This window comes from Sturnira hondurensis, unplaced genomic scaffold (assembly GCF_014824575.4).
Source record: "Sturnira hondurensis isolate 20B ecotype Veracruz unplaced genomic scaffold, ASM1482457v3 Scaffold0019216, whole genome shotgun sequence".
NCBI classification, from domain to species: Eukaryota; Metazoa; Chordata; class Mammalia; order Chiroptera; family Phyllostomidae; genus Sturnira; species Sturnira hondurensis.
The window spans coordinates 2,020,450-2,156,400 of record NW_028091847.1 but is presented as its reverse complement, the minus strand read 5'-3'; the positions used below and the strand labels follow the sequence as shown (position 1 = coordinate 2,156,400).

The window sequence follows — 135,951 nt, the reverse complement described above, 5'->3', positions numbered from 1 at the left end:
GGTTGCTGGGTCACAGTCATCCCCAGTTCAGAGAGGGAACTGCATCCATTTCAGGGAAAAGTCTCTAACTCCTCACTGCCAACAAAAAGCGAATGGCTGTTCATTTTGGACAGGTGATTGAGGTTGGCTCCCCCTGACTCTTAGAAAGGGATCAAGGAAGGAAATTTTATGGGGAAAAGGCCTTAATGGTGCTTAAGTTTCTGGAGATATGAGTGCTTCCCAGTATTCTCCTTTACCATAGGTGGTGTCCTAATCTATAGCAGCTCTGTCTCTGATTCTAAACAAGTAGATTCTATCTATGTTTATTGATCCAAATAGTAACACTTTAGACTCTAATGCTTAGAGCATGCTGTGAACATCAAAGGCAGAACAGTGGTTAATTTAAGTTGGAAAAATAAAACAAAACTATAGCGTTTGCAAACACTGATGTAGGAGTGAAATTTGTGGGCGTAGTGGGGGAAAGAATGGTATGCAGAGGGCCAGATTCAAGACTACATTTTTTCACCTCCTACCCTCCAGGTCCTCTTGCCCCTGGCCAACGTGGCACTAATTGACTACACTCTGGAATTTCTGACTGCCACAGGTGTACAAGAAACCTTTGTCTTTTGCTGCTGGAAGGCTGCTCAAATCAAGGAACATTTACTGTAAGGCCCTGCCCCTTTTCGTTCTGTGTTTCAGCATTTTTTTCCACTTTTTTAAAGATGAATGTAACTAAATAAGGGTAAATCGTGAGGGGCAAAATGTGTCTATGTATATTCCATCATAAGGTCTAAGGCTATTCACTTACCAAGTAGTGACAGCTGAAACTGTGACAAAGACTAAAGAATAACAGTTGAGTTTTTCTGAATCTCATTTGTGAAGTTTGGTCCCAGTGGGTTTTAAGTTATTATTTAATGGCACTAATATGGAAGTTACAGGAGTAACATCTTTGTTTTTCCACTGAGCTTCTAAATATTGAGCTGTTCTTCATCTTTGTATTCCCGGTGCCTAACTTAGTACCAAGCTCATAATAAGCACTTAACAAATGTTTGGTGAAATCTTCCTGAAAAAGAGTAAATGTCACGATTTATGGAAGCTTAAGAAATGAAGACTTGGATATTAGCATGGTCTCTATTAGACAGTTCTTAAATTTGGTCTGGATTTCAGAAGAAGAAAAGTGTATTCCCAGGAAACTATATACCCTAAGTCTCAGCAGGATTTTGGATTCAAATCCATGTTTTGGGGCAGAGGGCAGGCTATGGAGAGGAAATAACCATGTTTCTCTAACCCATAAAACAGGCCTGGTGACAGAGGATACTGAAACCATTAATTATAGTTCATAAATCTCTCTGAAGTTCAGGACGCTGGCAGGAACCCAAAAAAGCCATAGAGAAGGAGTGTGAATATTGAATGGGGGAGAAAAACAGGGAAGCTCTGCGTGATCTTTATGTTTGATTTACTCATTCCCCTCACCCCCCTTCCTTTAGGAAATCCAAGTGGTGCCGCCCTACCTCCCTCAATGTGGTTCGAATAATTACATCAGACCTGTATCGATCACTGGGGGATGTTCTCCGTGACGTTGATGCCAAGGCGTTGGTGCGCTCTGACTTCCTTCTGGTGTATGGGGATGTCATCTCAAACATCAATATTACCAAAGCCCTGGAGGAACACAGGTCAGGATGGGAAAACAGGAGGGATAACAGTTTGGGACCAGCAGAACCCTGAGACTCTCTTCCTGCTCCTCTTTATAGGTTGAGGCGAAAGCTAGAAAAAAATGTATCTGTGATGACAATGATCTTCAAGGAATCATCCCCAAGTCACCCAACTCGTTGCCATGAGGACAACATGGTAGTGGCTGTGGATAGTGCCACAAACAGGGTTCTCCATTTTCAGAAGACCCAAGGCCTTCGACGTTTTTCTTTTCCGCTGGTGCGTGGGTATCTGGATTCCTTGGGACAGGAAGATGACAGGATTCAGCAAGAGAGCCAAGTTAAAGTCTTCATAACCTCTCCCCACAGAGCTTGTTCCATGGCAGTGGAGATGGAGTGGAGATTCGCTATGATTTACTGGATTGTCACATCAGCATCTGCTCTCCTCAGGTGAGCCCTTCGGGGCCAGGGCTGCACATCAGAGGGAGAACCCTGAGGGTGTGTTACTCCTTCCTAGAAGGCCAGAGTATGTTTCTTCTCCCTCTTTCTCTTACCTGTTCTATAGCAAATAGTTATCGTCATCTTGACCCCAATATTAGGAGCCTTTTGGGATTCTGGCCCATGTCCTGCCGTCACAGGGCCTGATAGGGTCTCTGGGGCTTATCTTTGCTTCCAGCACTTAACTTTTGGCCTCATCCAACTCCCTCCACAGGTGGCTCAACTCTTCACAGACAACTTTGACTACCAAACTCGGGACGACTTTGTGCGGGGCCTGTTAGTGAATGAGGAGGTGAGAAAGGCTCCGATGCCTGCCTAAAAGCAGGTTAAGATGTTGTCTCAGGCAGACAGCTTTTGATCCCCTTTTACATTTTAGTGAGCCTTAAGAGGGAGGAAAATAGCTGAGGTGGGGGGAGCAGTGCGCAAAGAAAAGTCTCAGGCCATTCAGCCATGACATTGAAACGCAGAGGGGAACTTAAGGGAAGAAGAGTGTTGTGCCTGGGGGTGTTCTTCCTCTCTTGCTTGCTTGGGTGACCTCCCTCCCTTGTCCTCACTCAGATCCTTGGGAACCAGATCCACATGCATGTGACAACTAGGGAATACGGTGCCCGGGTCTCCAATCTACACATGTATGCAGCTGTCTGTGCCGATGTCATCCGCCGATGGGTGTACCCCCTTACCCCTGAGGTGAACTTCACTGACAACACAACCCAGAACTGCACTCATTCCCGGCACAACATCTACCGAGGGCCTGAAGTCAGCCTGGGCCATGGCAGCATCCTGGAGGAAAATGTGCTCCTGGGCTCCGGCACTGTCATTGGCAGCAATTGCTCCATCACCAACAGTGTCATTGGCCCTGGCTGTCACATTGGTGAGTGCAGGTGGGGAAGTCAAGCCAGCTATCCCAGCAGCAGGAACCTGGGGAGGCCCTTGTCTCCATAGAAGGAGCGAGAGGGATCGTCCCCCAGAATGAGAAACCAGAGTAGTAGCTACCTTAATAAAGGAGGGAACAGATATTTTTAAAAAGATGCTTTAATTTGTGGCCTGTGAGCTTCATATTGGGTGATTCTTCACATTCCAGGGTACCCTGTATTTATACTGAGGACCAATTAGTTAATTAACATGCAATAATAGCATCTGTGCATTACAGCTTACAAAGACCTTTTGCATACATTGTTTCATTTAATCCTCACTAAAACCTTATGAGGTAGGTATTATTTATCCTCAGTTTGCAGATAAGCAGACTGGTTCAAATAGGTTGTCTTGCCCAAGGTCATAGCTAATAAGAGGCAGTGCAGGGACTTGAATCTGAGTATTCTGATTATTAAGTTCAGCATTCTTTTTACTCTACCATACTGCCTGGTTAGCCTCTAGGTGACTCATCTTGGTTGTAGGAATGTGATGCTTTAAATGAAACTGCCCCTTTAAAAAAAAAATGTAATTCTAAATGTACGAGAAGAAGTGGAATAGATATGGACATGATTCTAATAAGGTTCTTGAGTTCCAAGGGTCCCCAGAAATCCTGAAGTTTCTTAAGTCCTGTGTGATAGTCTGTAATGGTCATAAACCTGGTGGAGGATGGTCAGGCTGAGCAATGTTCTACTCTCAGGCCTGGGCTTGGGGAAGAGGGTGTATCTGGTGAGATGGGAGATGGAGTATTTGAGCTGGGTGAGAGTTGTGCTGGTGTCAGTCAGCCGTGTCTTCCAGGAATGGCCCTGGTCTGGAGCCCTGAGTGACCAGGAGTCCTTCCTGTCCTGAGCCAGGCGACAACGTGGTGCTGGACCAGGCCTACCTGTGGCAGGGTGTTCGAGTGGCTGCTGGAGCGCAGATCCATCAGTCTCTGCTTTGTGACAATGCTGAGGTCAAGGAACGAGTTACACTGAAGCCACGCTGTGTCCTCACTTCCCAGGTGAGGGAAGTGTAAGGAGCCACTGCTCCTTACTGCGGCGTATGAGCCCCAAATGGAGTGGTGGTCATGTTAAGCCAGAAGGGGCCTATATCCAGCTGTAACCCAGCCTGAATTCAGAGGCCAAACCCAGTGGTTTCATTTGCCTTCTACTTGGCTTGTTCAGGAAAGTCACTCTGGTTGTCAGGGTGCACCCTTACTAGCACACTGGTGGGTTACGACACCCGCTCCTCTTTTCTCTCCTAGGTGGTAGTGGGCCCAGACGTCACACTGCCTGAGGGCTCGGTGGTCTCTTTGCACCCTCCAGATGCAGAGGAAGATGATGATGATAGCCAGTTCAGTGACGATTCTGGAACTGACCAAGAAAAGGAGAAAGTGAAGCTGAAAGGTATGAGGCTCAGCAGGTGTGGGGCATCTGTGTGTCTCTCGGTGCCACAGACAAGCACGTGTGTCCTCATGGAGGGATTGGCACTTCAGCTGGGCCTTTGCTAAGGTCCAATGCCTTTCCAGGTTACAATCCAGCAGAGGTGGGAGTTGCAGGCCAGGGCTACCTCTGGAAAGCTGCAGACATGAATGTGGAAGAAGAGGAGGAACTACGGCAGAATCTATGGGGTGAGCTGGGCCTGTTTCTTGCCACACACCCTTTCTAAATCAGAATATTTTAAAGGACAATCAGACTACTTGTTCACTGCTTTATTCATGCAGACAGGGCGTATATATGATTCTCCCTCAACGGCTCTTTCCTTACCTTTCTTTTTTTCTCACCCTTTATGGGTTCTCAGGACTCACAATCAATGTGGAAGAAGAGAGTGAAACTGAAAGTGAACGAAGTATGGATTCTGAGGAGCTGGACAGCCGGGCAGGCTCCCCACAGATGGATGACATCAAAGGTGAGTGGCCAGGGGAGCAGTATCTTGAGGCAAAACAGGAAAACCTCCAGTTTATTCTTTATCTGGATCAACTAGCCAAAGACTCGTGTCCCTCCCAGGAAGGGTTTGGTATAAAGTCAGGACCAGATGACAGTATGTTCTGGAGTGATGTTGGCCATCGAACTTACTGTTACTTTGATTTTAGTGTTCCAGAATGAAGTCCTGGGAACACTACAGCGGGGCAAGGAGGAGAACATTTCTTGTGACAATCTGGTCCTGGAGATCAACTCTCTCAAGTAAGAGCAGCCCCTCCTTATTTTCCCCCCCTGGGGTATTCCCAGGCAGATAAAGGTTCTCCTGTTTCTTCCCCATACAGGAACCTGTTCCTTTGACATCCCAAATGACAAAGCCAGTAGCATTTGGTGCAAGGAGAGCACTAGGTGTTAGCCTCAGCATAGATTCCTCCTTCCAGAACCCTCCCCCTCTGTCTGTTCCATCTGACTTCCTCTTCCCCGGTGTCCTGCCAAAGTCAGTTCTGCTGCATGCTGAAAGGGCCAGTGCAGGCCTTGGTGTCACCACAGTCTCCCCACAGGTATGCCTACAACATAAGCCTAAAGGAGGTGATGCAAGTACTGAGCCACGTGGTCCTGGAGTTCCCCCTGCCACAAATGGATGCTCCACTCGACCCAAACCGCTACTGTGCCCTGCTGCTTCCCGTGAGCAAAGATTGGGTCTGGGTACAAGAGATTGGATAGAGGCAGATACATATCCTTGCTGTGGTAACTTTAAAAGAAATCAGGAGTAGAAGGTCTTGTGTGGGATATCCCATTACTGTGGTTCCTTTCTCCTCCCCTCTGGGAATAGATTGGATTCTAAAGCAGCCATGGCTGGTCCTGAGGAATCAAGTTAGGTTCAGTATTAAGTGGCTTTTGAGATTGTAGGATTCAAACCATACCAGACCCCAAAGGCATGCCTAGAATAGACCTGGACTCTCACACTCTAACTGTAAATGATCTGACCCAGAATGAGATCAGCCTGCAGGCTTGGAGTAGGTATTCTTGAGGCAGTCTGTGTATTTGATCCCCTTTCACCTTCCTGGGGAAGCTCTCTTTCCCCAGCCCTGACGGCTGTCAGTTCCTAAGTCCCTCCGACATGATTCCACAGGGCCTGTGTCATCTCCCTCTTGTCTTTCCACATCATGAAAGACACATGTTTTCAATATTGATTTTCTTTGTTGTCCATGTGTAGGTACATACTCAGGTATATATTGCAGCTCTCTTCTCTTTTCTTCCATAGCTGCTCAAGACCTGGAGCCCTGTTTTTAGGAACTATGTGAAGCGTGCAGCCGATCATTTGGAAGCACTGGCAGCCATTGAGGACTTCTTCCTGGAGCATGAAGCTCTTGGTACTTCCATGGCCAAGGTGACTACCACCTCAAGCCTCATAGTCCTACATTTGCTTTGAAACAGGCTTTGGTAGGTCCCTGGTTGGAGGCATGAGAGAGGCAACAGATCTATGTTTTTCTTGCACATCAGCGTTTCTTTCCCTCTTTTTCTCCCTCCCTTTTCCCCTCTGTGAAAATAAATAAATAAAATCAAGGGAGGGAGGGGGGGAAAGAAGGAAGGAAAGAAGGAAGGAATGAAGGAAGTTATACAGAAGAGGAAGGAAGGAGGGAGGAAGGAAGGAAGGAGCCTTGGTGACATTCATGGAGACACAAAACTAAGACTGGCTTGAATCCAATAGTAGTTAACAGCACTATGCACCCCTGGTGTTGTGCTCATTGCTGGGATAGTACAGCTTGGAGCCTGGCTAGGAAGGTAGCCGATTGAAAGTTGCCCTGGGACTGTGCAAAGCTCTACCTGGCAATGGTTGCAGAAGTTACAGCTGTCCCAGTACCGCAATGAATAGCTTTCTCTAGTCTGTTCTGGAGGAGGCTGCTCAGTGTGGAGAAGGTTGAGAGAGGTGTGAAGATCTTGCGTCCTCTTCTCTTGTCCTTTATATCTTGCTGGACTCTGCATAGTCCCTGAGATCTCTGCTGGCCTTCGGCAGGTACTGATGGCTTTCTACCAGCTGGAGATCCTGGCTGAGGAAACAATCCTGAGCTGGTACAGCCAAAGGGATACAACTGACAAGGGCCGGCAATTGCGTAAGAACCAACAGGTAAGTGAACAGTAATTAATTTTTTTTAAAAAACTGAGCCCTGGCTGGTGTAGCTCAGTGGACTGAGTGTGGGCCTGCGAACCAAAGGATCACGGTTCGATTCCCAGTCAGGACACATGCCTGGGTTGCAGGCCAATTCCCGGCAGGGGACACATGAGAGGCAAGCATACATTGATGTTTCTCTCCCTCTCTCCTTCCCTTCCCCCCTAAAGATAAATAAATAAAATCTTTTAAAAAAATAGTGTGAAAAAAATTTGAAGTTGGGACAAAAATCAATCAATCAATAAATGAATGAATAAATACTTATGGAATCTTATAAAATAAAAGCAGTGCTGGATAAAATTTGGCACCTTGGCATGGATTAAGTCAGAGCACCAGACTATAAGCCTTTGTATTCTTTACCACCATGCACTTGTGGGGGAAAAAGCTAGTTCAATGCTCACTTCTGTATTTAACTGTTAAAAATGATTCCAACCAAAACAAAAATTTTAAAATGTTCTTGATGAAGCAGTAGAAATTGTAGTTAGTATTCATTAAAAATTCTTTTTTATGTTTAAAAAAAAACAGGTAAGAACCAACAGGTGAGACAGACTGCTCTCTCACCATGGCTATTGCCCAGTTCCCTGGTCCTTGGCCCACAGGGCTGTTGGTCCCTGGGACTCTGGTTGTTTGGGACGTTCATCCACTAAAGAGAATAGGAGGATTGTGTGCTTCTCCTCAATAGCTCACCACTGTGTTTTCTTACAGCTGCAGAGGTTCATCCAGTGGTTAAAAGAGGCAGAAGAGGAGTCATCTGAAGATGACTGAAGATGCACTGCCTGCTCCTGTGGGTGTGGTTGAAGGCCCTCCTGGCTTCTGGAGCAGGGCAAGTGAGAGGCCAGTTGCAGAAGATGAGTAATCACCGTTCTGAGACTCAAAGGAGCAGAGGCTGGAACTACAGTATTCTTCCCACCGCCAGCAACCATGTGCCTCACATCCTGATTGGGGAGTTGGGATGAGGAAAGCTGGGCTGAAACAGCTCCACCTCAGGAGGGGCTAGGCAGGCCCTGCAAGTAGAGGAAGGCCAGAGGCATAGCTTTGTGCTTTGGCTTTCCCTTGGGAAACAGCAGAGAGCAGCTGGCCTTCTCTGCTGCTTGTATTTGTTAATATTAAAAAAGAGAGAGGGGGGTGTGTTTGATTTTTCTCTAGCTCTGACTAATCCGTTTTTGAAGTAGGTGACCAAAGAGTTCTGAACCTCTGACCTGGCAGCCTTTCCTTAACACCTGGCAGGGAAGGAGAAAAGGGGTGTTATGGCCACTGGGTGGCACTGTGGTGCCTTGGTAATTGACCATTGTCTTGGCTCAAGGGTAGTGGAGGACCTAGATTCTTTTCTAGCATCTGTGGACCAATTTGTGATCCTGGAACAGTGTGCCTGAGCCTGTTTCCAGAAAGCATCCTAGTCCAAGCACTTTTCTATGAGTGATGATGCCAAACATGTAATGTCTGTTACCCACCTGCCAGAGTCTCATGCTTCGTCCTGTTGACCCAGTATTACTACTGTCAGGGAAGCTGGGCTACTCTTTATCTTAAGGAAAATTGCTCAAGGCTGCATCATTCTTGAGGGGTAGGGCTACAGATTTGAGACTCATAATCTATAATTCTTTCTACTTCGGCAGATGCTGTATCTAGGTGAAGGGAAACGGTCCATGGAGGTTAATAGAACCCCAAGCCAGCAATGGATATCTTAAGAACAGAGGAAGATCAGGCAAAATGGGGTATTCCCTAATGCTGAGGGCATTTGCTATACAATAGGCATTTCGCTTAAAACTTTTCATGTATTTTTAGTCGTGATGTAGGCTTTATTCCCGTGTTCTCGTGAGCCTGAAGTTCAGAAAGGTCCCATAACTAGTTATTGATAGGGCCAGCATTTATTACTGGACTCCAGAACTGGAGTTTGTCCCTGCGGTATCTTGTCCTTTAACTTCAGCCATATGCCCTTCTAATCTTTTGTAGTTCATTGTCTTCATATATCCCTTGCTCTGTTGACACTTAAATTGTGGCAAATGTTACTAGTACCAGGAGGCCCTCCTGCAAATCTCAGATAAAATGGTGGCCTCCCTTCACTTTAGTTGGGTGGAGTGGAGTTAGCCGAAGAAGAGGATACTACTGGACTGTACTCGTGCGGTATGAAGGGGCATTGCTGAGTATTTCTAAAGAGGAAAATACAGGTTGACCAGCATTTGGTCCTATTTACTTTTCCTATTCAAAAAATCTCTTGAATTTGTCAAATACAGGATGTAGTGCTAAAGAGCATATGAAGGTCATGTCGTGGACCTAATAGAGTCAGTTAAATAACCATAAGGCACCTCTGATTTTCACCTCATGGGTGACAGAGATCAGAGTAGCCTATAGAACTTTTAGGAGGAAGAGATTCTTTCCAGTTGCAGTGATTAGGGAAAGGTTACAGAATTGTGATGTTTAAATGTCCTAAAAAATAGAAAAGGTTAGAAGAGGGCATTAAAAACAAAGCAAAGGATTTTTACTTATGAGTATGTATGGCAGATTAAATACATGGGCTTTTTACTCCCTCCAGAAATCCTGTTCAGATGCCACTAAGGGGATTCTTTAAAAAGGCACATGATTCAGTGATAAGGGAAAGGGAAAGTAGGTGACAACGTGAATGAGAGACACCAACGTTCTGCAAAGTAGAAAATCCATGGGAGAGTGAAAGTTGACTTAGCTAGAACAGACTGAGATGGGTTCTCCTGCTCAGGTGGTTATAACAAGCAAGCCAATGTTCCCTTCTGAACCCAGGAAAGGCGGGTCCTAAAGGGGTAAAGATTTAGACTGAGACTTGGGGTTGGAGTAGAAGGGAATCAGACAAAAGGTCTTTCTAAGAAAAAGCCCATCGTGTGATCCAGCCAGGTGATCACCCCTATTTCTTTCCTGCAAAATATAGGAGATTTGGTTTTTGGAGAAACGGTGGGGAGAAAATTATCAAAAAGATTTCCTAAACGCAAAGGTCATGAGTTTCTAGACTGATGGCCCATGAGTGCCCTGCGTAAGGAATAAAAACCCCAAGAAATTTCAGAACTTCAGGGAAAATGTAAACTATAAGAGCATCCAGATCCAACAATAGATAATAGGGTCGGGGTGAGGGGCTAGATTGAAATCGAAAGATTTAGTGAAAGTAATTGTTAGGGCTCTGAATATTGGCACACATCAACTTATATCTCCAAGCGGAAAAAAATTGCAGAAAAAGGCCTAAGAATATATATTATTTTGTTTCTTCAGGGGGGAAAAGGACCTTTCCCTCACTTGATCACCCTACATTGAAGCCTGTTAATAAGCCTTGGACAAAGTTTCCAGTCATCTTTTTAGGATCTCACTCTTAAATGTGTATAGACTGCCAAGGGCCATCAAACATTGAGGAAACTTCCAACATGTCAATAGAAGGCAAGAGACTAAAGCAAAATTGAAACCAAGGAAAAAATGACAAAGGGAGCTTTTGAAAACAAGGGGTGATGGTATAATTCTAAAAAATCAAAGAGGATGAATTAAGTGCTATGAGGAGGAAGAAAGGAGAAACAAAAGAGTTCTAACAAATAAAAAATGAACTGTTTCCTTCTACTGAGAAGTGGAGCATTCGAGAACCAAAAATGAGGGAGACTATCCATCCATACAACCTGAATCTTCAAAATCTTCAATGTGACTGTTTTACCTGTCCAGTTGAATAAGGGAAAGGTTGGGGATAATATTAAGAACATCTTGCAACAAGGTGAAGTCATTTTAAAATAAAAGGGAATTGGATGCTAAAGGAGAAAAAAATGCTCAATCCTGAAGGTCAAACATCCATCAGGAGTTGCAGAAAAGATGGAGGAAATGGTAGTAATGTTCTTAAATTGAAGAAAATATTGAATTTCTGGATGGAAAGGGTGCCTATCAGTGAGTGAGCACCAAGGCATAACCATGAAATTTCAACTGCAAGGATGAAGAGTACTTCCTAAAGACTTCTAGAGGGAATTAAAAAATTATGTGCAGCCATGGCTCATGTGGCTCAGTGGATTGAGTGCTAGCCTATAAACCAAAGGTTGCTGGTTCGATTCCCAGTCAGGGCATATGCCTGGGTTGCAGGCTGGATCCCCTTTAGGGGCCACACGAGAGACAACCACACACTGATGTTTCCGTCCCTCTCTCCCTTCCCCTCTCTTCTCAAAATAAGTAAATACAAATCTTTTTTTTTTTATCGTATGCAAAGGCTTAGGAAAAGAGATCAAATTGACTGCTTAATAGCCACACTGGAAGCTAGAAGACAGTGGAGGATGCCTTTAAAATTCTGAAGTTAGCCCTGGCTGGTATGACTCAGTAGATTGAGCGCCAGCCTCTGAGCCAGGGGGTTGCTGGTTCAATTCCCAGTCAGTGCACATGCCAGTGTTGCGGGCCAGGTCTTCAGTGGGAGGCATGCAAGAGACAACCACACACTGATGTTTCTCTTCCTCTCTAGGGGTAAACAAAGTCTTTTTAAAAACATTCTAATGGTAAATTACAGAATCCTTTTCAGATTTGCAATTTCCCATGCTTTCAAGGGAATTTACCCAAAGATGTACTTTACTAAAGCAAAGGAATATCAAGGAAATGTGAATCCAACATAGAGGAGAGGTCAGGAGAATTTTGCAGCTGATGCAGAGAAGTCTTAGGATGGCAGCTATGCACAGGCTCAGACAGTCATCGGTACAGACCAGAGCAAGAGAATTGAAGGCTCCAGGAAAGAAAATGGCTTTTCTAGTACTAAGGCATACCTCGTTTTATTGAGCTTGATTTCATTGTGCTTTACAAATAACTTTTTTTAAAAATGAAGGTTGGGGCAAGGCTGCACTGACCAAGTCTATTGGTGTCATTTTTCCAACAAAGTATTTTTAATTAAGGTATGTACATTTTAAAACATAATGCTAATACATACTTAACACTAAAGTATAGTATAAACATAACTTATGCACTGAGAAACCTAAGAATTCATGTGACTTTATTGCAATATCGTCTTTATTGTCTATATTGTCAATATTGTCCTCAATATTGTCTGGAGCCAAACCTGCAAAATCTCCAAGGTTTGGCTGTATTTGACTGAGTGAACAAACATATACTGAGAAACTATCAGATTATGTAGAAAGAATGATAGGTACACTATATTACATTAAAAAAGCAAATGAAAAAGCTAGACAATAATGCCAGGAGAAAGAAAAAATTATGAAGGAAGCATTTATTCGTAGTCAAAATGTCAATACCAAGTACTACATTGAGAACCAAAAAGTGGGATTTTAGTATTTAAAAAGGTAGGGGGTGGTGGAAGAAAAATATCAATCATTATTAAAAATCAATAAGCAATGTCCAGAATGCACAAATTAGTAAATAGTCTAATTTTTAAAAAGACTTTAAAAAGCTAAAAAAATGATACTGGGGTGGGGAGGGAAATGAGACAGGATTGCTGTTAAAAGCTTAGTACTATTTTACTCTGCACACATTGCTTTGATAGAAATTTAAAGGGAAGGTAGGAGTGAACACTATACAACATACAGATGATGTATTATAGAATCATGCCTGAAACCCACATAATTATATCAATGTTTATTACCCAATAAATTCAGTTTAAAAAATGAAGTAAAAGGAAGAGTATGAAATAGAAATATATAAGTTTTATGCAAGAGTTAGCTAATAAGTTGATTTGTTGAAGTCAAAAATTTAGCCAGGATATAATGAAACAAAAGGCTGTAAAGGTATAGGTTAGATCAGCAGTCTCCAACATTTTTGGCACTAGTGACTAATTTCATGAAAGACCGTTTTCCCATGGGCAGGGATGGGGGAGATGGCGATGGTGCCTGGGATGATTCAAGCATATTACATTCAATCTCACCTGCTGCTGTACAGCCTGGTTCCCAACAGGACATGGACTGGTATTGGTCCATAGCCCAGAGGTTGGAGATGCTTGGGTTAGATTATGGAGGGCTTGAAGTATCATACCAAGAATATTTGGAAAGCACAGGGGAATGTGGAGAAGTTTCTGAGCCGAAGAGGTATCTGAAAGGGGTACTTACTCTTGAAATGCTAATTTGGCAATAATGTACAAAGTGGAGTGGGAGGAGTCCTCACTTGTTACTGTGACCTTAAAGGACTTGTGTGAGCTGGTCCAGTCCACACTCCAGCCTCATCTAACACTATCCCTGTAGTCACAATGGCCTTCTTTTCCTCAGATTTGGCCATTTTATTCCTGCCTTGAGCCCTTATACTTGGCTGTGTCCTGTGCCTGGAATGCTCTTCCCCCAGACCAGACCTTCTTACAGCTGCTTCCTCATTAGTTCTAGGTTTTAGCTCAAATGGAAGAGGTGTTCTCTGACCACCCACAATCCTCTTTCCTCCGTAACATCACATCACTCCAATTTATCTTTTTCATAGCATTTGTTGTTCTGAAGTTTATTTACAAGCTTCCTTCCAGACAAGTAAAGATCCTGAAGGAAGCCTTATCTGTCTTGTTTTTGCTGTATCTCATGTAGTATTTCTTGCATATAGTAAGCACTCGGTATTTATTAAATTAATTAAAAGTTAAGGGGGCCCTGACCAAATAGCTCAGTTGGTTAGAGGGTCATCCCCATAAACCAAGGTTGTGGGTTCAATCTCTTGTCAGGGCACATGCAAGAAGTAAACCAATGAGCCCTGACTGACATGGCTCAGTGGATTGAGCACAGGCCGGCAAACCAAAGGACCGCGGTTCGATTCCCAGTCAGGGCACATGCCTGGGTTGCAGGCCAGTTCCCAGCAGAGGACTCACAAGAGGCAACCATACATTGATATTTCTCTCCCTCTCTCCTTCCCTTCCCCCCTAAAGATAAATAAATAAAAACTTTTAAAAAAGAAGTAACCAATGAATGTGTAAATCAGTGGAACAACAGACTCAATCTCTCTTTCTCTCCCCGCCCACTTCCTCTCTCTCTAAAAATCATTTTAAATTTTTTAAATGAAATTTAAAAGCGAAGGTGTGAGAAAGTCTGTTAGGAACCGATTATACCCAGTTCTGGTTTGAGACTTACTGTCCCAGTCATAAGCCCCATCATTCATGCACTCATTCTGCAGTCAGTCCATTTGTTAAACCACGGCTTTGCGCCTAGGTACTGAGGTTGTGAGAAAGAATCGACACTAGAGCCTGTTCTGTCCTCAAGGAGTTCCATTTGGTAGACTCAATGACAGCAGCTATGTTTCTTAACAGATCCTAAAGGGCACGTCGAGGTTACTGTCGCCCAGTGATACATGTCAGAACCGCCACCCACCAACCTCCGGGGACCAAAGCGACCTCTGCATTACACCCCTCCCCGCTACAGAGGAGCAGCGGATCCCCGGTGGGTCCTGAGCCTGGGCCTTGAAGAGTCCACCAACACGGCCATCCTGGAGACATCGGCCCTTCACTCTCTGGGGACCTCGGCGACCGCTGCCAAGCTCCCCGCGGGCCTGGAACCCGAACGCAGGACCCGGCAAGCGCCGCGGGGCGGGTGGGCCGAGTGTCCGCGGGGCCCGGCTGAGGGCCCGGCCATCTGCTGCGCGGCCAGCGCGGCTCCGCGGCGGCCTGGGGGGCGGGGCCGCGCCGGGGCGGGGCCGCGCCGGGGCCGGAGGAGGGGAGCGGGCCGGGCCGCAGCCCAGACCCTGGAGGGCCACGGCCACCGGAAGAGTTGCCGTCGCTAGCCGATCTAGCAGAGTGGGGAGCGGAAGCGGCGGCCGCGGCGGCGGTAGGCGGCGCTGGGACCCGGGAGCGGCCGGAGAACAAGGGAGCTGGCGCCGTGGCTGGCCGCGGAGCTGGGCTGAGCCACTGGGCCGCGCCGAGCGCCGCCGCCGCCCCAGAGGCCCGGCCCGGCCACCGGGCCAGAGGCCGGAGCCATGGGCGAGACCAAGATCATCTACCACCTGGATGGGCAGGAGACGCCGTACCTGGTGAAGCTGCCCCTGCCCGCCGAGCGCGTCACCTTGGCGGACTTTAAGGGCGTTCTGCAGCGACCCAGCTATAAGTTCTTCTTCAAGTCTATGGACGACGATTTCGGGTGAGGATGGCCCCCACCTCGCCTCTGGGAGACCCCGGCCCCTCCGGCTTCTAGCGGCCCCTCGGCCAATTTGCATTCCCCTTGGCACACTGGCTTCTAGCCCTACTCTGGATCCTAGGGGGCGACTCGGCCATTGGGCTCCCCTTGGTTTTTTTCAGATGCCGAAGTTCTAGCCTCTCTAGGGACTCCCCTTTCTCTCTTGTGGGTACTTTGCCCCCGCCCCCTCCAGTTTAGGGGGACGTCTAACTCCACAAGAGCAATCAGAGTACCAGCCCAGGAAGCCCCCTTACCTCTCAGAGACCAGCGGCCCACACCGACAGACACACACCCCCGCCCTCCACCCAGTTCCAGCGCGGAGACCCTCACCCTCCTGCCCAAGGAGCCACCTTTTAACACAGACTTGGGGTGTTTGGCACTCGGCCTTCTCCTTCTCCATCTTTTCAGCTCCACAACTCCGAGCCATATTTGGAGTACCGGGCATCTCAGGGCTGTGCTGTGGGACTTTGAACTGAGGGGAGGGGGAAGCTAAGGGTGCTCCGGCGCCAGACTGTATGCTAAGGCCTGCAGACCTCATGTTTATTTAGCCGCTCCCCCTTTTCTTGTGCGCTGTGTGGGATGTTGTCAAAGGAGCAGAGTACCTGACCCCTAAAGAGGAGTCCCCACTTGCCCAGGTGCTGACTTCCTCTCGGAATTGGAGCCTTTTTCTTCCAGATGGTGGCCTTGAAAAGGGCCTCAGAGCCTGAATGGGAGGATATGGAAGAGTGTCTTTGGTGTTCATCTTCCCCTCCTGGCCGGGTCTTCTCCACCTAGCTGTGGAGCCTTGGACAGGCAGAGTTTGGGAGCAAGGACTTCCCCTTTAAGAAGGGATGGAATGTTGGAACCGAAAGGTTCTGTAGCAGCTGGCTTGGGAGGGGGAGCCTGGCCATCCCCTCACCCGCCCCAACCAACTCCTAGGGGACTGGGGGAGGAGGAGGCCCCCACACTAACTGGGCGCTGGGCCTGGAGGCCTGTGGGGAAGGCCTTCCCTCTCCCTCCAGGCCTGAAGGCAGCCTCTCTGGCCCTAGCCTGAGGCCTGCACTACTCTCTGGAGCCAAGGCTGAGTGAGGGAAGACAGTCTTCGCTCCCCAGTGTTCATCAGTCTGGCTTCTCTCCCATGACCCCAGCTCTCCTGACTCTGGGAAGCAAGCGGCTTCTCTCTCCTCTGCCTGGCATGTTTTGCTGTCACCTTTCCCCCTGGAACTCAGGGTTTGATGAGCTCATAAGAGAGCTCTTCTAACTCCTCCCGTTTCTGTTGTTATACGTACCCTGGGGTGCGGGGGTTGGGGGGGTGGGACAGTGGGGAGCTCCTGGTGTATAATCATTGTGTAGCCTTGGTCCAGAGACAGACAGCCCTGATTGGAAGAATCTGAGGAGGCATGAATCCATCTGCAGGTGGTGGGGGCGGGTGGGGGGGGCGTGCGGTGGTGGTAAGGGAGGAACAGAGTTAGGAGAAAATGAGATACTTACCTCAGGGTGTGGGCTTGGGGCAAGTCAGCTAGAGTGCAGTGCCCTGGGGCCACCCTGGGACCACCCTGGAGCTGGCTGCCACTCTCCCCGGGCTGCTGTCAAGCCAGGCCTAACTGTAGTCACAGGAGGGCCCCCATCACATCCCCTCACTGTTGACTTAATATTGTTCTTTAAATTCACTGTCAGTCCACTCACTCTTTCTTAGCTTGACCAAATCAATAATATGAAATCATCCATCTGATTTTCTATTTATATTTCTTTCTGTGATATGTTAAAAATAAATACTAACTATTGAATTAAACCATGTTCATTCAGACAACTCCTAAACACATCTTGCATACATCACCGGTACTTGAAACGTCCTTTACAAAATATCAGAGTAGGCCATTTTAACAGGGTTAAGAACAATGCTAAAAATGAAGTGGAGGAGATTGGTTTTGTTTCTATCCCCAGAAGGATTAATGAGCAGACCTGGTAGGGTTATCACAGAGGACTAATAGCGGAGGAGTAGAGGAACGTGTATGTGTGTGTTTATATATTTATTTTAAAAAGTCTTTTTACGGTGCTTCTTACAGTGTACCAGGCACCGATCTAAGTGCTTTTCCCTCTTAACAACCCTATAAAGCAGTTAGTAATATGCCCAGTTTACAGATGAGGAAACTAGAGCACAGGAACCTGAAGTAACTTACCCAAGCTCACAGAGCCTGGCCAGTCAGTAGCAGAGCTTGATTCAACATCAGGAATCTGGCTCCAAAGTCGAAGGCCGGAATCACACAGCTGTAGGTATTATGATTATCCCCATTTTACAGATGCATCGTCTCTGAGGGAGATGATGAGCCTTGACAAACTGTAGAGGGATAGGGCTGCCACTTATCCCAGCCCTGTGAGGGGAGGGTCAGGCAGAGGCCAGTGACCCCTGCTGACACATGGGAAAGTGGGTCAGGGAGGAAGGGTGCTGTTTCTTCATTCTCCGTAGGCTCACCCTCTTTGGTACTGGCTTGTGAGGCCTGAGGACTTCCCACCTCCCATCTGGTCTCCAGAAGTGTTTGTCACGCTTGGGGTAGGCCCTACCCTCTTAAATTATTTGGGAAACGGAAGGAGAATAAGCTTGTTTAGCACAAAGAAGATAGTGGATAGAAGAACAAGGTACCCGTTGCTAGAGTGGCCTTGAGCTATGGGAGGGCAGACCATGGGAAGTGGGGCCACTGATTATGCTGCTCCCTGCTCCATGTCACACAGTGTCCTGTCTCTGGGCCTTCTGCCTGGAGCACACTTCTTCCCCTGGCCTCTCCATGTCCAAATTCTCCTGTTGTCTGAGTTGAGCTTTTAAAGTTATGGTACTTTATTCTATTTTTCTATACCTTGCTCCTAGCCAGGACCTGCTACCTAAGTTACACTCAGCAGATGTCTGTCCAGTGAACACCTCTGCTGGTCTCACCACTCTAACCACTTCCCACACACAGTATGCTTATGTGAACTGTCCACTGGACGGTAACCTCTGAGAACCAGGCAGGTTCTGAAGCTTCCTGAGGTTCATACAATGGCAAGCACAGGACTTAAAACTCACTGGACTCTCAGCAAAGGCTTTTTAATTGCATGAACAATGAATGACAAGCAGATTTGTTTGGTCCCTGCCCTTACAAATGTACACCTAGTTAGAAAGGGAGTATGGATCCTGCTAAAAATTGGCAAAGTTAGAAACTATCTTTTACTGTATGCCTGGACCATGCCAGGCATGTACACATCCCATTTACCAGTGTGAGACAAAGGCTTGGGGAAGTTAAACTTCTCTAAGGTGGGAGAGCTAATGAGTAGCAGAACTGGAATTCGAACCCATATTTGACTGACTCCATTTGGGGGTGTACATGTGTGAGTACAATGGAACTTTGAGCCATTTAGCTCCACTGTGGGGGGTAGGGGCCTGTCTGAGGTCCCCCAAGACTGCCAAAGATCAGCTGATCATAGTGAGTCAGCAAAGCCTTGGCGACCTGTCAGTGACCCCCAGAAAGAGAGGAAACATCTGTGGCTGGAGCTGTGTGGTGGGGCCTGCTAGGGGATGGGGTTGTGGGGACTCGGCAGCAGTTTCCCACCATAGGGAGACCCTCTGTAAAGCAGGTCTCAGAGTCCCTGCCATGTGGCCCACATACCCTTTTCCTTTGAGCCACAACTCCCAGAGGGGGCTGCACGTTTTAGGGTTCCCCACGGCCAGACTGGCTGGTAGGTCTGAGCTACCTCCCTCTCTGTCCCTTCTTTCCAGCCTGCTCTGTCTCCAGGCTTTCTGCCACAATGGCCCTGAGCAGGATGATTTGAGCTGCTTTCTCAGGGGGGGCTGGAAGTGGTGGAAGATCCAGAGCTGAATGGGAGGGAGGAGGGTAGGCTCGGCCTTCGAACTTGGCTGTGAGTCCAAGAATGTGAGCATCACAAGGAGCCAAGCATGTTCCCAGCTCCAGGCAGAAGCTCTTCAAGAGAGAGCCTACTGGGCTTTCCAGCCTCCTTGCTGTCTTCCCTGTCTACTCACAACTCCAGTCATGTGTCTTCCTCTTACCCCTAATCATGTCTTTCCAGCTCTGTACTCCTGGGTGTTTGATGCAGTCTTGGGGTCTTCCATCTGTTCCTGTTTCTTTCATTGGCCCCAGACTGTAGTCATGGTCTGACTCCTCGCCTCACTGCAGGCCTGTGCCTTCGTCCCACCCCTCTGACCCACATCACTGTCTTCTCCACCTCACCCTCCACAGACCCATGTCACCTCTGTCACTGTGCAGGAAAGAATGTGAAATACCATGGAAAGAGTATGGGTTTGGGAGTCAAAAAAGCTTGGGGTTGAGTCCCAGCTCCAACATCTTCTAGCTCTGTGACTTTGAACAGGTTACTGAATGTTTCTCAGTTCTTTATTCATAAAATGGGGATCATATTGTCCATACAGTGGGGCTCATGGATGATTATATAGTATAACTGTAAGAAGATAAGATGGTATAATTGGTGGAAATGAAGGCTTTGAAGTCAGGCTGACGAGGATTCAAATTCCAGAGCTTCGTTCATTACTGGTATGAATTTCTGAACCTACTGAGCCTTAACTTCCCCACCTGTATCTCTCTTATAGCATTGCTACATTAAATGAAAAGATATAAGTAAAGTGTTCATTTACTGTGTGACCCATAGTACATGTTCAGTAAATGAGGACAATTGTTACTATTATCATAATGGCAGTGGAGGATGTTCCATAAATGCCTTCTCCCCTTTCTTTCCTAATTTCTTTAAATTCCTCATCCATACTTCCTGGAAGAATGTCAGGATTCCCACTGAGAAGGGAAGGACAGTAATGAGGGTCAGAGGGAAAGAAAAAGTCCCGCCCATGAGAGCCTCATTGGGGATGAGTAAAGCGCTCTTAAGATTCTAGGGAGTGGCTGTACTCATGGGGGACAGTGATTTGTCAGGAGTAATTTGCAGTCACCTGATCACTGAGAGCATACCCCAGGAAGGCAGCTGGGTCACCCCGATCCCTGCTCCCAGGGGTTGGGCTGGACAGGCTTGAGCTGGGGGTTTGATTCCCAGTTTAGGTAGAGTCCCTGAGAGTTGGGGTTATAAAGATGCCTCCATTTCTACCCCAGAAAGCTCACGACACTCCCTCTTTCCCCGCAGAGTGGTGAAGGAGGAGATCTCGGATGACAATGCCAAGCTGCCCTGCTTCAATGGCCGGGTGGTGTCCTGGGTAAGGATCCTTCCTCAACCCTCCCTCCACTCACATTCATATAGTGGGCTGGATGGAGGAAAGCCATCGCTAAGATTATAGCTCATGGTTTTATGCTTCAATATCTGAATCTATCCAAGATTCTATAGCCTTAGTGAAAAGTATGGGAGTGGGTCCTGGCTGGTGTGGCTCAATGGTTGGAGGGTTGGCCTGCAGACCAAAGAGTCCCAGGTTCCAGTCCCAGTCAGAAAACATGCCTGGGTTGTGGGCCAGGTCTCCAGTAGGGGGCGCAGGAGAAGCAAACACACATTGATGTTTCTCCCTTCCCCTCTCTCTAAAAATAAATAAATCTTTAATTTTCAAAAAAGTATTGGGGTGGTGTGAAGGGGGGAAGGCAGATAAAGAAACATACATTATAGACAAAATTGTCCCCTATGACCTCAGGTTCCCCTCTGTCACCTGCTGACCTCTGCCTTGGACCCTTGTTCTCTGCCGCCATTCCACCCTATCAGCAGCCCATACTTCCCTGCCACCCTACAACCTGGCAGTGGGTCTGCTGTCCTTGCATGGCCCTGTCTCTTCTCCCTCCATGGGTTCTCCTCCTTCTCTCTTCATTCCCTGCCAGAAGCCAACTATCATACTTCTCCCAGGTGCCCCGGTGCCATATTACCTACCCTCTCCCTCCCCTTCAGCTGGTGTCCGCTGAGGGCTCACACCCAGAGCCAGCGCCCTTCTGTGCTGATAACCCATCTGAGCTGCCGCCACCCATGGAGCGTACAGGAGGCATTGGGGACTCCAGGCCCCCCTCCTTCCAGTGAGTATGACCTGAGATTGGGGGAGGGCCATGTCAGCTCAGCCCAGGGCTGGGGGAGGGAGCCCCCAGCCTGCCCACTCTCCCACCAAGTCCTCTCTTCCCTGCAGCCCTCATGCTGGAGGGGGCAGCCAGGAGAATCTGGACAATGACACAGAGACAGACTCCTTGGTGTCTGCCCAGAGGGAAAGGCCACGCCGGAGGGATGGCCCAGAGCACAGTGCGTCTACACCTTTCCCACCCCCATACCCTCCCCACAGCTTCTCCTCAACTGCCCACCTCTTTGCCCAACTTCTTGAGCACTGGCCCCAGGGTAGCTCCTGGCCTGTGCCTTTCTCCTCCCTCCCCTGCTGCATTGCATACCATGAATCCAGCTGCCTCCATCCCCTGCAGCAGCCCGGCTAAATGGAACTGCAAAGGGAGAGAGGCGGCGAGAGCCAGGGGGTTATGACAGCTCATCCACCCTCATGAGCAGTGAGTTGGAGACCACCAGCTTCTTTGATTCGGAGGAGGACGACTCCACCAGCAGGTGGGGCTTTGGTTTCATGGGTACTGTGGGGCAGGTGAGCCCTAAGGAACCCTGAACCCTGAGGATACTGGGAGGGAGGTGGCTTTGTGCTGGGGACCCGGACCCTGCAGTGCCTCTTATGGGGCAGGGCTAGGCCAGCCTGGTGGGGAACGACTGTGGGCCCTGCAGGTTCAGCAGCTCTACAGAGCAGAGCAGTGCCTCACGCCTGATGAGAAGACATAAGCGGCGACGGCGGAAGCAGAAGGTTTCCCGGATCGAGCGGGTATGGGACCTGGGGTGCTAGGGCTGGGTGGGACAGGGCCAGGGCTTGGGCTTCCCTAGATCCCCTCCCCTTGGGTCAGTCAGTGTTTAGAACCTTAGAAGGGAGTTGGTGCTGTGGGCTGGCCTTGTGGGGGAGCTAGCGGGGAGCTGTGTGTTCCTGTCACCCCTGCTTGCTGCTCAGAGTCTCTGTCTATTTCAGTCCTCATCCTTCAGCAGCATCACGGACTCCACCATGTCACTCAACATCATCACTGTGACTCTCAACATGGGTGAGTCTGGTGAAACAGCACTCCTAAGTACCTACTGTGTGCCAGATATTGAGTGGACCCAAGGAGTTTAAAGAGGCCCAAGATATATTCCCTGCCCTCAAGGAGTTCTCTTTCATAAATATAAACTGATTATTTCAGTATCTCATGATCACAACTCTTATAGAGAGAAGCACAGAGAGCTATGGAAGCAGAGAAAGGCATCAGGGAAGGCTTCCTGGAGGAAGTGATTTGTGATTCCTTTCCCCTTTCCATTTTTCATCCATTGCATCCTTACTGTCTGATTTCTGCCCTAAGTACATTTTTTTAGTAGATGGCTGGCTGTAGTGAAAAAAGCCCCAACTTTATTTGGAATTTAAATCTGAGTTTGAATACTGGTTTTGCCACTTAATGGCTTGGAGAAGTCACTCAAACTCTCTAAGCTCAGTTGTCTACTCTATAAAATGGGACTGAGAATCCATGCCTCACATCCAATAAGGATTAAACAAAAGCCTGTTTGAGCATGCCGAACACAGTGCCTGATTCCAGTTCAATAAATGCTAGTTTCTGTCCCTTTCCACTCTCTCTAATAAGGGGCTCAGAATTTGGGTAGGAACCTCTCTCCCCACTCAAGGTCTTATTACTTCCTGTAGAAAAGTATAACTTCTTGGGCATCTCCATTGTGGGCCAAAGCAATGAGCGCGGTGATGGAGGGATCTACATTGGCTCTATCATGAAGGGCGGGGCCGTGGCTGCTGATGGACGCATCGAGCCAGGAGATATGCTGTTACAGGTACCATTGTCAACCGTGGCTGGTGGTGTGGATAAGGAGTTGGGGAGATGTTCCTTCTGTGCCCTCACATTCTTCCTACCCTATTCAGAGGCCCCTTCTTGGTACGGGAAGACCCCCTGATCCACCAAGCTCCCCTAACCCCTGCCCCTGCACAGTTGCTTATCCCACTCCTGCTCCTCTTTCCCAGGTAAACGAGATCAACTTTGAGAACATGAGTAATGATGACGCGGTCCGGGTACTGCGGGAGATTGTGCACAAACCGGGGTATGGATGGGATGGGGTATTACAGAGGTGGGGCTGGCATTCTGGCTCACAGGCGAGGGGTTTCGTCTGGCCTCCCCACAACCCGCCCTCACTAGGGACACCCTTGTTTTCAGGCCCATCACCCTGACTGTAGCCAAGTGCTGGGACCCAAGTCCACGTGGTTGCTTCACACTGCCCAGGAGTAAGTGGATGGGGGACTCAGCCCTAAACTGGTTCCTGGCATATGTGAGCCCTGTCTCTCCTGCCTTCTCTGTTGCCCTGAACCCTCACACCTACCCTGCTGACCCAGCACCGGGCAGGGTGGGCAGCCCCAAATCTCTTATCCTCCCTCATAGGCGAGCCCATCCGGCCCATCGACCCTGCGGCCTGGGTCTCCCACACTGCGGCCATGACTGGCACCTTCCCTGCCTATGGCATGAGCCCCTCCCTGAGCACCATCACCTCCACCAGCTCCTCCATCACCAGCTCCATCCCTGACACAGAGCGTGAGTGTCCAGCCCTGTCCCCTGGTCCCAGCAGACAGGCCCAGGTGAGAGGGATTGATGAAGGCCCATGTGGAAACTCTTGCTTGAAAGTCAGAGGGGGCCAGAGAGGGGACTCAGCTCATTTCAACTGCCTCACACTGCACCTTCCCTCGGTGGATACCTGATCCTCACTGAACAGTGTTTGCTTCTGAAACAGTAGTGAGCACCCAGTGGGCCTCAGTTTCCTCTTATAAATGGGACTGATGATGTGCACTTTGCCAGGTTCCTGGGGGTTTAATGTGGTGATATAAGTGATGCATTGGTCACAGTGTGTGCCATAAACTAAGCATGCAATGACTGTCATTTTCATTATAACACACACTTTGCATTATATTAAGCACCTTTATTTACATTATTTAACTCTCATCAAACATTTCTGTCAAATAGATGTTACAGTCCCTATTTTTACAGAAAGGGAAACTGAGTGTCCAAGAAGTAGGTAACTTGCCCAACACTGGTCCCTATTATTAGGTGATAGAGCTGGGGTGCAAACCCCTGTCTGCCTAACTCCACAGCCCCTTTCTGCCTCACCATCTTCCCTCCCACCCCCAGGCCTAGACGACTTCCACCTGTCCATCCACAGTGACATGGCCGCCATTGTGAAAGCCATGGCCTCCCCTGAATCAGGCCTGGAGGTCCGAGACCGCATGTGGCTCAAGATCACTATCCCCAATGCGTTCATCGGTGAGAGGTCCCCATGGTGGGATGAAGGAGGGGGTTGGCAGTGAGGGAGCAGGACAGACTGGCGGCCCAAGAACTCCCTTGGGCTGGAACCAGGCCCAACCTCATGGCCTCTGTGAGGCCAGATGAGCCCCAGTCAGCTGGGCTTCCCAGTCAAATGGTGGCCTTGCCCCCAGGCTCAGATGTGGTAGACTGGCTGTACCACAACGTGGAAGGCTTCACCGACCGGCGAGAGGCCCGCAAGTATGCCAGCAACCTGCTGAAAGCCGGCTTCATCCGCCACACGGTCAACAAGATCACCTTCTCTGAGCAGTGCTACTACATCTTCGGCGACCTTTGCGGCAGTATGTGCCTTCCTACCTCCTTGCCCTGTCTCCTGGCTGGGAGTGGGGTGGTGCCCAGGGATGTGGCAGCAAACACCAGAGAACGAAGAGGAGGGAAGAGCAGAGCTTGGGTCCTAGGAGAAGGCCTAAGCATCTTGTGGTGGAAGCTGAGCCCAGTTCAGTTTCTTCACCTGCCTGTGTCTCCCTGGAAGGGCTGGCATTTCCTAAGTGCTTGTTCTATGCCTGGCACCATGCCAGTTTTTTTTGAAGCATTATCTCACTCTATCACTCAGTCCTCACAACCTCTTCTCACCCTCGGGGAGATGGATTACTTTTTCTGTTTTCAGATAAGGAAACTGAGACATGTAGAAGTTATATAGCCCATCCCCGGTCTCATAGCTGGAAGCAGAGGGGCTAGACCGTGGTTCCAGGGCTGACTAGTGTGGGATTTTACAGAAACATTGTCTCAGTAAAGCTAGAGTTCCTGCCCTTGGCCCCTGCGCAGCCTCCCAGCATCAAACTGGTTCGGTCAGAGCAGGACCTAGGACTGGCCTGAGGCCCTAGGTCCACAGCTTTCTCAGCCCCCTGTTGGGGGGCTCTGCCTCAAGATAGAGCTGGTGAAGCTACCAGGGCCAAATTGTAGAGGACTCTGTTAGAAGTTGAGAAGTACTGAGAAGTTGGACTTGATCCTTAAAGAACTCAGAGCCAGTGAGGGTCATTAAGCAACAGAGGTCTACATGGAACCCCACCCCGCTTCTCTTTCTGAACCTAAGGACAGCCCTCAGGAAGGGGAGTCTTCAAAACAGGACAGCTGAAACCCTCCCCCAGCAGCCACCTTGGCCTGAGGGGACCTTCTCTCAGTCCTGTGGCACTGGCTGAAGTCCAAAAACTAACTCTTACAATGCTTCAGATTAGATTCTAGGGACTAGAAAGGCTCTTTTGCAGAGCACAGGTCCTGGCAGAAGGTGGGTCCCTGGCCCTCAGCAGCTCCAGTGTGGTCCTATGGAGTAGTGACAGATGCACACAGTTTTGGAGTTAAATAGTTCCAAGTTCAAATTCTAGCTCCACCCTTACCGGGTTAACAGGAGTGAGTGACACAGCTTCTTGGTGCCTTAATCTGTTGATCTGTAAAGTGGAGGTAATAGAATCTAACTTAGAGAGCTGTTTTGAGGACAATACAATGTATATAATGCTTTTAGCATCATCTTTGGCCCACAGCAAGTGCCCTAAAAAAGTTGTGCATTATTCATATATCTAATTGATTCTAAGATGAACTCTTTTTTTCACATTTCAGTATCTTTGAAATTGAGTGCATCTTACGATCAGTGGTTTCTTAGGCTAAGTCAGATGTGGTTATTGTCATCCTTAGCCCTGCTCCCAAATTTCCAGGGACACATAAAGCTTTACGGAGTAGCTGTGGCTTTTGCTCAAGAGACATTGTTCCATCCCTGGGGCCTCCTGGATCTTTTACCCATGGACCAAGGCCATCAGAGGCCCAGCTCAGGGAGATGCTCACAGAACAGGCCTTTTCCTTCTCTCAAGCTGAGGTCCCCTAAGCTGGGAGTGTGGCAGGTTCAAAGGGAAGAGCTGAGGACCTGCATAGCCCCAGGAGCAGAGTCACTCCCCTTGGGACAACAGCCTGGAGGCTGAGATAGTCATCAGATCTTTGAGCATGAGCCAAGGCAGGACCCTGCTTCCCACCACCACCACCCTCCATGCTAGCTGCTGGCCTTGACAAGTTCATGGCTTGGCTGGCAGGCTTTACTGGGTGCTTTATCCCCTCAGAGCCCCCTCTCCTTGTCTCTTCTCTGGAAGGTTGGGCTGGCTTACTTAAGGGCTTGGAACAAAGGGCTCAGTCTGTATCTGGCAGCTGGCCCCTACAGCAGTTGCAGCTCTCTCAGAGCTCTGGGACCTGGTATAGATGGGGTGTGAGCAACGGGTGTTCTGGACAGGTCTTTGGTCCTAGTGGCCCCTAATACTCCCTCCTAGACAGTTCCAGCATTGGTAGGGGCATCCTTACCCTTCACGGGCGGTACACAATTAACCAGGGGAGGCAGAGTCATGAAAGAAGTGATGTAATACAGTGAAACAAATGCCGTGAAGCCGCAAGCCTGGTTGGGAATGGGGTGAAGAGCACAGGGGAGGCACCTAAGTTATTCTCTTTCTGGGCCCTCCCCGCCCCAGTGGCACCAGAAAACTGATTCAGGCTGGTTGCCTTATACATGGGAAGGCTCTGAAAGACCCTATGTTCATTCCGGCTTTTAATGGGTATATTTTTTAGTGTTAGGTGAGAGGCGAGGGCAAAATTTCACCTAAATTTCCCCAAACTGGTTATTAATAATGAGGTTATTAATAACCTCATTTGGAAATGTAAATAAGTAAGCAACTTTTAGATTCTGTTCTGGCTAGTGTTTGGGTTGACCTCAGGCTGATCATTTAACTGCACTTAGCTCATTTGGGAAAAAATGTTCCTAACACCTTCTTCATCAGGTGTTGGTAACATTTGCATGAGGTAGAGTGCTTTGTACTGTGCCTAATGAATTGCAGGTATGCAGTGCCTGGTGGTGGTCTGGTATTTCAGCGTGCCACATTCCCCTACCCTTTACCTGCAAAGTCAGGTGGCAAGCACAAGGCCCGAGGCCGAATTCAGCCCTCAATCTTGTTTTGTGCTGCCTGGCACCTTGTTTTTACCCCTGGGCAGAGCCAAGCTCCTTGCCCCTAGTTAAGGAGTAGTTACATTTACACAGTCCTAAAGTTACATTCAACCCTTGGAAGGCAACCTCAAGGCTGATGTGGCCCCGGATGAAAATGGGTTTGACACCCCTGAAATAGAGGATTAGAGGAGGAAATTGCCAAATGAGTTTTGCCCCTTCCAGTCAACTGAGGAAGGGGGAGTCACTGAGGAAGGCTTGGCAGAAGATTTCCATGGGATTTAGAGTTCGGGGTCAGTACTTGGCATTAAAGCCCCAAAGTGGTGACTGGGGGCCTCCCAGAGAAGGGTTTCCCTGGGGCCGTGTCTGCAGGGGCTCCCTCTCTACCATTTCTGCTGGATGGCGGAGGGAGTCTGAAGGAGTCAGAGATCTCTGGCCTGTGCCTCCTCCCATTCTGATGGGAAACTACCACTGCTGTCGCTGTCATTTCAAATGCACCCACCTAACCTAAGCTGGGACCTCTCCTGACATTAAGCCACGGGGCTCAGGGGAGAGTCCCAACATCCGGCCCTCTCCTGCCCTCCACAGACATGGCCAACCTGTCCCTCCACGATCACGATGGCTCCAGCGGAGCCTCTGACCAGGACACACTGGCTCCTTTGCCGCACCCGGGGGCCGCCCCTTGGCCCATGGCTTTCCCTTACCAGTACCCACCACCCCCGCACCCCTACAATCCGCACCCAGGCTTTCCAGAGCTGGGCTACAGCTACGGCGGGGGCAGCGCCAGCAGTCAGCACAGTGAAGGTAAGGTGGAGGGGGGACCACAGGCAAGGTCCAGGCTTCTTCCGCAAGTTTTTGATTCTTCCTCGAGTTTTTGAGCATCCCTCACACCGTCCCTGCCTGTCCCCAACAGGCAGCCGGAGCAGTGGCTCCAACCGTAGCGGCAGCGACCGGAGGAAGGAGAAGGACCCGAAGGCCGGGGACTCGAAGTCAGGCGGAAGCGGCAGCGAGTCGGACCACACCACCCGGAGCAGCCTGCGGGGGCCACGCGAGCGGGCACCCAGCGAGCGCTCAGGGCCTGCCGCCAGCGAGCACAGCCACCGCAGCCACCACTCACTGGCCAGCAGCCTGCGCAGCCATCACACGCACCCGAGCTATGGCCCCCCTGGCGTGCCCCCTCTCTACGGCCCCCCCATGTTGATGATGCCCCCACCGCCCGCGGCCATGGGACCCCCGGGAGCCCCTCCAGGCCGTGACCTGGCCTCGGTGCCCCCCGAACTGACCGCCAGCAGACAGTCCTTCCGCATGGCCATGGGAAACCCCAGTGAGTTCTTTGTGGATGTGATGTGAGCAGGGCCCCTTCCCCACTTCCTCCCACCCCTAACCTGGCTGGCTGCGTCCCTCTCTACAGACGTCCAGTCTTTTTTACTTTGTCTGGTACTTAAAAGGGAAATAAACGGAACTAAATCTAGGTGCGCTAACTGCTCGCTGGGCTCAGCGACGGCAGGGTGCCCATCGCTGCTGCAGCCCCTAACCTGCCACCAGCCCCAGCTTGTTCCTCTGCGCACTAACCGCTGCACAGGACTTCCCAGGATCCTTTGCGTCCCTGGGACCTGACTTGCTGACGCTGCTTTGTACTCCATTCACTTGTGCATATGCTTAAGGAACAGGCCCCGGGCGTGCCCTTGAGGACCTGCTCAGCCACTTATCCCCACCTTTTTTCCCACCTCAGTTCCCTTTCACCATTCTTTGGGCTACACCATCCCACTGTTAACCTCATCTCCTCAAGCATGTGTGCCAGTCTCTCGACTTTCACCCACAATACTAACACATACACACAAAATTGCTTCATCTGCCCCTCCTAATTGTCCTTTGCCTGCTGCTTGCACCCTACAGCTGTGGTCGCCTTTAGTGACTATTCATGCTCTCCCTGCCTGTGCTGAGCCCTTACCAGAAGCACAGTGGGAGCCTTAGTTGCCTGATCTGCTAGTGGCTTCCAGGAAGCATCTCTGCTCTACCCCAACCCACCTCCTACACCCCACCCTCCGCCCCACCACCACCACCACCCATTGCCTGAAGTTGTATGCTGGTTCCTTCAGACCCCTAACCCTACTAACCAGCAGGCTTATCTCACCTCTGGGCCTGAAACGTTTCTTTTCTTTCTTTTTTCCTCCCCCAATTTCCCTTGGGCCTGGAGCAGCCAAGAATTTCGGGCTGTTTGACTTTCTGTGAACCCCAAACGAGGGGAGGCCCAGCCACCGAGGAGACCAGAAACCCTGCTTCAGAAGCCCCTCAGGGCTTCCCAAGGATATTTAGCCCCCACACCCACACTTGAGCATGTTGAATCACTAGGCTTCTGGGGAAGGTCTCAGCCTCTTGCCCATATATGAGAGAGACTGCTCACCTTTCCAGAGTGTGTTCAGGCTATCTCTCTTTCACACACAAGCATGCACACACACACACACACACACACACACACACACACACACACACAAAGGTGCCTATGCAAATCCACTTAAGCCTCAGGGCTGGTCCCTGCCCAGAGGGCTGGCCCCTCTCTCCCAATCTCCCAGGCTGTGGGGCTGGTCCCCTGACTTACCTCTGCCCTTTCACCCCTTCCTCATAGCTCTCAGGCCTCCGCAACAGGTCCCCATCATCTTCCTCCCTGGATAGGGCCCATAAGCCGGGCTCAGCAGAAGACTCCCCGGACAACTGACAGGCTGTTTTCACCTGCCCCCTGCCACACACACGCTTTCCTGCTTTCACAGTCACCACGATGCCCAGAGCATGGTTGGGCAGGGGGACTTCTGGGACTTCAGATAGAGTACCAGGCTTTTCTTATTCAACCTTATTTTCTAGTTTAAACAAATCATGACTTTCTCTTTAAGCCTCTGCTATAAATTCTCTGGTTCACTGAGGCTTCCATGTTCTCAGAACTGGAAGAGTGAGATGTGCTAAGTTCCAGGCTTTGGGGCAAACCAGCGTGGGGGCATTTTGGCATTCATTCATTTAACAAATACTTTCTGGGGGTTTTGTTAAGTGATGGCTGTGTTGGAATTTTGACTCAGTCTTGCCTGCCTTCTGGCGGCTCTGGTTTGCTCCCAATCCCAATCATGGCTTCCTCTAGCCACCGCTACAGGGCTGCCTCCTGTATTTCTCTTTCTTCTCAGATTCTGCCGTATGACTTTCTTGAGAATTCTTCCACTGTTGCTCATGCCTTCAGTGTTGGTGCTCCCAGTGTTCTATCTTCTGTCCATTTCTCTTCCCTATTTACTCCCCAGGTGGTGTCATCCATCTGAGTGTCCTCAACTGACTATGATATGCTGGTGATTCTCAAATATGTATCTCCATCCCGAATAGCCCTCCAGTCCTTAGATCTGCGTTTTTATTACCCACTGGACATGTCCATGGACATGTATATATGGACTCAATTCATCCCCCCACCTCTTGAGTTCCACTCCACCTTCACAATCTACATAGGCTCACCAGCTAGAAACATTTATGGGCTTAAATCCCCATATCTTACCATTCAGAAGTTCATATCCATTCCACTCCAACAATCTTTCTTGAATTTGGCCCTTCTCCCTCTCTCTGCCTCTACTCTAGTTCACAGGAGCATGGGATTTAGAATCAGGTTGTTCTGGGTTTGAATCCCAGCTCTACTACTTTTTGGTTGTGTGATAGGAGAGTTATTTAATCTCTCTGAGCCTTGGTTCCCTCATACGAAAAAATTATGATAATAATACCTACCTCACAGGGTTGTTGTGAGGATTTAAATTAGATATTGTACGAAAAGTGCCTAGCACAGTGCCTGGCACATGGTAGAATAGGTGCTCAATAAATGGTAGCTATTATTATTATTATTACTATTATTATTATTGCCTCTAAATTGATATGGATTTAGGGTATTTATTGAAGACAAAGCTTTGGGAAAGGTAGGAGTGAAGCCTTGTGTACTGGCTCAACGATCAGAAGTGCCTATGTTCAGTCACTTATAGCTTCAGACTGTGACCACAGTTTGAATGAAAGAGGCCAAATCTTCATTCTGCCCCATTTTGGCTTTCTGGCAAGAGGATGCTGGGGACAGCAAGGGTTGCCACCAGGTTTGCCCTTTCTTGCCCTTCCTTCTTCCCATGACGGGCTCAGCCCTAACTAGGGAAGGCATCAGGGGATCTCTCATCATAGAAAGAGAAAAGCCAACAGATTTTCTTCAGATCAAAGAAAAGCCCTTCTCATTCAAGGTTGGCTCTGTCTTCTCAGCTTGGATGCAAAGATTAACTCTGTTCAGACAGGGTTTTTTGAATCCCATGTCCAACTAAATTCAACTTACCAAAGGTTTACTAAGCAACATATCTGCCTGTTACTACAGGTTCTGACCTTGAGAAGCCGACAGTCATGTAGATATAGCTGATGTAGAATATAGACATATTCTTGAAAAGCATTAGCTAGTTTCTTCCAAATATTTCACTCCCTGTCCCCTTCCTTGGGGTCTTGATGTCCTGAGAAAAGGCTCATGTCTGGCACAAATATATGATGGAAGGAAAAAAGAAACACCTTGGGAGAATGAGGTGGTGTTAGAAAGCAGTAAATTCAGCACAAACACTTCTACAAGTTGTATGTTATGTAGAAAGTGAGAACAGCCAATCCTCGGACTCTGGAGACACTAAAGGTCCATAGCGATCCGAGACTTAACAGATGGACTTTCAAAGGCACTAATCCTCTCGAGGTTCTCAAGGTAGGGACGGGGGCGGGGGCGGGGGCGGGGGCGGGGGCGGGGGGACACTNGTGGAGGGGGGAGGTGGGGGGGGGGGGGGGGGGGGGGGGGGGGGGGGGGGGGGGGGCGGACACTGAAACAGGAACAGGAGGAACTGTGGAGACTACAATTCCCAGAATGCTCACTGGGGAAATGAGTGGGCTGGGATGTGAATTTTGGGTAGGGCTGGTTAAGGCCACTCCTACTCCTCCTTACGAATGTTCTCAAAGGCAGTCGGTAGTTGTAGTTTTGCTAAACCTAGGGAAGCTTAAAATTTAGGCAAGGAGCACGGGCCTGACGGGATTTGTAGTGTGCACGGGAGGCGGACGCACACGCGCACGCGCACGCGCAGCTGAGGCCGGGGCGGGGCCGAGGCACTGCGGTGAAAGCAGAGGCAGCGGGCTGGAGCAGGGGGCGGGCGGACATCTTGGGATCCGGAGAGTGGCCGGTCCGACGGATTTGGGGACCGCGGACACCGGGTGAGCTCGGGATCTGGACTTACGGGGTGAGGGTGGACGCCTGCCCAGCTGCAGTTTTGCTCTTCTCTGCACTGCGCACGCGGAAAGCTGCTCACACCCGGGAGTGGCCTCAGCCTTCAGGTCCCGGAGGGAGCTGTCGGCGGGTGGGGACGCCCGGGGCGCGGTTGCAGACGGGAGGGGAGCGGCCCCCTCCACCTGACCCACCCGGCGCCTCCCTTGAGAGGAAGACCTACTAGAATCCTCCCAGAGCAGGGACGCCGCGCGGCGCCCTTGTCCCAGGGATAGTGACAACACCCCTACCAGTCGGTGCCTTCCCGTCAATGCAAGGACAATCTCCCCATCTGCTAGGACAGTGACACCCGCTTGTGCTGCCTCCTTGGACTGTGACAAGCCTCCCACCCCTTCCTCCCAGTTGAGTGATACCCCAAGGCTCTTATGCCTTATCCCCTGACAGCCCCGCACCCCATGGAACCATCTTTTTCCACGATGTCTTCCACTCCAGGGCAAATGCCTGCCACCCCGTTGTGCGTCTTCCCAGAGTTCCCTTATTCACCACTGTCAGGTCCCTGCTATTTTTCCTCTTCTAAGCTCTGACCTTTGCCAAACTGAAGGGGGCACCTTTCCCCCAGGTGCCCCCCCACCTAGCCCTGTTGCTGCTGTGGGCTCACCTGAGTATACTGCCTGGCTGCTGTTGTCGTTTTGTTCCCTTAATTAAATATTCCATTCCTGGTCTGGGCCCCCCACCTCTGCTTCTCTGGTGCCAGAGCTCCCTACCACTTGATACCTGTGAACTTGGTTCTTTGCCCAGGGCCTACCTCCATTTTGCCTTTCCCCTTCCCAACCTCTCAGTGACTGAAGAATGGGATGTGTCCACCACCTTCAGAGACCTCTTTACTGAGTCGGGGAGATCTTGATGGCCACAGTAATAGACTTTATTTTACAGTTTAGAAAAGTCTGCTAAATTACCTCCTGTGAAATGAATACCAGGGCTAATCCAGTCGATCTAGAACTAAATTAACCCTTTTTGCCCTTGCAAACAGTCTATGTTTATTTGACCCAAATAATACGGATAATTCAGGTATCCTGTCCCTCGCTTGTAGGCACTTGGGCCATAAGTATTGTGAGTCTGGAATCACAGAATTTCTGCTGGAAGAGTCTCTTAATTTTATGTACCTGCACCCTACCTCCCCCCCCCCCCTCACTACCACCTCCCTTTATTTTTATTGCACTTTGGAGCTGAGAAGGAGCCTCCCTTTTTGAAAGTGAGGTGGTCAAAAATAACTAAGTACTAAGCAGCCTAGATCCTTTAAGTGTAGTCTGCTAGGGCTGGGGCCTTTCTACTCTGCTCTTTTGCCTGCTTATCTGACTGCCTGGGAGAGGTTGGAGCCACACTTCTGGATTTATGTCAGGGCCTAAGGCCTCCTTTCTTTCCTCCTCCCCCAACCCTGCACACCCTTTCCTGGAATGTTTAGACTTCTGTGAATTAGAGAGCCAGAGATTCAGGCCCTGCCTCCTTTTCAGAAGGGTAGGAGAGTCTGAGACTGGGGGCTCCTAAAGCTGTCCCTAGGGGCTCCAGACCTGAACCCACTGGAGTAATTCCTGCCACCATGCCATTCTTGCAGCCGCAGGCAGTCCTTCACAGTGACTCACTGGTGAGAGTCTGAGTGACAGTCAGCACAGGAAGGGGCCTAAAAGGATCTTTGCTTAGCTCATTTCTGTGAAGAGGGGGAGGGGGCTACTCTCTGGGCCCAGTCTTGGGAAAGGGAGGGTCCAATGGCTATAGAATCCTGGGCCCAAGTCCCTCACTGTTTCTTTATCCTTTCTAGTGTGAGATAAACAGGAACTGGAGCCTGGCTAGGGGGAGGGGCGTGCCTTCAAGGGCTGCAGGATCCCTTGCTAAAGGGTTGAGTCAGGAAAAAAGCCCAGATTGTGACCTGCACAGCCCCACAGGGAATGTTGGCAGGGGTTCTGAGACCTTCTCTTACCCTGCCTCTGCCTGTCCTAGGTCTGTTCTCAGAGCAATGGGCCTCGAAGACTAAGCTGCCGCCATGATTGGAGGCTTATTCATCTACAATCACAAGGGGGAGGTGCTCATCTCCCGGGTCTACCGAGATGACATCGGGTGAGTCCCCTGGCTGAGCCAGCTGTGTCCCCAACCTTCCCATCCCACCTTCCCAGCATGCAGAACTACATCTGTTCCTATCAGACCCTTGAGTTGGACCATCCCTACCCCTACTCCCTGCTGCATCATGGAAGTTAAGCAAATAGAGCCTGGTTCCCATGAGGTCTGGTAGTGCTGACTCCCAGGTGGGACCTCTGGACTGGTGTGGCAGTACAGTTGGAACTCCAGCCTTTCCTATCTCTAGTGACACACCTGGTTGCTAAAGATGAGTGCTTTTGCCTGGGCAGGTTGATTTCACTTTTGAGGAGGAAGGAGATCTATCTTCTGGTTGGAGTTAGTGACTAGGCTGGAGGTACTAATCCATCTAAGTCTTGCTTTCAAAAGCCCTTCTCATGATGAGAGTCTTCACTGGATTCTTTTGAAAGCCTCTCCAGGCTGCCAAAACCTCTTCCACTCCCTTTTTCAGAAGGAGGCAGGCTGCTGACTCAGCTATTTTCAGTTCCTCTGGGCCATTCCTGGAGGAGAGATTATGAACACTGAGGCACCACTCCCTGGGTCACTGAGGGAAAGGTAGAAGGTCAGAAGCCATGCTGCCCTTTCTGGCCTATCAGAATAACTTCTTGTTCTGGGTTCCTCAGACCTTAACAAGGAGGCCCTGCTTCTCATTCTGCCCCACCCTGCATACCACTGTTCTTTCCTGGCTATGGGGATACATCCTACCCTCAGCAGCTGTAATGAGATTCAGCTCCTCTGGTTCGTGCTGCTCTGTTTTTCTTCTCTAAGATCTTGGGACAGACAATCATAGAATGGGCCTGCTGCAGTGCCCCAATTCATTGGCTCTTGGCTCCCAGGGTAGTGGGCCAGTGTGGGCTTTGTGACTGTCTGTCCATTGGCTGGTGGTGGGGCATGAGCTAGAGTTGTGGAAACACCTGGCTTGCCAGGGCCTGGCTGGCTACACCCATCCACGCCCTGCTATGGCCCTGCATGGACCTGGTTAAGCCAGAGTCAGGGCATATACTGTCTTGCATGCCTTGATGTACATTCTACCCCTTGCCTGTGCCTCGTCTGAGCCTTGACTGCTTCTGCCTCATGGTGTGTGCTGCCTACCCCAGTGTGTTGTGTCTAACCCTCTCTCTCGTTGCTGTCACTCTCCTCTTGCTGGCGTCATTTCTCTCATCCCATCTCATTGGCTGCCGTAGCAATAGGTAAGCGGCCTGTCAAGCTGCTGCCCAGGCATAGGTGGGTGGGGGGTCCTGCCCCCATCCTTGTTTTCTTCATCCTTTTTCATTACCTGAGCTTGCCCTGGAATTGGGTTCTCGACAACAGTGGGTGTCCCTGCTCCGTGGCCCCTTGGTGCTTCTCCCTCAGCAGATTAGAGCATTCTCTGAAGACACACTGGCTTTGTCTAACTTCTAGGGAATCTAGCCTTCCCCACTGGTGGGATGAGTGCAGAAGGAGGAGGTTCTCTTTCTCATGGGGGCCTAGAGCTCACTGAGGAGCTAGAGAAGTGGCAGCTGGTTTGGGGTCAGACCTGGGAGTCAGGAACATATCTCCCTAAACCTGACGAACCTTGCTTTATTCGGGTTACATCTGTCTTCCTGTCATTGAGCTTTAGAGTATGTGTTAGACTTCAGCAGTGAAGTGTGGGTGCTGTTAGGAACTGCAGCCGATCCTTATAGAGTGAGGTTTGCCTGGGTGCTGAGCAGTCCCTGTCCTCCTTCTTCCCTCAGGAGGAATGCAGTGGATGCCTTTCGGGTCAATGTTATCCATGCCCGGCAGCAGGTGCGCAGCCCCGTCACCAACATTGCTCGCACCAGTTTCTTCCATGTTAAGAGGTCCAACATCTGGCTCGCAGCTGTCACCAAGCAGAATGTCAATGCTGCCATGGTCTTTGAATTCCTCTATAAGATGTGTGACGTAATGGCTGCCTACTTTGGCAAGATCAGCGAAGAGAACATCAAGAACAATTTTGTGCTCATATATGAGCTGCTGGATGGTGAGGCTGGCGGGAGTGGAGGGCCCAGGGGTTGGGAACTGATGGGGCTTGACCTGGAGGTAGGAGCAGGTCTGAGGCTCCAGTACCTTCTGAACTTACTTTCCTGACTATCTGGTCTTTTGAGCCCTAAGAACACCAGTCCAAATCCAGATCTAAAGGTTACTCTGAGCCCTGGCTGGTGTAGCTCAGTGGATTGAGCGTGGGCCTGCGAACCAGACGATCGCGGTTCGATTCCCAGTCAGGGCACGTGCTTGGGTTACAGGCCAATTTCCGGCAGGGACCAGTTCCCTGCAGGGGATGCATGAGAAGCAACCGTACATTGATGTTTCCTTCCTCTCTCCTTCCCTTCCCCTCTAAAGATAAATAAGTAAAATTTTTTAAAAATTTAAAGGTTACTCTGAAGTGGAACCCAGAAATAGGCTAGTGAATGGAGGTTTTTCAAGGGCTTAGGAACCTGACTGGGATTTAGCAGCTGGGCCCCTGCAGTAAGTACTACTCACCCTCTTATCTTTGTGGTTTGGGTCTTAGTTCACTGATTCTACCCCCAGCTTTCCATCTGACACCTGCCTCAGCCAGAGGAAGGTGTACTATAGGCCCCTTAGGTGCACTGCATATTGTTATCTCTGTTCCTCAGTAGCCAGCATGATTTAAGTGAACAGAGTTGTTCCCCCTTCCCAACATCTCTGTTTTCTAAGGCTGACAGCTTCTTGACCTCTCACCCATGGCCACGTGACTCTTCTGCTGATTTTCTCTAGCTAAAAAAAAAATAAATCTGACATTTTAATTATTGTCTTATGAAGTATACAATCCCAGAGTATCTACTACAAGGCAAGGGGACTTTGCTGCAGATGATCCCACACTCTTCTGGAGCTGTGCTGGCTTAGACATGTCTAGACATTCCCATCTAAGAAGGGATGGGAATGAAGGAGCCTTCAGCTTTTCCCAGAGGCTGATGGTTCCCTTCTTTTTTCAGAGATCCTGGACTTTGGCTATCCACAGAACTCAGAGACAGGCGCGCTGAAAACCTTTATTACTCAGCAGGGCATCAAGAGCCAGGTATTTGAATTAGACAGCTCCAGGGTGGAACTTAGTCTCCCTTCATCCCAGCTGGTCTCCGAGCCCTGTCCTAGCTGACTTGTGAGCCTGTCTCTGACAGGAAGTGCTGGCTTGATCTTTCCACCATGACAGCAGGCCTGTGTTTCCTTGTGTGGTCCTCTCCCAACCCAGGAGCAACTGACTCAGCATCTCTCTGTTACTGGGAGTACAGATCAAGCAGTTTCCTTCTGCACTGGGGGAAGGAGGAGAGGGGATTGCTCTAGAAGCCTGGGTTCCTTAGGAGGAGAGAGGTTGGACTCTCTTCTGGGATCCAGGGCTTACAGCCTTCTCCTTTTTCTTTTCCACCTGCCTCTTCCTGTCTGTTCCCCTGCTGCTTCCTGTGGGTTCCACATTGACCCTGTGACCTCCAGCATCAGGTAAGGTTTTCCCTCATCTTCCCTTGTAGTTTTGACCCCTTTTCTCCAGGCCTTGCCCTGTGGAGCTTGTGAAAACAGATGGGTTCCATGGTGGGGACTAGAAGCAAAGAGGGATGAGGATTGAGTGGGGATAGAGAAAGGATGATTAAAAGTGGAGAGGAGTGAAGCCATTGTTGTTTGTCTCTATTTCCATGAAGACAAAAGAAGAGCAATCCCAGATCACCAGCCAGGTGACTGGGCAGATTGGTTGGCGGCGGGAGGGCATCAAGTATCGCCGGAACGAGCTCTTCCTGGATGTGCTGGAGAGTGTGAACCTCCTCATGTCCCCGCAGGGTGAGAGCTCTCTTGTGATGAAGCTGGAGGGGGACTGGGGCAATGTCCTGGTCCTGTCTCAGCTTTTCCATTGTCTCTTCATCACCAGGGCAGGTGCTGAGTGCTCATGTGTCGGGCCGGGTGGTGATGAAGAGCTACCTGAGTGGCATGCCTGAGTGCAAGTTTGGGATGAATGACAAGATTGTCATTGAGAAGCAGGGCAAAGGCACAGCTGATGAAACAAGCAAGAGGTGTCTGAGGCACGGGAGTTGGTGGGAGAGGGTCGACCTTGGAGGGCTGAGGGTGGCCTGGTGAAGCACAGACTCCCCCTGGACATCATTTCTGCAGTAGTGCAAACTCCCTCTTCCAAGGGTGTGCTTGGTTGGTCACTCCTGACATCTGTACTTGAGGTGAGGGGATTGTTCTTATTCTACTCAGAGACTAAACCCCTTTGTTTGGTCCCCAGGACCAAGGCACTTCTGTATATATGTAGGGCCTCTGCTCATTGTGCTTGAAACCTCTGGGTCCCAAGCAGCAGAGCTCTCGAGATGATGAGCTTGCAGACCTCCCACTCATCTCTAACTCTGGACACGGACTCCTAAGTCAAAGCTGCATCCTGGAAGCTTTTGTTAGTATATAGTGGGAGCCTCACGCAGGCTCTGGCACCTTTGTGGGTAGGGTAGCCTCCTAGCATAATTCAGTCCCACCATTCTCCTGTACCAATGATACTTTCTGCCCCTTCTTGTAGCGGGAAGCAATCAATTGCCATTGATGATTGCACCTTCCACCAGTGTGTGCGACTCAGCAAGTTTGACTCTGAACGCAGCATCAGCTTCATCCCACCAGATGGGGAGTTTGAGCTCATGAGGTGCCAGCGGGGTGTGAGGAGGCAAGGGGAGAAAGTGGGGATAGGGAAGAGGACAGGTTCTGCTATGCTAAACTTGCTCTCCACTCCTAAAGGTATCGCACCACCAAGGACATCATCCTTCCTTTCCGAGTGATCCCACTAGTGAGGGAAGTGGGGCGTACCAAACTTGAGGTCAAGGTGGTCATCAAGTCCAACTTCAAGCCCTCACTACTGGCACAGAAGATTGAGGTAAGGACAAGGGACTTGGTGGGGAATAATCATTTGTCTTCGGAAATAAAAGCAATTGATATCAGGGCCTGACAGAGCTCCCTGACAGGTGTGTCACTTCTAGGTGAGGATCCCAACCCCACTGAACACAAGCGGGGTGCAGGTGATCTGCATGAAGGGGAAGGCCAAGTACAAGGCCAGTGAGAACGCCATCGTGTGGAAGTGAGTCCTTCCTTCATGAGGCCACAGTGGGGCTCAAGAAGCCTTGGTGTATCCTCTTGTTCAGTTTTACCTTTCATCCTGAGTGCATATGTGTTTTTTGTGGGGGAACTTACTGTTTGCTTCCAGGAGCCTCTGCTTGCTCTCACCCTCTATACCTCCACATGTGTGCATGTGTTTGTACTTGGGTGCGTGCCTACACTTATCAGGATGCTTTAACCCTTGCATTTGCCCTTAGAATACGTCTGTGAAGTGAAACAGGGTAAGGGATGGCATGCCCATGTATCTAAACAGAAACTGCAGCCCACAGTGCTAAAAGAATAGCAGATCCGAGGTTTCATAGCAAGTAGTTATCAAGGTCCTCACCACATTTCCTTGTCCTAGAAACTCCCACAAGCTCCTGGGTTCTCTCTCCCCGCCCCCTTGAAATTCCTCCAAGCTACCAGGGGCACCTGCTGCCCATTGCTCCTGTGTTCCCAGGATCAAGCGCATGGCAGGCATGAAGGAATCACAGATCAGCGCAGAGATTGAGCTTCTGCCCACCAATGACAAGAAGAAGTGGGCTCGACCCCCCATTTCCATGAACTTTGAGGTATGGCAAAGGAGAGGCCTAGAGCCATAGCCAGGTAGGCTAGCTAGGAAAGATCTTAAGAGATCATTCAGATCAACCTCTATAGCTTACTGCCTACAGAGGGGGGGTGACTTTAATTCATAGATCCATTTCCCCTTCATACCTCCAAATAGAAATTGCTGTTCGCACTAACAAAAATCTTTGACTTCTTTTGGCTTGTAAGATAATTCTTTGGAAGATTTTAGATTGCTTGAATGCCAGGTAAGACATGAAGTTTACTTACAGTCAGGAAAATTAGCTGACTTTGCCTTCTGCAAATGGTATGTTAGACATATAATTTTCTCCACTTTATTTTTTAAATCCATAATATTGAGCAGAATATGTCCTAAGGCAGGTCTTTGGTTGCTGCTTTCTGCAGATTAAAGAAATTGGTGCAAGTTGTCACAGGTAGGGCCTAACTTCAAGCCCAAGTGATTGCTAGTTTATTATTGGATATGCTTTCTTCTTTAATAACCTCTTAGAGGACCCCTCACTACCCCACTGGCTTGTTTCAGACCCCAGTCAGTTGCCTTAGTAGAGAGGAAGTAGGGCAGGGCTATGGAAGAGAGGTTGACAGGAAGGCTACAGTCCTAACCATAGCTCTCCCTTGCCCAGGTGCCATTCGCACCCTCTGGCCTCAAGGTGCGCTACTTGAAGGTGTTTGAACCGAAGCTGAACTACAGTGACCATGATGTCATCAAATGGGTGCGCTACATTGGTCGCAGCGGCATTTATGAAACCCGCTGCTAGCTGCTTAATGGCAGCTAGCCCGCCTCCCCACCCACCCACCCTCTTCCACAGGTCTAAGTGCCCTGGCCACCACACATAAGTGTCTCCTCCCTCCTGCTTTGCTGCCTTCCCTTTGCACCAGCCCCTGAGTCTAGGTCTGGATCAACCACATCGCAAGCAGGGCTGGTGGAGCTGTCCCTGGGCTCCCTGGGCAGGGTGGTTTCTGGGACTCCTGCTTCTTCCATCTGTCTGCCCTGGCCTCGTGGCAGGCTGTGAGTTCTGTGACCAAAGCCAGGTGGGCTTCTTTTCCTCCCCTCTCTTATAGCCACATCTCTCGAGTGGGAGGGTTGGCTGCCCCTCACCTCAGAGCTTCCCAACAGCTAGTAATGGATCCCTAGCCCTCAGTCCCTACTCTGCTTTGGGATAGTGTGAGCTTCATTTTGTACACGTGTGACTTTGTCCAGTTATAGACCCAATAAAACTCAGTAGAGTGGAGTTGCTGGCTAAGTGTTGATGTGGGAACTACATGGGGAGACAAACTGGTGTCTTAACTGTCTCCTTTGAGTAGAATTTTCTCTTATGAACTCTCTCAAGGCTTCTTCCCTTGTCTTGGTCTCAATTTTAGGCCTCTCCAAAGCCATCTGATCCCTAATCCTGACTTGTGTTAACCCCAGGTTCCCTGTCTCAGAAGAAAACAGCCTCAAGTACCAGCAACCCCACCTGGCCCCAGTTCTCTGAGAGTAGATTCTTTCCCTAATTCACCTGTAGCTTCAGGCAGGTGTTTTCTAGTTTGTAGAGATTAAGCAAAGTTTTCATGTGGTCTTTTTGAGTCTTCTTGAGAAACTGACCTAATTCCATTCACTTCCCAATTGCCCAGGCTTCCCAAACCTTGGTAAATGGGTTATAAAAGGGAAGGTTTCACTCCCTTAGGGTCTTCAAAAATTCCTCCTTTCTGTACCTAGTGCCTGAGGGGGATATGATGTTCCACATTCTGTTGGTGGGTTGGAGCAGATAAAAGCAGATTTACCCTCACAAATTTTCCCTTGCTTGGTTTTAGCCTTTTTAAACCTAAAAATATCTATTAGAAAATTTCAAAAATAAACATAAGTAGCAAAATACAATGAACCTTCATGTCCTATCATCCAACGTAAACAATTATCAATTCAAGGCCAATTCCCTAATATGACATCCAGTCTGTGTCCACACTTAATTCAAGTGCTCTATAAAACTTGTTATGCCCTGGCTGGTGTAGCTCAGTGGATTGAGCACAGGCCTGCGAACCAGAGGATCTTGGTTAGATTCCCAGTCAGGGCACATTCCTGGGTTGGAGGCCAGTTCCCAGCAGGGGACGCATGAAAGGCAACCATACATTGATGTTTCTCTCCCTCTCTCCTTCCCCTCTAAAGATAAATAAATAAAATCTTTTTTAAAAACCCAACTTTTTACAAGTATCTGGAGTCAAACAAAGTCCACTGTATTTGGTGAATGTTTCTTAAACGTTATCAATCATAGGTTCTCTCTCCACTCTTGCAATGTTGGAGAAACCAGCTAGTTATGTACATAGTTTCCCTGTCAATTCCTCTTACTGTTTCCTGTGAAGTGGCTTTTAGGTCTAGGGGCTTAATAGCTTTATAGCATTATTTTAAATATCAGGAGTGATTCGCAGAAGGGTAAATAAATAATGTAATTTTAGGTGCCAGGTTTAGAGTGGGTTTGGAAGAGTTCCCTTTAACGATGCTAGCAGTAGTAGCATTGTTAACTTATGAGTCAATGAAAAGAAGTAGCCTTGGAGTCATTTACTGAGATTCACGGTACAGAGAAGTCTTGTTTTGGGTGTAGGTAGGGGATAAATAACCACAGAATTTCAACAGGCCATGTTGACGATCTAGTGGTTTTCTTGCGCATTGGCGGTGAGTGAGGCTGTGCCCTGAGTGGTGCAAGGATTGAAAAGGCAATTTTGAATGAGTTGGAGGTGGCGGGTGGGCGGACGGGCTTCTGAGACAAGCCCATAAAATCTGGGAACCATAATACTCCCCTCGGCTGCACAGAACTGTGCCGAGGGGCTTCTGAGAGTTCAGGGACGAGCGTGAATCAGCAAAGATCCCAGGCTGGCTCCAAGATGGACCCTGCTGGGCGCCCACACCAGTAAGGCCAATGCACTTATCAACCTCCTGTCTTTCGGGAAGTTCCCACCCGCTGGACCTTAGGCGACCGACTTCCCACTCACCCTGCCCGCCTTCGTCATCTCCACCTCCCTAAAGTAAGCGAGGCCGGCACGTGTGGCTAATTTTTCAGCGGAAGAGGCGTTGCGCAAGCACAGAAAGAACAGCCCCGCTGCTGACTCCGCGGCACGCGTGCGCACTGTTCCTCGCCCCTTGACCCCGCCCACCGGGTCCCGCTCACTCCGCGCCTTTCTTACGTCTCCACTACGCGTGCGCCTCTAAACGACGTTCGAGCTTTCACTGGTGGGGGAAGGGCAGGGGGCGGGCCTTGTCTGGGATCTCATCACGACTGTGCGGAAGGGAGCCTGACTGGAACATGGCGACTTGCGCTGAAATCCTGCGGAGTGAGTTTCCCGAAATCGACGGACAGGTCTTCGACTACGTGACGGGTAAGCCCAACCGAATCAACACGCTGGGCAGAGCGAGGTGGAAGTCTCGGGGGAAGACTAAGGGAGGGCAGTGCCGGGGCCGCTACTAGGCCTCTCCTCTGGGTGACCTCTTCTCCCGAGGGTGCGTTGAGTCTAGAGCCCGGACCGGAGTCACGGTTCCGGCGCCAAACTCCTTGTATGTTCATTCTACCCTATATTTAACTTAACCTGGCACGCCTGGCCCAGGCGTCTTGCACAGCGGCAGCGCGGACTTCGAGTCTGTGGATGACCTGGTGGAAGCTGTGGGGGAACTGTTGCAGGAGGTGTCCGGGGACAGCAAAGATGACGCGAGCATCAGAGCCGTGTGTCAGCGCATGTACAACACTCTGCGCCTGTACGTGGATGGTCAGGGGGGATTCGTGGGTGGAGATGGGCGGGAGGACGGTCCAGAGATGGGGTGGGGCTGAGGGAAGAAGTTTTAATGGCCATAGAGCTTTTTCCTCAACTCCTCACTCCGCCCTTTCTGTACCTACTGTCAAGGGCTGAGCCACAGAGCCAAGGAAACAGCCAGGTGCTGCTAGACGCCCCCATCCAGTTGTCAAAGATAACGGAGAACTACGGTGAGAGTGAGGGGAGATTGAACCAGCTACTCTCTGCTTTTTCTCAGCCTCCGGGCCCCAGCCACCTGCCTCCTGTAGTTCAGAACTCTTGGTACCTTTTCTCCATAGGACCAGATTGTAGAAGCTATTTGTTGTCTTTACTGAAGGCAAAAGAGACCATTGATGAAGGGAATAGGGTTGGAGGGTTCTCCAAGCTTTGGCAATGGTAGGAAGTATATGGGCTTTGGAGCTGGACAAACGTAGGCTCCCCACCCCTTTTTGTAACTTACTGACCAACTGCTTGCTCTTGTAAGAGTTGCTTATTTGCCCCAGCCTTGTATCTTTCATCTGAGATAGTTTTTTAAGTGCAGGGAGGAAGATAGTTGTCTATATTCAGTATTGTTAAGCTTCAGTATTGTAAAGCTTTCCTGAAAATGTCTGTCTGGTTTATCTTGGTTACTCAAAATATTAGTTTCCCTTCCCTCAGGGGGAAGGTGACTGCTTTTCTTATTGCCTGCAGACTGTGGCACCAGCCTTCCAGGACTACTGAAGAGGGAACAGTCCTCGGTGAGGAACAAAGAATGAGAGGGGCTGTTTATGGTTGGGGTAGGAGTTGACTGACTCTAAATACTGCATTTTTCTGGGGTATTCTGATAATGTCTTTTTCTGTCATCAGGGGTAGGTAAATCAAGAGGGTTAACTTAAGGTGCTCTCTCTGAGGGCTTCTTTTCTGAGCCCACACCCTAAGGTGAAATGGTTTTGTTTGGACCCTTAGACAGTGAATGCAAAGAAGCTAGAGAAAGCTGAGGCTCGACTAAAAGCAAAGCAGGAGAAACGCTCAGAGAAGGATACACTCAAGACCAGCAACAACCCTCTGTGAGTTTAGCATGCAGGGTTAAGAGAGCAAGCAGACTCCACAGGGATGGAAGGGTGGTCGGGAGTGCCAAAAGCCATTCCTTTCTTCATTTAAAAGAGTCTTGGAAGAAGCATCAGCCAGCCAAGCAGGCAGCAGAAAGGAGAGTCGGTTGGAATCATCTGGCAAGAACAAATCCTACGATGTGCGAATTGAAAACTTTGATGTGTCTTTTGGCGATAGGTGAGGGAGTAGCAGTGGGGGGGTGTGTGATGGGTTTTTTTCCCCAATTAAAGGAGAATTTGGAGAGATGAAACGGGGCTAAAAATGTTAGGTTTCTGATGTTAAACTTGCAGTACACTTATGTCTAAAGAACCCCTTTGTCTTCTTCCTGCTGCCCTTGCAGGGTACTGCTGGCTGGTGCAGATATGAACCTGGCATGGGGTCGCCGCTATGGGCTGGTGGGTCGGAATGGGCTCGGGAAGACAACACTGCTGAAGATGCTGGCCACCCGTAGCCTGCGGGTTCCAGCACATATTTCCCTGCTGTACGTAGAGCAGGAGGTTGCTGGAGACGACACCCCTGCCTTGCAGAGTGTGCTGGAGAGTGACACTGTGCGAAAAGACCTCCTGCAGCGAGAGCAGGAGCTCAGTGCCCAGGTTGCTGCTGGCAGGTGAAAGCACTGGGCTGGGGAATAACTAGCAGCAGCTGCCCTTCACATAGTGCCTGCCATAGTGTCACAGTCCCTAATTTGCATGTTCATCCCAGCAGAGCATAGAATTTAGCACTTAAGCCCTTGTTCCTTCCACAGTGCCCAAGGTCCTCAGTGCTATAAGCAGGTTCTTCCAATACTCTGTTCTTGTCCCAGCAACAAGTCAGCCAGTGGTCTGCTTTCAAACTGCAGTGAGTACATCCTCTTGGTCTGCCCCCATTCAGGCTGATTACACTTTCCCCCATTCCCACCCCAGGGCTGAAGGCTCAGAAGCTGCACAGCTGGCAGAAATCTATGCCAAATTGGAAGAGATCGAGGCTGACAAGGCACCTGCCAGGTATTTGAAATTCCCCTTCCTTCCTTCACATTTCACCTTTCCCTTCTGTTACCTCTTCAAACTGGGTTCTTTGACTTCACTTCTAGGGCTTCAGTCATTCTTGCTGGACTGGGCTTTACCCCTAAGATGCAGCAGCAGCCCACCCGGTGAGTGACCCTTGCCATTCTTGACTCTGAATACTGTTGGCTCTGCTTCTGCTGGTGCTGGTGAGACCTACCTCTGATGTGGCTCTGTCTGTCTCCAGGGAGTTCTCAGGTGGCTGGAGGATGAGACTGGCCCTTGCCCGGGCCCTGTTTGCTAGGTGAGTTTTCTGGACCTATTTATGCATACCATGGAGGATGATGGATTTTGCCTCTTGGGAGGCAGCAGTAAGTCTCTGACCTAAAACTTCAAGCCTTGCATTCTTCTTTTTCATAGGCCAGATCTTCTGCTGTTAGATGGTGAGTGTGAAAGTGGGAAAGGTGGTAACACCCATGTCTCTAGTGCTCCAGTCCTTCAATCCCAAATGTGTTCACTTTTCCAGAACCCACAAACATGCTAGATGTAAGGGCCATCTTATGGCTGGAGAATTACTTGCAGGTGAGTGCCTCCAGGTGCTGGAGTAGGTTTGGAGAAAGTCTGCCTCCAAGACACCTGGGAGCTGGGAGCTGACTGCCCTCCCAAACTAGGCCTACTGTCCTATGACCCCTCAGACATGGCCCTCCACAATTCTGGTTGTCTCCCACGACCGAAACTTCCTGAATGCCATAGCCACAGACATCATCCACCTACACAGCCAGCGGCTAGATGGTTACCGGGGAGACTTTGAGACCTTTATGAAGAGCAAGCAGGAGCGGCTACTCAACCAGCAGCGTGAATATGAGGCACAGCAACAGTATCGCCAGCATATCCAGGTGTGGAAGTAGGCAGGGCTGAGAGCCCCTATCCCATGGTTATTAGAGTTGGAGGGAGCGAGGGAGCCTGAGCGATACCTGCAAATCTGTCCACAGGTTTTCATTGACCGGTTTCGCTACAATGCCAACAGAGCCTCTCAAGTGCAGAGTAAACTCAAGATGCTGGAGAAGCTGTGAGTACAGTGACTGGGGCCTAATTCCTGGTCTCTTAATTTCTTGCCATATTTTGCAGTCCACTCTTTGCCTTTCCATTGTAGGCCTCCCCCTTTCTAGAAACCAACTACAACTTCCTATTCTGCAGGAAAGTAGAACATTTTTATGCTGCTCTCAGAGTTAATGTCGCCCCAGGCAAACACTAATCTACTTCCTGCCTGTATATATTTGCTTATGCTGAACACTTAATATGTAGGAATCATACCATGTGACTTTTGTATCTTGCTTCTTTTGCTTTGCATGGTGTTTTTGGCGGTCTCCTATGTCATAGCACATATCAGTACTTCATTCCCTTTATTTTTTTTATTTTGCTTTCTGAGTGTTTGAAGCCTGGGATTTTATTTATTTTTTAAATTATATTTTATTGCCCTGGCTGGTGTAGCTCAGTGGATTGAGCGTGGGCCTGCGAATCACACAATCGAGGTTCGATTCCCAGTCAGGGCACATGCCTGGGTTGCAGGCCAGTTCCCAGCAGAGAACCCACGAGAGGCAACCATACATTGATACTTCTCTCCTTCTCTCCTTCCCTTCCCCTCTGAAAGATAAATAAATAAAATCTTCTAAAAAATTATATTTTATTGATTTTGCTATTACAAGTATCCTGATTTTTTCCCCCTTTGCCCTCCTCCACCCAGCACCCACCACTCCCTCAGGCAATGCCTCCCACCGTTGTCACATCCATGGGTCATGCCTATAAGTTCTTTGGCTACTCCATTTCTTGTACTGTACTATACATTCCCAAGACTGTTCTGTGACTGCCTGTTTGTACTTATTGATCCTCAACATCTTCACCCATTCCCCCCATACCACCCTCTCATCTGGCAACCATCAAAATGCTTTCCATATTCATGATTCTGTTCTTATTTGCTTAGTTTTTTAGATTCAACTGTTGATAGGTACTTTTGCCATTTTATTGTTCATAGTTATGATCTCCTTTTTCCAATAAGTCCCTTTAACAGTTCATATAATAGTGTTTTGGTGAGGATGAACTTCTTTAGTTTTTTTCTTGTCTGGGAAGCTCTATCTGCACTTTGATGCTAATTGATAGCTTTGCTGGGTAGAACAATCTTGACTATAGGGGTCCCTGGTTTTTAAGACTTGAATATTTCTTACCAGTCCCTTCTAGCCTGCAAAGTTTCTTTTGAGAAATTAGCTGACAGGCTTATGAGAACTCCTTTGTAGGTAACTCATTTCTTTACTTGCTGCTTTTAAGATTCTCTATTATCTTTAAACTTTGGCATTTTAATTATGATGTGTCTTGGAGTGGGCCTTTTTGCATCCATCTCATTTGGGATTATTTGTGCTTCCAGGACTTTCATGTCTATTTCCTTCACCAAATTAGGGAAGTTTCATTATTTTTTTTCAGATAGATTCCTAATATATTGCTCTTTCTCTTCTCCTTCTGGCACCCCCATGACATGACTGTTGAACTTCTTGAAGTTGTCCCAGGGCTATTTGTACTATCCTCATTTTTTTTCTTCTTGTTGTTCTGATTGGTTGCCTTTTGCTTTTTGCTCCCTTATGTTCCAAATTGATTGATTGAGTCGATTCTTGGCTTCATCCATTCTACTGTTGATTCCCTGAAAATTGTTCTTCATTTTAATTAGCATATTCTTCATTTCTGACTGGATCATTTTTACGCTGTTGAGGCCCTACTAAGTTCCTTGAGCATCCTTATAACCAGTGTTTTGAACTCTGCATCTGATAGATTGTGTATCTCTATTTTCTTCCGTTCTTTCTCTGGAGTTTTGATCTGTTGTTTCATTTGGGCCATATTTCTTTGTCTCCTCACTTTGACAGCCTCTCTCTGTTTGTTTCTATGTATTAGGTAGCGCTCCTTTGACTCTGTGTCTTGGTTGTGTGGCTTAATGTAGTAGGTGTCCTGTAGGGTCCAGTGACACAGCCTCCCCACAGCCTCCCCTCCCCTCCCCAAGCTGGGTACTCGAGATGTGCCTTTCATGTATATGCTGAGTATATGCTCCTCTTGTAGTTGAGCCATGGTTGCTGTTGGGAGATTAATGGGAGGGATTTACCCAGGCCAGTCAGCTGCAAAGGACTGGCTGTGATCACTGACCACCACCCTCTGCCCTCCATGGAGGATCAGCTGTGCAGGGGCAGGGTGGTGCTCCAGCACGGTTTATAGCTCTCCACTAGGTAGGCTGGCCCTGGGGTTTTCCGGGTGGTGCAGGCCAGGGTTGGACCCCACCTGTGTTTTGCCTGGGACCACCCTGCCTGAGCAGTAAAGCAACCTGAGATGGCTGCTTCTTGTGCTGGGCTTGGAGATTCCCATGTGAAGCCAAGCTGTGAATCTAGGCTGGCTGCTGCTAGTGCTGAGTCTGGGGCTCACTGAGGCCAGCTGTTGCTTGTATGAGAGGATTTAGGAAGATGTGAAGCTATTAGTCAAGACCAGCCATTTAGAAGGAAATGTAGCTTGAATCCATAAATTGGGAGGGGCAGAGTCTGTAGGAGTCTTCAAGGAGAGTCAAACCATGTCAGCCAAGTTGATGGAGTCTCAGATAGTGTACCAGCCTGCCAACTCTATCAGGGAAGGGTTTAGTAAAGGGACAATGGCCTCTGTTTGCCTTGATGCAGACACTTCAGTTTCTTCCTACATATCACTGGTGCTTTTCAAGCTGCACCCCAGTGCTAGAGCTCAGAGTGAGTCCGAGCAGGTCAGTCCATGTGTGAGCTCTGTAAGAGGAACTGCATGGGGCTTTAGCAGTTTCTTCCGCCAACTCAATCCCCACTGGTTTTTGCAGCCAGAAGTCATACAGACTTATCTTCCTAGCCCTGGGACCCTGGGCTTGGGGACTCCCGACATACCCCTCCAGAATTTTTATCTGCTACACGTGGGTGAGGGACCAGCCAGTTCCATGTTTGTGCCCTTCCTACCAGTCTGGATGGATGTGGTTTCTTTGATTTCTTAGTTGTCAGACTTCCATTCAACTCTATTTCTAAAGGTTCCTGAGTGATGGTTACTTTTATATTTTAGTTGTAATTTTGATTACAACTAAACAACCGGTTATGCGAAGAGGTCAGCCTTATTTACCTGTGCTGCCATCTTGACAAGAAGTCTTCATTCCTTTTTATGGCCAGATCATGTTTATTGATTTCATCAGTTGACAGATTTTTTTTAGCCCTTATGAATATTGCTGCTATGAATATTTGTGTACAAGTTGTTGTGTGAACATGTTTCTAATTCTCTCGGGTACATACTTAAGTGTAGAATTGCTGGGTTACATAGTAATTCTGTTCAACTTTTTGAGGAACTGCCAGACTGTTTTCTAAAGCAGCGGCACCATTTTCTATTCCTACAACATCGTGTGAGGGTTCTAATTTCTCCATACCCTTGTCCACATTTATTGTCTGTCTTTTTAATTTTAGCCATCGTAGTAGGTGTGGTGTGTCATCTAATTATGGTTTTGATTTGCATTCCTTAATGACTGTGGATGGTGAGCACTGAAAGTGTAATCTTGAAGCAGCCTTTCCAGAAGTGCTGGTGGTAGGAGAGCCTAAAATCATTTTGTGACACTGAAACATACATCACGATGTGTTAACTAGGGCAGAAAGCTGCAAAAAGGATGATCCTATTTTTTTTTCAGCATATAGTGAACTAGAAAAAACATACAGTCGTGTGCTACTTAACCAGATAAATTCTGAGAAATACACTGTGGGGCAGTCGTGTCATTGCGTGAACATCATAGTGCACTTAACACAAACCTAGATGGTATAGCCTACCATGCACCTAGGCAGTGTGGTGTATAGTCTATTGCTCCTAGCCTGCAAGTCTGTATGGCATGTTACTGTGCTGAATACTGCAGACAGTTGTAACACAATGGTAAGTATTTGTGTGCCTCAACATATCTAAACATAAAGCAGTCCAGTAAAAATACAGTATAGAAGATAAAAAATGATATACTTGTATAGGGCACTTAACGTAAATGGAAGTTGCTCTGGGTCAGTCAGTGAGTGAGTAGTGAGTGAATGTGAAGGCCTAGGACATTACTGTACACTTCTGTAGACTCTATTAAACACTCTACACTTACCTTACATTAAATTTATAAAACAACATGCAATTAAGTGTTAGAGAAAATAATGCAATCAAGAGGTGCAATAAGCACAAGATGTATGAAGCTGCTGCTATTGAAACAGCATACTGTTTTACAGCAAACTTTCTTCTTGACCTGCTCCATTTCTGACCTGGGCCGGTTCACCCCTCCTTAGGCAACCTGGTGGCCCCCCGCTCCCAGGAGGTCACCATATTGATGCCGAACTTAGTGCGGACACCCAATCGCATAGATCGGCATAGCGCACTGCAGCCCAGAACTCCTGAGCCCAAGCAATCCTCCTGCTTCAGCCTCCCGAGTAGCTGGGACTACAGGCATGCTCCATCATGCCCAGCCAAACTTTTTTCTTAAATAGAAAGAGTACGTTCTCAAATAATGGCAAAAGGTACAGTATAATAGATAAACCAGTAAGATAGTCAGTTATGATCATTACCAAGTATTATGTGCTGTACATAATTAGATGTGCTGTACTTTACATGACTGGGAGTGCAGTAGGTTTATTTATACCAGTGTCACCACAAACACATGAGTGATACCCAGTGCTGTGCTGATATGATCTGTTTTTTTGTTTTTTTAATATATTTTATTGATTATACCATTACAGTTGTTCTATTCCCCCCTTCATTCCCCTCCACCCACACACTCCCTCCCCCACCATTCTCCCGCCCTTCGTTTATGACCACGTGTCTCAATTTCTTTAGATTCTATATTTCCCCCACTATTGTCGCCCTCCCCCCCATCTATTTTCTACCTACTGTCTATGCTATTTTCTGTGCCTTCTCCCCCCTTCTCCTCCTCCCACCCCCCTGTTTCTAACCCTCCATCTGTTCTTCATTTCTATGGTTCCACTCCTGATCTAGCTGTCCTCTTGGTTTGCTTTTGTTTTAGGTGTGGTTGTTAATAACTGTGTGTTTGCTGTCCTTTCACTGTTCATATTTTTCATCATCTCTTTCTTATATAAGTCCCTTTAGCATTTCATATAATAAGGGCTTGGTGATGATGAACTCCTTGAACTTGACCTTATCTGAGAAGCACTTTATCTGTCCTTCCATTCTAAATGAAAGTTTTGCTGGATAAAGCAATCTTGGCTGTAGGTCTTTGGATTTCATGACTTGGAATACTTCTTTCCAGCCCCTTCTTGCCTGTAAGGTCTCTTTTGAGAAATCCGCTGACAGTCTGATGGGTACTCCTTTGTAGGTGACTGTCCCCTTATCCCTTGCTGCTTCTAGGATTCTCTCCTTCATTTTAGTCTTGGCTAATGTAATTATGATGTGCCTTGGTGTGTTCCTTCTTGGGTCCAACTTCTTTGGCACTCTCTGAGCTTCCTGGATTTCCTGGAAGTCTATTTCCTTTGCCAGACTGGGGAAGTTCTCCTTTATTATTTGTTCAAATAAGTTTTCCACTCGTGGCTGTTTCTTTCCCCCTTCTGGTACCCCTATAATCCGGATGTTGGAACGTTTAAAGATGTCCTGGAGGTTCCTAAGCCTCTCCTCATTTTTTTGAATTCTCATTTCTTCATTCCTTTCTGGTGGGATGTTTTGTTCTTCCTTCTGGTCCATTCCATTGATTTGAGTCCCAGTTTCCTTTCCATCACTATTGGTTTCCTGTGCATCTCCCTTCATTTCAATTAGTTTAGCCTTCATATGTTCCTCTAATTTGTGACTATAATCAACCAGTTCTGTGAGCATCCTGATAAACAGTGTCTTGAATTGTGCTTCTGAGAGGCTGGCAATTTCTCGGTCGCTTAGAGTTATTGGCTCTGGGACTTTGAGTTCTTCTTGCGCCATCTTTTGGGCTGTTCGTGCCTGTTAAGTAGCAGGATCAGAGCCCTAGGTTTTCACCAGAGCAGGGCAACTCAGTAGCTGGGTTGTGGCCTTGTATGTGGGGGCGGGGTCAAAGAGGGACAATGGCTTCTCTCTGCCGCCTGCTGCCGCGACCCCCACCGGCACCGCAGCCACCACCGTCACCAGGCCCATGCGTTTTGTTCCACTGCACGTGAGTGTGCCACCGCTGTCAGCCTTCCACCACTGGGTTCGCCCCCCTGGGGCCTGCGTGCTCCGTCTCACCGTGCGCGAATGTGTGACCTCGGTGAGTCTGCCCCACACCCCGACTGGTTCCGTCCGTGCTGCCTGCACGCCTAGGTCGGGGGTTCCCTCCTGCCCGACTCAGCTCCGCTGCTGGCTCCGCCTCTCTTACCGTCCCCGTTGAACAGTTCGTAGCTGTCGGACTTCCATATAATTCCGTTTTCTGGTCTTTGGGTGTGTCCTAGTTCTCCAGAACTTTTGTTGTATTCAAACTTGGTTGTGGGAGAAGGCACAGTGTTTCCACCTATGCCTCCATCCTGGCGGAAGTCTCTGAATTCTCATTTCTTCATTCCTTTCTGGTTGGATGTTTCGTTCTTCCTTCTGGTCCATTCCATTGATTTGAGTCCCAGTTTCCTTTCCATCGCTATTTGTTTCCCGGACATCTCCCTTCATTTCAATTAGTTTAGCCTTCATATGTTCCTCTAATTTGTGACTATAATCAACCAGTTCTGTGAGCATTCTGATAAACCGTATCTTGAATTGTGCTTCTGAGAGGCTGGCAATTTCTCGGTTGCTGAGAGTTATTGGCTCTGGGACTTTGAGTTCTTCTCGAGCCATCTTTTGGGCTGTTCGTGCCTGTTCTGTAGCAGGATCGGAGCCCTAAGGTGTTCACTAGAGCAGGGCAACTCAGTCGCTGGGTTGTGACCTTGTATGTGGGGGCGGGGTCAAAGAGGAACTATGGCTTCCCGCCTGCCACCGCGGCCCCCACCAGCGCCGCAGCCACCGTCACCAGGCCCACGTGTTTCGTTCCACTGCACGTGAGTGTGCCACCGTCGTCAGCCCTCCACCACTGGGTTCGCCCCCTGGGGCCTGCGTGGTCCGTCTCACTGTGCGAGAATGTGCGACCTTGGTCAGTCTGCCCCACACCCTGACTGATTCCGGGCTGCCTGCTCGCCTAGGTCGGGGGATCTGTCCTGCCCGACCCTGCTCCACTGCTGGCTCCACCCCTTTTACCGTCCCCGTTGAACGGTTCATCGTTGTCGGGACTTCCATATAATTCAATTTTCGGGTCTTTGGGTGTGTCTTTGTTCTCCAAACCTTTGTTGTATTCAAACTTGGCTGTGGGAGAAGGCACAGTGTTTCCACCTATGCCTCCATCTTTGCGGAAGTCTCTGTGCTGATATGATCTGGCTATGATGTCACTAGGCAATGGAAGTTTTATCCCCATTATAAACTTATGGGACCACCCTCATACGTGCAGTCTCATTGACCAAAATGTTGTTATGTAGGGTGTGACTATACTCGAAAATAAGAATGTCGTCTGGGTGGTGGGAATACAAGCTTTCTCTGTTTTCTCTGAAAACTGAGTATATTACTTGTGATAGAATAAGTACAAATTATTAGAGTGCCCCCTCTCTCCTCAGGCCAGAGCTGAAACCTGTGGACAAGGAGTTGGAAGTAGTGATGAAGTGAGTACTCGGCCAAGGGGCTGGTGGGAAGTGCTTGTTTCTGGCCACCCCGGTGCTCTTCACCCCCACCTCCTCTCCCACAGGTTCCCTGATGGGTTTGAGAAGTTCTCGCCGCCAATTCTGCAACTGGATGAGGTGGATTTCTACTATGAACCTAAACACGTCATCTTCAGCCGTCTCTCCGTCTCTGCTGATCTTGAGTCCCGCATCTGTGTGGTATGGTTGCTGTGTTTCTGTTCCATGGGCTGAAACTCTTCCCCCTCCCCCTGCAATACGTGCTGTGGATTAGCCCAGATCCTTGGGCTATGGTGGGAAGAGGCTATCCTGGAGCAGCATCAGAGCCTGAGCCAAGGCTTTTGCTATGCATATACTGTCACTGTCCCCACCCTCCAGCCTCACATGGCTGCCCTGCAGAGATGAAAGCCTGCTATGTTGTACTTTATGAATACTTGAAGCAAGATTTTATCTTACTGGCCTCAGCTCTCAGTCTTCTCAAACCATGGAGCATAGAGGAGAAAGTACAGGCTTTAGGGTCAGACTTCAGATCCTGACTCTGTTTCCTAGCTTCATTACTAAACAGTCTTCTCATGTTTAAAATGGTGATAGCCTCTACCTCACTTGATTATTGGAAGAATTAAGTTTCTAGCACTTGGTAGGTAGTCAGATATTAGATTCTCTTTACATCTTTTTTTTTTTAAGATTCTTATTTATTTAAATCTAGAGGGGAAGGGAAGGAAAGAGGGAGAGAAACATCAATGTATGGTTGCCTCTCATGCGTCCCCTGCCGGGAACTGGCCTGCAACCCAGGCATGTGCCCTGACTGAGAATCGAACCATGATACTCTGGTTCATAGGCCTGCACTCAATCCACTGAGCTATACCAGCCAGGGCCTCTTTACATCTTACTACTTCATTTTTCTTCTTAGTTTTTTTAAAGATTGTATTTATTTTTAGAGAGCGAAACATCTACATTTGAGAGAAACATCATTTGGTTGCCTCTTGCATTTTTCCAACTAGGGACCTGGCCTGCAACCCAGGCATGTGCCCTGACAGGGAATCAAACCAGTGACCTTTCAGTTTGTAGGCCGATGCTCAATCCCCTGAGACACATCAGCCAGGACTATTTAGTTTCTTAAAAATATTTTAGTTGTTGAAAAAGTCATTGGGATTACCTAAATCCAGTCTTTATTTTCTTCTGTTCTGTGTCCCATACGTATACACTCTTTTAAAGTTCTCATGTTGCTTATAGGTTGGGGAGAATGGAGCTGGGAAATCTACCATGCTGAAACTGCTTATGGGGGACCTAACACCCATTCGGGGCATCAGACATGCTCACAGGTAGGGTCCCCACCTCCCTGTCTAACTATACACTTAATACACCTCCAGTGTCTAACACACAGTTACATTCTTGATATTCATTATCTTTCATTCCCTCTTCCACCTTTTTTTCTCCTTGCAGGAATCTGAAGATTGGCTATTTTAGCCAACACCACGTGGAACAGCTGGACCTGAATGTCAGTGCTGTGGAATTGCTGTCACGCAAGTTTCCTGGTGTGTTAGGGATTGGAGTTGAGGAAGGAGGGCCAGGGCTGCCACCTACAGTTAGGCCTACCTTGGGGAGGTGCTGAGCAGCCCACCCAAGTCTAGGTATAAGAACATGGGCATTTGGAGTTGGGGATGGGGGAAGGGGGGAAGGGAGGGAGTTGGGCCATGATGGGATGGGACCTATTCCAGGGCGGCCTGAGGAGGAGTACCGTCACCAGCTGGGCCGATACGGCATCTCTGGAGAAGTGGCCGTGCGCCCTGTTGCCAGTTTGTCTGGGGGCCAGAAGAGCCGGGTAGCCTTTGCTCAGATGACCATGCCCTGGTGAGGCCACATTTTCTAAAGCTTCTAGTAGAAAATGATTCACTTCTTGTATCAGAGGAGTTCGTGTTTCTCCCACCCTCCATAACTGCCTGCCTTGCTGCATTCTGTCTTCCAGCCCCAACTTCTACATTCTGGATGAACCCACAAACCACCTGGATATGGAGACAATAGAGGCTCTGGGTCGCGCTCTCAACAATTTCAGGGTCAGTGTGCCTTCATCCTGCTTACTCCTCCCCAGACATCAGCGCCCCTTAGGGCCTTTCCCCCAAGTGCCTCTGGTCTCCTGTCTTTCAGGGTGGCGTGATTCTGGTGTCCCACAATGAGCACTTCATCAGGCTGGTGTGCCAGGAGTTGTGGGTGTGCGAAGGAGGTGGCGTCACCCGGGTTGAGGGGGGCTTTGACCAATACCGTGCCCTTCTCCAGGAACAGTTTCGCCGTGAGGGCTTTCTCTAGGCCCAGTAGGCTGAGGACTACCCAGGACATGGACTGGTCTCTCAGACCCCTGGGCCACCATGTAGGCAACCATCTCCAGGCCATGGACCTCCCCTGACTTGGGGGACAGCCTTATCTCCAAATCTCTCCTTTTGACTGGAGTATCCTCTGCACAATCCAGGGAGCCCCAACTAAGGGTCTGTGAGGACTGGCCTTCTAAGTGGAAGGGGTAGGGGCTGCCCTCTGGGGTTATAGATTCCCCACTGCTCCAGCTCTGACTGGGCCCCAAGTGGCTGCTGTGTAAATTAAATCTTCTGCCTCATCTCTGCTGTTCCCTGGTTGGGCTGCGGTGTGTTAAGAGGTGTGGCTCTCTGATTTGACATTTTCCTGTGACACTTGTATCAGTCACAAGGAGGAAGTTGTGGTATCACCAGTCTTGTCCCTGGAAGGAGACAGCAGTTAGTGGGAGTTCACCTTCCTGACCTTGTGGTGGGCTGTGTTTTTGGAATGAAGGGCAGTGTGTTACATTGCTGTGGTGCTGGTTCTTATATTCTGGGCTCAGCTCCAGCTGAAGGTGTCTTGGATTCCATCCCAACCTCACTGCTGAGGAGAGTGAACTGATTCTGTAACCCTGTGGCTTTATATATGGTTCATCAACTGCTTTCTCCTGTGGTCTCCGGCCCAGGTTCACCCTACATCTCTGGTACGGACCTTCAGAGGAGGCTGAAGAGAAATTGTCTTTGTCCCTGTTTTGCACGAGTGGTTTCATTTAGGAGTGGCCTAGGAAGTAGGGAATTAAAAATGTGGTCTAATGGGAAGAAATAGAGCACTATGTATTCAAATTAAGCAGTCTTTAAGGGTGAATGTGTAACAAGTATGATTTATAAATACTGTTTTTTGAGGGCTAGCTGCTATATGAAATTGCTGTGCAGAAAACACTAACATAGAGGCATTGTTTTGCTCTTGATGATAGTGGAGAGACCAGTCAGCAGAAGGAACTTGCTGGCTTCTTAGAGAACTATAGTCACAAAGCTCAGCCAAGGAATTTTAACTCAGCTGCTGAGAATATTATGGTATAGGTAGCTAGGAGAGAGAGATGTGTTTTGGAGTAAAGGAAAATAAAGGCAGGAAGGCTCTTGGTTTGCCACAGAACAGGCCCTGTTGGACAGATGAAGCCAGCAGCAGAGCCACTGATCAGGCCGCCCTCACTCCCTTTCAGAAGTCCAAAGGAGATGTTCTTCCAGCTCTGTCTGTGGCTGTGTGCATTTTCACACTCTGAAGAGCCTTCTCATGGCTCCCATCACTTTCTGCTGACATCGGACCTGAAGATGGGCATGCTAGGGGCCATCTGGTGTGTGATCTGTGTCTACCTGTTTGCCAGGCTCTCGGCCCCTTCCCCCATCGGCCCCTTCACAAGCTTATGAATCTTGATATGGGTTCTCCCAACTACTTAAGAGTTGGTGGGAGTACAGCTAAAGGGTTCTATGACACAGAATCTGCATCTTTTGGAGGTAGGTAACTGTACAAAGAGCATTGGAGGGGTCTAAGATCAAGTCCCAGTGTCATTACTGGTGATAGAAGGGTCACCAGAGTGAGAAATACTAGCTGAATAAGATCACTTAACCTTTTTGAACACCTCTTGCTTGATTTCTATGTAGGATTATGTTGGGGATTAGCTAACAAGCACATAATACAAAGCACTCACAAAGCGATTCTTTTGTGACTGGTCTGATTTGAAGGAGTATGGTGGGAAAAGTAAATCTCCTCTGAGTGACTCCAGAGATAGACAAATTTAGATTCAAAGGAAGGAGAACTTTCTGAATAGCTCAGGCTGCCTTCTGAGAGGGAGTTCCCAGTCTCTGGGACTGTTTGGCCCTTCCAGGCTCTAGAGAGAGGGTCTCTTTCAGGTTGGCTTCCCATTTCATGATTCTATAAACAGTATGGCAATATAATTGGAATGAGTTAATTGTAGCAGCTGGGAAAGACTATAATAAGTATAGTGGGAACTATTGGAGGTTAGAGGAAGGGAGTTGTCCAAGAATAATTGTTTTGAGAGAACATTCAGACAATGTCAGCTCTGTTCTAGAAAGCACAGGGCATAGAGGAGAGGAATCTGACATGGGAGGGTCAGAAGCCACCCTTGATCACTACAGACTGCTCATTGCAGCAGCCACCCCATTTTGTGCTGTGCAGGGCCTATCTAACCCCAGCCGTTGGGAAGCTGGTCCTTCCACAGCTGCAGACACTGAAGCTGCCCTACTGTCATCAGGCCTTAAAGCCAAGAAGCCAGCCAGGTTGAAAGTCTTCAGTTCACAGGATCTGCATTGACTTCCTGACCTCCCTGACCTGCTGGCCTTCTCAGGCACCCTGGCTGGTCCCCAGTAAGAGACAGTGTAGAGGCATCATGGGTCCTTTTGTATCAGTTTACAAGGCATTCAAAGATGCCAGTCAGAATGATTGGTCTCAGTGTGCTATTACTGTCTGGAGATTTATCGGACATAGCCAACATTTTGCAAAGTTCTTACTGGTTTGCAGGCAAATTTTAGCATAAAATAGGGGAGATGCCATTTACCCTTGCTGCCCATGCCCCAACCTAGTTTGTCTTTTTTTTTTTTTAAGATTTTATTTTTAGAGAGAGGGAGAAAAACATGAGTGTATGGTCACCACTTGTGCACCCCCAGCTGGGGATCTGGTCCTGTAACCCAGGCATGTACCCTGACTGGGAATGGAACCAGCAACCCCTTGGTTCACAGTCCTGCACTCAGTCCACTGGGCCACACCAGCCAGGGTGTAGTTTGTCATTTTAGAACATAGCATTCTAGTAAAAGCCATTCCCTAGGTCCGGGTCTGGCCCACCCACAGATGCAAACCAAAAACAGCCTGGCCAGCATCAGGAGCTCACTGTTCTACACTAGCCTCAAAGGGGCCTACCAGGCTGAGTTCACAGCCTGGCTGTGAAGGACCTCTAGGAGTCCCTGAACCAGGAGTGATGGATTCCCCTCAACTCCACCTTCCTCCAGGTAGGCTTTGTTGTGCTTCCCCCATTATGAGCTGCTTGCCATTATTAAAATTGTAGATCCCACTTTGCCCTGATGGCCTAGAAAGCCAGATCATGGTTTACTCACCTGTGTGTCTTCTGTGCCTGCCGCAGGTGAAGAGATCAGCATGCAAGGTGTTTATTGGAGTTGCTCCTGGGACAAACACCAGGATTACGCAGAGGGAGAAGTTTAACAGCCATGAAGGCCTCCATCAGCCCCACATTCTGGAGCTGAGTAGCCCTGAGTAGCCCAAAGTTGTCTGTCCTGAGGTGAGGCAATGGCTCAGGCAGGCCTTTATGCTGCTGAGTTGATCAATCTTTGAATGCCAACTGCTACCAGAAGGAGATGTGAAGTTGAGAGGATGTTTTCAGTGAAGGCAATTTCCCTGAAGGGGAAATAGCAGCTGAGGACTTTCTGCCACCAGCACTCTCAGGAGCTAGGGCAGCAAGTCCTTCACTCCTGAAAGGTCTGGGTGGCTCATGACAGCATCTACTGGAGTGCCTAGCATGTAAGGTGCTCAGTAAAAATGCTTGAGAAATGAGTATTTTTGGGAAATAATTTGAGGAAAAGTAAAGAAGGATATTGGAGCGAGCAAGAAATAAAGCCATAACCAAAATCCAATCCTAAAGGGCATGGGGTACACATGGTGCAGGTGGAGACGAGGGAGGGCTCAGCAAGGAGTCGTCCTTTGGGGAAGGACTCCTTTTTCTGGGCCTTTTTGTTGTTAGGCCTCACTTCTTTTCCTTTCATGACAATACTAAGGAAATAATGACAGTAAGTATTTATTGAGCTCTTATTGTGTAATAGGTACTGTTATAAGTCCTTTATCTGCACTAACTCAGTCTTCACAACCCTGTTCTCATTTTATAGATGAGAAAACAGGAAGTTGACATAGCAGGTGGCAGGACTGGGACTTGGGCCAGTCTGTTCTGGAGTACAGCTCTCAACTCCTGCTGTACTACCTGCTGCTCTGCTCCTACTGTGACTTGCTCAGTAGTTGGAGTTTGTTCATTCCATCACTTAAAACTCAAAAACTCATCATCGCATGGGGCATGAGTGGGAGGTAGTGGGGGATTTGGACAAGATTCTCAGGGGAGCAAGCTGATGAGTAGGAGTACCTGGCAGTTGGCTGACACACTGGGTGCTCAGTGAAGGTGTGTGTTAAATTAATGACTAAAAACACTTGGTATAGGGGAAAAGTCATGCACTGGGTGCACTGCTATTAGCCCAGCACCACTATAATGGCATCGTGGGCAAGTCAACTGCTCCCAAGTAAATTATCCTTAGCCATAAAGTGGGCATAACACAATTTGTCTTGCCTGCTGCTTTAGGTAGTTGGGAGGGTTAAATGACACAAAGTCCTGTGTAAACTAAATAAAATTTTCTGTAAACCATAAAGAGCTGTGGATCCAAAGGGTGTCATTTCATGGATGGAGTAATAGGGCAGCAGCCGGAGGCCTCCTCAGAAGACACGCAGACTCGCACATGTGCACACAGATATTCCAGGCTGTCATCAAGATGATTGCCCCAGAAGGGCTACCCACAGCCCGCATCTGCAGAGTGGGAAGTGTGTACGTGCAGGAACACTGAATGAGAATGCCTGGCACCTGCTGGGTTGCATGGGGGAAGGCAGAAATCACCATGCAATTTAAGCCTATACTAATAATATGTATAGGTCATACCCTGTCAGTAATTCTAGGTTTCTCTTTTCTTTATGTTAAATAGATGGGTGGTTTGGAAGTGATTTCTGCTTTACTGCATATAGAAAGGCCTTTGAAACCCTAAATTAGAATAAATATTTGTCAACCCATGCTACAGCATTTTTAAAACAGGAATGCTTTCACAAATGTTCTCTTTTGGTCATGTCTTCCCCATAGTCTGGTGTTAATATGCTCCTGATGAGTTACTCTCATTTTACATAACCGGAGCTTGAGGCAGAATGGTGGTAAGTGTCTTGCTTGGGTTCAGATACCTCTGCATGCAGAGAGGGGACAAGAACCAAGGTATCTGGGTCCCCAGGCTCCTCACACCTCCAGATCACTGTTCCCAACTTTGTTTCACATTTATTCATACTATGACATAAGCATATCACATATACCCATGAGTATGCTCAGGGTCATGTTACCTTCTCTCCTTTTAGGGAAGTACTTTGAACATAGAATGAGGGAATGGCTGAATCTGATTTAACTTGTTTTTACCTTGTAATAATTTACAAGGAGCCAACTCTGGAGTCAGAAAGAAAGAAATTTGAGTTTGGATTCTATTAGGCAGTATTGTGTGACATAAGAGGCGAATTACGCCTCTTAATGCCTCAGTGTCCAGATCTGTGAATTGAGAATAATAATGGTCCTTAAACACTGTAGGGTTGTGGTGAATATTAAGGTAATACAAACAAAACCCAGTATGCATCCTAGTAGTTCCATAAATGTTAACCATTTCAATGATTGTTAGTATTCATTGCAACCCTCACTTTTATTATTTTTAGTGATATAGTTTGATTCCTTGTGGCTGAAAACTAATGTATTTAGTCACGATGCTTCTGCCAGAATGACAGGTACCCACACCTCCTGCTTTTTAAAGTCTCCCTGATCCAAGTTCCCTAAAGAAGGGACATGTCAGTGCACAGTGCCCATCCCAGCACTGCCCAGAAGGATAGCCTGGAGGCTGCTTCAAACCCCAGAGTTCTTGATTAGAGGCTTTCCTGGGGAATTGAATGGGTCAAGCAGGCATTGTGTGGTGCGATCAAAGGTCAAATCACAGCACCAACCTCCTTGTTTTGATTCCATGTTCATGAAGCAATCGATCCCTTGAGGGTCTTCCCTGGAGGTGGCCTATTAGGGAGAATGTGGCCAAAGCCTGAACCCTGGGCCTGGACAGGGCTGGCCACCCTGCCTGGCCCCATCACTTGCCAGCTCAGTGCCCTCGACCCAGTTCTATAACATCTTAAAGTACAATTTCCTCCTGGATAAGATGGGGCACTAATTTGCATAAGGTTATTGAAAGGATTAAGATTCACAGGGATGGGAGGAATGCGTCCCAAGGAAGGTGAGTTCCTGTTAAAAACCCTAATGTTCTGCATGGGGGGGGGGCGGGGGTTGGTCAGGGGTGTCTGGCTTTCCCAAATGTGGGAAGACGAGGTGAGATGTCATAGGGAAGAGAAGGTAAGAGAAAAGATGCATGCATCCTGAGTTTGGAACACCTGAGTGAAGGAGGTAAGGGACCAGTGCCAGTTTACCAAAAGTGGGGTGTCTGTCTAAAGGGCATTTAAGAATGGTGATAGCCTGTTCTTTGATTTGAAGTTATTTGCATTTCTGAGGTGCAAAACCCGCTTCAGGTTACAGTATCGCAAGTCTTTTAATAAAGTCACATACTAGTAATTTATGTTGTTGCTTTGATTATTGCTTTTTGAAATTGAGGAAGGGGCTGGATCAGTGCACTGTGGGACAGATGAAATAAGGAAGCAGGAGTTGTGAACCAGAGGTCATCACTTGGCTGACTTGATCGTAATGAAAAAAATGCCCAACTGCTGTGAACTTGCAGAAAACAGAACTAAGGCTTTAATACTAACTTAAATACATGATTTTCCCTGTATTTTCAGACTTATTTGGACTCTAGTGTGATTGCTGCACTTTTATTCAGATTAACTTGGACCTATTGCTTTAAGTTTAGAGCCACTTTACCTGATAAAGTGTCTCAAGGTTGACAAAAAACATAATGAACATATTACATGAAAAATAATATATTGCTAAATATGTTTACCCTATGCTTCTCACTCTCATGGTTTAGGCTAGGCTAAAGTACACATGTAGGTAACATAGCTCCATTCGTTTGTAAAGCTTGAGGGCTTCTCTGAGACCATAGGTGCACCTCCACTTACACATCTGGTTGTTGGCAGGAGGCCTCAGTTCCTCACCGTGTGAACCTCCCCAGAGCTGCTTGAGTGTGCTCACAGCATGGTGCCCGGCTTCCTCAGAGCAAGTCATCCAAGAAAGACAGCCACATGCCTTTTGTGACTTCATAAAGCCCCCTGCTCCCATCACTTCCATCACATTCTGTTAAGAAGCAACTCAAAACAGCCCACACTCAAGGGCAGGGCAGCTGGGCTCCACTGTTTCAAAGGAGAGTATTAAGAAATTTGTGGCCTTACTTTAAAACCACTACAGTTGACATTGTGGTTTTAAAGTTTAGGCTTGGTGAAAACATATATAGAGATGTATATCTATATTCTCCATTATCAACTGCCTCTGTGTGTGTGCCTTTATTCATGGACTCGGTATGCATAATTTCATTTTATAGCTGTGGGGTATTTTGTATTTGCCTTCAAACAGCATATTTCAAAGACTTTTTTTGTAATTGTTACGGTTTTCATTATTAAAAATTTGTATGAGTCCTGGCTTGTGTGGCTCAGTGGATTGAGTGCCAGCCTGCAAACCAGGGGGTCACTGGTTTGATTCCCAGTTAGGGCACATGCCTGCGTTGTGGGCTCTGCTCCGTCCCCAGTTGGGGGTGCTGGCAGAGGGTGACCAGTCCATAGTTCTCTCCCACATCAATGTTTCTCTCCTCTTCCTCCCTTCCCTTTTCTCTAAATTAAAATAAAATATATATTTTTTAAAAAGTCCTTCCTCCCAAAATCTTTCTCCTTTTGGGTTCTCATGGCTATTGCTTCCAACCCCTTGGAGTGCTGGCCACATCCTGCCTTAAAATGAGCATCTGCTGCATCAAAGTTGCAGGACAAGGGATTCATCCCAGAATCCCTCATGGGACTTGAAGGAAGCCAGTGACACTCAGAAAAGTTTGTGGAATCTTCAGCCCCATAGCTTCGCTTCACTGGAGAGCCCATAGCAAGTCGTTGCACAATGTGGTGGTGTGCAGTTCTTTCGGTTGGAACACCTGGGGACGCTCATTTGGGAGCAGAAATATGGTGGGGCAATGTTTGGACATCCATGTCGCCAAGGTTGATACAGTTGTGCATTTCTGTCGCTATGGTAAGGCTTAATCTTGAACTTAAAAAAAATCATGCTGTATATTCTATTTTGCAGCACAAGTTTTAAACTATTATGAAAATTGCAAACGTAGAAAAACAATAACAAACCCCTATGTACACATTACCCAGCTTCAACAATTGTCCTTCACAGTTCTGGTTAGTTAACCTTATTTCATCTACACCACCGTATTCTGTTTGCCCTGTGAATCCTGCTTTCATCACCACTCCATCCCTGCACCAGAATGATGTGTATGTTAGTGTCACATCCTCTTATCAGGAAGAATATATAATGTTTGTGATTTTTGTGAGAGGTTTGATGTTTATAATAGAATGAGCTTCAATTTTTCTTTCCCCTTCATTTTCTTTGCAGTTTATAAAAGGTTTTGCTATAGCATTATGCAGTGTATAATGTACATACAGCCATTTTTAGGTAATCATTATTATACTACATAAATCAATACATTGTAGAGATGTAATTTTCTTGCAAGAAGTAAAATTCTTATCTTTTTAAAAATAGACTTTTAAGCAGCTTTTTAGAGCAGTTTTAGATTCACAGCAAAATGAAGGGAAATATACATGGATTTCTTATATGCCGCCAATCTCTACACGTGCATAGCCTCCCCTATTGTCAGCACCCCACTCCCCAGTGATAGGTTTGTTAAAATTGATGAGCCTATATTGACACATTATCATCCAAGATCCATAGTTTACAGTAGGGTTCACTCTCAGTGTCATACATTCTGTGGATATGGACAAGTGTGTGACGTTTATCCACCATTATAACATTATAAAGAGTAGTTTCATTGCCCTAAAAGTGCTCTTAAACTTTCAAAAATTTAAAAACTATTCTTGCCCTGACCAGTATGGCTCAGATGGGTGGGTGTCATCTTGCAAAGCCAAACGTCACCAGTTCAATTCCCAGTCAGGGTACATGACTGAGCTGAGGGTTCTGTCCCTGGCTGGGGCACATGGGAGAGGCAGCTGGTCCATGTCTCTCTCTCACATTGTTGTTCCTCTCCCTCTCTCCCTCCATCCCCCTTGCTCTAAAAATAAGTAAAACATTTTTTTAAGTATTCAATATAAAGTATTCTTGCCCTGGTCGGGTGGCTTAGGAGAATCATCCTGAATACCAAAATGTTGCAGACTCAATTCCCAGTCAGGGCACATACCTGGGTTGCAGGTTTGATTCTCAGTGGTGGTGCATACAGGAGACAACTGAACAATGTCTCTCTCCCTCCACCACCCCCCCTCACACCTTCCCCTCTCTAAAAATCAATTAATGTATCTTTAGGGAGGATTTTATTAAAAAGCAAAAATGTACATTAAATCAAGGGTCATGGAACATAAATTGCCTACTTGTAAGTGGTTCATGGGTGGGTGGGTGGGCTGCTGCTTTGCAGCAAATTTTCTGTACACTTGAGATTGTTTCAAATTTTAAAAAATATTTTTAAGATACAAAAGTAATACATGAGTGTTGTAAGAAGTTGAAGAATGCAAATAAGTACAGAACCCCTGTCTTCCCAATTCTAGTCCCCCTTCCCTAAAGAAACCATTATTACCAGGATTATCGTTATCTTCTCTCGTGCCAGCCACTAACTTTTTCCTTAGTGTCCTTCACTAAAAAGAAATTTTATAACATTTTACTTTAAAATAATTTCAGACTTAGAGAAATGTTGCAAAATATTACAAAGAATTCTGCTCTTCCCTTCAGCCAGATTCCCTAAATGTTAATATCTTGCCACATTCGCTTCATCATTTGGGTGTGTGTGTGTTTTCCCCCAAACTGTGTGAGAATAAGTTGTAGACATAAGGTTCCTTTATTTCTAAATACACCAATATGTTGTTATTTTTACTTGTGTTAATTTATTTTTTAAAGATTTAATTTATTTTTAAAATTTTATATTTTTTAAAGATCTTACTTATTTACTTTCAGAAACAGGGGAAGGGAGGGAGAAGTAGAGGGAGAGAAACATCAATGTGTGGTTGCCTCCTGAGGCCCCCCACTGGAGACCTGGCCTGCAACCCAGGCATGTGCCTTGACTGGGAATCGAACCAGCGACCCTTTGGTCTGCAGGCTCACACTCAATCCACTGAGCCACACTAGCCAGGGCAGCCATTGTTTTTCTTAAGCACAGGATTTATTTTCCTTCTATAACCACAGAACAATTATCAAAATCAGGAAATACATATTGAAACAGTATTATTATCTAATTTTTGTCAATTGTACCACCCATTTCTTTTATAGAAAAAATTTTATTTAAGATCACACTAAATTGTATTTTGTTGTCCTGACTCTTTAGCTTCCAGTAATCTGGAACAGTCCTTTGGCCTTTATCTTTCATGACCTTAACATTTTGGAAGGGTACAGAACATTTATTTTGCAGACTGTACCTCAGTTTGGGTTAGTCTGGTGTTCCCTCATAATTAGATTCTGGCTGTGCATTGTTGGCAGGAATATCACGCAAGTGAAGCTGTGCTTTCTCTGTGCCTCTGATCCGAAAGCATTCGATGTCAATTTGTCCCATTACTGGTGGTATTAGCTTTGATTACTCGGTTAAGGTGGTGTCCGCCAGGTTTCTATGCTGTAAATTGTTGTTTTTCCCTTAGTAATTAATAAGTGCCTTATGGAGAAGCCATACTTCATTTTTATGTACCATATTTTTAGGACTATAAGATGCACCAGACCATAGGACACACCTAGGTTTTAAAGGAGAAGAACAGGGAAAAAAATTGAAGCAAAAAAATGGTAAAATATTTAATAACCTGTGACCGCACTCCACCCCCACCCCACCCCCACAGCAAGCCAGGTAAGCTACATTCGGACTATAAGACACACCCCTTTCCTCCCAAATTTTGGGGAGTGTGTCTTATAGTCCGAAAAATGCAGTAATCAAAATAATAAATGTTTTGCAACAATGATTTATTCTTTTGAAGTGTTTCAGTCCTCCACCACCAGTAGGTGACAGGTTTTCTGCAACACTGTTTTTTTTTAAATTGAATTTAATTGGGTGATACTGGTTAATAAAATTATACAGGTTTCAAGTATACAATTCTATAATACATCAGTTGTATGTTGTATTGCGTGTTCACCACCTAAAATTTAAGTTTTCTTCTGTCACCATTTATCCCCCCTTTACCCTCTTCTACTTCCTCCCACCCCCCTTTCCCTCTGGTAATCACGCTGTTGTCTGTGTCTGTGAGCTTTTGTTTTGTTTGCTTAATCCCTTCACCTTTTTCACCTGTTTTACCTGTTTTCACCCTCAATGCCCCACCCCTCTGCTAGCTGTCAGTGTGCTTTCTATCTCTGAGTCTGTTTCTATTTTGTCAGTTTATTTTGTTCGTTAGATTCCACGTATAAGTGAGATCATATGGTACTTGTCTTTCTCTGACTGGCTTACTTCACCCATTCTTTTTCTATTAATTGTTTAGATTTTTTTAAAATTTAACTTAGGTTTAGCCCTGGCTGGTGTAGCTCAGTGGATTGAGCACGAGCCTGCGAACCAGAGGATCACAGTTCAATTCCCAGTCAGGGCACGTGCCTGGGTTGCAGGCCAGTTCCCAGCAGGGGACTCAGGAGAGGCAACCATACATTGATATTCTCTCCCTTCTTCCCTTCCCCTCTAAAGATAAATAAATATAATCTTAAAAATAAATAAAATTTAGGTTTAATCCATCTAAAATTCACCCAGTATATGTTGCATAGGAACACAGTCTTCACCTTTCTCCACATAGTGAACAGGTTTTTCCAGCATTACTTACTTAACAACCTACCCCTTCTTTAGTGATAGTGGTGCCACATTTATTGCACATGACATTTTCATTTACATTACATTATATTAATTATATTATGTTATATACGTGGATCGGACTCTCTGTTGACCTATCTGTTCTCATACCACTATCATATCTGGCGGGGTTAGCACTACCTTTATCACTATTATTTTTTACATACTGACTTTGCTAATTTTGAAACTTTATTTCTCTATAAATACTGGAGTAAATTTATTACATTTTGGAAAATCCCCACAGGATTTTAATTGGGATTGTGATGAATGTATAGATTAACTGGAGGGGGGGTGGAAATAACATTGTTATTAAGCCATTCGATTCGAGGTAGTGGAATATCAGTCATTTCCATCTTATTATTAATGCTATCTATCATGTTCTTTTAACTGTAGTTTCCATACCTAAGAGGTTCACAATTACTTTCTGAAAACACTTGGGGCCACATATTTTTCAGAATTTAGAATATTTCAAACTTAGAAAGTTAGAGCACAGTAATGCTCTAATGCAACACCATGTATTATGTCACAGGCCCAGTGGGATCCGAAACAGTGTCCTGAAATCAGACACATCCACACTCCTGTTGCAAATCATATCAATATTCACAGTGAATGGGGTAACCGCATACGGTATGTGGCTTGTGATCATTCGAGTTTTTTAAAAAAAGATTTTACTTATTTTTAGAGAGAGGGAGAAGGAGGGAGGGAAACATCAATGTGTGGTTGCCTCTCATGCACCCCCAACTGGGGACCTGGCCCACAACCCACACATGTGCCCTGACTGGGAATTGAACCAGTGACCCTTTGGTTCACAGGTTGGTGCTCAATCCACTGAGCCATACCAGCCAGGGCGACAGTTCAGATTGTGGTATTAAATGAATATTGCCCTCAAACATTTTTTAAATGCTAGGATTTGAGGTTTTTTTCTGTTGTTTTGTTATCCTAATTTGGAGTGTCCCTAAGATATTTTGATCAATAGTTCTACTTGGTTATTTTTGTTTTTGTTTTTTTTAGATTTTATTTATTTCTTTATCTTTAGAGGGAAAGGAGAGAGGAAGAGAAACATCAGCGTATGGTTGCCTTTCGTGCATCCCCTGCTGGGAACTGACCTGCGGGGAACCTGTCTGCAACCCAGGAATGTGCCCTGACTGGGAATCGAACTGCGTTCATGTGGTTCGCAGGCCCACGCTCAATCCACTGAGCTACACCAGCCAGAGCCTATTCTAAAATTTTGGCTCCTCTGTTTGAATACTTTGAGTATTTCTACCTTAGAAAGCATATGTTATCTAGTTTATTGTCTTTCCCTTAGACCCCGCTAGGTGTCTGGTTAGTTTGGCCTGGGAGCTCCTATTCCCCCGAGGGTACCAGGCATTCTGCCTGGCTAGGGGTGTTGGGAAAGGTCTGAAGACCCACTCTAGTTCACCTGCCAGTGAGTTCAAGGAAAGTGGAGGGAAAGAGCCCTAGGGCAGAGGATACACAATACCGCAATTAATCACTCCCTGTTTGCTGTCACCTACCAAGATGTTTAAACCTTTTAAGGTCTTAGGAAGAAGCCAGAGGGGAGGAGGTAACTGACCTGCTCTAGGGTTTTGGAAAGAAGGAAGGAAAGGGTGACTGCCAAGGTGATTCAGTCACCCTCTCATCAGTGCCTCTCCTGGCAGGAATTTTGCACTACCTGATACTATGTCTAGAGGACTCTGATAGTTACTTATTTTTATAAAAATAAAGTCACATTATTCTGCAGTTTGCTCTTTTTCTTTCATCAATGCACCTAAGTAGAACCCATTCTCCTGACAACATGATGCTCCATGGTATGGATACACCATCACTCGCTCAACAGTTCTTCGGTGGACATTCAGGCTGCTTCCCTCTTTTTTTTTCTCTTGTCCCTAAAACAGGTTTGTTTGTATCCTTGACTGTGTTCCCTTAAACACTTGTGTATTTATTTCTATCGAGTAATTTCTCCAGTGTATGGTGGAAGGAACATCAAAAACTGGTTACTTCTAGGAGTGGGACAGAGGAAAGAAAGAAAGGGTGACTTTTTACTTTCCATTGAACACCCATTAAAGCTTCACATCCTAACTGTCCATAAACCTTATAATACTAAAAATATTACAGTGACACGTTGTAACAGTGTGACTACACTTAATGCCACAGAACTGAGCACTTAAAATGGTGAAGGTGGTAAATTTTGTTATGTATACTTTGCCACGATTTTAAAAATAAAAAGATATAATGAAATTGAAATAAACCCTGTGCAATCACATCATTCCCTAGCTTAAAAGCCCTCAAATGACTTTCCACTTGTTTTCAAGTACATTTGGAAATCCTCAACAAGACTCTAAACCCTGAACAATGCAGTAACTACACAAAACTTTATTTCTTGTAAGGCTCCAAGCTTTCTCCTCATAGCTTCACACACACTGTTCCCTCTGCTGGAAACCTCTCCCATCCTCTGCTTAGCTAATTCTTACTCCTTCATTTCTCATTGTTCAGAGTGGGGCCTTCTCCCATGACAGGCAAATTCCCTTATCATGATGATTGCATAGAAAAATGCAGTTTCTTGTAGCCACTATCATAAACCAAAAAATGAATAATAAAAAGGTCTAAACAAATGGAGAAACATACTACATTAAATAAGAAGATTGAATACAGTAAAGATGTCAATATAGTAAAGGGGATTCTATATAGTAAAGATGTCCCCAAATTGATAGACAGGTTTGATGCAATTCCTATCACTATCCCAGCAAGATTTTTAGTAGATATAGACAAGATTACTCTAAATTTATATGGAAAGGCACAGGAACTGGAATAACTGAAACTTTTGAAAACAAGAATAAAGTGGGAGGAATCACTCTACACAACTTCATGTCATCTTACATATCTTGTGTGTCCTCAGTAATCAAGGCTGTTTGGTATTGGCAGGAGGACAGATACACAGACCAATGGAACAGAATCGAGAGCCCGGAAACAGCCCCGCACAAGTATAGTCAACTGGTTTTTGACAAAAGGTGCAAAAGCAACTTTTGGAAGAAGGATCGTCTTTTCAATGGAGGAAGGATCGTCTTTTCAACAAATGGTGCTGAAGCTACTGAACATCCATAGAGGGAGAAAACAAAACAAAACCTTGACCCAAATCATTTCAACATATAAAAATTATTTCAAATGAATAAAAAAATTAAATGGTAAGATTGTAAAAGTTTTAGAAGCTAACATAAGAGAAAATCTTTGGGATCTAGGGCTTAGTGAAAGATTCTTAAAATGATACCAAAAGCATGACCCATAAAAGGAAAACACAATAAATTGAGGTTCTGATGTGTTGACAAGATGTTTAAAAAAGGAAAAACAGGGAACCCCTGTATGTTGCTGGTAGGAATGTAATTTTTTTCAACTGGCATGGAAAACCTCAGAGAATTACCATATGACCTAGCAACACCCACTCCTGGGTGTGCACCCAAAAGAACTGAAAGTAGGTGTTCAAACAAAAAGTGGTGCATGAAGGTTCAGAGCAGCTTTTTTCACAAGAGCCAAAAGGTGGGAAATACCAACGTTTGTAAACTGATGATGGATAAACAAAAGCAGTTCATCCAGACAACAGCATATTGTTCAGCCAAGAAAAGGGAATAAAATACTGATATATACTGCAACATGATGAACCTCAGAAACATTGTGCTGAGTGAAAGAAGCCAGACATGAAGGCCACATGTTGTAGAGTCTGTGTGAAGTATGCAGAATAAGGCAGAGTATAGAGACAGAAAGCATATGAGTGGTTTCCAGAAGCTGCAGTGGGGGTGGGGAATGGAGAGTGACTTTTTAATTGATACGGGGTGTCCTTCTGGGGTGATGAAAATGTCCTAGAACTGGGTAGTAGTGATGGTGGCACAACACCATGAACATTAAATTTACCATCGTTAGTGGTAAATTTTCTTTATCTGTATTTTACCACAATAAAACAGTGCATTTTATTGTATATACATTATGCCTCAATAAAAGTAGCATGAAATAGTACAATAACTGGGGCATTGGTGGATGCTAACACTTGTAGGAAAGATTTTACTGAATATTGGGTAGTTAGTTGCATAGGCTCAAACTATCTCCCCACAAATGTGCTTATCTAATTACAAAAAGAAAGAACAGCATGACAGTGGAAAAGCCTGGCGATCTTACTTGTGATGTAATTCACTTCACGTGTCAACTTGGAGGGTGGTTTTGGATGAGAGTAACATTTAAATTATTGACCTGTAATTAAGCAGACTTGTCCATAACATGGGTGGGCCTCATCCAATCAGTTGAAGGCTTGAGTAGAATAAAAAGACCAGCCTCTGGTGTGGCTCAGTGGAGAGTGCCAGCCTGCGAATCAAAAGGTCACTGGTTAGATTCCCAGTCAGGGCACATGGCTAGGTTTCGGGCTGGGCCCCTGGCTGGAAGTGGGCCAGAGGCAACCAATTGAGGTTTCTCTCACATATCAATGTTTCTCTCCCTCTTTCTCTCCCTCCCTTCCCCTCTCTCTAGAAATGAATAAATAAAATCTTTAAAAAAGAAAAAAAGACCAGTCTCTCCAGCAAGAGGGCATTTTCTAGTGGACTTCCTTCAGATTTCACCTGCACCACCAGCTCTCCTGAGTCTCCAGCCTACTGGCCCACACTTGCCTGCCACCATAATTGGGTGAGACAATCCCTTATAATAAATAAATAAATGAAAATATAAATAACATAGACACATACATAGATATGGGTACATCTCCTATTGCTTTTGCTTCTAACTGGGACCCTAATACAGCATTTGAATCCAATGATCAAAGTTCGTATCACCAGTAATAGTAACTGACGTGTACATCCTAATGTGATATAGTGAGATACCTCCATTACTTATATCTTTCAGGAGTGAATATCCTGAATCTAATCATGAGCAAACGAAGACAAACCCAGACTGAGGGGCATTCTATGAAAATGGTGAGAACTCTTCAAAAATGTCTGTATTGTGAAAGACAAAAAGAAATGAGAATCTATTTCCAATTAGAGTATGAGCCCTTCCAGACAGAGTCTGTATCTTTTTAGCTCTGTATTACCCGCCTTGTCCCTTATGTTTGCCACATCGCAGCCCACCCAAGCTCCGCACCATTCCTTAGCCTTACCTAGGGCCTCCTCTGCCTCCGGGAACCTGATTCTGCCCCCTCTGGAGCTGAGCTGCACCTCCCCTCCTTATCGCCCCCAGCTGCCTGCCATGCTGCACCCCAACCATCAGAGTGCTCCCAGCGGGGCCTTAGAGATCCTGCTTGCCATCCCCACAAAGCCCCTCTTCTTCCTAGTGCCACACTGCCCTGCCCCATCCTGCAGGGTGCTTTATGCCTCTTGTAGAGCTGGAGCTGCTGACCTGTCTCTCCCTCCAGTTGCCTTCAGCCAAGACAGCCTTCCCAGCAGGACCGCAGGGCTGGTCCAGCTTCCCAGCAAAGCTTGGCTTCTGCCAGTGTGCTATCTAGTCTCTGACAGGAACACTGTCTTCCTGGAACACTGTCGTACATCCAAGCTCTCCTGGGAACCAAAGAGAAGGATCTCTTACTTCATTTCCATATGTTTGAGGCCCCCCCTGACAACTGCTCCCCTGCAGCTTTGCGTTTGGCCTGAGAGCCACATGCAGATCTTGGGTCATTTGCAAGAAGTGCAGAGCACAAAACCACCATGGGGAGGTGGCCATTGCCTGGACTTCCCAGAGCCCTCAGGGCCTCGGCTGGTCCTGCCTGGAGCACCCGGAGGGCCTATCTGCCCACTCACTGCCAACTGCTTCTCCCCATGCCAGTAAGAGGAAAGCGCACTCAGAATGAGGCTGAGCATGGGTTCAGCAGAGAAGGGAGGAGAGGCATCTGGGACAGTGTGGACTACAGCTGGAGCTCCCCGTGGGCTGGGCCGTTGGGATGGTGTTATCCTTGTGCATTTCCACCACGAAGTTCCCTAGGAAAAGGCCAAGTGAAGGCCATCATGCTGAGTGGTTTGAGTAAGAGAAAGGGCTGTGTTCGAAGGCTTGGTTGCTCCAGAAGGCAGGAACTGTGGGTGGTGCTGACCCGGTCAGAAGGATGAAATGGGGAGGGGTGAGAACCCAAGTCTTGCTTGAAAGCCCCACTCCCCACCTGCTACCCCTCCCTCTCAGCTCTCTGCAAGTTCTTCTTGCAGAATCTGGGCGTGACCTCTGCAAGAAAGCTGGCATGATGGGTGACCCCAGAACATGGTCACTTCCCCCAGGGCTCCCAGGCTCCCCCTCAGGGACTGAGGAGAGGTTTTACAGGCTCCCTACCTGTTCGCAGCACAACACTGTCAAATTGTGGGAAAAATCTGCCAAGATAAAGGAAAACCTGTTCACAAGCAGAGATGTTTTTCCATGCTGCAGTAATGGTGTGGGGGTCACTGCTACAGTTAGGGGCTAGTCTGCAGCTACTAGAAGGCTCTGCAGGCTGGAAGGTCTCACCTCCAAGGCAGTGGGCAGCTGAAGTACAGGGAGTTGAAAGCCTGCAGTGGTGATCCTGCCCACCCTTCCCACCCTCAGAAAAAGTGGGGAGATTGTACTGCAGTGGCGGGAAAGCTGTCTGCTTTCTGGCGGGGGTAGTCGCTGCAGTGAGGGGGATCCTTGCTTGGAGTGAGTGGTCACTGAAGTGGTCACACAAGCTGAGGACACCTGCAGACCGGCAAGGTTTCTGCAGTGACGAAGGAGCTCTCTGCGAAGGAAAGGGGATGGCTCGTTGGGGCGCGGGGTCCAACGGTGAAAGGGCGGTGGGGTTCGCGGCAGTGGTGAGGGCGGGTCACTGCAGAGATGGGGAGCCTAGGTAGAGCTGGGAGACGGGGAGCGAGGGCTGATGCTGGGACGGCTGTGGCCGCTGCAGTGCTAAGGGGCTGCAGGCTGAGCAGCTCAGCGGCATTTGCAGGACGCCTCCCCTCCCGAAGGGCAGAATGGGTGGGGCCTCGGAGGCCTCAGTCCGCTCTGCTGGGGGCTGTGGCGGTGCAGCGACTTGGACGCGGTCGCTGCACTGCGGTGCCCTGTCTGGCTGGAGCCGCCGGGCTGGCGCGGAGGAGGCACCGCACACGAGGTGGGAGGGGCTGGAGGCGCGGGAGCCGCGGCCGCCGCAGCGGCGGGCGGGGCGGGGCGGGGCGGGGCGGGGGCGGGCCGGAGGGGCGGCATTACGGAGCCGGGGCGGGATCCGCACCCTCGGGGCCGATGCCCCTGAGCGGACTCGGAGCGGCCACTGCGGGAGTCTGGAGCGGGAGTCCGGCAGGAGCCCGGGCTGAGCGCGGCCCTCGGCGCAGAGGCGGCGCAGCACACCTGGCCCCGTCGTGGCGCCCACAGCTCCGCAGAGGACGCGACGGTGAGGCTGGGGCTGCCTGCGGGGAAGGGCGACCCCTGGACCCAGCGCACTGCATTCCTGACTGCTCGGCTGGGGGCGGGGGCGACTGCAGCCCCCACCACACACACGCGCGCGCGCACACACGCACACACGCACACAGAGACACGCGCAGGGATAAGCTCCGCCAGGGTGCGGAGAGGGGCCCCGCACGGACCTCCGCTGGCCCTATACTTCTCCGGGCCTTGGCTCCGAAAGACCCCTCCTTTCGCTTCTCCACCTCGCTCTTCTCATCCCAACCCCCGCCGCTCCGGCCCGCAGCCCCTCTCAGTGCCCAGGTCAAATGGGCGCGGGAGGAAGGAAGACTGCGGCCCGGGGGCTGCCAGTCCACCCCGCCCCTTGCTGCCCCTGGCTGGGCGCGGGGCGCCCGGGAGGACGCTGGCCCTTTAAAACCTCCGCACGCGGAGTGCCTCCACCCCCCGCCCGCTCCACTTCCGACAGCTGGCAGCTGCGGGGAGCCCCGGGGCCCGGCAGGTACGGGGTGGCGGGGCGGCCTGGGAGCGGGTGGTGGAACAGCTGTGAGCCCCCGTCCTCCGCCCCTGGAGGAGCGGGACCGCTTGGCGCCCTGAGCGCCGGTTAATCAGTAACCCTCCGCTCCCCGGAGCTGCACGGCGCCCAGGCTTCCCAGGTAACGGGCGAGGATGCGGGTCTCGCATCCTCCCCGCGCGCCCCTCTGCACCTATCGGCCGGTCCAGCCTCGGGTCAGCCCTGCGGGTCCCGTCCTCTTGCGTGAGTTAGGAAGCTCCAGCGGGCTTTTCCAAGCGCGGGGGTTGCCTTGAGCTCACCCTGCGCACCCCTTCACCCAGCATCCCTCCTCAGGGCACCATGCCCGGCTTGTACTGCCCCTCCAGCTGGACGCCGCTGCCCCTCACCGACTCATGGGTCCGGGCCTGCGCCAACGGACCCTGCCTCAGCCTGCGGGCCCGGCTCACTTACCACAACCCGCAGCCTCAGCCAGTTGACGGTGAGGCCCGGAGGGGGCGCAGGGCGCTGGGGAAGGGTGCGGGGCGAGAGCCGACGCCGCTCGTGCCCCCGCCCTAGGTGTGTTCGTGTACCCGCTGGCCGAGGCCGAAGTGGTGTCGGGCTTTGAGGCAGAGGCGGCAGGACGGCGAGTCTCCTTCCAGCTGCAGAGCAGGCGTCGTTTGCAGAGCGAGTGCTGCCAAGCACTGGGTCCCGCGTTGGGGTCCTCGATGCCCCGCCGCTGCTCGCAGGGTGAGTCCGGGGAACGCCCGCCGCCAGTCTGTTCCTGCACCTGCTTTGCTTGCGTCCCGAGCTGCCTCCTCCCCCTCCTGCCCCCTCCGGCCACTGATTCTTTTTTCCACTCGTTGATTCATCCCTTTATTCAACAGTCACTGACTGCGCACCTGGCCGATGCCAGGTGCTGGGGGGCCATGACCCAGGCCTGACCCAAGGGCTTCAGCCAGGGAGACAAACACAGCAGGCAGTCACACGTCTGTCCCCCCTTCTGGAGCACTAGCTCCTGAGCTGGGACGAGGCTTTAGTCACTTCCAAGTCCCAGCGTCTCACACCACAAAGGGGTTGGGTGAGTGCTGGGTGGGGATGGAAGCCAACCCCTGTGTTAGTTTTCATGAAGTGCACTTTATTCTTTTATTTACTTATTTGTCCATTCATTTGATTTCTGCACATGGATTTACAATCTGAGTGAGAAGTGGGACAGAATCCAGTGATTCTGCCCCACTGCATAAACCCAGCAGATAGCTAGAAGCCAAAGTAGGAATGTTCCAGAAGGAAGTGGAGCCTTCATTTGACTGGCAGGAAGGGGGATGCAGTGAAGCCCAGAGGAGAAAGGCTCTCCAGGCAGGGCCAATGGCATAAGGAGGTTTAGAACTAAGTTGTGCTGGGGGATGGTAGTGAAATACCCCGTGTGTATGGTGATTTACGTTTTACAAAGCCAGTCACTGGTGTCGTCTCATTTGAATCTAGAGAGGTACGTGATGAATCCAAGCGTAGTTCTCCTTCTCCCTTTTATAGTGGTGGAAATAACAGCAATGGTCTCCTAGGTGCTGGATGCTTTGCATGTATTATTTCGTTTATTCCTCACAGTGATCTTTGAGATATAGTCACTATGGCCCCCCATTTTATAGATGAGGAAACTTAGGCTTCTCGAAACAAGAGAGTCCTCCAAAGGACAGAGTTAGATCCACAGAGCCAAGGCTCAAACTGTGCTCTCTCCATGGTAACAGGCGTCCTCAAGCCTCAGTTGGCTGAGAAGGAAGCCTCTTTCTCTTTCTTACCTTCCATCTTTCCCCCCTTCATTTATTCCGCAAGCAATTCTCAAAAAAATGGATGAGTGATTACTGTGGAGAAGTGAGGTGAAGTAGGGCTGCATGGGTGGGTCTGGGCCGGACCAGCCCCTGTAAGGCCTTGACTGCCGCTGCTGCTGCTTCCACCTGGCTGTTTCCGTAGCAGCAGGGCTCCCCCATCTCCAGACAAACCTGTGATCTAAGTGAAAGGGTGTGCTTGGTATGCAAACACAGCTTCACGCCCTCTGGCCAGCTTCCATGAACATTACTGCTCCTGAACTCCTCTTGGGTCAAAAACTCTGAAGCCACTCCCAGGAGGCAGTGGAAAAGTCCTTTTTATTCATGAGCAGGGCATTTGAGGGTCCCAGGCTTCAGGAGATGTCAGTCCACAGGGGATGGCCCTTTAGGAAGATTATTCCCAAGGGCTGAGTGGATAGGGGCAGACAGGGGTGGAGGGACAGAGAGGATGGGTCTCCCAGGATCTTGGCATGGTGTGGGCATGCACTCCTCAGCCCTCTGTTAGCAGTGTTGTCTGTCATTGCTCCCTTTTATAATGACAGCCAGATCCTTTCAACATCCATCCATCTCTCTACTGTCGATCATTTCGTCTCTTTCCTGCATCCCTCATGCACTAGCCCGTTGTCTCTCCAGCCACACAAAGCACCCCTTGCCCAGGCTCCCCTGACTCAATGCCTGCTCCCACCCCTACCTTCCCTCATCTTTTCTGCTGCTATCCCCCTCTGACCCCCTTTCTCACTCATCATAGGTCATCTTGTCTTGGATCTGGCCCAGTCCCAGTCCACACTGGTGCTGCCCACTGGCCTCATCACCCCGGCGGGCACCATGACAGTGACCCTGTGCAGCAGCCGGGCGCTGCCCTCAAGGCCTGATGGGGTGCTGTGTGTGGCTCTGCCCTCTGTGCTCACCCCACTGGCCCCGCCAGGTCCTCCGGGCGCCCCCAGACCTCCGGGGCTCTGTGACGACAGGTTGGGCCTATGGTGATTCTCTTCGTCCCTCCCTCGGCTTCTCTGGGTTTAGTGCGGGTGAGGGGGCTTTGGCACGGTGCCCCTGGGATGGGCAGGGGGGAGAAGGGGCCAGTCAGCCAGAGGGGTTAAGGGTCTCTGTAGTGGCCCAGTGACTCTCCTTGTGCTCCCTTCCAGCCCTACCAGCTGCTTTGGGGTAGGCAGCCCTCAGGAGGAAGGTCTGGCCTGGGAAGAGCCAGCTGCCCCTCCGGACGTGTTCTTAGGCCCTGCCCGCTGCCCTGCCCCATACACCTTCTCCTTCGAGATGCTCGTGACTGGGCCATGCCTACTGGCAGGTGGGTGCCCCTCCCAGCATAGCTGACTGGGAAATAATTTAAGGCTCAGGGATGGGAGGAACACAGGACAAAAAAAAGACAGGGACCTAAGATGTAGAAACCTCCAGTCTCACAGCGGGGGAGCGTCCTCTGGACATTTCTGTACTACTCACACACCCCTCAGTTTGTCAGTGTCATTCATTTACATACTACTCCTCTTACCAATGGGAAGAGAGAGGCTTACAGTGAGAGCAGTCCAAGTCATGAAGTGGAGTTTCCTTGTGCAAGAAGTGGGGGAGAATGCTAAATCAGCAATTGGTTTGACCAGCCAGGACAAGAGCTGGGAATCTGCCTCCCACCCCATGGTAGCAGGGAAACCCGCTCTGGTCCATTTGAGTCTATGATCGGGCCGTGAGCTGAATTTGTGGTCCTTGCCCCCCCACCTCCATGGTCTGCAAAGGCGGTGTTTGTGTTCTTGGTGCTGACCTGGAGTGGGGCGATCACCACCCCTCCTTGTGTCTATGTCCCTCAGGCCTGGAGAGCCCCTCTCATGCTCTGCGGGCAGATGCCCCACCTCATGCCAGCTCTGCAGCCACCATCTGTGTCACACTGGCTGAGGGCCACCGCTGTGACCGGGCCTTGGAGATCCTGCTGTACCCCAGTGGTGAGAGCCTGGGGCACACAGTGGGCCAGCTCTGACCAGCTTCAGGACCACCTGGGTAGTATTTTTCAAATTTGGATGTCTGGGCTCTAAGCCAGATGGACCCACTCAGTTGCAAGGATGAGCCTGGTGGTGCAAGGAGGCTGGGCCTTCCAGGTCCTCCCAGGACATCAGGACTGGGCAGCTGGGACCCAGAGACAGAGACTTCCTGACAGGGCTATGTCCCCTCCTCCCCAGAGCCCCACCAGCCACACCTGATACTGGAGGCCGGCAGCCTGAGTTCAGCAGAATATGAGGCCCAGGTGAGGGCCCGCCAGGACTTCCAGAGGCTCCAGCGAAGGAACAGTGACATGGACCAGCAGGTATAGCTTCCTGGGGGCCTGACCTGGCTGCTAGAAAGATAGAAAGAGGCCCCAGGGCTGGGTCCTGCTGCCAGCCCAGGTTGGAGCTGCGCTAAGCTTGGCCCCAGATGCATCTGAACTCCCATGTTCAGATGTGGTTCCTGCAGCGGCGCTTCCACAAAGACATCCTGCTGAACCCCGTGCTGATGCTGAGCTTCTGCCCGGACCTGAGCGCCAAGCCAGGACACCTGGGCACAGCGACGCGAGAGCTCCTCTTCCTGTTGGATGGCAGCATTATGGCATACAAGGCCTGTGGGGGCGCGGTGTGGGCAGGCCTGGGGTGGGTGGGGCAGTGGGCTGAGGTGGGCTGCAGCTTGCGTGCACACACATACTGTCTCTCTTCTCATGCACAGATGTTCTCTCCCAGATTCCAAGAGTTTCTCATACGTAAAGTTGCATTCAGATACACCTAATCCCAAAGCCAAGTGTCATACACACCTCCAGAGTCACATGCACAAAGGTCTCTCACATACTCAGAGTTGCCCTCACACTCCCAGGTTTTCCCTCCCAGAGCCTTTCTCAGAAAGTCTCTCACACATAGGGCCTGTCCCAGATTACCACATCCACACCCTCATTTTACACATGGTCTGGAACGGGCTGGCCATCTGGTGTCCCTTACTCTCTACCGGGGCCTATGGGACCTGCCTCATACTGTCCTCCCTCCCCCTCCCCAGGATGCCATTGTTTTAGCTGTGAAGTCGCTCCCATCCCAGACTCTCATCAACCTGGCCATGTTTGGCACCTTGGTGCAGCCCCTCTTCCCAGGCAGCAGGCTTTGCAGTGATGTGAGTGTGGTCCGGGAATCTGGGGGTCTAGTGGAAAGGTTCCCGCCCAGCGAGGCCCAGCCCGTGCCTTCTCCCTCCAGGACACGGTGAAGCTGGTCTGTGAGAGTCTTGAGACCCTGCAGGCTGCAGGAGGTCCCCCGGATGTGCTGGCTGTGCTGGACTGGGCCTTGGGGCAGCCCCAGCACAGGGCCCACCCTCGGCAGCTGTTCCTGCTCACTGCTGCCTCACCCACAGCCGTCACTACCCACCAAACCCTGGAGCTCGTGAGGTGGCACAGGGGGACAGCAAGGTATGGAGTGGGCAGAGACAGGGGCCTGAGATCGACCCCCAGAGAGGATCCTGAAGGTCACCGTGCTTCTTTCATCAGGTGCTTCTCCTTTGGGCTAGGGCCTGCCTGCCACCAGCTGCTTCAGGGTCTGTCTGCCCTCAGCAGGGGCCAAGCCTACTTCCCGAGGCCTGGAGAGAGGCTGCAGCCCATGGTAAGCTTCAGCCTGGACCCTGTTCCCTACTCCTGAAAGTCCTTCCCCTGAGTTACACTGAGTCTGAACCAGAACCCAGTCCAGTTGTGGGGTCTCCTGGCTTCTCTCCCCCACTCCAGTCCCTACTCTCCCCTGAGATACCAATCAGGGGAGGAGCTATAGGCACTGCTGTGCAGGGCTTCAGGAGGCTAAAGGTGGAGGGACATGGCCTCTGACCACCCCCCAAATACTATTCTCAGTGTATTCGGGTACTGAGTCATATCCTTGCTAAGTCTTGCCTCATTCACATGGCACAGCTCAGGCCAGGAGATGGACCAAGCCCTGAGGACTGAGCACTCAGCCCCCTTGCTTATTCCTACCCCCATTCCTTCCCCTGACCCCAGCCTGACCCTCATCCCCTCAGCCAGAGGCTAGGCAGATAGCATCAGGGGAAGGGCAGCCTTTCTGCTGTCAGCTGTGTGGCTCCTCTTTTCTCTCCCATGGCCTCCCTCTGGGCGCTCCTCACAGCTGGTGCAGGCTCTGCGGAAGGCACTGGAGCCCGCTCTGAGCGACGTCTCTGTGGACTGGTTTGTGCCCGATGCAGTGGAGGCGCTGCTGACCCCCCGGGAGATCCCAGCGCTCTACCCTGGGGACCAGCTGCTGGGCTACTGCTCACTCTTTAGGGTGGATGGCTTCCGGCCCCGCCCCCCTGGGGTAGGCCTGGGCTGGGGTGTGGGAGGTGGGCCTGGGATGGCAGAAGCCCCTGCATCTCTTCCAAACCCATCTTCCATTTCCTGTGCCTACCCACCCAACTCTCCCCCAACCTCCAGGCCTCATCAGGGATCCACTGCCGCCCCCCACCCCAGGTGACTGCAACCCACCTGCTCTCGAGGTCTTCCCCTGAGTTGTTCTTTGAAGTGTTACCCTTGGGTTTTACCAAAGGTCATCAAATCACACAGACACAGAGAACGGCTCCAGCATTTACTGTGAGATTTTTGTCAAAACTTGCTGACTACTTCACAGAGTGCCCTGCAGAAGGCACCATTGGGTTATCTCCTGTAACGTTCCAGGACAGATGGAGCACAGCCCAGATGAAACCTCAGGTCTCGGCCCTGCCAGGCACTAGCCATCTAACTTTGGGCTAGTCTTGTCACCTCTCTGAGACTGTTTCCTCCAACTCACTTTTTTTTTCATAGAATTGTTGTAACAAGAGGTTATAATGTACACACTCTTGGTAGCATACCCGACACATAGTAGGAGCTGGAGATAGGATAGTTATTATCATGGAAAGCTTTCTCTCAAAGAAAAAGAACTAAGCATGCTTCTTCCTTTTTGATCATGAAAGCTATATAATGGACTGTTTGCCTTTTTGCCTGGTTGCCGGGAAGCTCAGGGCCAGACCCGAAGCTCAGCCAGCTGCTCTGTGAACCCTGTGGTGAGCGTGGATGCTTCCTCCCGCCTTAGTGCTAGGCTTTCCTTTCTGGTTTATTAACTTTATTGCTTCCTGCAGTTGGCCACCTTAAATCCTGTTTGGAAAGAGGCAGCATCGAACTGCAGTCTGTTTTTTCCCCAATGACTGTTTCTGTCTAGGGCCAAGAGCCTGGCTGGCGGAGCTTGGGTGGCTCCGTCTTCCCATCCCCAGAAGAGGTGCCATCGGCCACGAGCCCTGGCACTGATCCCATTGGCACCTCAGAGCCACTGGGAACAGGCACTGTGTCAGGAGAGCCATCCAGCTTGTGGGCTGCTGGGGACTCAGAGCAGAGTGAGTGCTGGGCACATGTGTGTGGCTATATCGGGGGAGAGGGCAGTGGGAGAGGCTAGGGCCAGGGTCCATTCTCTTGCCTCCGTTAGGTGCTGATGCTCTGACAGACCCAGTCACGGACCCTGGACCCAACCCCTCTTCTGACACAGCCATATGGCGCCGCATCTTCCAGTCCTCGTACATTCGGGAGCAGTATGTCCTCACCCACTGCTCTGCCAGCCCTGAGCCAGGCCTGGGCTCCACGGGCAGCAGCGAGTCCCCCAGATCCCAGGGCCCTGGCTCCCCGGAGGGCAGTGCTCCTCTGGATCCCCCCTCTCAGCAAGGCTGCCGCAGCCTGGCCTGGGGGGAACCTGCAGGCTCCCGCTCCTGCCCCCTGCCTCCACCCCCACTAGCTCCAGTCAAGGTGAGACTCAGTTCCCATCTATTCGCCACAGTGAGTCTACAGAGATGACAGCAGGTGGCATGCAGTGATGAGCAAAGGGACATGGTGTTCTGGGGGCTTAGAGTTAGGGTGGCTAACCCTGTCCAAGGGAGTCAGGAAAACAGGGGCTGTATCTGGGAGAGTAGGTAGAAGTGAGCCAGGCAAAGAGGGACACGACATGAACAAACACAGATGTGTAACCACCTTAAGTGAGAAACAGAGTGTGGAGAGAGATGGCACTGGGGAGTCAGAGGCCATGAGCAGCCTGGCCTTTCTCCTACAGGTGGCAGCAGCCAGTCAGGGTTTCAGACAAAGGGGCATTCGGCCAGTTGTGGGTGTATGCGTGATGGCCAGGAGCTCTGTATTCCTTGACTGGTGGATCCCATTTCTCACACGCAGGCTGGAGCCTTGAGTGCTGAGGTGCTGGGCCGTCGACGCAGAGTGGCTCTGGCTGGCCGAAGCCTCTCATCACCCCCAGGCCGGGTGAACCCAGTCCTTGGCCATCCCTGGCACCCCTCTGTGGGCGCAGCACCTGATAGGCCAGGCCCTGAGTCAGGGCAGCAGCTGGGACAAGGCGTGGACAACTCAGGTGAGGGTTGGATGGAGAGTTGGGTTCTGACACCAAGATCTTGGGAAGGTGGAGCCCAGGGCACCACCCTGCCCCATCCCTGCCATTGTCTCCTCAGGAACCCTGTTCTCCCCAACCCCCATGGACTGGGACACGTGGATGGAGCCCCCCTTCTTGTTCACAGCTGTGCCCCCCCATGGGGAACCGGCTGCCCCGGCAGTGCCACTGCCTCCCCAGGCCCCACGCTGCCATGTGGTGATCCGGGCCCTGTGTGGGGAGCAGCCTCTGTGCTGGGAGGTGGGTGTGGGGCTAGAGACACTTTGGGGGCCTGGGGATGATGGCTTACCACCTCCATCATCCCCTGAAAGAGAAGGTGCTTGGGACCAAGCACTCCATCGGCTGACAGCGGCTTCCGTGGTCCGGGACAATGAGCAGCTGGCTCTCCGAGGGGCTGAGACTATGGCGGACTGGGGTGAGTGGCTGGTGGGCCCCACCAGGGACCAAGGAGCCTGTGTGGGGCGGAGCGGCGGAGGAACAGGTCTGTGTGTTTGGTCACTCTCTGCACCTCACTTTGCACACAAATGACGAGGTGGCTCACCCACACTAACGAGGAAAAAAAGGAGGCGGGGCAATTGGAAAAATGGATAATAAAAGGGATGGGAGAATAAAATTTTATTGAAGAGGCACACCATGAGGTTATGTGCCTTTGCAAGCATGGGACCCCAAATTAGAAAGCTTCTTAGCAACCAACAGAGGGAAATGAGATCTTGTAAGGATTCACAGTGCCCATAACATAAAAACAAATGTCATTCAGGAAGACTGTTAAAGTCATATGCAGTTAAAACTTTGGTTCTTCAGTACACTAGCTAGTCTCCAAGTGCCTACTAGTAACACAGGACTAGTGGCTACCACACTGGATCATGCACACAGAGAACAGTTCCATCACCACAGGAAGTGCTGTCGGACAGTGCTGAACCGAGTGGATGAAAGGGCCCCATCAGTGCTTCCTGAATGGCAGGCGGCCAGGAGGCCCTGCTGTGGGTGGAAGGACTGACCTAACCCCATCTTGTCAAAGTCGGGGAGTCCAAACTGGTCCTGATCCTGAGAAGCTCCACTCTGTTCAAGGACAGAGAAGGTGTGGGCACACCAAGGTTTTTTTCTATGGAGCACTCTGTAGAGGGTGGGTGTGCACCCACCCCGGTTCAGCAAACTGCTCCCTGGTTTCACAGGCCATGCCCGCAGGTCCCGGCTCCGAGCCCTTCAGACAAGCAAGGTCAGCTCTGCCCCCTCCTGCTTCACCTGCCCTGTAGCTGTGGACGCTGCCACTAGGGAGGTCCTGCCCTCAGCCCTGCAGGTGCGGAGCTCAGGTAGAGTCCCTCCTGGGTAACCTCTTAGTGCTGGCCCTCGCCTCACTGGCTATCCTCCTAGACAAACCTCGGCCCTGTCTCCTGTGCCCGCAGAGCCAGCTGAGCCCCCAGGCACCCCAGCAGGCATCCCTCCTGCTTCTCAGGGCCCTCTAGATGCAGCTCCTCTGCCCACAGCTGTCTGCTGTAGAGGTAACAGTCAAGTCTGGGGAAGTGGTGGGAAGCGCCTGGGCTTAGGGACCACCACGGCACTGCCTGGTTCTAAAGCAGCACTTCAGGGTGGCTCTCTGGCAGGTGGCTTGGACCTGAACCAAAATGAAAACTCTAAGTCTGCTTTGGGGGACCCTGCAGCCCCTACTGGAGGTCCTCCACACATGTCCCCACAGCTTCCTTTGAGGCTCAGCCTGGGTCGTTGGAAGGCTGCAGGCCCAGAAAGCACTAGACTCTGCAGCCCCAACACAGCCCAGGCGAGTGATGGCCACAGTGAAGGCAGCAACCACGACTATCTGCCCTTGGTGAGGACTCGGGAGGTGGAGGGTGGCATTGCCAGGGCCAGGGCACTGTCTCAGCTCACTTTTCCCCCCACCTCCTCTCTCCTCAGGTACGGCTGCAGGAGGCACCTGGCTCCTTCCGCCTGGATGCCCCCTTCTGCACTGCAGTGCACATCCCACAGGAGCGCCTGTGCCGGGCCTCACCCTTTGCTGCACACCGTGCCAGCCTCAGCCCCACTTCAGCCTCATCTCCCTGGGCACTCCTGGGCCCTGGTGTTAGCCAGGGTGACAGTGCTACAGCTTCCTGCAGCCCATCCCCCAGCTCAGGCTCTGAGGGTCCAGGCCAGGTGGACAGCGGGCAGGGTTCAGACACAGAGGCCTCAGAGGGTGCAGGAGGGGAGGCTGGTGCTGACCTTCGGGGCAGGACCTGGGCCACAGCAGTGGCACTTGCGTGGCTGGAGCACCGCTGTGCCGCTGCCTTTGGTGAGTGGGAACTGGCGGCAGCTAAGGCTGACTGTTGGCTGCGGGCACAGCATTTGCCTGATGGCCTTGACCTGGCCGCCCTCAAGGCTGCGGCCCGGGGTCTCTTCCTGCTGCTACGCCACTGGGACCAGAACCTGCAGCTACACCTGCTGTGTTACAGCCCAGCAAACATGTGAAGGCTGCCCACTGCTGGGGCTGGTGCCCCCCAACAGACTCAAGTCACTGCCACCAGGGCTGGACTCTCGGTGCTGGGAGGGGGTAGGTGAGTGGCAGCCTGCCCCCAACTGCTTCTCATCCCCTTCCTAGGATCCTCTTGCCCCCACAGAAAGTGCCTGCCTGTGCTCTCTCCTGCTCCTTCCCACCTCTTCCCCGAGCTCTGTACAGTGCAGTGAAAGGGGAGAGAGCCACAGCCCCCAAACCCTAAGCAATAAAGTGCCTCTTAAAACTGCCTGAATGAGTTATCTTCCATGTGCATGCCCCTCACAACCTGGTCTAGGCACCTCTATGTAGGCTGCACAGAAGTGGACTTGGTAAGGTTTATTGGGAAGCGCACAGAGTCCATCCACACCCAGGGTCCGAGAATGGGGAAGAGGTGGATCTCAGTGGGCTTTCTTGCTGTGAGAGATGCTCTTGGGGAAGGGCTGGGGGCCCAGCCAGAGCTGCAGCAGGATGACAGCATGGCATATGTGCAGGGCAGCAGAGCTGCACGACGTGGATGGGTATGTGTTCCAGGAGAGCTCAATAAGTCCCAGCACCAGCAACCTGGAGATGAGAAATACACTCCAGGTTTTGTCCAGTTTCTAGGCCCCAGCCCTTTAGCTCACCCCAGCCCCTCCGTGGTCATGGCCGTGGGACAAAGAGCTCCCTGATCCTTCCCCTCCCCTGGGTCATCCCACCCAGTACCTGAGCAGGTGTGTGAGCCAGCGTGCCGGTGTGGCCCACAGGAGGTAGGGCAGTGTGTGGAAATACCAGACGTAGAACTGGTAGTGGAGAGAACGGCTGAAGCAGATGCCAATGAAGTTGGAGGTGAAGAGGATAGAAACAATCTGTATGCAGTGGTCAAGGCCAAGGGCAGGAGCTGAAGGGGCAGGAATTGGGGGTGGGGTGGGGGCAGGCAGGGAGGTTCCAAAGCAGAAGGGTAAAAGTTTGGGGGTCAGATAGCCCCCCTGCTTCTACCATTCCCAGATGCATATTTTTGGATATGCATCTTTTTCTCCCTTCCCCTCTCTAAAAAATAGATTAATAAATAAAACATTAAAAAAATGTTATAGAGTGTATATGTTATAGAGTGTATATATATCTCTCAGTATAATGCCAGGCAGAGGACGAGCACTCATAATCACTCAGTAATATTTAAAATTAAGAATAAATATGTTTAAATATGCAAATGCTCAGGACAGTGTTTGGTACAGAGCAGGAGCTCTAAGCAAGGGCCCTGTGGCTACTACTAGTGCTTCTTTTTCTCTCCATGTCACCAGCCATCCAGGGCTACCTGACCAGGGACCCTATCTGCACCTGGAGATGGCAATACTTACCTTCCCATGATTTAAAGGATATGGTTGGGTGTGAGGGGCTGGGGTGGAACCTTCCTTTTGGAGGGATCCTTCAGCAGCGACAGGATACTTTCTCCCGTCCTGGAGAGACGCCATTCAGACATCCATCAAGCCCCCGTCATGGGACAAGCTCTAAACTCACTTCCATGAGCTCAACGTCTTCCCCCAAGCAGCCCCAAGGCCCAGGCCCATCACTCCTCCCCCAACTGTGCTGGTGGCACTGCTCCCCTTTCTCACCTGTGCCACCTGCACAGAACGAAGAATGAGAGCAAGGTGAGGTGGGTGGCTAACAGTGCCAGATGGAAGGCACGATGCAGGAACAGGGTCTCGGGGAGGAAGCGCCAGTTCACTGTCCAGCGGAAGAGAAACTGGCGGCCAAGGTCAAAGGAGCGGGATAGGTAACCGATGGGGTTCTCCAGCAGGAAGGGCAGCCCCAACACCACCTGAGGACGGGTGTGATGTCAGCAGAGCTGCCCAGGCTCCCCTCCAGCCTTGTGCTGGTCAAGGGAGTGGGAACAGGGCAGAAGTCTCAGAGGTTTCTTAAATCCCATTAAAAATAGCAAGAAAGCCAGCCTCCCTCTCTTGCCTGCCAAAGTCTGGGGCCAAGGAAGCCGAGGATGCTGGTAATAACAGTGGTTTAAGTCATAAATGGGCAGAGCTAGAAAGGCCCTAAGAGACCATCTAGTTCAACCTTCTTATCTTACAGCTAAAGAAACCAAAGCCCAGAGAAGTAGTGCCTGCCCAGCCCAGAATCAACTCCAAAACCATTGTCTCTTGGCTTTGACGAAGTCTCAAGGTGAGAAGAGTGGCCTCCCCTTCATTAAAAAGGGGAAGGAGTAAGGTGGGAGTACCTGTAGGACAGCACAGATGCCCAACTTGGGGAGGGCCCCACGGAGGCCAAATTGTGTGAGGAGAAGGAACAGTAACCCAGGGGCAAAGAGGAGCACATTCATCTTCACAGAGACTGCCAGGCTAGGGTGGGTAGAAGAGAGGAAGGGTGGAGATCAGCCCCAGGGCCATGCATCCCACCAAAAGATGCATGCCCCCCGCCCCCAACCATCATAGCAACCCCTCCCCTTGACCACCAAGCTCCAGGATAGGGCCCACACTCAGAACTGCTGGGGGAAAGGTAAGGTAGCCTGGAAGGAGGCTGGGGGGATAGGGAGTAGATATCTAGTTTCTATGCCCAGACTGAGCAAGCAAACATATACTGAGTATTAAGAATGTTCAATGACCAACACCAAGAACAGATGCTGTCTGGAAGGAAGAGAGGATGGGAAGAGGGGATGCGTATGTTGTGGGTTGGAGTGGAGACTTTCTACAGATCCTGGACTCCCCTACCAGGGCCCTGACTGACCTATATTGTCTGGCCACTCCCTTACTCCCTCTGCTGCAGAAAATCGGGAAGAAAGTAAGGGAAATACAAAAAGTAACAAAGGGGACCAGGTGGGTGGGATGTTGACCTGAAACAGCAGCAACCCCAGCCCCAGCGCTGGGCCAGCAAAAGGTTGATACTGAGGAAGAGCAGCGCCATAGCTACTGGGTCATTGAAGAGCCGCAACACAAAGATGGAGTGGACACGGTAAGAGGCGCAGCACATGAAGAAAAAGACGAAGGGAGGTACCTAAGAGGTGGGCAAAGTGGGGAAGGTCAGATCACCAACCCACAGCCATCACCACACTGCAGCCCTCCCAGGTTAGGGACCCAGGTCCTGGTATTGTGGACTCACCTTGCAGGTCTGGTGGTAGATCAAAAAAACAAGCAGCAAGGTGGCCAGGTAGAGCACAGCAAAGATATGCTGGGCCATGCGGATGTCAGTGCCCTGGCCAGTGACATAGTACAGCCCCATAAAGATGTACACAAAGCCAGCTGGGTACCTGAAAGATGAGAGGGAAGTGAGTCTGGGTGAGGCTACCCAGCCTGGTATCTAGTCAGCCCCTCACACCCTCGCTGAATCTCCTGTCTCCACTCACACCAGAGGTCCAGTGTCACCCTGCAATTGGGTATAGTCATAGGTGCCATTGATGACGCCCTCTACCTCAGCCATGTAGGCCTTCCAGTCAATCTCTGTATCTGGAAAAGGAAAAAATGGTGTGGTTACTTTCAAGTCCAGAACTTTTCTGCTCTCGAGACCTCCAGCCCATCAAAGTACAGAACTCCAGTTCATTCTCAGAACTTCTTTCACAGCCTCTGACCTAAATGCATACCTGACATTCTTTGGGTGAACCCAGGCACCTCAAACGCAATACGTCTGTGATTGAACTTATAATCCAGTCCAAACCTGCTCCCCTTCCTGGATTCCATGAATGGCATCACCAACCTCCTAGCTGCCCAGGCCATAAACCCTGAAACTTCTCCTTCATTTCTAAACCCCACTTACCTCATCCTGTCTATTCTTCATTCTACATATATCTACTGTCTCATCCTTCTCTACTATTACATACCCAAATTTGGGCCTAACATAACCTGTACCCTGAATTGTGCAAGAGCTTCCTAATTAGGCTCCCAGCTTCCACTTGCACCCTACCGCAATGTATTTGCCACCCTGCAACCAGGAGCTCTTCCTATAATAGAAATCATTTCATGTCCCTCTGCTTAAAACCCTTCAACGATTCCCAAGGCTCTTTAAATAAAGATCAACCTCTATTATTCCCATTTTTAGAAGAGTACTCTATGAATTATTGAGGTTAAGTGACTAGCTAAAGATCAGTGAGCTGGAAGGGTAGAGTTGAGATTGGAATTTATAGGATCCTGGATTCTTAACTACCATGCTAACTAACTATGTCCTTAACACAGTTTAGACTCCTTTATGATCTGGTCTCTCAACTTCTTCAATCTCACTTCTTAGTATTACCCTCACTTAAGGTCTATGTTCCACCGCTAAAAAAGACCCCAGAATTGGGCAGATTAGACCCAGCTGGGGAACACTCGGAGACGAGCAGTAGCAGCAGTACATTAACTTGGACTGAGGTCTTCTGCCTTCCAGGCTGATATACTTTCTCGACCCGGCCGGCTGTACCTTCTGGGCAGAGGGCCAGTCTCTAGGATTGCCCCTTCCGTCATGGGGGAGGGATTAAGATTAGGGTTGGTTTTCTGTGGAGTAGGCTTAGAATCTGGGGCAAAAGATACGGGTCTGTAATTGATGACTAAGTGGACCTGGGTCTGGGTTTTGGCTCCGAATCCAAGTCCCGGTTAAGTGAGGAGTTCGGTTCTACCTCCCTCCCGCCTTCTCCGCTTCCCTCCCCTCCCCCTCGGCGCACTCACATGCCACCCTGTGAATGACCCAGAAGGTGATGCCCACCTCCGCCAGGCAGAGGCAGGCAGCCACCAGCAGCGTGTAGCGCGGCTCCAGGAGCAACAGACGCCGCTCCTGCCAGGCGCGGCGCAGCCACTGCCCGCAGCGCCCCGCCACCCGGGATGCGGGTCCTGCCCGAGCGCGTTTCCGCACACCCGCCGCCATTTTGACGGTGCGCTGCTTGTGTGAGCCTGCCGCTCTGGAAACCGGACCCTTTGGCACTTAGGTTCCGCTCCGAGCGCCGGTTGTTGTAACGCACCGAGCGTCGACTCTTTTCGAGTTCTTATTTACTACACTAAAATTTACTTTTTTATGCATCGCTTTCTGCTAACGGACTGCACTCTCTCTACGAGCAAAAATGGTCTTATTCCTCAGTATATAAAGATGGATCGAACGTTTGACCAGAAAAGCAACGTTCCTGTCGGCGCCCTTACCACCCGTTCCGGCCCAGCATAAGGTTCGCTTGTATTGAGAATATCTGTGTTCATGCTGGTCTTTCCTGGAGGGCAAGACCTGTGTCTTCGTCCCTCCCGCCATCCCTCAGAGCCTTCCAAATGCTCAAAACTGGGGAAGCGGATCTTTCATATTTAATGGAAAGGGCCGTTCAAATTGAAAATATGAGAGGGAGCAGTGATAAACCCAAGTATGACACTGTGAAGTGATTCTCAGAAGGTAGTGAGAAATACAACAGGAAGATTCAGAGTGTGGACAACGTAAATTCCCCAGCCGGAGTCTTCTTCAAAGAGCGCTTAAGCAGAGGACGGAAGTTCCACGTGTTTATGTTGGGCAACCGCATTTGGGGGCGGAGACACAAAAGGCTGCACCTCCTACCAAATTCCACCATTCCGACTGGCTGCTTGAGGGAGCCAAGCCCCACCTAAACAGGCAGACAGACTGCCCCAGAGGCCCCGCAGCAGCAAGCATGGCCTCTTCCAGGTCCCCCGAGTCCCTGCCGGAGTTACCAGAACAGAACTGCGAATACCGAGACGTTCAGTACTGGGACAAGCGCTACCGAGGCTCGGCGGACTCTGCTCCCTACGAGTGGTTCGGGGACTTTGCCTCTTTCCGTGCCCTGTTAGAGCCGGAGTTGCGGCCGGAGGACCATATCCTCGTTCTAGGTGGGTATTCCTGGCGCTGCCCAGCTCAGGTGGAGCTTCCTGGTCCGGCTCCGTCTCGGCTCTCACTGTTCACTTTCCTCGCGTCCATCTGCCCCTCTCTGAGGACGCCTTAGTCAGGAGCCAAGATCCAGTACCTTCAGAATCTGGGCAGTATTTAGCCAGGGCAAACAGGACCCAAGAGAGTCTTAGTTTTCTATCCACCCCAAACCTCCCGAGAAAACCAGTCTCTGAATCTGAGCGGGGTAGATGACCCAGAGCCCCGTTCGGGACCCTTTCTCGGCGGGCAGCCCCGAGCACTGGATCGCTCAGAGGTTCTAGTTCAAGTTCCAGCGCTAGTTGACTCTGCGGCTTAGGACAAGTCGTGAACCCGTTCTGAGCCTCGGATTCACGGTTAGAAATGGAACTGCGAACTCCTTTCGGATAACACACATGCGGGCACCTGGAGTACAATGCCGGCAGCTGGAGCACAATGCCGGCAGCTGGAGCACAATGCCTACCACTTTTCTGTTTGTGCCGATGGGCACTGGGAGCTATTGTTACCTAATTATCACTTTCCAAACTCTAAAACTTGGTCCTATGCCTGCGTGCAGTGAGGGTGAAGACAGCGCCCTCTAAGGTTAGAGAGGATGTTGCGGCGGTGATTGGTGAGATTCCTCGAGCAGCGATTTTTTAGCCGTTTTCATCTCATGTCACACATAAACTAATTACTAAAATTCTGAGGCACACCAAAAATATATAATATTTTTTGCTAGTCTGACCAAAGAGGTATAATTTTGATTCATTCACACCAGAAGGCTCTTGTGTTGGCTGTCAAATTTTTGTATTTGACAGTAAGGGAAAAGGAGGTCAGTGTCCCCGACTAAATAGTCAGGTATTGCATATTTTTTAAATTCTTGTGGTACACCAGTTGAAAAATTGCTGCTCAAGAGGAACAGGTAGTGGGATGCAAGAGTTCCAGCTATCCCATCGGGGTAGGAGTGGGTTCTCTCCCACTCCTAGTCTTTGGGGCTCTAGAGAAATGGGTTTCCTTCCAATTATAGTTTTTATATATTTTGGTATTTGTAAGAGCATATATATGTTTAAATGCAATATTTCATATATAAGACATCTGTAATACAGTATGAAAAGTGTAAATAATAAATCTATTATGTATGTGTATACCATACTCAGTTTGAAAATATAACATTCCTAGGATTAGAAAGGAAGTATAGCCCTGGCTGGTGTAGCTCAGTGGATTGAGCGCTGCTCTCCCAGCCGAAGGGTCACCTGTTCGATTCCCAGTCTAGGGCACATGCCTGGGTTATGGCCAGGTCCCCAGTAGGGGGCGCCCAAGACTCAACCACACATTGATGTTTATCTCCTTCCTTCCCTTCCCCTCTCTCTAAAAATAAATAAATAAAATCTTTTAAAAGAAAGGAAGTATGACCTAGTGCTTAAGAACTTGGATCCTGGAGGCAGCTAATTATGTTGGAATCTTAGCTGTAGAATAATGGGCAAAAGCATGGAATTAGTGATGTAATCCTGGACAAAATACTTAAATTTCCCTGCCTCCATTTTCTCACCCTTAAAAAAATAAGATTACTTATTTATTGGGTTTTTAAGATGATTGAGTGAATATGAAAGAAACCTAAAACAATGCTTGGCAAAATCAAAAGCCCCATGTATATTCAAGGTTTTCTGTATAGTCCTCCCAAACCTCTTGCCCCCAGAGGTAAAAATTGTTGAATTTTTTGCTCTTAAGCCATTGCATTTATGTATAGATTTACCATAGATGTAAGCTTTAGTGACTGTCCATGATATTGAAATCACCTGGAAAGCTGGACCCCACCCTGAGGTTGTAATCCCACGGACAGTCTAAGGTAGATGCTCAGAATCTGTAGTTTGAATAAGCTGCAGGGTGATTCTCATGCTGGTGATTGGCAGAGTAACACTGCCTTAAAATCTCCTAGATGAGAGGTATCCTTTTCTGGAGAGAGGGGAGAAAAGTCTAAAAATAAAAAAAGGAAAACTTTCCAGGCATTATTCCCAAGATCTAAAAAGAAGACCCACAGTTTGGGGAGTATCTCGTGTTACATTCCACCTCAACAAACAAGCTGAGCACCTGATAGATGCCAGGGAATGTGCCTGGCCCTTTCCAACTTAACTTAATTTTTATGACAACCCTGACTAGTGAGTAATAAGTATTACTAGACTTACTCTACACTAGGGGTCAGTACTATTTCTGAAAATGGCCAAAGTAAATATTTTGAGCTTTGTGGGCAGCTCAGTTTCTGTCACGACTAGTCAGTACTACTGCTGTAGCTGAAAAGCCACCACGGTCAGCTCAAAAGTGAGTGAGAGTAGCTGTGTTCCCGTAGGACGTCATTTTCCAAAACAGGTGGCAAGCTGAATTTGGCAACCCCTGCTCCAGGTCATCATCTGAGATTGGGGCCAGAAGCAAATTCTAAGATTAGGATCTGAGATTTAGAATCTTAGAATTCTAAGATCATGTCCCACTCATTTGTTAGGGATGTGCTCCCAGAAGAAATTGATAAGAGAGTGAGAGGACAGGGAAGGGAAAAAGTCAAGCAGGATCGTGATCACAGGCAGAATTTCCCTGAAGGTAGTTTCAGCCTGAAGAGTCACAGGTGCAGTCTGTTGGAAGCACACACACACCAAACCTTAGGGGCACTCCAGGGGCATCGGGTTGGAGCAGTGACAGTGTCCAGTACTGTTGTGTAGCAAGTAAAGGGTGAAGTAAGGATGCTATCTGACTCCAGAGCTTCTGTTTCTCCCACTACACCATACATATGGGTACACCATACATATGGGCACAGAGAGGCATTTAGAACTCTGCTAAAGCCGGTAAAATGACTGAAGATGGAATGTCACAGCTGAAGGTGAGTGGACCTCTTGAAAACTCGGAAACAGTTTTGCATAGTGGTTTAAGAGCTCTGGTTCTGGCAAAAGACAGGCCTGGATCCAAATTCTGACTCTACTACCATTGGACTGTGTGACCTTGAGCAAATTTCTTCTATACTTTGGACAGCCTCAGTTTTCCCATCTAGAAAATGGTAATGATAAAAACAGTTATCTTCTATACGAAGGTACTTTGAAAATAAGCTGAGAAAATGCTTGGAAATGCATAGCATAGGACCCAGTGTGCAATGACTGTTAGCGATCATTATGATTGAAAATGGGACTCACAGGGGCACTTTATCACAGGCTGTTCAGAGAACGGAGGGTGCCCTGCCTGAGGATTGTGTGTCTGGTCCCTGTGGCTGCTGGAATGTCTTCATAGCAGCGGAATATATATGGCTGTCCCAGCTCTGCCATCATAATGTGTCTCTGATTCTCCCTGCTTGACTTCATGCTCTGCAGGAATCTTCTGATCATAATTTGGCTTCAGTTTGTATTTCCTGTATAGAGAGAAGAGACTACCAGAGGATTGCTTGTCAAGTCCCCATGGTGGCTATTTTCCTTGTTATAAATTACTATTTGTGAATTGGTATTGTGGCTTACACCTCAGTCTCTTGGTGTTGGGAGAGCATCCACATAGCTCTGGACTCTCATGTGATGGGTTTTTGGATCCGACTCAGTTTTTTTCTAGGGCTCTGCTTTCCCAAGGCTCCACCCAGGGGGCGGGGGCCTTCCCAAGCCTCATCTTAGTTGTTAGCCCCAAATCACTGAGGCAGCAGGATTAGAAATCACTACTTTATAAGCGTGACTGTCCCTGTGATCAGATTTTGTTCTTCCTTCGTCTTTGGTGAATTTCTCTTAGAAGATGCCACTCCTTTACCAAGTGGAATAAAGGAAAGATATTTGGGGTTGTCTGCTATTGGGCAGAGCTCTGTGCACATGAGGTCAGGTATAGGGTGGTAAAGGGATTGTGGGTCAGAGAACCCAGTAGGATTTCAGCCTGAACCGAGTTAGGGTCTCTTGTTCAGCCACCCTCACTTCCCATCCCATGTGCTGTATCTACCACAGCTTGCTGTAGAAAGCATGCATTGTGTTTTCTCAGGCGAGACGAGCCTTGCAGGAAGGGGCAGCTGAGGACCAGCCAGCATCCTCTGGGTGCCTGACCTGGGACCAAGCCTTGCTAGATCAGAGCAATCCCCACAGCTGATCCTGTAATTCTCTTCAGGACAAAAATGGGGATTAAAAGCACTCTAATCCCAAGAGCTGGGCATCCCCATGTGGGGCCACCAAGAGCTGTCATCCAGCCCTGTTCTCAGGCTGAGACTGACCACAAGAGGACCCAGAAGACGCCAACAATCTTTAAAGGAAGTCATGCTGTCTGGACTGCAGGTCCACATCCACCCCTCTAACCTCCACCCATGCTTTCACCTGACCCAGCTCTCTTTGGGACTGCTTTTCAGGCATTTCCCACCAGTGTTAAGATTCTTCAAGACTGATTGGTTGTCAGCTTTTCTGAAACCTTTGCCCACTGTACCTAGGTGGGGACAGGGATCATCCTATGTGTTCCCGCAGCCTGTCCTAATGAAACACTCATCACAGTATGTGGCAGTTGCCTGATTACACATCTGTTCCTCCCACCGAAGTATGAGCTCCTTAGGGTCAGGGACTCTTACTTATTAGCAGAGCCCAATACGTGGTGCTCAGTACACAGAGGAATTATGGGAGATCAGCTACACTGTGTCCCCGCCCTAGCTTCCCGCCTAGTTTCCCCTTCCCTTGTTAACTCTGCCTTGGAAGCCAAAAGTAGGATAATAACCCCTAGTGAGCCTTCCCAGAGGTTCTCTGAGAGGTAAGATATTAGGAAAATACTAATGATATCCTAATAATATTATGATCTTAATGATGCCAATATGATTCCATTCTGCACTGAGAAAACCGAGGCTCCATGTTGAGTGACTTGCCAAGGAAGTGTGACTGGGAACGTCACAACCCGGGTTTTTGAACTGCATTCAGAGCTTCAGCTGCTCTCCAGCTGTTTAGTTCTTAAATTCAGTGAGCACATCCTGCCTGTAGGCTGTCTTGTCTTCATTTTTCTGAATAGGAAATGCAAGTTCCTACTGCCACACAGCTAGGAATGATAGAGCCAGGATATGTGCCCACACCTGCATGGCTGCAAGCCTCCTGCTTTCTTCTGGACCTCAGTCTGGACATGCTGTTTCTCCCTCAGTACAGGAAGGTTTGGGCTGGGAGACAATTGGCCATGAGTGGGCGGATAATTGGAAGGGGAGAACCAGAGCTAACCTAGCCCTTTTGCCACCCACCTTTTCTCACCTCAGGCTGTGGGAACAGTGCCCTGAGCTACGAGCTGCTCCTCGGGGGGTTCCCTGATGTGACCAGTGTGGACTACTCATCAGTAGTGGTGGCCGCCATGCGGGCTCGCTATGCCCATGTGCCCAAGCTGCGCTGGGAGACCATGGACGCGCGGGCACTGGGCTTTCCCGATGGCTCCTTTGATGTGGTGCTTGAGAAGGGCACGCTGGATGCCCTGTTGGCTGGAGAACGGGATCCTTGGACCGTGTCCTCTGAAGGGGCCCACACCGTGGACCAGGTGCTGAGTGAGGTGAGCGAGCATCAAGAATGGAGGGCAAACCAAGAGGTGGGGATGAGGGGTTGAGGTCTCAGGAGACTGGATGAACTCAGAATCCAGAAGGACACATGGTTTGGGGCACTTACTCTCACGATTGTGGTTACCTGAGGAAGAGTTATGCTGGGTCAAGATTATAGGAGGCTGGAGTGGTCAGACTCACAGAGGCTGATGATTGGCTATTGGGTTGCCATAAGGATGAGGTAGAAGCCAGGTTCCAGAGTGGGAGGGTGAGCAGTTGGCAAGACAGCAGTATCCCTGACCTGACATCACTCCCATGCTCCTTCCTGTCTAGAGTATAGCCTGACCCCCATGGAATGACCAGGGGCATGGAAGGAGGCTCACTCTTTTACCGTGGAGAATGGGATGTAGGGTAGTAGCTGGGAGGGCATCTGGGGCAATACTGACCTTTGAGAATCTGGAGACAGACTCCTCACCAATGACTTCTCTGTCTGCCTTGCAGGTGAGCCGAGTGCTGGTCCCTGGGGGCCGGTTCATCTCGCTGACCTCTGCGGCTCCACACTTTCGGACTAGACACTATGCTCAAGCCCATTATGGCTGGTCTCTGAGGCATGCAACCTACGGCAGCGGTTTCCACTTCCATCTCTACCTCATGCGCAAGGGCGAAGAGCTTAGTGTGGCCCAGCTGGCCCTGGGAGCCCAGATCCTGTCACCCCCCAGGCCTCCCACCTCACCCTGCTTTCTCCAGGACTCAGATCATGAGGACTTCCTCAGTGCCATTCAGCTGTGAGGCCAGAAAAATGGTCCTCGAACCCTCCCTACCTTTCTGCCCTAGACTCCTTAGGTTGTAATTCCTGACTCAGGGGTTAGGGTTCTGTCCAAGGTGCTCACATCCCAAGGGCCTGATGCTTAAGATAGAGCCGGTGGAAGCAACCCAACATGAAACAATATAGCTCAGGCTGAATTACATCCCAAATCCCAGGTTTATGGCTTCCTTCTTAGGCTCCACAGATCCCTCCTGGGCTTCCCCAGCCACGTCTCCCACCATGCTGATCTACCTCAGCCCCTCTGCATGCCAGCCGGACCCAGAGGCCTGCATCCCTAGGACATGTTATTGTCCCCCATTCAACCTGGGTTCATCCACAGAAGGTCGCAGACTTTGAATCTAAATTGCTTTACAATTCTAACCCTAGCTCCAGCCTCAACTCTAGTGACCTTTCCTGCTCTGGTTTTATCTTTACCCAAGAATGCCTGCTTGTACTTGGCAACACTCCCCTACCAGAAACATGCACCTGGGATTCTCAAGTATCACCCCCCTCCCCAAAAGGCAGTGGAGCCTCTTTGGCCTGGCTCCTGAGCAAACTGAAGCAGGGGACACACGCACACAGGAAGGTCTGTGTTTATTCACACACTCCCAGTACAGTGAGGATGAAGGAACATTTACAAAGGACAACCCTGGGTTGAGAACATCTCTAGGGCCACAGGTGTCATCCGAGGGTGCAGAGCAGCCCCCTTTGGGGTTCCCAGGGGCAAGGTGCAGGGGTCCAAGGTGCAATCAGACCTGGACCCTTGGAAGATGATACCTTGAGGGAAGGGGTCTGCCAGAGAGCCGCCTGGGGTCAGGCCTGTGCAGACTGGCCATGTGTTTGTTGCCATGTTGGGGGCTTGTCCATTCCCACCCTCAACACTCGTCCTACCTGCCAGGCGCAGAAGAGCAAGGACGAGACGGAGGGGGAAGGGCGCTAACCATGAGGGGAGCCAGTAAACAAAGAATCGGATATAAAAATACAAATGTGCTGAGGAAGTCCCTTAGAAATAGGCTGGGGCTGGGGTCACGCCAGACAGGGTTGGGGGCGAGGAGCGGCCTGGAGGGGTGGGCCGAGCTGAGGTGGGTGGGAAGCTCATGCAAATAAACGCAGCCAAACAGCCCCGGCCACACACGGCCGGGCGCCGGCGGGAAGCCGGGTCTTCCGACCCGACCGGCCGGAGAGGGGCGGGGCGAGGGAGCCGTGCGGGAGGGGCTGGGTCCGGGCCGCGGGGCTCCGTCCGTTCCGGTGAGCGGGGTGGGGCTGCGGCCCGAGGTTCTAAAGTGCATGAGCGCGGCGGTGGGCTCCGGGCCGGTCCGCGCCGCCGCCGCCGTGGTGCTGAAGCGGACAGCTCCGGAGTGCCTGGCGACGGAGGCAGCGGCTCTGGCCGGGCGGCGGTGCGGCCCTGCAGCCCCCGCCCGCGGGCGCCTGGGCCGGGGCGGGGGGCGCCGGCAGCCGCATAGCCTGCCCGCGCGCCTGGCCGCTGCGAGGCGGGGCCCGGAGTCGGCCGCCCGAGCCCGCGCGTCTACACTCCGGACGGCGGCTTCTCCCCCATCCCCTTCAGCACGTCGTCTATCCGGTCATCTTCGATCACCACTGCGCAGGGAGAAAGCGCGTCAGCCGCGCGGCCTCGGGGGGCGGCGGGGACGAGCCCCGCGGCCCGGCGACGCCCCTCGACCCCCCGTGCCCACCCCAGTCGAACTCTCCCGCCGACCCGGCTCTCACGGCCTCCCTCCCGGGGCAGGAACGCCCCCTCTCCCCGGGGCTGCGGCCCTCCGACCTCCCCGTCCGCCTGACCTCTCCTGCACCCGAGCTGAACCGGAGCCTTTGTGCTCTTGGGACCCCCTCTTCACCCCTCACTGCGGCTGACCCCTCCCTCACCCGGAATCTCCGGTTGCCCCGACCCTCTTCCCAACCCGACCCGCTCGCCGCTGGGACCCTTCTTCCAGTCCTGGCACCAGCAGAGCCCCTTCCCCGTTTAAAGAGCCGAGACACCTGAGCCCCGGGCCCTCCCGGCCTCTCTTAGATCGGACGCCCCTCCCCGCCCGAAGGCTCCTCGGTGGGATCCACCGACTCGGCGTTTGAGCCTGAAGGAGCGGCCCGTGGCCCGCGGTTTCCCACTTCCAGGCGGCCCCGAGTGCCCCGGCCGGCCCCTCCCCCTCGCCGGGGGCCGGGCTCCACTTCCCGAGGTGCGGAGCGTCGAATCCGGGGCACTGCGTTCCCGGGAGAGGGGAAGCGGGGAGCAACACTGCAGTGGGGACCCCCCCCCGCCACCCCGGCCGGCGAGCGGCCGGCTGCGCTGCTCTGCGGCAGGAGCCGCCGCCGGTTGTCGGGGAAGCGCAGCCAGGAGGCGCCCGACGGAGGGTTTCTGGGTCAGGCGGTAGCTCCGGGGCCCGGCCGCGTACCTCTCTTGGCTCGGCCGATCTGGCCCAGCTTGGGGGGTCGCTTGGCTTGGTTGCCCGCAAAGAAGGAGTTGGTGTCTTGGAGGCGACAGCTGAAGGAGAGGTCGGAGCCCTCGGGGTCGGCGCCGAAGCGGCCCATCTTGTCCTCACTGTAGGGCAGGATCTCGGACATGGCGGGCGCGGGGTGGGCGCGGGACTGCGGCGGGGCGCGGACGGCGGGCTGGCTGCCGGACCGGCCCTAGCTCACCAGGCGAGCCGGCGGAAGGATGAAGTCATGCAGCATCCGGGGCTGCGGGGCCAAGCGGGGCCTCCTCCCCCGCGCCTCCGCCTCCCGGGCCGCTGGGCAGGCGGCGGCGGCGGCGGCGGGGACCGGGCGGGGGCGGCGCGCGGGAGGCGGGGGCGGGGGCGGGGGCGGCGGCGGCGGCGAGAGCGGAATGACGATGAGCGCCCGACTGCGGCAGAGCGCGGCGGGCGGGGCGCGGCGGAGGCGGGGCGGGCACCGGCCACGGAGGAGAGGCGGGGCCGGGGGGTGGGCATCGGGAGGACCCGAGGATGCGAGACTCGCAGGGAGGGGGAGGGGCGGCTGTGGGAGGGTCGGGCAGGATGGCGGGAGCGGTGGCCGGACGAAGGGCACTGGCCTGCGGTGCAAAATCTGGCACGAGAGGCGGGACGGGAGGTGGTGGCCGGAGCCACCGGGCGCCAGAGAGGCGAGAGACTCCGAGAGCCTAGCAGGTGGGAGCGGGAATCCGCGCGCAGGTCAGGGCCGGAAGGCGGGAACTAGTCTGGCACTCGATTTGGGGCGGAACGCTAGAGAATCGCGTGTCGGGTGCGGTGTGTGGTTTTCTCGGATCCGCAGCACTGTGGAAGGGCGCAGACCCGCGGGAGCTGTGCTCGCGGTTGGCGCGCTCCGGTGTCGGGCTGCGTGCGGGAGTCCGTGCTTCCCTGACCGCCCCTGCGTGTCGGCCTCTGCCCATCTGTACGTCAGTCTTTCTCTAATGCGTCCGTTTTGTCTGTCTCTGTGCCCCATATTTCTTTGTGTTACGGTCCCTGTTTACGCCTGCCTGGTACCTGTTCCACGCTCAGTTCCTGTACCTATATGCTTCATCTCCCGAGTCTCCTTGTGTCTCTCGGTCTTACCGTGCAGAGGTCTCGGTGACTGGGCCGGTTGGCGCTCGCCAGGGCAAATGCCCACCCCGAGCCCTGCTGCTGGAGCCTATACTCGCGCTCAAAGCGTCTGCCGCGCCCTGCGCTTTCGCGGCCCCAGGTGCCCGCGGGCACTGCGGGAAGAATGAATGGTGGTGGCGTGGAGGGGGGCGCCCTGGCTGCAGATGACGCGGGAAAGCCCGGGGCGCCTGAGGACACCGTGAGAGTGGGCGTGGGTCCAGGGGTAGAAGGGGAGGGACAGAGGGCACCTCCCCAAGCCCTCATTGAAGGGGATCACGTGACAGGCCTCACCTCACCAACGGGAATACACCCTCTTCTCACCCGGGCTCCCCAGACGGGCGCTCAGCTGCGGCGTCACCTGCTTGCTGGTGCTCAGAGGTGCAATCACTTGCTGCAGTCACTGGCTTTGGGGTGGCGGGGGGAGTGGTGTCTCTCGATCTCTTACAGTGATAAAGGTAATAATCATTCCAGACGTTCAGTACACTCTAGAGTTCAGCGCACTATTGAGGCAGAGAGGGTTCTCCACAGTCACTGGAGCATTTTATCCCCCACCCCAACACACGCAGCTAGTGAGGCTGCCTGCTGCTGGACGTCCTTCCTCCAACAGCTCACCAAGTGTTAGTCCCTGGAACACAGAGTGGAATACGGTGGTGGCTGCCTCGCAGGGACCAGGAATTGGCCGGGGTCGGGGGGAGGTTTGCCAGGGGATACCTCTCTGCAAGCCTCACTCAAGGCCCCAGGTCTGGGGGCCCATCCCTATCAAGCCCTCTTCTGCTGTGTCCTAGTCTCTAAGATAAGGGCAGAAGCAGGAGAGAGAAGCCCACCTGGAGAGAGAGGCGCCGGAAGACCTGGGAGGACAGAAGAGGCTAGAGCTCAGGATCTCTGGGAGCGAGTCCGGAAATCCCACCCCCACTGCGGGTTGTGTAGCCATGGTCCCGACGCTGGTTCTACCACTTTCTTTGCGACCTTGAACTGAAGGCTCCATTATTATAGTAATATTTTAGGAAAATGCGGAAAATCACACAAACCCTTTGAATACACATATCCTTCCAATCTTCTCATGCATTTAAATAATATGTGTACCTCTCTGTGCCTCCATGTTCTAGTTTGAAGCACAGAGACGATAGAGCCTGTATTAGGGAAAGATTTGGAAATGAAATTGTCCTGAGGTGAAGTGGGTTGTCTCAGGAGGAATGAGCTGCCCCTCACTCAACGTGCTAAAGGAGCTGGGAGATTTCTTACCAAGGAGGAGGTGAGAGCAGTGGGTGAGGAATTGAAACAATTCTCTTTTCACCCCCAAGAATGAAGGATATTGGAGAAATAACAACTTAACTTGGAATCCATTTGGTTGGCTTTTTTTATCTTTAAAGAGAGAGAAAGAGAAACATCAATTTGTTTTTCCACTTATTATACATTCATTGGTTGATTCTTGGATGTGCTATGACAGGGGACTGAACCTACAACCTTGATGTATCAGGACAACACTCTAACAAATTAAGCAACCCTGCCAGAACCAGTTAGTTTCTTAAATATTCTTATTCCTGTCCCTGCTATGCATGCTCGCTCATGATTAAAGCAAACGGCCTAAAAATGGTAAAGATGTAGCAATATATAAGCTTCTATTATGTGATAAAAATGTTGGGGGAGTTCTTTAAATTGTGGTCCCCTGTTTAAAGCTCTGATGTTCTAGCCCTGGCTGGGTAGCTCAGTTGGTTGCAGTCTTGTCCCATGCACCAAAGGTTGTGGGTTCAATCCTCAGTCAGGGCACACACATAGGTTGCAAGTTTGATTCCAGGTTAGGGCACATAGGAGAGTCAATCAATCATTGTTTCTCACATCAATGTCTTTCTCTCTGTCTCTTTCTCCTCCTTCCTTCTCTCTCTAAAATCTACAAACAATCCTTAGATGAGGTTTTTAAAAAAGTTTATATATTTATCTTTAGAGGAGAAGGGAAGGAGAGAAGGAGAGAGATATCAATGTATGGTTACCTCTCATGAGTCCCCTGCTGGGGAGTGGCCTGCAACCCAGTCATGTGCCCTGACTGGGAATTGAACCGCGATCATGTGGTTCGCAGGCCCGTGCTCAATCCACTGAGCTACACCAGTCAGGGCTTAGATGAGGATTTAAAAAAAATTCTGATGTTCTACATCCTGCCCGTGAGAAAAAATGCATTCTCAAAACTAAAATGAAATAAAATTTGCGTGGCATTTTGTGATCGTGTTTTGAATTTCTCAACTGAAAGTCCCTCAAAGCCAGGTGGACTCAATCCTTATGTTCTAAACAGAATAACATACCTTTTTTTAAAAAAAAATATTTTATTCATCCATCTTTTAGAGGGGAAGGGAAGGAGGAAAGGAGAGAAACATCAATGTATGGTTGCCTCTAATGAGTCCCCCACTGGGAACTGGCCTGCAACCCAGGCATATGCCTTGACTGGGAACTGAACCGCGATCGTGTGGTTCGCAGGCCCGCGCTCAATCCACTGAGCTGTACCAGCCAGGGCAGAATAACATACCTTTTGATGTTTGAATATTGATAACATTTTTATTCAAGTGGAAACTATAGGTCTGTGTAGTAGGTTGAATAAGATCCCCCCCTAAAATTCATGTCCACTCGGAACCTCAGAATGTGATCTTATTTGGAAATAGGGTCTTTGCAGATGTAATTGCTTAAATTAAGAGGACGCCATACTGGATTTTAGTGGGCCCTACACTGAATCACTGCTGTCTTTACAAGAAGAGGACAGATGCATAAAGACACATGCACACAGGGAAGAAGTTCAGGTGGGGAAGCAGAGATAGGAGCGAGACAGCTGCAAGCCAAGAAACACCAAGGATTGCTGGGAGCTCCTGGGAGATGGAAGAGGCAAGGAAAGCTGCCTCTCTAGAAACTTCTGAGGGAATACGGCCCCGCTGCTACCTTGATTATGGACTGGTCGCCTCCAGAACTGTGAGTTTGTTTCTGTTTGAAGCCACCTGGTTTGTGATACACGGTTACAGCATTCTTAGGAAACTAACACAGCCTGTTACAAATATTTTTGGGGTAATTTTCTTACATCTCTCATGACCATGTTTCACCTTCCTTTAACTCTTCTCTGGGGGTCCTTGGCTCCCACCCTATTCACTCAAAGGAGCCCACATCATAAGAGTATTTCTTGGATTCATTCATTCTATTAGCAGGAGCTGACAAATCACAAGAAACAAGGGAGGCAGATTTGAGTGGATTGACATGGTGAGATCTCCAAGGCCTGCCAAAGTATCACCAGCTAATAAGCATAGAGTATGATTCATATATGTAAATAAGTATATACACATACAGATGCATACATAACTACATACAAAGTATGTGTTGAGCTATGTAAATACATATATAAGAAAGATCTGGAAGGAAACAGACCAAACTAATAATGGTTACCTCAGAGGATGGTATTGGGATCCCAGCAGGATGAATTTCATTTTACTCTATATCCTTCTGCAGTATTACATGTGCAATAAAAAAGTTTTAATGATTTTTTTTTTCAAAAAAAGGTTAATGATGATATAGTCCATTTACCAAACATCACACTCTGGCCCTAGACAAATCAATTCACTTAGAAAGGAGACTAGTAGTTAAGAGTATGGAGCTGAGATTCAAACTGAGGATCTGCCTTCTACCTGATGTGTAACTTTGGGTACGTTATTAAGCTTTCCTGTGTTGTAGGTTCTTCTGTGAAACAGGGATGGTGATACTGATAGAATCTGCATATCGGGTCATCGTGAGGATTAAATAAGTTACATAAAGTGCTTAGGTAAGTGCTGGACAGTAGAACTGTTAGCTATTCTTATACAAGAAAGCATAAAGAAGTTAAAAGTAATCTCATTAGACATATCCATATTAACATTTTTGCATAGATTTCCAATTTCTTTTTTTAACCTATGCTTTTCTACTTTTTTTCTAAACAAAAATGAGATTTTGTAACCCTTTACCTCCCCCACCTAACTACATGGATAACACTCCCCCCACTTAGGAGTTGCAACTGGATACATTGTATCTCATTGTACCGGTATCCAATGTTACAAAAGCCCTCTACTCTTAGGGGCTGGATTTCCACTCTGTTTGTTGTTTGTTTGTTTTGTTATAATAGTGCTGTGATGAACAAATGTTGTAGGGGAAAAATGGCCCATATATTTTGTTCCTCCAATCAAGAAATAGCATCTATTTCTCCAACCCTGAATCTGGGCTTGACCCTCTGACTTGCTTTGCCCAACAGGGACATTAACAAATGTGATGCAAACAGAAACTTGAAAAATGTTCATATACTGGGGCTTTGCCCCATTTTCTGTTGCTGGGAATTTTGAGACTACCACGTGAAGAAGCCTGGGCTAGCTTACTGGAGGAGGAGAGACTGTGGGACAGAAACAGAGCCCAGTCATGTAAATGAGGCCCAAACATGTAAATGAGGATACACTGCTAGACCACTCAGCTCCTGCTGAGTTGACCCAGACCTGAAGAACCACCCAATCAACCCACTGAACAGAGAAATAATGAATGTTTGCTATTTTAATCCACAAAATTTTGGTAAGCTTGTTATGTAGCAAAAACTAGTTGATACAGATATCTTGTGGACAATGATTACTTCCTGGAACAGTTATCTAGAATTAGACTTTCTGGGTCAAAGAATGTGTACACTTACACCTAGTGATTCATGTTACCAAAAAGCTTGCATCAGTTTGTAAGCTTTAGTTTGTTGCATCAGCAGTACATGAAAGTGGCCATATTCCTCATCTTTGTCAACACTGAACATGAGTGTTTCTTATCTTCATGACCACATCATCCTTGTAAATTGAACACACACACCATTGTCCATTTCCTCTCAATTTACAATCAGTGTAGAGAAAAGATCACTCCTGTAGGAAAGAACAGCAGAAAAGAGAGAGAAAATAACAGAATGGGAGAATAAAACAGGGTCAAAGAATATAAACAGAGAGGAAGGAAAATAGAATTACCGAGTGGAGCAACCCCTGAGCCTCTATGTGCATTCGGTACTTACCATGTAGTCAGGAGTAGGTATGAGCCTAATAAACGATTTGGGTCAAGAAAGAGGCTTGGGAAGGACCTGTCCCTTTAGGCCACGCTTAGGGAAACTGTAGGTGCGGGGCCTTTCATATGTGGCTGTATTTCTCACAGCAACTCTCTGAGACAGGGATGACTGTTCCCATTTTACAGATGAAGAAAAAAGTAACAGTTTTCAAGTAATTTGATAAAGATCATAGAGCTGACAAAGAATTGAGCCCAGATTTGAGTCCAGGTCTGTCTACCTTGAAAATGGACACGTGTTTCCTTAGTCTTCCAGAGAGGATGTGGCAGAAGACAAGCAGCTACTTTGGGGAGGAAGTCTATTCTCTCGGGTCATGTTGCCAAACTGCTCTGTCTAAAGGAGTCAGAGCACTTGGGTTCGAAGCCCAGTTCTGCTACTTCCTGCGTGACTCTGAGCCTCTCCATGCCTCACTCTTCTTCATCTGCACAGTGGCTTCATAAAGCGCTACAAGGACAAATGAGCACATAGATGTGAAGCATCTAGAACAGCGGCTGGCGCACAGTGACGTGCTGTGTAAGCTTGCTATTGCGCGCAGGGCGCTGCAGCAGCCAGAGGACTGTTTCTTACAAGCCTGTTGCCAGGAAGTCCTTACATAGTAGCTTCCGTCACACTCAAGGGGTCATTTGTCTCGGTGGAGTTCCCCACAGGGCAAGGCCAACCCTGCTGCCTCCTTTCTCTTCATCCAGCCTTGGAGGGGGAGGAGGAAGAAGTAAGTGCTGTGGTGCCACATTGTCATCAGAAAGAACATGAACAACTCGAGACTTGTCCCAAGGGTCTCTCCCAAGGCCGTACTGCTGCAGACCCCAGTCCGCTGGATGTGAAAGCTCCGTGCTCAGGGAACGCGACTCACCTGGAACCCATCTGCCTCCTCTGCTGTCTGGGAGGCAAAGCGGCCGTTCGCCAGCCTTTCAGTTCTCCTTTCTGCCTGTAGGGCTTTAATGACAACAGCACCAAGAGCAGCTAACGCATGCTGTCAGGCGTCTGACACTGTCCTAAGAGGTACTATTCTTACTTCGATTTTGCAAATGAGGAAATTCCGTCTGAATCCAGAATCTTCCATCCTAACTACTGCACTGTACGGGCTCCTGTGTGAGAACAGGCAATTCTGGGCTGGAAAAGGCCACAGAAAGCAATGCAACATTGCTCGGCCTGACTCATTCGTCATCCACCTTTTCTCAGCCCGGGAGCCGCCCGTGTGAGAACCACTTGCAGCAGGATGTTCAAGAGAGAACATCCTGGAGGAGCAAGAGCTGAGGTGAGAGTCGAGAAATGGGTTATGGGTTTGCCACCACTGTCTGCCTTCTAGGGTCAAACTCATGCATCGCCTGGATGAGGAGGCACTCAAAAAAAGGGTAAAAGAAAACACGAGTCACTCTCCAGCGTAGCAGACTGCAACACCACGCCTGATTAAGGAATGACAATATGGAAGGCAGATGGCAGACGCATCGATGCCACATTATTGCTTTTCAGTGAAATATTGCTTGGTTTTTTTTTCCCTTCTTCTTCTTGTAAACCTCCCAAATAAAATGGTTTGCTTTCCTCAAGTTAGAGGTGTGAACACGTCTTTTCTTTAAATATATCTGTGGATGGCTGTTTTTTTCCCTGCCGATTTGTCACCATCTGTAACCCTCCCTGTGGGAGACGATCTGATGACAACAGTTATCTTGGAGAGTAAAAGTGCAGTCTCGGAGCAACGGGTGGGAGCAGAGTCGGCGTGGGCTCTGCGTGTGTGTTGTGTACGTGTGTGACGCGCGTTGGGCTGGGGGCCTGGTGCTCGTACACACCGTGTGTGAGCGGGTAGTGTGCACATTCGGCGGGCATCTTGTGTGTGTGGACTGTGGGCTGGGCTGGGTGCTCGCCTGCACACCCGGGCGACTGCGTTTTCTGTGTAGATATCGCGCGGACACCCTCCATGTGGGTCGACACCCTGCTGGCTCAAGAGCTGCTGTGCGTACTGCTCGGGAAGGGGTTCTTCCATAGAGTAAAATTTCTCCAAGGTGTTCAAAGGGAATGGGGACGGCCTGCAATTTGGGTGACTGGGCCAAGAAATAGCAGGGTTTGGGCCTGGGTCAAAGGAATGTAAATTATGGGTGGCTTGCGAGAGGGTGCTGCGGAGACCGAGAGCTGACCCTTCAGAGGAGCGGGGGGCGGGGTGGGGGGCGGCAGGTTGGCGCAGCTCAGCGGGGCGGGCCGCGGGCTCCGGGAGCGGAGGTCTGGGCGCCCGGAGCGCTCCTCCCCTCCCCCACGGTCCCCACCCCCAGGCGCCGCGCCGCGGGGGGCGGGGGGGCCGGGCAGGCGGGGGTGGCGGCGGCCAAGCGAGGGGCTGCGCAGCTGCTGCGATGGCGCGCGGCGGCCGGGCCGGGCCAGGGGCCGAGGCCGCGGCCTGGGTCAGGGCCAGCCGCTTGCGGGAGCCCTAAGGTGCCTCCTAAGGGAGCCCGGACTCCACGATGAACGTCGCGCTGCAGGAGCTGGGCAGCGGCGGTAACGTGAGTGGGGGCTCCTGGGGAGAGGCCCAGGGAGAGGCCCCAGGGTAGGGGGGTGACGGACAGACGGCGTCGGGATGGGGCTCCGCGCTGGAGGAGCAGGGGCTGCGTCCTTGAGGGGCGAAGGTGGGAGGGAGGCCAGACCACAGAGTCGGGGAAGAGGGAAGGGGGCCTCGCTGCAGGCGGGAGGGGTTCTGGCCGGGAGGGGCACTGGGGCACTGAGGCTGGGTCGTGGGCAAGCAGCCCAACCTGCCTGACCTGGGTTGGCGCCCCGACTGTCTAGCAGATGGTGGAGTACAAACGGGCGACGCTGCGGGATGAAGACGCACCGGAGACCCCCGTAGAGGGCGGGGCCTCCCCGGACGCTGTGGAGGTGGGCAAGGGGGTTCTCCCTTCCTCTCCAGGCCCCAGTCCGGCAGGAAGCCTAGCACACCCAGCAGCTTTTGGCTGCCCTGGTGGGTCACCTGCCCCCACCTCCACTCCAGCTCTGGCTTCTGCGCTAGGACTAAGCCATGACGTTGCACAAAGCAGGCTCAGGATTCAACTCGGCCTGCCTCCGCATCCCTGTGCCTAGAGTTAACCTCGGTAGCACCTTTGCTCCGTGGCTTTGGAAACTGCCTATGCCTTCACCCTCTGGGAGGACTTCTGTGATCCTGGATGCTCCTCACCCCCTCCTGCCTCTGGCTAGCTCTCTGTCACCCTGTGCTCTCAGGTGGGGTTCCAGAAGAGGACGAGATGCCTCTTAGGCTTGCACACCCGACTGGAGCTGGTCTTGGCAGGTGTCTCCCTACTGCTGGCTGCCCTGCTTCTGGGCTGCTTTGTGGCCCTAGGGGTCCAGTACCACAGAGGTAGGTGGGATCACACCTGCCACCAGCACTCCTAGCTGTGGGGACTCTGGAGGCCAAAGGGCCTCTAAGATATTGTCTGGCTGGGGCTGCCTTTCCCTAGCTTTTCTCTTTCCTCCCAACCTTCCTGCCATCACCGCCCCTCTCAAAACATGTGTCTTCCCCAAACTGACTGAGAGCCCCTGTCCTTAGCCATGTCTCCTGCCACAGACACATCCCACAGCACCTGCCTCACAGAGGCCTGCATTCGAGTGGCTGGAAAAATCCTAGAGACCCTTGACCGTGGCGTGAGCCCCTGTGAGGACTTTTACCAATTCTCCTGCGGAGGCTGGATTCGGAGGAACCCCCTGCCCATCGGGCGTTCTCGCTGGAACACATTCAATAGTCTCTGGGACCAGAACCAGGCCATACTGAAGCACCTGCTTGGTGAGTGGGCCTGTCAGGGAGGCTTGTGCCCGGTAGGTACATACCCAGCATGAGGCTTGGCACTTAGTAGGTACCCAGTGAAGGTCCATGAATGAATAAATAACTGGGTGACTGGAAACACCCTTGGGGCAAGGGATGCAGAGAGCAGAGGGCTCCCTCCCGAGAGGTGGAGATAGGTTTGGAGTGGGGCAGACCTCTAAGTTTAAGGGAGAGGCTCCTCCTGCCCTCTGTTTGTAGGACTGCTGAGGTGTGGTAGCGCTTCTCCAGGGAGCCTGTAGTGCTTAGAGATCTTAGAGGGTCTTAACGGACAGGGCAGAGGAAGGAGCCACACTTGGCTGTTTCAGTTGGTTTTCCTGGGTCTACATGAAGAGGACTGCCCCTGGTTTGGAAAGCAAGAAGAGGGACCAAGTAAAAGGCCCAGGAACCCTCTCAGTAGTCAGCACAGTTGCCACCTGGACCTGTATTGTACTCCACAGAAAACGCCACCTTCAATTCCAGCAGTGAAGCTGAGTGGAAGACACAACGCTTTTACCTGTCCTGCCTAAAGGTGGAGCGCATCGAGGAGCTGGGAGCCCAGCCGCTGCGAGACCTCATTGAAAAAGTAGAGCCCCCTGGGTGGGGGAGGTAGGCAGGGAGAGGACAGGATTCAGAAGAGGACATGGCCCCCGAGGCTTGGGGGCTCTTGTGTCATAGGTTCCACTATGGTCTCTACTCAGATTGGTGGTTGGAATGTTACGGGGCCCTGGGACCAGGACAACTTCATGGAGGTGCTGAAAGCAGTAGCAGGGACCTATAGGGCCACCCCCTTCTTCACAGTCTACATCAGTGCCGACTCTAAGAGTTCCAACAGCAATGTCATACAGGTACAGGGTTGGGGGAAGGTGGGAGGGACTTGTGGACTGTTTGCTGAGCCCAGACTCTCCTCCCCTATGACTGGCAGGCTTGGGTGGCCCCCCTTCACGAGAGTCCAGGTTTTGGTGGGAGTGGGCTTAACCCTTCACCTTACTGTTGCAGGTGGACCAGTCTGGGCTCTTCCTACCCTCTCGAGACTACTACCTAAACAGGACCGCCAATGAAAAAGTAAGAGGCATCCTCAGAATCCCTACTCTTAGGCCATGTTGAGCTAGACTGATCCCTATTTACTTTGCCCAGGGTCAGGGTGAGGGACTAAGGTGAACCTGTCCTGTCACCACTTTTTTCCTTCTGTCTTCTCTCCTTCCTTTCCTTTCCTTTCCTTTCCTTTCCTTTCATTCCTTTCTTCCTTCCTTCCTCCCTCCCTCCCTCCTTTCTTCCTTCCTTCCTCCCTCCCTCCCTCCCTCCCTTCCTTCCTTCTTTCCTCTTCATGTAGGAAAACATTTTATAGGCACTTGCTGTGTTCCAGTGCAATGGGGGCATTCTGAGATGTACGTTTTGTAGTTACTAGAAACTTTCAGGGTGGATGGGATCACCGACCTAGATATCTGAGAATGATACTCAGAGAGGGTCTGTGGGACTCTGGAGAGACTTGGGCAGACAGAGAAGGTTTCCTAATGAGATTGCATTTGAGCTAGGCCCTGTAAAATATCTAGGGGTGGGTGATGGCATGCTGGGTGAAGAGAACAGTTTAAACAAAAGTGTTGAAGAAGGAAAGGCTAAGGTGTGTTTGGACCACGAGAAGGGGTCCAGCGTGGTGAAATGTGGAGCTCAAAGCAGTTGAGAGGCTGAAGGAGGATAGAGTCTAGTTATGGGAGGGACCTTCGATGGTGCCCTGAGGGGTTTCCTGTAGGCCATTGCTGGCTCCAGAGCAGGGAGGGAGTGATGCAGTGAGCGGTGCTTTCGGAAGCTGGTTTGGCTGGGGTGTGAAAAGCAGATGTAAGAGAGGGAGCCTGGAGGTCAATTAAGAGTTTTGGCAGTACTTCAAGTCTGAATTATGAATTGTTGGTGAGTGGATGTTAGAAGAGAGGAGTAGCTCTGGCTGGTGTAGCTCAGTGGATTGAGCACGTGCCTGCGAACCACACGATAGCGGTTTGATTCCCAGTCAGGGCACATGCCTGGGTTGCAGGCCAGTTCCTGGTTCCCGGTTCCCAGCAGGGGACGAATGAGAGGCAACCATACATTGTTATTTCTCTCTCTCTCTCCCCTCCCCTTCCCCTCTAAGATAAATAAATAAAATCTTTAAAAAAAAAGAAGACAGGAGTAGAAGGAGGAAGCGGTGAAGCGAGTTGAGACTATCAACCTGAATAATGGTAGAATAATGGGGTCCTTAGAAAATCAAGGATGCCTCTAAGAGAATCAGCTTAGGACACATTGGGGCAGAAGAAGAATATGATGTCACAGGAAAAGGGCAGACTTTGGACCCAGACCTTGATTTCAGTCCCAGCTCTGTGGTTTAGTGCGAGCTGGTCTAGCTCTCACAGGCTGTCCCTTCATCTGTAAATGGGATCATAGCATCTGCCTCCTATGGTATTTGGGGGCGGGGCAGGATGCAAGCTATGCTCCTTCATGTGGCAGACACTCAGGGAGTGGGAGCTGCTAATGTTAGACTGTGGGTTTGAGACCTGGGCACCATCTCTAGGGAGAGGTCAGCAGGCAGCTGTGAAAGCTGGGTGTAGTCCTGGGGATAGGATGAACCTGGAGGGAGCCGTGGGCTTGAGGGGCATCTTCTTAGAAACCTAGACAGAGGCTTTTCCAGAGTTGAGAGAAAGGGGTAGAAGGAGATCCTTCTTTTTTAAGGACAGTTGTAGAAAAAGAGCCAGGAAAGGAGGCTTCTATAGAGTAGGACAAGCAGGAGAGCTGTTTCTCCTGTTCATTCTCAAACACAGAGCACAGCATAACCAGACCCTCTTCTAGGCCTGTGATGAGCAAGACATTGCCACTGCCCTCTGCATGGGGCAGAAGGCATAAACAGCTCAGTATATCCTGTTTGCAGTTGCTGGGACTGTTACAGAGAAGCGTGGCATTCTGAGAGTGAGTGGGACAGACAACTAGCCTAGCCGCAGGGTCGGAGTAGACTGCAGGGAAGAGAGAGTGTTGTAGGCAAAGGGAACAGCTACTTTATTTTTTTATTTTTAAAAGATTTTATTTATTTTTAGACTGAGGGGAAGGGAGGGAGAAAGAGAGGGAGAGAAACATCGATTAGTTGGCTCTCACATGCCCCCAACTGGGGACCTGGATCACAACCCAGGCATGTGCCCTGACTGGGAATTGAACTGGCGAACTTTTGGTTCACAGGCCGGAGCTCAGTTCACTGAGCCACACCAGCCAGGGCCGGGAACAGCTACTTTATGCACAGGCTCTGAGGTGGCAAGGAGTGTGGCCCACTGATGGACTAGAAAGGAGAACAGGAAGGGAGAGTGGTCCCCGAGTCCCTCTGGAGGTATATAGACTCATATATGAACATTGTGGATCAAGTTTAGCATTTATCCCAAAAGAAATAAAAATTCAAATGTAAGGAGTGGTATGAATGGATGTGTGGTTTTGACATGACCTGAGTCAGAGGAGGAGAGAATTTTGAGAATGTGGGAGAGAACCACATGGTCCAAGACTTGGGAAAAGGCAGGAGAAAGGTTGTCACAGATAGGGAGTCTCCTGTGCCAGCATCGAAGGGGAGCTGCAGTACAAAGGTTCAGAAAGGACAGACATTTTGGAGTCGCCTGGTTGGCATGGCTCAGTGGGTTGGGCATCATTCCACAAGCAAAAAGTTGTCTGATCCATTCTCTGGTCAGGGCACATGCTTAGGTTGCAGGTTCAGTTCTCCATCAGGGCACATAAAAGAGGCAACTGATTGGTGTTTCTCTCTCACATTGATATTTCTCTCCTCTCTGCCTCTCTTTCTCTAAAATCAATAGCATGTCCTTGAGTGAGGATTAAAAAAACAACAATTTAGGAGTAAAGTCAGATTAAGAAAAGTATCAAAGGTCGGTCTCAGGCTGAAGGTAAGGAGGTAGGGAGAGGAAGGGGTAAGTCAGGTGGGCAGGATGAGCATCAAGATCAGTGATTGAACTAACCATCCCTCTTAGGAGCTGGGATGGCTGAGAGTGATACTCAAACCTCTTCCTCTGAGAGCAGCAGCAAGGAAAAGGAGAGGTGGGGAAAATGAGAAAATCTGAAGTATAGAAAATGGATATTAAGGGACCTAAAACTTCTCAGTAGAGTGGAAGAGGAGATGGCCTTTGGCAATTCTGAGAGTTCAGGGTAGGACTCCTGAGTGAGGGTCAGGAGTGGTCCCTGGGAGGAGGGCCACAGGGAGTCGGTGCGAAGCAGTCCCGAGAGTCTGCAGAAGAAATGGCAAGGAGCAGTGGTGGCCGGAACAGACCCTCTGAGCCTTGGGCAGAAACTGTTGCTGGGCTGTGAGGATGACCTGGGGTTCTGACAGGTGCTTACTGCCTACCTGGACTACATGGAAGAGCTGGGCATTCTGCTGGGCGGACAGCCTGCCTCCACGCGGGAGCAGATGCGGCAGGTGCTGGAGCTGGAGACACAACTGGCTAACATCACAGTGCCCCAGGACCAGCGGCGGGATGAGGAGAAGATCTATCATAAGATGAGCATCGCGGAGCTGCAGGTGGGGCCACTGGGACAGAAAGAGCTGGGAGAGGCCAGCCCCTGGCACAGACCGCTCAGCTTTTCTTCAGGCTGTCTTCCTGAGGCAGTCAGTCCTTTTTTCCTTTTTCTTTAAAAAGTTTTAATCCTCACCCAAGGACATGTTTTCCTCATTGCTTTTAGAGAAAGAGGAGGAATTGGGGGTGGGGTGGAGAGATAGAGAGAAAGAGAGATAGATCAGGGCAGCAATTCTTTTTTTTAAAGAGATTCTATTTATTTTTAGAGAGACAAGAAGGGAGGGAGAAAGAGAGGGAGAGAAGCATCTGTGTGTGAGAGAGATGAGGTTGCCTCTCGCACACCCCATCTTGGGCACCTTGCCTGCAACCCAGCCATGTGCCCTAATGGGGAATTGAACCAGCAATCTTAGTCACAGGCTGGTGCTCAGTCCACTGAGCCACTCCAGGCAGGGCAACAATGTCCACATGTTGCCTGGACATACACAGAGAGATTAAGTAAAAAGCCTGTAACAACTTGTACGAGATATCCACAAAACAATCAGGAAAGATATGGAAGCATCTTCTAGGGGGTCCTTACTGTGTCAGGCATCAACCCTTTAGTTGTAGGATTATGGAGAAGTTGGGTAAGGGGGTTCTGGAGGAGAGGCCAGGTGTGTAGGGATGCTGGGTGGCATCAGAAGAATGGTATATTATTACTTGTTTTGAGTATCTGTGAATGGCTGTGCCCCAGCTGAACATCACATTGGTGGTTTTCCTTGTATAAGTGATTGGGCTCCCACGCTGAGGGGCGCTCAGGCCTGGAAAAGGGTTTGCGGAAGGAAGGGGTCATAAAGCAGCTAGAAACTGTTACCTGGGCAATAGGAAACTAGGCTCTAACATATCAGTTAGTGAAGGGTCTGATGAAAGCTAGGCAGGCAGGCAGGGAGGCTTGAGATGTTTAGTTTGCTCCCAGGTCCTGGCGCCCTCCATGGACTGGCTGGAGTTCCTGTCTTTCTTGCTGTCACCACTGGAGCTGAGTGACTCTGAGCCTGTGGTGGTGTATGGGACGGATTATTTGCAGCAGGTGTCAGAGCTCATCAACCAAACAGAGCCAAGGTATGGGGGATGGGGTCAGGGCCCTGTGCAGGTCCTAGGCGGGAACTGGGTATAGGGAAATGGCACAGCCAGACACAGAAGGATTTGACAAGGCCCAGGACCTTCTAAACATCAAAACACAATTGTCTGTGGGGGCTGCCTCCTGGCCAGGGCATCAGGGGGTCTACGTGTGATCTGTATCCCTACTCCAACCTGACTTCTGTGGGCAGGTGTGTGGTCCAGGGTGAGAGAGAGGGATTCTGAAGCAGCTCCCACCTATGCCTCTCAGGACTCCTGCTGCCTGCACATTTGTGTAGATGGTTTGGGGTGGAAATGGTAACCCGCCTGCTCTTTATGTTCTGGTCTGGACGCCAGTGTCCTAAACAATTACCTGATCTGGAACCTGGTGCAGAAGACAACCTCGAGCCTGGACCGACGCTTTGAGTCTGCACAAGAGAAGCTGCTGGAGACCCTCTATGGCACCAAAAAGGTGGGCTCTCTTTCTCTGCCCCCACTTCCTGGTGCAGTTTAGCTGATGTTTCACACTCACTCACTCACTCACTCACTGTGTGTCAGGCACCAATTGCCTCATGGTGTAGTACAGAGCTCAGGACCAGGAATCAAGCTGACTTGGGTTGCAGCCCCCCACGCCTCCATTTAGTAGGCTATGGACCTTGCTCGTGTCACCTAGCCTCTCCGAATCTGCATTTCCAGGTCTGCCAAACAGGAATGCCTTGCAGGGTTGTCAGGAGGACTAACTGAGTTATTAAGCAAAGCACCCACCCAGTGCATGAGCAGCACTTGGCTTTGATGATGATGGCGATGAAGATGAGTAAAGAAATGCAGTTCTTAGTTTCAGAATACCCCGTTAAGTGAGAAAGAGGACATGTAAATCAGCATATGGTGTTTAGGGGTGATGAGAGCTCACATTGAGGGAGAGACTGTCTTCGTGTTGTAGGACAGAGGTGGGGACAGCACATTCTACCTGGGGAGTGGGGACATCAGGAAAGGCTTCCCCGAAGAGATGATGTTTGAAGAACTAGTTGAGTAGGAAAACAAGAGAGAAGGGCAGTCCAGGATGTTCAAATTCCCATAGGCCAGAGGGAGCATGGGGGGTTTGCATGTGTTCTGGAATGAGCTTGAGAACAGGGCAGTTGAGAGGCTGAGGGTGTTAAAAGTTTGACATTGATTCTTTTTGGGATGGGGAACCATGGGATGGTTTTAAGGATAGGAATAACCCAGTTAGATTTATGTGTTAGATCATCTTTCTTGTACCTAATGGAAGATGGAAGGGAGTGGCAGGGGAGGTGGGGTGAGAATGGAGTTAGATTGTCTAGTTAGGAGAACATTGCAATGTTCAGGCAGGAGATGATACTGTTGTAGGTCAGGGAGTGGCAACAGGTGGATGGCAGAGATGGCTATAAAGTAGAGTTTAGAGACCGATGATAAATTGAATGTAGGGGTAGGGCGATGGAGGAGGCTGGTGACTCCCAGATCTCCAGCACAGGGAACTGACTGGGATGTGGAGCTGAGCAAAGAAACACCTGGACCCCAATGGGCCTCTCAGGAACTTAGGAGGAGGAGAGTGCTGAGAACAGAGTGGGCAGCACCCTCCTCATTTTAAGGTTTCTCTCCTGGGGTTGGCACGCTTTGCAATCGTGCCCCTCATTTTTCCTGGAGTCCGAGGGAGCGTCAGCACACCAAACCAGGGCCTCTGCTGGCCAGACCTGAGGGGTTGGCCCCTGGGACAGAGAAAGGCCCTCGCTGGGGGGCAGAGCTATCTCTGGGAGGCCGGGCTCTTTGTCCCCTACAGTCCTGCGTGCCAAGGTGGCAGACCTGCATCTCCAACACAGATGACGCCCTTGGCTTTGCTTTGGGATCCCTCTTTGTGAAAGCCACATTTGACCGGCAAAGCAAGGAAATTGTGAGTCTTCAAGGTTCTTCCCGCACTACCCCTTGCTTTAGTTAAAATTCGCCATTCATAGTTGTGAGTATGTATAAAAAAAACTGGAAGGAACTTTATTAACAAATTAATAGCAATTACTTTGGGTATGGGGACTATGACAGATTCTTTTGTTTTTTAAAGTTCTCTGCATTTTCCAAATTTTCTATAATGTGTTTATGTTACCCATTCAATTAGAAAAACAATATTTATGTATTTATTAGGAGATGATAATGAATGTGCTTAAAGTATTACCTACAAGGATGTTTATGGAAGTGTTGTTTATAATACGAGAGAATGAAAATAGCTTAAATGTCTAATCACTGGGGATGGAAAAATAAACTGTGGTTAGGATGAACTATGAGGCAGCCTTAAAACTGATCATACATCTGTAAGTGAAAAAAGTAAGTTGCTATATATATATGTATACACACATATATAAAATAACACAATTTCATTATATATATAATGTGTATATAATCTGTATATATACACAATATACATACATACATATGTGTATGTGTGTGTGTGTGTATATATATATATATATATATATATATATATATATATATATCCGGGCAGGGAAAGACACTAGATAGTCAAATGTTAAATGAAGTTATCTCTGAATGAAGGATTATAAGTGGTCTATTCTTCAATTCTTCTGTTTTCCAAATTTGCTGTTATTAATGCCTTCCCTTTATGATCAGATAAAAATTAATGCATTATATTAAATCATAACATTAATTCAATTAAATTGTCCATTAATTTTGGGGGGTAATTAGGGGAAAAAGCTGCTCACGGCCCCAGCCTCTTCACAGACCTTGTTTCCCCTCACGCCCCCAGGTGCTCAGCCTTAACCCGGCAATTCGGACACTGTCACACGGCCCCTGGAACAGCAGGGAGGGGACTAGGGTGGACAGGGGACAAAGGGTTCATGCAAGTGGAAGGCAGATTTGTGCCCCTTCCCTCCCAGGCAGAGGGGATGATCAGCGAGATCCGAACCGCCTTCGAGGAGGCCCTGGGACAGTTGGTTTGGATGGATGATAAGACCCGCCAGGCAGCCAAGGAGAAAGTGAGCTGTGGTCAGGGTTGGGGCGCCATCTTGAGGTGGGGGTGGAGGATACAGTTTTTTGGGAGCCTGGGGAGGAAAACCCTTAACGTGGTCTGTTTAGGCAGACGCCATCTATGATATGATCGGCTTCCCGGACTTCATCCTGGAGCCTAAAGAGCTGGATGATGTTTATGATGGGGTGAGTACCTCTGCTCACCAGTTTTGAACCCCAGCCCCATGGAGGGCACTCTTCTCTGGGCTCATTAATAGGAGCTCAAGCACTAGGAGGGAAGGAGGTGCTTACTGGTTTCTTTCAGAGGCAATGTAGGCAAGGCACTGAATACCGCTCAAGCGCTGGCTCTGTGCTAGGGTGCATGTCAGATGTTAGTAGAAGGCAGTGTTAGCCAGCAGTAATTAGCAGTCGAACTTGAGTCAAATCCTGTTTCTATCTCTACCTGTGTAACCTTGGACACATTATATAACCTGAGCCTCAGTTTCTTCATCTGTAAAATGGGGTCTTATTAGTATCTACCTCATAGGGTCATTGTGAGAATAAAAGGAGGCAGTATGTTAAAAAAATTACCTGCTTCGTAAGTGCTCTTCACGTGTGGGTGATTATTATTCACTAGGTATTTTACTCCCGTTTTATAGCTGAGAAACCTGAGGCTCAGGAAGGTGCTATTTAGTAGCCAAACTGAGAATCTTATTTGCTCCAACATGTTGTCTTTCTTGCTTTCCACTTCCCACTGTTCCCATAGTATGAAGTCTCTGAAGATTCCTTCTTCCAGAACATGTTGAATTTGTACAACTTCTCTGCTAAAGTGATGGCGGACCAGCTCCGAAAGCCTCCCAGCCGGGACCAGTGAGAACGGAGGGCTGCAGACATTTGGGGCAGCAAGAGTCCGGGGTGCTTTCCAGGGCTTTGGGGGGGGGTTGAGGTGGGCAAGCCTGATCCCAAACCAGTGACGCAAGGTCCTTGCAGGAGGTAGGTCAAGGCTGCTGGGCTGGGAGGAGGATCGGGAGAGTCGGGACGCTGAGCCTCTCCCTCTCCACCACCCCCAGGTGGAGCATGACTCCCCAGACAGTGAATGCCTACTACCTTCCAACCAAGAACGAAATTGTCTTCCCTGCTGGCATCCTTCAGGCTCCGTTCTATGCCCGCAACCACCCCAAGTGTGTCTCAGGCAGGAGGGGCTGGGTGTTGGAGCCTGGGCCTATGGGTGGGGTGGGAACAGGGCTGGAGGTGGAATCCAGAAGTCCCCCTACCATACCTTCACTCAGCATTGTTCACCTACCAGAGCCCTGAACTTCGGTGGCATCGGTGTGGTGATGGGCCACGAGTTGACACATGCCTTTGATGACCAAGGTAGAGCCCCATGAAGTTGTTCCCTCCAGCCTAGAATTCCCAGTGGCTCCTGCAAAGCCTCAAGATTTTGGGAGCAGGCCAGAGGGACCCTGGATGCGGGAGCTCCTGACCCCAAGGGTTGTGCTCTGGTCTCAGTAGGGTGCAAAGGTTCCTTCTCCTCAGGGCGTGAGTATGACAAGGAAGGGAACCTGCGGCCATGGTGGCAGAATGAGTCACTGGCAGCCTTCCGGAATCACACGGCCTGCATGGAGGAGCAGTACAGCCAGTACCAGGTCAACGGGGAGAAGCTCAACGGCCGCCAGACGCTGGGGGAGAACATTGCTGACAACGGAGGACTTAAGGCTGCCTACAACGTGAGTGGCCTAGCCAGTCCTCCAGGGGCTGAGGTCCACCGCCCAGCGGGGAAGAGTTCGGGGTGGAGGGGTGGGTAGGCCCTGGCGGACTTACCGCTCCTGTGCCGGACCCCAGGCTTACAAAGCGTGGCTGAGGATGCACGGAGAAGAGCAGCAGCTGCCAGCTGTGGGGCTCACCAACCACCAGCTCTTCTTTGTAGGATTTGCTCAGGTATTGCCCTCCTGGAGGCTTGGGATCTGCCCCTCTCCCACTCCCTCCTGGGTGTGTCATTAGAAGTCTGGGGCATGCAGGAAAGGGACTGGGAAATGGGGCCAAAGTTGGTGTATGGAAGGTGGTCTGGGGAGGCCTTGTACCCAAAGCCACATGGCTGGGGCCCGCTGAAGCCTTGAGAATGCCTGAGGGGGGAGAAGTCTTCAGGAGGCAGTTACAGATCTCAAAGAGCAGGGCTGCCCTGCTTGAGGGAGACAGGGTAGGGAGCAGGATTGATCCTCACCGTGTTGCTGTGAGGTGACTGTGGAGGAGGAAACCGAAGCTTGGGGACAAAGTGGCTCATCGAGGGCTATCCAGGAATACAGTCAGTGGCAGAGTGTGACTCAGGCAGGGTCTCCTGTAAGTACTGTATTCTACAGCAGGCAGCCTTGGAGGGCTGGGCTCCTCCCTGTCAGACACATGGATCCTGGGAAACCCTGTTTCCAGGGCAGCTTTGAAAGGCCTCAAGGAATTTGGGAGGGAGGGTGCAGGCCCCTCCCTTAGTGCCGATAGCAAGGGGTTGGGGCTCAGATGCTGGCTGGGCCCCTGTCTGTGTCCCTGAGGCCTCCTGAGCTGAGAGACAAGGCTGGTGGTGGTTTGTGTCCCTGGGATGGCTCTGCTACAGTCCAGTCTGTGACTCTGCCCGCATTAGACACCATATGTCCCCGTGTCTGTCCTGGCCTGCAGGTGTGGTGCTCGGTCCGCACACCCGAGAGCTCTCACGAGGGGCTGGTGACCGACCCCCACAGCCCTGCCCGTTTCCGCGTGCTGGGCACTCTCTCCAACTCCCGTGACTTCCTGCAGCACTTCGGCTGCCCTGTCGGCTCCCCCATGAACCCAGGGCAGCTGTGTGAAGTGTGGTAGACCTGGGTCCGGGGAGAAATGGCCAGCTATTGCTAGGGCCTGGGGCAGCTCGCCCAGCAAGGCTGTTTGCTCTGGAGTTTGGAAAAGGCAAATGCCGGCTAGACTGAGTCCAGCTTCTCCACACCACAGGTGACATGAGTCCCTGTCCCTGTTCCACCACCACATTGTGCCTCTGCTTTGGGGGTGCCCCTGTCTCCAGCAGAGCTCCCAGCATTCACTGTGACATCCTTCCATGTCACCTTAGCTGAAAGAGGCCTGGGTTGGGGGCACCAACTCCATGGGAAGAAGTTGGCCTTTCTAGCCTGAAGCTCATTGGCTCGGTGGCCCTGGGGTCTGCCATGCCTGCTGCACTCTATGACGATGCAGGGCCTGGGCGGTGTGCCTTCCATGCTTCTTCTGGAGGCTCCCCTGGGAGTGGGCTCAGCTCCTTTCAGCACCACCCTCAGGGGCTGCCCTCCACCTCATGCTCCACATATTGCTGCTTATCATGCTGCCTCCAACCCTACTGACAGACCAACTGTGCTCAGCTCTTAGTGGAGGCCTGAGGGCCTTTACAAGCCTTCCTGTTGCCTTCTGGTTTCCCTGGGCTCAGAAGTGTGTATGTGTAGGGGATGCTAGTTCCTGTGTCTTGGGGTGGGGGGACTGAATCTTTCTGGACCAAGCAGGAAAGCAGATAGAACAGGGAGAGGGAAGGACAGAGTTTATTTTTACAGGGAAGAGGGTGGGAAGGGTGTGGTTTTGGCTCTGTAGGACCCTTTGCCAATAAATAGACACACAGCAGTCAGCCTGTCTCTTCCTTCAGTCCTGTTTTCATTTATTCATTTACTCATTCCAATAATATTTACTGAGCACCTAATGTATGCCAGGTACTCTTGTAGACACTCATTAACTCACCAGAAACAGGGGACTAAGATTTAAAGCCCCAAGAAGACAGAAAAAGAGAGGCGGGATGGAAGGATGGAATGAACTTGGATCTGACTGGGTGGAGTACACCCTCTGCTCACTGGTGGCCACATCCCCAATTGCCAGCTGTTCTGCTGCTGGAAGGATTCACCACGGCCCTCTCCTGACGCATGCAGATGGGCCTGCCACTGAGTCTGGCTGACTGGGCCAGGGTCAGCTTGAGAGATGGGTGACCCAAACCCTTCAATGGAGGGAAGCCCTGGCCAAGGTAACACACCATTCCCTGGAGCTCGGAGCACTGGCCTCTGCTTGTGGCTGAAAAGACATGTGTTGTCCCCTGCCCTCAAAGGCTCAGTGCTCCTGAGAGTCACTCACCTCACCTCCATACATTCATTAACGCCAACCAAGTGCCAGGCACAGAGAATGCAGCTACGGCTGGCACCCTCCAGAGTGAAGGAGGGAAAGAAGCATTTACTGAAAACTTCTTGTGTTCCAGGCACCTCTGCTAGGTGGCTCATTTCTTTATTCATTCATTTATTAATTTATACACCCACAGATATATTCTTTAAAATGTATTGATTGTTAACAATGTACCAGGCACTGGTGATGCAAAGATGAATGAGATGGTTCCTTCCCTTTTCTACTGGCACTTTCACCTTCATGAGCTCATCTGATCCTCAGCAACATATTTTAGAGGTCCTCCAGTTTCCATTTTATAGATAGGATTCTAACTGTGTCACTGAAGTCAAAGAGGCCTGGCTTGCAATGGAAGCTCTGCTAGGTGTATGAACTTGAACCTGTTCCTTAACCTCTATGAGCCTCAGTTTCTTTATATGTAAAATGAGAACCAGAGCCAAACAGTGGAAAGAGTCCAATTTCAATTCGTTTTAAAACTCAGTGTTCCTCAAGGTGGGGGTGGGTTTGGTGAGTTTGGAAGGGTAAGAATGAAGCTTTGTCAGTGATTGGTGCTGGGGTCCCTGGGTGATGGCACTAGCATGTGTCCCACAGTTTGTACCCTGTCCCAGCGCCAAGCTGTCCCCATAAAGAGCTATATTTGGGCCCCTGTCAAGTAAGTTGGAAATGCTGGCTGCCTACCAAGAGAAGATGAGCTCCTCAGAAGGTAGCAAGTGGCCTTGGGAACTCTAAGACCAAGGGACAGCATGGCTTGAGCCCCTTAGAGGTTCTAGGAGGGACAGCAAAATGTTATCAGAAAGAGGAGGGCGATCACAGCTGGAAACCCGGTTCTGGCTCCAGCTCTGCTACCCCTAAAAGTGTGACACTGGGCATGGCTCATCCCCTCTTCAGGGCTCAGTATCCTTAGCAGTTTGTAAAAGAAGAGGTTTGGATGAGATGTCTGAGGACCAATTCAGTGTTAATGTTTTAAAAGGGAATTCACGGGCTTAGCAAATTCCAGAACCCAAAGAAATATGAAGCAATGGTGTGAACTTTGGGTGTTGCACAGAGGATGAGATTTGTAATGTCAGAGAGCATAATGAGTGAGGGGAGAGGCTTGGCAGCATAAAACCTTGCCCTTGACCCCTGATTTCAGAGGCCAACTTAGGATGCTGACCAGCTGGCCACTGTGATGTAGAAACTCCGTATTTGCAAAAAAGTCAGTGTCTAACAATAATAAGTAGCAGCATTCGTTTACTGAGTCATTATTTTGTTTAAGCCTGTACTAAGCACTTTAAAAACATCATCTCATTAAATTCCCACAATAATTTATAAGAAGGCTCTATCATCTCTGGATTTTTAAAAATATTTTATTTTCAGAGAAAGAAGGGAGGGAGAAAGAAAGGGAGAGAAACATAGATGTGTGAGAGAACCATTGACTGGTTGCCTCTTGTTCGCCCCCAAATGGGGACCAGCCTGCAACCCAGGCATGTGCCCTGACAGGTAATTGAACCATCGACCTTTTGGCTCACAGGCCAGTGCTCAATCCAGTGAGCCACACCAGCCAGGACATTTATCATCTTTATTTTAAAAGTGGAGAAACTAAGGGAAAAGATTACATAACGTCCAATGTCAGATAAGTCAGACTGCATTAAAACAGTATTTGGAACTCAGATGCTCTTAATTATCATTTAGTCTTCTAAGTCATGAGAGAGTTTAGACTCAAGGACAGATATCTGTCATCTGGACAATTTCATCACACTTCTAAGTGAGATCATCGCCAGCAGGTGCATTTCCATGCTACCCAGCTCCCTTGGGCCAGGTACATGTGACAACCAGGCAGCTGCAGGAAACCTAGGCACATGCTGAGTTGAAATTAAGCCAGGTAGCATCTGTTTGTTGAGCACCCTGCAAGTGCTTGGTTCCAGAGGCAAGGCCAGGTAAACGTCAGGTGACAGAACTTCACTGTTAGTAAAATCGCCATGCTGCTGAACACACATTTGTGATATGCGCTGGTGTGTTTAGGAAGAAGGGGGATTAAAGGATGGTACTCCTGAGTGAACTCGAGAGCAATTATTGGTAAGGTGCTACCCTACACTGTCTCAGTGGGAAGTCTGACTAATTCTCATGCTTAACTAGGTAACATATGTCACACAATATGACTTCCACTCTTGGAAGCATGCTGGAAATGGGCCCTTATAAAACAAACACAGTTTCACTGGGCCTAGTATGACTTACAAATGGAGAACCTGGACAGTTTTCCAATGCCCCACTCTGGGCTCCAAAGAGACCCCCCAGGCCATTATTATACATAAAGATGACCCAAAGATGAATGAAAAGCCAGCCAGCCAGCCAGGTAGCCATTTATCCATCCATCCATCAGTTCATTCAAGAAATATTTGTCAAGGCCTACAAGCCGGGTATTAGGTTGGGTGCTATGGACACAAAGATGAAGAAGGCACAGTTCCTGTTCTCTGAAAGCTCAGAGTCTCAGGAGGAAGAGGTATGTATCATGGTGTGAGTATAGGGAAGAAATGAGAAACTTGAAGGGTAGAATAGGAAAAGTGTCCTAGACAGGTAACACTGAGCTGGAGTGAAGAGGATGGGAAAATTTGCTAGCTGAAAACAGTGAAGGGCATTCCATGTAGAAGGAACAGCAATGTGAAAAGGCTGATCAGAACATGTTTAGAAATAGTGAAATATTTAGGATGATCAGAAGGGGTGTAATGAGATATGAGAGTCCGGAGAAGTGAAGTTATAACAGTAGATGTGAAAAGAGGGGATTGTAAATCTGCCATTCTGGCAATTAACAGTAACAAGGGCCACATGGCAATCTGAAAAATATCACACAAAGGAAGTAGCAATCTAGTGGAAACAGTGCAATGCTGTATCCAGGAGCACTTTTAGTGTTAGGTGAGTGATGCTGTGGCTTGAATGGTTCTCAGAGGAACAGAGCCATCCATAAGATGGGTAGCTGTGCGTCTTAGGCCATGAGTTTGGGGGCAGCATGGCAGGCATGGGGATGCAGTTTGAAGGAAGGTGGTAGGAAGGGACAGGTGATGGGCTGGCTCTGACTGGAGAGCAATTCGGCCCCAAGGAGTTTGGCCAAATGGTAGGAAGGAGTGCTTCTGGGAAGGCAATCTGACTGAAATGAAGCTTGAAGCAGGACATCAATGTTATCATACAGTTTCAGTTATAACTAAATATCACAGTTATCTTGAAATAACTGTCAGATATTTGCATTTGGCTAGAGAGGGTTGGGGGCTTAAGTGCTTAGAGGTGGGGAGCAGGGAACAAGAAAGTTGACCTCAGCTGGAAAATGACAACTACCTGCTTTCCAGTTGCCTGGAACCTGGCAGAACACTTTATTTACATAGTCTTATATCATTCTCTTAGTAACTTACGAGGGAGTACTTCATTACCCACATTTCAGAGAGGCGGAAACCAGGCTGAGAGAGGTCAGAAAAATGTCCCAGTTGTCACAACTAGTGAAAGGCAGAATTTGGCTTTAAACACCAGGTTGGCTGCTCTCTAAAGCGTGTTTTCCCACTCACCCCCAACTTTTTACTTTGACACATTTCGAGCCTACCAGAAAGTTGAAACATAGTACCCAAACTCTTTCATACACTCTTTATCTGGAGTCACCAGCTATTAACAGCCTGTGTTTTATGCCACATCTCATCCTATCTCCTCTAAGATGGGATTTGATTGGTATAAAAGACAAAAATCTGAGGTGTGTTAGAAGAAAGTCATGGAAAAACAAGATTTAGGAGAAGATTTAAGAGATTTAGGAGAAGTACCTTTACAGATGACTGAAGAAAGCCAGGCAATGTGTGGACAACTTGATGTCAGAGATCTTACGGCAAGAACAGCTACCTGTCTGCTCAATTTCTGTCAGCCCACCGTGGCTGGGGCATCATTGGCAATGGAAATGCAAAGTCATCCCTGGAATCCTAGCATTGAGCAGAAGAGCAACAGGTTTTAAAATGGGCTTCAAACTATTACACCTGTATCTACACATATATCTAGCCAACATTCATTCACTGTTAACCATGCTGTGCTAGTGTTTCTGTTTTTCTTCTTTTCTTTAAAAAAAAAAAAGTTTCTGTGTTCTTTAATGCCCTAGAGCCCAACACAGTAAGACTCTAGGCCAAATGGTGAGCGTTCTCACCAGATGAAAGGGAGAATTACTTCCTTTTTTCTTACCTTCTAGATACAGACACACAGCCCAAACTGAAGAATAAACTTTGAAGTTCGCCTGATACAGTCAAGAGCTTGGAAGATTGAAAGATCAATGTTCGAATACGGATTCGACTCTTTACTGTATATAATTTCTTCTGTAAAATGGAGACAATCCTACCAAACTCAAAAGGTTGTGAGAACAACACATACTATCTAAAATCAGTACGAACACAGTTATACCTGAGGAAGACTGAGAGAGGACAAAGACCTTGTCTTGCTCCATTTTTAGCTCCGGAACTTAGCAGTGGAGCATAAGCTTTTATTTACTGAGTTCTACTCCAAGTGGCTCCGCAGGTGGATTTAAGATGGTAGTCATATCCTCACGGTAACATTAGAGCACGCTCCTTCAACGTAGGCGGGGGGGAGGGGTAATAAGGTTAATACTCCACAGTAGTGTGGGGCTACACAGAGATTACATACACTTCACACATATCGCAATCAAGCGTCCCGGCTTCCAAGAATTTCCTCCGTTTGTCCCAGCGCGCAGCCGACTGGGGCGTCACTGTGGGTACTACTATCCAAACCGCCACGAGGAAACCTACTCGCGGTCTCTCGGCCGGACGCCAGATCACCTACTAGAGCAGAGATCTCACCTGAATCCCAAACTGCATAGTCTCCCGGCTTTCAGAACACTCCAGGTCCGGGGGCTGCACCTACGGCGCGCGGGAGGCTGGGAATTGTAGTTCTCGTGAGGCTTCCAAGGGCCGAGTTGGTGACTCCCAGGCCGAGGCGTCGTTTCCGGTTGCAGGCGGCCTCTGGAGGCGCTGGGGCGCCGTGGGAGAAGCGCGCGAGGCTATCTGGGAAACGGAGACCTCGGAGCAGTGCGCGCGCAGCTGGCCGGCAGTGGTGGCGGAGATGGAGGAGGGCGGACGCGACAAGGCATCGCTGCAGACCCAGCAGTCCCCACCGACGGCCCCCGGCGGCGCAGAAGACAAGCCGGGCGGCAAGGACCGGCGAGATGCGGGGGACAAGGACAAAGAGCAGGAGCTGGTGAGGCGTGGCCCCGGGAGCCGGCGGAGGAGGCCGTGGGCTGAGTCACCGCGGCTCCGCAGGCCTCGGGCCAGACTCTTAACGACCCCCCAGCGCCCAGGAGAGGGCAGATGGGGTGACCCTCCGGGCTCCTGGCACCCCGCCTCTCTGCCTCTCATCCTCCATTCCGCACCGTCACCTCCGCCATCCCCCACCAGCCCTCACCACTGCCTTGTGAGGTGGGCCCGGGTGGATCGTTGTCACTCCGTGTTTTAGAACAGCATTCAAGCAGAGACTGGTCCAGAAGCCAGGCTGCCTTCCCACCAGGGCTTCCCATTCCCGCTCTCTTTCCACGTCCACCTGTTTCCTCCTAAGGAGGGAGGCATACTGTCTACCTGCCCCACTGGGAATGGGAGGAGGATATGTTTGGGATTCCTTTTCTTGATGACCTTCTTCCTCCAACCCACCAGTCTGAGGAGGACAAACAGCTTCAGGATGAACTGGAGATGCTCGTGGAACGACTGGGGGTGAGTCATGACATGTTAAAATGAGTGGGTGCATATTTGGAGCTTTCCCCCTTGTTTGCTCTATCCCATTTGGGGTAAAACTAACTGAGGTGCAGGGAAAGATGGACTGTATGTTAGGATCAGTGTTATGATGATGCTTTGAGGGAGGAAGGCAACGAGGGATATTTGAAACAGCATTTTGTAGAACTGCTTTTTTCTCTGGGAGAAGTTCTTGAACTCTTTTATTTATTTATTTTTAGGAAGAGGGGAAGGGGAGAAGAGAGAGTGGGAGAGAAAGAAACATCAGTGTGTGGTTACCTCTCATGCCCCCAACTGGGGACCTGGCAAGCAACCCGAGCATGTACCCTGACTGGGAATTGAACTGGTGACCCTTTGGGTTTGCAGGCCTGTGCCCAATCTACTGAGGTACACCAGCCAGGGCAGTTCTTGAACTCTTAACTGGGCTCATTGGTTTTTGTGCCAGGCAGTTGGGGGAATCACAGATGGATAAGCAGTAACTTTCCTAGGGGAGTGGTTAAACACTTCTGTATGATGACTTGAGGGATGTGATTATATTTTTGTCTGATCCTCACATCTCCTGATAGGAGAAGGACACGTCCCTGTACCGACCGGCCCTAGAGGAACTGCGGAGGCAGATTCGTTCTTCTACAACTTCCATGACTTCAGTGCCCAAGCCTCTCAAATTTTTGCGCCCACACTATGGCAAGCTGAAGGAAATATATGAGAAGATGGCCCCTGGGGAGAATAAGGTAAAACTGTTTCAGAAGCCAGTGGAGGCCTAGTCTGGGAATTCCTTTTCATGAGGGCCCATGGTGCTCATGGGGAGCCACAGGAAGCCTGATAGACTTGAGACCTGAGCTAGTTGAACAGAGTTTATCACAGTCAAAATACATAAGAGCTGACAGGATGGTTGCCTTCTCAGAAGACACTGTTTCTGTCATTTATGTTGGACATTGGGATTTTATTATTGTGACCTAACTTTAACTTATGTTTAACCTTAATTGTTTCCTTTCTTGATACTCATATACATTCAGTTGTTTTATTTTTAGAATATACCCCCAGCTCAATCACTTCTTTGACTGTTGTAACAACCCTAATCCAGGAAATCTTCACTCGTCACCTGAATCACTGCAGCAGCCTCCTAGCTGACTTCTTCCTTTTGTTTTTGACTTCCTACAGTTTGTCTTTCACATAGCAAGCATAGTGGTCTTTCTAACTTGTGAGTCTTTTCTGTTAAAACCTTTTCATAGTTTATTGTGATTAGCATAAAACTGAGAGTCCATGTTTCTCTACTCTCCCCTTTTTACCAACCTCAGCCATGTTGGTTTAAAAGAGAGATAGCAACACTAACTGGGAGTGATCATGAGGCTTACCTTAGATGTCATGTGTGAATTTCTCTTATGGAGGCTGGTGTATAGTTAATACTTAGTTTGGGGGGTAGTGACAGTGATTGTGATTATAATGTAATACTCCCCTTACCCTGGATTTGACTTAAAAGACTGGTTTCTTTAAAGCGTTTTGCTGCTGATATCATATCTGTTTTGGCCATGACCATGAGTGGGGAGCGTGAATGCCTCAAGTATCGGCTGGTGGGCTCCCAGGAGGAATTGGCATCATGGGGTCATGAGTACGTCAGGTAAGACCTTGTTTTGGTAATCTGAAGGGGGTTCTGAGGCTTAATTCTGAGTGCAGTGTTAGAGCAGTGTCTGTCTTGGAGTGCTGATGTAATGGTTTTCCAACACTGAATTCCATGACCCACGAGGACATGCTTCCTACGAAGCTGTGCTCCACTAATGGTCTGGGCCTTTCTGTAGGCATCTAGCAGGAGAAGTGGCTAAGGAGTGGCAGGAGCTAGATGATGCAGAGAAGACACAGCGGGAGCCACTGCTGACCCTGGTGAAAGAGATTGTTCCCTACAACATGGCCCACAATGCAGAGCACGAGGCCTGCGACCTGCTCATGGAAATTGAGCAGGTGGATATGCTGGAGAAGGATATTGATGAGAATGCATATGCAAAGGTCTGCCTCTATCTCACCAGGTAAGCAGGTATAGTTGGGGATGGTGGCAGGCCTACCTTCCCAGCACTTCTCTCTTAATTATGCCTCCTCTATTTTCCCAGAGTATTGGCATCAAGGGTAGCTAGTAATTCATCGATGTCTGTAAGCTACTTGAGGACAGAAATATCGTGTCTCCTTAGTAGTCCCGGTATCTGGGACTATACACATGAATGCGTGTGTGTGTGTGTGTGTGTGTGTGTGTGTGTATTGCATTTAGTATTTATTTTAGGCAAGTGAATTAAGTGGCGTAAGGGTGGATGTCTAGAATTTATGATTCCTTTATTATTTTTGCCTTTGTAGCTGTGTGAACTATGTGCCTGAACCTGAGAACTCTGCCCTACTGCGTTGTGCTTTGGGTGTGTTCCGAAAGTTCAGTCGCTTCCCTGAAGCTCTGAGGTTGGCATTGATGCTCAATGACATGGAACTGGTAGAAGACATCTTCACCTCCTGCAAGGATGTGTATGTAGGGAAGAAGTTGGCAAAGGAAGAAATAAGCTCATGGGTGGGGGCTTGTAGTGTCTGGTTAGGGCTTAAGGGGCTTTTCTGTGCCCTAGTGGAAGGGCCTGAGTGGATGTGATGGTTCTCTCCTACAGGGTAGTGCAGAAGCAGATGGCTTTCATGCTAGGCCGGCATGGGGTATTTCTGGAGCTGAGTGAAGATGTGGAGGAGTATGAGGACCTGACAGAGATCATGTCCAATGTGCAGCTCAATAGCAACTTCTTGGCATTAGCTCGGGAGGTGAGACTGCCCTTTACTTTTTTTAATCCTCACTAGGGATGTGCCCACTGATCTCAGAGGCAGAGAAACATCTATGTGAGAGAGAGAGAAACATCATTTGGCTACCTCCTGCACACACCCCAACTGGGGATCGAACCTGAAGCCTTTGGTGTGCAGGATAATACTCCATTCAACCAAGCCACCTACCCAGGACAAGACTTTGTCCTTTTCTATCAAGGCTTTCTTGGTTGTGATTCTACCTGGCTTTTTATCTCTCTGATTAGTACCGTGGCTAGACTCTCCTTGGTTAGAATTGCCATTCAGTGGGACAGCAGAAGGGACAGCTAGGGGAGGACTGGGGGACGAAGTTGAACCCTCTGACTTCTCTTTAGCTGGATATCATGGAGCCCAAGGTGCCTGATGACATCTATAAAACCCACCTAGAGAACAACCGTGAGTAGCCATGTACATGAGTGTGGGAGTTGAAAGATTGCTAATTATGCCCCTTGTATTAGGAGTGATAGGTTGGCCCCACACCTTCATCCTGTAGAGAGGTAAGATGTCCCACATACCCTTTCTCCAGGTCACTGTTGGGAGCAAAGATAGAGGATCCTAAGAAGCCAGCTCAGACCTAGAGACCAGCTGCCATGTTCTTTTCTTGCCCTACTCTAAATGAATCTTCCTTTCCTCTCCCTCCTGTGCAGGGTTTGGGGGCAGTGGCTCTCAAGTGGACTCTGCCCGCATGAACCTGGCCTCTTCTTTTGTGAATGGCTTTGTAAATGCAGCCTTTGGTCAGGATAAGCTGCTGACTGATGATGGCAACAAATGGCTTTACAAGAACAAGGACCATGGTATAATTCAGTTTTTACTGTATTTTTGTGTTGCTTTGGTCACTCTTGTTTTCCTCCTAGGGTCCTCTGTAACCTGACAAGCAATCACAATGCAGTTCCTTAGAGAGTTCTTTATAATAGTTTTCTCAGTGTAGGACCATTTTAAGACAGATTTTTCCTTGGTATAGGAATGTTGAGTGCAGCTGCGTCCCTTGGCATGATTCTGCTGTGGGATGTGGATGGTGGTCTCACTCAGATTGACAAGTACCTGTACTCCTCTGAGGATTATATCAAGGTTGGTCTGGGCACAGCCCACTGGTTGGGACATTCCCCTTCCTTGTTCTAGGCCCCGCAGGGCCTCCCTTTCACTGGGGAGGTCTACCTGGTTTTCACCTCCAGTTAAGGCAGGTGCTGCTCTGAGGCCCATGTGGCATCTTTGTGGTGAGGAAGGTAGAGTAGCCTGAATGAAGAATCTCTTTGCATTTCACAGTCAGGAGCCCTCCTGGCCTGTGGCATTGTGAACTCTGGCGTCCGGAATGAGTGTGACCCTGCTCTGGCACTGCTCTCAGACTACGTTCTCCACAACAGCAACACTATGAGACTTGGTTCCATCTTTGGGTAAGGCTTATTGCATCATCTTCTGGTAGTGCTCCGCCTGAAAGCTGTGTGAAAATGGGAATTGGCCCTTGAACTACTACCATGCCTGTTGAGTATTTGGCTCTTAGTGACAGTTTAAATGATGATGAATAATGAGCCCTTTTATTGTTTCTTCCCTGTTCTATTCTTGGATGTCTGTGGGGAACTGAATCTCCTTGGCTTTTGCAGACTAGGCTTGGCTTATGCTGGCTCGAATCGCGAAGATGTTCTAACTCTGCTGCTGCCTGTGATGGGAGATTCCAAGTCCAGTATGGAGGTGAGTAGAGGTTGTTGGTCATTTAGGGGAGGTTGGGAAGGTACTCTGAATTCTACCATTCTCTGTGATAAATAGTGAAAAAAAGAAATGGGGTTGGGGTTGGGAGAGGGGCAAGTGTATTACTTGCCTTTCAAGGAAATCCCTTGGAACTGGGGTTCTAAGTTCCGAGTGATGCTGCTTGCTAGACTATTAACATTTTGGTATTGAGTTCGAGCCTTTGAGATCCACAAAGAAGTACCAGACTAGATATGGGGAGTGACTTAGCCTAGCTTGGGGTGGGTGATTCTCACTCACTGTTTTAGTTATTGGTCAGCTCTAAATTTTCTTACCTCTACAGAGTCGGTTTAGTGATGGGTAAGTATAGCATAGGCTTTAGTTAGAAAGACCTCAGTTCAAATCTTGCCATCTCTGCTTATAAGCCATGTGATCTTGGGTGCATAACTTAGCCTCTTCAGGTGTCATTTTTTATACCAGTAAAAGAGGAATAACAGTAGGACCTGTTTCATGGGTTGTTGTGATTATAATTTTTTTAAAGATTTTATTTATGTTTAGAGCCCTGGCTGGTGTAGCTCAGTGGATTGAGCACGGGCTGTGAAGCAAAGGGTCGCTGGTTCGATTCCCAGTCAAGGCACATGCCTGGGTTGCAGGCTAGGTCCCCAGCAGGGGCACATGAGAGGCAACCACACATTGATGTTTCTCTCCCACTCTTTCTCCTTCCCATCCCCTTCCTCTAAAAAAGTTAAAAAATAAATAAAATAATAAAATAAATGAAAAAAAAGATTTTATTTATGTTTAGAGAGAGGGGAAGAGGGGAGGAGAGAGAGAGAGAAATATCAATGTGTGGTTGTCTTTTGAGTGGCCCCCACTGGAGACCTGGCTCGCAACCCAGGCATATGCCCTGACTGGGAATCGAACCAGTGACCTTTT

The 135,951-nt window shown here is 49.8% G+C and overlaps 9 protein-coding genes and 1 long non-coding RNA gene across 29 annotated transcripts in view; 7 read left to right on the top strand and 3 right to left on the bottom strand.

Moving 5' to 3' along the window:
* EIF2B5 (eukaryotic translation initiation factor 2B subunit epsilon) overlaps positions 1 to 10,412 on the top strand; it is an 11,234-nt gene extending 822 nt beyond the window's left edge. The window contains exons 2-16 of the mRNA XM_037027666.1: positions 520 to 644; positions 1,467 to 1,652; positions 1,731 to 1,908; positions 1,998 to 2,078; positions 2,341 to 2,418; positions 2,685 to 2,997; positions 3,890 to 4,035; positions 4,279 to 4,420; positions 4,543 to 4,644; positions 4,815 to 4,922; positions 5,107 to 5,197; positions 5,494 to 5,617; positions 6,198 to 6,323; positions 6,951 to 7,061; positions 7,809 to 10,412. Of these exons, the coding sequence (XP_036883561.1) occupies positions 520 to 644; positions 1,467 to 1,652; positions 1,731 to 1,908; positions 1,998 to 2,078; positions 2,341 to 2,418; positions 2,685 to 2,997; positions 3,890 to 4,035; positions 4,279 to 4,420; positions 4,543 to 4,644; positions 4,815 to 4,922; positions 5,107 to 5,197; positions 5,494 to 5,617; positions 6,198 to 6,323; positions 6,951 to 7,061; positions 7,809 to 7,868 (1,971 nt within the window). The 3' untranslated portion in view covers positions 7,869 to 10,412. The remainder of the gene's footprint in view (positions 1 to 519; positions 645 to 1,466; positions 1,653 to 1,730; positions 1,909 to 1,997; positions 2,079 to 2,340; positions 2,419 to 2,684; positions 2,998 to 3,889; positions 4,036 to 4,278; positions 4,421 to 4,542; positions 4,645 to 4,814; positions 4,923 to 5,106; positions 5,198 to 5,493; positions 5,618 to 6,197; positions 6,324 to 6,950; positions 7,062 to 7,808) is intronic.
* Positions 10,413 to 14,683: 4,271 nt separating this feature from the next.
* On the top strand, positions 14,684 to 30,614 carry DVL3 (dishevelled segment polarity protein 3). Of its 2 annotated transcripts, none has more exons than XM_037027668.1 (15): positions 14,684 to 15,118; positions 20,264 to 20,333; positions 21,005 to 21,126; positions 21,234 to 21,343; positions 21,520 to 21,652; positions 21,821 to 21,914; positions 22,113 to 22,182; positions 22,812 to 22,951; positions 23,139 to 23,215; positions 23,329 to 23,396; positions 23,551 to 23,700; positions 24,292 to 24,423; positions 24,597 to 24,764; positions 27,983 to 28,198; positions 28,308 to 30,614. In XM_037027668.1, the coding sequence occupies exons 1-15, from the start codon at positions 14,958 to 14,960 to the stop codon at positions 28,742 to 28,744; spliced, it is 2,148 nt and encodes a 715-aa protein (XP_036883563.1). In that variant the 5' UTR covers positions 14,684 to 14,957; the 3' UTR covers positions 28,745 to 30,614. The 2 variants fall into 2 exon arrangements, with proteins under 2 accessions (XP_036883563.1, XP_036883562.1); XM_037027667.1 differs by having other exon boundaries at positions 21,517 to 21,652.
* Positions 30,615 to 32,519: 1,905 nt separating this feature from the next.
* On the top strand, positions 32,520 to 41,656 carry AP2M1 (adaptor related protein complex 2 subunit mu 1). The gene is made up of 12 exons (XM_037027537.1): positions 32,520 to 32,626; positions 34,632 to 34,748; positions 36,479 to 36,744; positions 37,718 to 37,800; positions 38,211 to 38,216; positions 38,414 to 38,549; positions 38,638 to 38,779; positions 39,277 to 39,396; positions 39,489 to 39,624; positions 39,728 to 39,825; positions 40,303 to 40,414; positions 41,048 to 41,656. The coding sequence occupies exons 2-12, from the start codon at positions 34,675 to 34,677 to the stop codon at positions 41,180 to 41,182; spliced, it is 1,308 nt and encodes a 435-aa protein (XP_036883432.1). The 5' UTR covers positions 32,520 to 32,626; positions 34,632 to 34,674; the 3' UTR covers positions 41,183 to 41,656.
* A 1,969-nt stretch (positions 41,657 to 43,625) lies between these two features.
* On the top strand, positions 43,626 to 64,647 carry ABCF3 (ATP binding cassette subfamily F member 3). Of its 4 annotated transcripts, XM_037071009.1 has the most exons (22): positions 43,628 to 43,772; positions 43,998 to 44,145; positions 44,292 to 44,371; positions 44,871 to 44,917; positions 45,126 to 45,226; positions 45,324 to 45,446; positions 45,610 to 45,876; positions 46,172 to 46,252; positions 46,339 to 46,398; positions 46,497 to 46,553; positions 46,670 to 46,692; positions 46,776 to 46,831; positions 46,945 to 47,145; positions 47,242 to 47,318; positions 54,874 to 54,918; positions 55,002 to 55,134; positions 56,167 to 56,255; positions 56,377 to 56,468; positions 56,652 to 56,784; positions 56,900 to 56,987; positions 57,079 to 58,567; positions 60,368 to 61,647. In XM_037071009.1, the coding sequence occupies exons 1-21, from the start codon at positions 43,700 to 43,702 to the stop codon at positions 57,235 to 57,237; spliced, it is 2,133 nt and encodes a 710-aa protein (XP_036926904.1). In that variant the 5' UTR covers positions 43,628 to 43,699; the 3' UTR covers positions 57,238 to 58,567; positions 60,368 to 61,647. The 4 variants fall into 4 exon arrangements, with proteins under 4 accessions (XP_036926905.1, XP_036926904.1, XP_036926906.1 ...); XM_037071010.1 differs by lacking the exons at positions 57,079 to 58,567; positions 60,368 to 61,647 and adding an exon at positions 64,150 to 64,647 and having other exon boundaries at positions 43,626 to 43,772; XM_037071011.1 differs by lacking the exon at positions 60,368 to 61,647 and having other exon boundaries at positions 45,610 to 45,750; positions 57,079 to 57,546.
* Positions 51,544 to 77,764, bottom strand: LOC119004250 (uncharacterized). The gene is made up of 4 exons (XR_005070155.1): positions 77,755 to 77,764; positions 70,517 to 70,519; positions 64,168 to 64,176; positions 51,544 to 51,671 (listed from the first exon to the last, which is right to left on the bottom strand). It is a non-coding gene; the product is annotated as an uncharacterized LOC119004250 (long non-coding RNA).
* Positions 76,304 to 87,810, top strand: VWA5B2 (von Willebrand factor A domain containing 5B2). 10 transcript variants are annotated; one of them, XM_037070992.1, is made up of 18 exons: positions 76,304 to 76,371; positions 77,227 to 77,371; positions 77,449 to 77,619; positions 79,438 to 79,669; positions 79,832 to 79,989; positions 80,501 to 80,632; positions 80,867 to 80,991; positions 81,123 to 81,278; positions 81,705 to 81,815; positions 81,896 to 82,104; positions 82,183 to 82,294; positions 82,802 to 82,987; positions 83,864 to 84,035; positions 84,125 to 84,438; positions 84,856 to 85,045; positions 85,143 to 85,496; positions 86,254 to 86,391; positions 86,485 to 87,810. In XM_037070992.1, the coding sequence occupies exons 2-18, from the start codon at positions 77,233 to 77,235 to the stop codon at positions 87,666 to 87,668; spliced, it is 4,083 nt and encodes a 1,360-aa protein (XP_036926887.1). In that variant the 5' UTR covers positions 76,304 to 76,371; positions 77,227 to 77,232; the 3' UTR covers positions 87,669 to 87,810. The 10 variants fall into 10 exon arrangements, with proteins under 10 accessions (XP_036926887.1, XP_036926886.1, XP_036926891.1 ...); XM_037070991.1 differs by having other exon boundaries at positions 77,214 to 77,371; XM_037070996.1 differs by lacking the exon at positions 76,304 to 76,371 and having other exon boundaries at positions 76,540 to 77,371; positions 86,485 to 86,580; positions 86,740 to 87,810.
* Positions 87,811 to 87,884: 74 nt separating this feature from the next.
* Positions 87,885 to 92,385, bottom strand: ALG3 (ALG3 alpha-1,3- mannosyltransferase). The gene is made up of 9 exons (XM_037071013.1): positions 92,180 to 92,385; positions 90,889 to 90,988; positions 90,645 to 90,792; positions 90,379 to 90,539; positions 89,767 to 89,887; positions 89,153 to 89,358; positions 88,920 to 88,996; positions 88,266 to 88,410; positions 87,885 to 88,124 (listed from the first exon to the last, which is right to left on the bottom strand). The coding sequence occupies exons 1-9, from the start codon at positions 92,373 to 92,375 to the stop codon at positions 87,962 to 87,964; spliced, it is 1,317 nt and encodes a 438-aa protein (XP_036926908.1). The 5' UTR covers positions 92,376 to 92,385; the 3' UTR covers positions 87,885 to 87,961.
* Positions 92,386 to 92,953: 568 nt separating this feature from the next.
* ECE2 (endothelin converting enzyme 2) lies at positions 92,954 to 124,247 on the top strand. 7 transcript variants are annotated; one of them, XM_037071008.1, is made up of 20 exons: positions 92,954 to 93,328; positions 98,563 to 98,846; positions 111,050 to 111,136; positions 111,476 to 111,611; positions 111,819 to 112,034; positions 112,511 to 112,635; positions 112,751 to 112,897; positions 113,049 to 113,114; positions 116,389 to 116,577; positions 117,525 to 117,667; positions 118,022 to 118,136; positions 119,460 to 119,570; positions 120,562 to 120,660; positions 120,761 to 120,838; positions 121,398 to 121,501; positions 121,702 to 121,812; positions 121,938 to 122,005; positions 122,168 to 122,358; positions 122,474 to 122,569; positions 123,296 to 124,247. In XM_037071008.1, the coding sequence occupies exons 1-20, from the start codon at positions 93,133 to 93,135 to the stop codon at positions 123,470 to 123,472; spliced, it is 2,739 nt and encodes a 912-aa protein (XP_036926903.1). In that variant the 5' UTR covers positions 92,954 to 93,132; the 3' UTR covers positions 123,473 to 124,247. The 7 variants fall into 7 exon arrangements, with proteins under 7 accessions (XP_036926903.1, XP_036926902.1, XP_036926898.1 ...); XM_037071003.1 differs by lacking the exons at positions 92,954 to 93,328; positions 98,563 to 98,846 and adding an exon at positions 110,592 to 110,766; XM_037071001.1 differs by lacking the exons at positions 92,954 to 93,328; positions 98,563 to 98,846 and adding an exon at positions 110,592 to 110,766 and having other exon boundaries at positions 111,801 to 112,034.
* On the bottom strand, positions 100,400 to 102,415 carry CAMK2N2 (calcium/calmodulin dependent protein kinase II inhibitor 2). Its single transcript, XM_037071014.1, has 2 exons — positions 102,043 to 102,415; positions 100,400 to 101,233 (listed from the first exon to the last, which is right to left on the bottom strand). Exons 1-2 carry the CDS (start codon positions 102,209 to 102,211, stop codon positions 101,163 to 101,165), a joined length of 240 nt encoding a protein of 79 aa, XP_036926909.1. The 5' UTR covers positions 102,212 to 102,415; the 3' UTR covers positions 100,400 to 101,162.
* Positions 124,248 to 129,805: 5,558 nt separating the features above from the next.
* PSMD2 (proteasome 26S subunit ubiquitin receptor, non-ATPase 2) overlaps positions 129,806 to 135,951 on the top strand; it is an 11,443-nt gene continuing 5,297 nt past the window's right edge. Inside the window, exons 1-12 of the mRNA XM_037027538.1 lie at positions 129,806 to 130,000; positions 130,450 to 130,506; positions 131,091 to 131,255; positions 132,021 to 132,142; positions 132,321 to 132,545; positions 132,865 to 133,023; positions 133,158 to 133,302; positions 133,674 to 133,734; positions 133,986 to 134,132; positions 134,300 to 134,406; positions 134,602 to 134,729; positions 134,937 to 135,024. Coding sequence (XP_036883433.1) covers positions 129,866 to 130,000; positions 130,450 to 130,506; positions 131,091 to 131,255; positions 132,021 to 132,142; positions 132,321 to 132,545; positions 132,865 to 133,023; positions 133,158 to 133,302; positions 133,674 to 133,734; positions 133,986 to 134,132; positions 134,300 to 134,406; positions 134,602 to 134,729; positions 134,937 to 135,024 — 1,539 coding nt within the window. The 5' untranslated portion in view covers positions 129,806 to 129,865. The remainder of the gene's footprint in view (positions 130,001 to 130,449; positions 130,507 to 131,090; positions 131,256 to 132,020; positions 132,143 to 132,320; positions 132,546 to 132,864; positions 133,024 to 133,157; positions 133,303 to 133,673; positions 133,735 to 133,985; positions 134,133 to 134,299; positions 134,407 to 134,601; positions 134,730 to 134,936; positions 135,025 to 135,951) is intronic.

Coding starts and splice junctions, on each gene's coding strand:
- DVL3 (XM_037027667.1), top strand. CDS start 14,958: ATGGGCGAGACCAAGATCATCTACCACCTGGATGGGCAGGAGACGCCG. Junction 21,344..21,516: donor GAGGGATGGCCCAGAGCACA/GTGCGTCTACAC, acceptor CATCCCCTGCAG/CAGCCCGGCTAAATGGAACT. Junction 21,653..21,820: donor GAGGACGACTCCACCAGCAG/GTGGGGCTTTGG, acceptor TGGGCCCTGCAG/GTTCAGCAGCTCTACAGAGC.
- AP2M1 (XM_037027537.1), top strand. CDS start 34,675: ATGATTGGAGGCTTATTCATCTACAATCACAAGGGGGAGGTGCTCATC. Junction 34,749..36,478: donor GTCTACCGAGATGACATCGG/GTGAGTCCCCTG, acceptor TTCTTCCCTCAG/GAGGAATGCAGTGGATGCCT. Junction 40,415..41,047: donor CCATTTCCATGAACTTTGAG/GTATGGCAAAGG, acceptor TCCCTTGCCCAG/GTGCCATTCGCACCCTCTGG.
- ABCF3 (XM_037071009.1), top strand. CDS start 43,700: ATGGCGACTTGCGCTGAAATCCTGCGGAGTGAGTTTCCCGAAATCGAC. Junction 44,146..44,291: donor ATGTACAACACTCTGCGCCT/GTACGTGGATGG, acceptor CCTACTGTCAAG/GGCTGAGCCACAGAGCCAAG. Junction 46,693..46,775: donor AGATCTTCTGCTGTTAGATG/GTGAGTGTGAAA, acceptor TCACTTTTCCAG/AACCCACAAACATGCTAGAT.
- VWA5B2 (XM_037070992.1), top strand. CDS start 77,233: ATGCCCGGCTTGTACTGCCCCTCCAGCTGGACGCCGCTGCCCCTCACC. Junction 79,990..80,500: donor TGGGCCATGCCTACTGGCAG/GTGGGTGCCCCT, acceptor TATGTCCCTCAG/GCCTGGAGAGCCCCTCTCAT. Junction 82,988..83,863: donor TCCGGCCCCGCCCCCCTGGG/GTAGGCCTGGGC, acceptor GTTTCTGTCTAG/GGCCAAGAGCCTGGCTGGCG.
- ALG3 (XM_037071013.1), bottom strand. CDS start 92,375: ATGGCGGCGGGTGTGCGGAAACGCGCTCGGGCAGGACCCGCATCCCGG. Junction 89,359..89,766: donor GCATCTGTGCTGTCCTACAG/GTACTCCCACCT, acceptor ACCCGTCCTCAG/GTGGTGTTGGGGCTGCCCTT. Junction 88,411..88,919: donor CCAGCCCCTCACACCCAACC/ATATCCTTTAAA, acceptor ACCACTGCATAC/AGATTGTTTCTATCCTCTTC.
- ECE2 (XM_037071008.1), top strand. CDS start 93,133: ATGGCCTCTTCCAGGTCCCCCGAGTCCCTGCCGGAGTTACCAGAACAG. Junction 112,636..112,750: donor TGCGAGACCTCATTGAAAAA/GTAGAGCCCCCT, acceptor GTCTCTACTCAG/ATTGGTGGTTGGAATGTTAC. Junction 121,813..121,937: donor TATGCCCGCAACCACCCCAA/GTGTGTCTCAGG, acceptor TTCACCTACCAG/AGCCCTGAACTTCGGTGGCA.
- CAMK2N2 (XM_037071014.1), bottom strand. CDS start 102,211: ATGTCCGAGATCCTGCCCTACAGTGAGGACAAGATGGGCCGCTTCGGC. Junction 101,234..102,042: donor GATCGGCCGAGCCAAGAGAG/GTACGCGGCCGG, acceptor CTCCCTGCGCAG/TGGTGATCGAAGATGACCGG.